This window comes from Dermacentor albipictus, chromosome 5 (assembly GCF_038994185.2).
Source record: "Dermacentor albipictus isolate Rhodes 1998 colony chromosome 5, USDA_Dalb.pri_finalv2, whole genome shotgun sequence".
Classification (NCBI taxonomy): domain Eukaryota; kingdom Metazoa; phylum Arthropoda; class Arachnida; order Ixodida; family Ixodidae; genus Dermacentor; species Dermacentor albipictus.
This window is the reverse complement of record NC_091825.1, coordinates 121,864,276-122,004,343: the sequence shown is the minus strand read 5'-3', so window position 1 is coordinate 122,004,343 and position 140,068 is coordinate 121,864,276. Positions and strand designations below refer to the sequence as shown.

At 45.4% G+C, this 140,068-nt stretch overlaps 4 protein-coding genes and 2 non-coding genes across 11 annotated transcripts; all 6 read right to left on the bottom strand.

Annotated features, from left to right (window-relative positions):
• Positions 1–42,529: 42,529 nt before the first annotated feature.
• TRNAS-AGA (transfer RNA serine (anticodon AGA)) lies at positions 42,530–42,611 on the bottom strand. The gene has a single exon. It is a non-coding gene; the product is annotated as a tRNA-Ser (tRNA).
• Positions 42,612–43,110: 499 nt separating this feature from the next.
• Positions 43,111–43,192, bottom strand: TRNAS-CGA (transfer RNA serine (anticodon CGA)). The gene has a single exon. It is a non-coding gene; the product is annotated as a tRNA-Ser (tRNA).
• Positions 43,193–52,239: 9,047 nt separating this feature from the next.
• On the bottom strand, positions 52,240–73,601 carry LOC135911631 (zinc finger protein 3 homolog). 3 transcript variants are annotated; one of them, XM_065443967.2, is made up of 12 exons: positions 73,257–73,601; positions 72,299–72,463; positions 70,888–70,978; positions 69,717–70,033; positions 67,264–67,509; positions 65,741–65,864; positions 62,737–62,814; positions 59,642–59,846; positions 58,091–58,293; positions 56,256–56,437; positions 55,755–55,823; positions 52,240–55,099 (listed from the first exon to the last, which is right to left on the bottom strand). In XM_065443967.2, the coding sequence occupies exons 1-12, from the start codon at positions 73,302–73,304 to the stop codon at positions 54,839–54,841; spliced, it is 1,989 nt and encodes a 662-aa protein (XP_065300039.1). In that variant the 5' UTR covers positions 73,305–73,601; the 3' UTR covers positions 52,240–54,838. The 3 variants fall into 3 exon arrangements, with proteins under 3 accessions (XP_065300039.1, XP_065300040.1, XP_065300041.1); XM_065443968.1 differs by lacking the exon at positions 73,257–73,601 and adding an exon at positions 72,916–73,247; XM_065443969.2 differs by lacking the exon at positions 72,299–72,463.
• Positions 73,602–73,894: 293 nt separating this feature from the next.
• Positions 73,895–88,918, bottom strand: LOC135911632 (armadillo repeat-containing protein 10-like). The gene is made up of 6 exons (XM_065443970.1): positions 88,754–88,918; positions 87,990–88,046; positions 86,795–87,390; positions 84,380–84,514; positions 83,016–83,264; positions 73,895–82,297 (listed from the first exon to the last, which is right to left on the bottom strand). The coding sequence occupies exons 1-6, from the start codon at positions 88,881–88,883 to the stop codon at positions 82,013–82,015; spliced, it is 1,452 nt and encodes a 483-aa protein (XP_065300042.1). The 5' UTR covers positions 88,884–88,918; the 3' UTR covers positions 73,895–82,012.
• A 1,182-nt stretch (positions 88,919–90,100) lies between these two features.
• Positions 90,101–105,315, bottom strand: LOC135911630 (traB domain-containing protein). 2 transcript variants are annotated; one of them, XM_065443965.1, is made up of 9 exons: positions 105,159–105,315; positions 102,154–102,501; positions 99,727–99,953; positions 98,845–98,985; positions 97,283–97,393; positions 95,933–96,072; positions 95,235–95,407; positions 94,387–94,492; positions 90,101–90,972 (listed from the first exon to the last, which is right to left on the bottom strand). In XM_065443965.1, the coding sequence occupies exons 1-9, from the start codon at positions 105,193–105,195 to the stop codon at positions 90,822–90,824; spliced, it is 1,434 nt and encodes a 477-aa protein (XP_065300037.1). In that variant the 5' UTR covers positions 105,196–105,315; the 3' UTR covers positions 90,101–90,821. The 2 variants fall into 2 exon arrangements, with proteins under 2 accessions (XP_065300037.1, XP_065300038.1); XM_065443966.1 differs by lacking the exon at positions 105,159–105,315 and adding an exon at positions 102,973–103,018.
• A 765-nt stretch (positions 105,316–106,080) lies between these two features.
• Positions 106,081–138,523, bottom strand: LOC135911629 (thioredoxin reductase 1, cytoplasmic-like). 3 transcript variants are annotated; one of them, XM_065443962.1, is made up of 15 exons: positions 138,174–138,523; positions 133,562–133,622; positions 125,911–126,125; positions 125,172–125,244; positions 124,998–125,066; positions 124,835–124,882; positions 121,140–121,282; positions 120,264–120,379; positions 116,324–116,549; positions 115,182–115,268; positions 113,292–113,522; positions 112,064–112,171; positions 111,496–111,591; positions 108,567–108,701; positions 106,081–106,584 (listed from the first exon to the last, which is right to left on the bottom strand). In XM_065443962.1, the coding sequence occupies exons 1-15, from the start codon at positions 138,279–138,281 to the stop codon at positions 106,522–106,524; spliced, it is 1,779 nt and encodes a 592-aa protein (XP_065300034.1). In that variant the 5' UTR covers positions 138,282–138,523; the 3' UTR covers positions 106,081–106,521. The 3 variants fall into 3 exon arrangements, with proteins under 3 accessions (XP_065300034.1, XP_065300036.1, XP_065300035.1); XM_065443964.2 differs by lacking the exons at positions 133,562–133,622; positions 138,174–138,523 and adding an exon at positions 129,196–129,393; XM_065443963.1 differs by lacking the exons at positions 133,562–133,622; positions 138,174–138,523 and adding an exon at positions 127,988–128,228.
• Positions 138,524–140,068: the final 1,545 nt, after the last annotated feature.

Here is a 140,068-nt window from a genome sequence, read left to right as displayed (position 1 = left end):
ACACACACGAAGAAAGGAAGATATACCTATTCCGCAACGTCCGACTGTTAGTTTGGTTACTGTTCTACGTATACGCTAAACAAAGTATCGCAAGTTATCAGGAGTAAAAGAACGATGAAGGTTTTCGAAGCAATGGAGAACGAAAAATGCGTAACGCGCACACTTTGTATTCGGTTTCGCGGCCGGAAGCCTTCATGACAACCTGTAATTTTTGCTTGTAGTCTGTAATTTAGCGTACTCGGCAGTGGAGGCATGTAACAGTTACATCGTTTACGCTACAAGCGGTGATTTTTTTTTCTCTTGCAACGGGCACTTCACATGTATCTACGTCAATACTACAGCAGCGTTCCCCCCCCCCCCCCGAGTTCTTACCTTTCCTGCAATCATTTCTTCTGCGTTTTCGGAAAGATAATCATACAGCAGCCAGTAATTTTTTGGAGTTTTGCTTGCAACCATGCCTTAAAGTTGTTGAGAAGCTATTCCTGAAGTTCTTCAACAGACAACTACAGTGATGCTGCGTTTGAACTTGGTCCTTTGTCAATGGTAATTAGCCGTCTTTTTTTGCACCTGTCAGTACACGCGTGGTACCTAAGTATAAAGAAATGAATGTTTCTCCGGTAAATATATGCGCCTGCGTATGACTATTCAATATTTGATACGTATTCGAAAAGAAAAAAAGGTTGATATTCATCCACCTCTAGTTGTGTATAGTAATGCACGTTACCCAGCGCAAAAAAAACAAATTGATAGAGGGTCAAGACGTAAGGAGCGAACGCTAGTCTTTATAACCTGCGTCAATTTCTGCGCTAGAAAACATGAATTTCAACAGAAGCTAACTATCCCAACTCATTACCTTTACTCTAATTCTAACACGCACACACACACGCGCTCACCACATACCCTAATTCTAACACACACACACTCACCACACACCCTACGTGCAGTGTGTGTCCCAGTTAACGTTAGCCACGCTCTTCAACGAAAAAGAAGATATGCAAAACACGGTGCAAAATACAATTTTAACTGCGGTGTTCGGTCGTTAGTCCTCCGACGACCGAACATGGCAGGTCGTAAAATCGTATCTCGCACGGTTTCCTCTCAGTATATATTCTTTTCTTTTTTTCGCTGAACAGCTAGGCAAACGTTAGCTGGGACACCTATACACACGTATCTATTCATCCATTGTTCCTAGTGTGTGGAAGGATGTCAGAGATGGAGCGCAAACGCTATTACAGCATCCCCCTTGCGCAGGTCGACATTCTCTGCGCACGCCGTCCACGATAACATCGCGGTAAACAACCATGCTTTGTTAACCCTGCGCCAACATTGCACACCACTGCGCGTGACGGCAGAGTGTGCCCTGAAGCCGTGCGCCTGGCTTGTTACCAGGCGCACGGCATTAGCATGTCGACCTTGTGTTTTAAGTAAGCTAGCTGCGGCAATCACCCCCGCCTAATCCTTCGGTCAATTCCCCTTCCCGTATGTGTGTTTGCGAGTTGTCAAACCCAAAAGTAAGAAATAACGCGCTCCCGACGTGGTTAGTTACGAACTTTCATCGCATCTCTGTCGCGGAGTTCTTTCTCCTTCGTACACGGCGTTACGATCGGGCAGCGGGGGTAGTGACATTTATTTATTTATTTATTTCCACATACTGTCAATCGCTCATGGGATTATAACAGGAAGGGCAAGTACATATGGTAGTATTTGCGAACAAAGAATATAAATAGATTATATAATCATAAGTGTGTTATTGCAAAAGTTTTGGTTTCACTAAACAAAATAATTAAGTAGTTCATCACAAATGCAATATTTGGGTACAATATACTATAACAAGGAAGAATCTGAGAAAACAAGAAACCAAACAAGAAAAAGGAAAAAAAAAAAACACCTGAAAGCACATGTGATATACAATACCTAATGAACATGACAAACAGGATGCAGTCATGCGTATGATGCATCATACAAAAGGAACACTCATAGATTAAAGTGTTAGGCTATGAAGAAGCCTCTCCTAGCCCACTGCGACGAATCGTTTCGTGAAGCTGACAATGCGTCCCCCCACGGAAGGACTACCGGCGTCCGCAAGGCGCGACACATTTGGCGGACCAAGTATTGTTAATTATCTGGTTCACTGTCGCCCTCACGGACCAGTGGGAGCAAGAAAACTCCCGGAAAATGGTGCTCCATGGCGTTCCTTCACCGACTCCGGTAACCGCCACGCTCGTTCAACAAACCCGCCAGCTAACTTCGGGGTCATCCCAGGAACCAAGACGCGTCAGCTTGAGTCGAGCGCGACGGCCCATGTCTACGAAGCCCCCCCCCCCCCTCCCCCCTCCTTGCTTTCTGTGTGTTCAGTGAAACAAAGGGGCGGGAGTGAGTGTGTAAACCCTCGCCCTGAACGCGGGTCCTTCGACAACTTTGGACCCTCCGACTGGACGAAGGTTGGACGGCAGTTTCCCTTGCCTAGCAATCTAGGGAGGACAGAAGGGGTTTGCCGTTTTCGGTGTGCTTCACTTCAGTCATGCTAAACTGGCGAGATGTAACGTTCTCCAGTCTTCATGTAGATAGTGTAAATAAACCCAGTACACTTCGTTCTCGATAACAACACGTTCCTCTCTTCAACAACGTCCTTAGCGTGGATGAGTTGGACGATGGCATGAGCCAGCTACCCCTTTTGACAAGCCCGACCACAACTCTTACAACGGGTAGCGGTCTTGCGCAAGCATTTGTGTTCAAATTGTCCATACACGCATGCACGTACTCTGCGGTGTTTATATTGCGACACTTTGCGACATTCTGTAGCGATGGTATGCAAATTTTACTTTGCGCTCACGTTAAAGAACCAGAGGCGTCAGCGTGAACGTTAGCCTGCGAGGCGCTTTGACACGATAGACCTCGAGTTGGTTTTGGGACGTTATACACCTCACAATTTAGACATGTCGCGTTCCACCTGTAGTTCTACTCTAAATATTTGTCTCCGTAGTGTCGAAGCATCCGACTTTGCATTCGGAGGAATCACTCCGTCTCTTTCAGCGCCTCTACCTCTCCGTATCTCTCAGTACTGCAAAATATGCCACTACAAAAGACGCCAAGCCAGAAAAGAGCTCCGTTACCACCATAAATTGGGACAATATCGGGCCGCTGTCTAATATATGACCAGTTTAACCCAAGATTGGGCCTATACATTGGCTAGCTGCTATCGCCTTAGCCTTCGCTTTCACTGTTTCATTGAGTTCTTGCAGATAGCAACGTCCATATCCGCACACGAAGCATTTTTGCTTCGCGCGGATATACAGATACTTTACAGAGACAATCACTTGCAACCGCGATAGCGCGCTTTGACCAAAGACCTCTCACAGAGGAACTCATTTTCAGATACCGCCATCATAAGCCATCGCAGCAGAGGGCGACGAGGGCACTGTTGCGGTTCTTGAGGGCGACAGAACTGGACAGGCGACTGTAGCCTGAACAGATGTTGATAGTGCTACAAGTGACAGTGTGCTGTGCGATGACAGTGTTGGGTGACAGTGACCGATTGTGATTGTGTGTCTATGCTCCTTCCTTTCCTTATCTCTACTTTGTTTCCGCCTTACCTCCCCCTTCCCCTCTCTCCCCAGCGTAGGGTAGCCAACCGGATTTTTTTTTCTCTGGTTAACCTCCCTGCCTTTCCCCCTTTCCTCTCTCTCTCTCTCTCTTGCTTCGCGCGGCGAAGAAAAAATACCAAAAGTTGCGACTCGCGTTGGGAGAATGTGGCTTGGAACAAGCGGAAAGGGGGGCGAGGGGAGAAGTTCATCACCTGTAGCCATGAACCGTGCATACAGGCATATGCAAGCGACGACCGCAGCAACGGGTTCTTTCGGAATGCGCGCACGCAGTCGCTCGACGTTACACGGTTGAGGTTTCAATTAACGCCTGCTGCGACGCGGTCACCCGCGCTACGTGTCCCCCTCGCCGACAGGGGGCCCCTCATCACGTATGCAGCGCCGCGTAGTGAGCCACTCTTCACGCTTTTCACACCTGTCTAGGTAGATGCACCCACCCACCGTTCATTTCTTTTTGTTTTCCCGTCTCCACTCCCGCGGCGAGCATCATCTATCCCCCCACTCATACACGGCGTACGCAACGCGCAACAACGCGACAAGCGCGAGCGTCGATTTGCATGACGCGCCTGTTTGTGCCGATGGGGGGGGTTAGCGCGGGGTGTATAGTGTAGGGGTGCGTCCCCTGCACGTGGTCGCATTTCGACTGTACTATACACGCAAGACGTGAAACGAAAGAAACGACCCAATTTGAAACTAGTCTCCCCGTAGCGCGTTTCTTTTTTTCCTCTCTCTCTGCAACTTGTCGTTAAGCCTTTGCATTTGGCACGCCGATCTTCCGCTGACATCGCGGGCGGGCGGGCGAGCGAGCGAGCAAACCGACGTCGTCGGCCGGCGCATTTGGGACGCAGATGCTTTGTATTATGTACGCGCGGTTGTGTCTCACGACGGCGCGCCCGTTAAGTTGTGGGCGGTGTTCCTCTTACTTCACCTCCTCTCCCCTTTGCTTTCCTCGTTTGTTTCCCGTTTTTCCCTCTCGCGTCATTTTTTTTTTTTTAATCCTTCACGCCGGGGACGCGCCGAGCTGAACGTTGTCTCGCGTTCATTAGGGGGGTGGTGTCAGTCCCGCCACCTGCGTGCGACTGTGACCCTTTAACTGGAGGAAGGAAAGTATTCACAGCTGCAAAAGGAAGACGCCCGGTTGGAGGGCGAAGGGGGGGGGGGGGGGCGAGCCGCGTTGCCCGTGTCGAAGTTGTCGCTAACGGCCGCCGGCGTTGGCATCCACAACAGCGCCGCGTATACAACTGCTGAGCATTGCGAGACAACGTAATTAATATCGGCACCACGTGCGTGGCGTAAGTGGCCCATGTTGATTGCTTAACACGTGTCACTCGTACACCCGCGAGGCGATGACGATGACGCCTCTCAAATGCGACGTGCGTATCCACGACAACTTGAACTGGTGGACTGGGCGGAAAAGGCCAAACAGGCCCAGGGCCTTACTTGAGCCCTAACCCTCAGCCACGTCCCTCTTTACCCTTCCCCCTTTCAATAAAGTTCATCACCACCACCCACATATGGGGGATAGGCCAGGAATCGGGCATGCCTGTCCCTCTGCGCTCGTGTGTGTGCCACGGCTGAGGGTCGTCACCACCTCGTGGGTATATGCCATGAATAAGCAATAAACGTCGTTACGAAGTAGAAGCGGCGTGATTCTTTCTCATTGCTTTTTTAATACGTGGAGCAGAACTCAAGGCGTATAGTTCAACGGAGCTACATCGCATAGCATGCAAATCGGGGACGTTCGTCGGTCAAGGAATATCATCAGTATGTTAATGAACAGCACACTTATTCAACGGGGATAACGGGACAATCGAATACCCGTGGCGATTGTCGTGTACATGTGGCAGCGGTGCTGGCACCCCCGCCAGCAGGAGAAGGCATGCGTACATGGAAGCGCACACGTAAGGTTTTTTAATCAGCTCCGGCTGTTTAGCTACGCTTTGTTTGTTTGTAGTTATTTTATTGTGTTCTGTTTTAATTTGCAGGATCTCACACCATCTACATGCGTTACTCGCCACGAATAATTGAACTCGTTGCAGCGTACACGACGCTGCACCTAAAGAGAAAGATGTCGCCACAGGTGTGATTTGGCATGCAGCCGCGGAACAGCGCAACACCAGAAAGTCAAATACCGACTATATCGATATTGCTTTCACGAATTTTGTGTGGCTTGAATAGACTGGATGACAGGCCATTTACGGAAGTGAAGATCTTGGGAGCCTGGCCTCACAGTTCGTTAGCCCAGAAAGCAGTTCGAGCGCTATTTCACTATACCTGCAGAGGCAACAGATTTGAGTGCCCGACTATAGACATCCTACAACTAAGTTTTCTCTCTCTTTCACTCCCCATTGCTCTCCCCACGTGTAGGGTAGCAAACTGGACTCAGTCTGGTTAACCTCCCTGCCTTTCCTTCTTCCCTTCTCTCTCTCTCTCTCTCTCTCTCTCTCTCTCTTTGGGATGCCAAGTGCCAGGGTCGCGCATTTCTTCGCGGCTCTGTTAAAAATACCAATATTGTGCAGAAATTTATATGACACCTCTATACTGTTCGAAAGTTTACATAACACAAGTCAGTTGTAAAACTACCGGTTAAGCACTTCTGGGACCCAAAAATTTGTTGAAGGATCCCAGCCGATCGTTAAGAAGAAGAAAAAGAAAGAAACACGTTTACGGCGGCTGCGACATCTACGGTGCAATTACATAAAACAAAAGCAGCTAAAGCAACTGTGCTGCTCAGCACGAGGTCAAGGGCTCTATTCCCAGCGGCCGCATTCCCATGGGCGCACAATGCGAAAGCGTTCGGACACTGTTCTTTGGCTGAACGTTAAAAAGCCCCATACAGTCAAAATTAATTTGGAGTCTCTCCATAGCCTCTCGAGCCGTCTTGTGACGTTAAAGCTCATAATTGAATCGCTTGTTCGGTGACCGGAGAAGAAGCGGGACCCAGTACACTCTTAGAAAAGTTTACACCCTTTGGGGTGTATCTTGTCCCACAACGATATTCGTCATCTGTCTTGCCCGCGTTTCCTTTCTTTAACGCTGCGAGCCCGGTACTTCCCAGTCACGAACGGCATGCGCGTTATCAGTGTGACGCAGCATTCTCGACAGGAAAGTATATATAGCGAGCGCCGAGTTTCAAGAAAGGAAACGCAAGCAAGGCAGATGACGATTATTGTTGTGTGACAAATATACACCCAAAGGGTGCAACCGTTTTAAGAGTGTATACGGAGCATTTACACTCTTCAGTAAAATTACACCCTTTTGCCACACAACAATAATCGTCATCTGTCTTGTCCGCATTTCCTTTGTTTAACGCGGCGAGCCCGGTACACTTCCAAGTCGTACGAACGGCATGCCCGTTATCAGCACGACAGAGCATTCTCGACAGGAAAGTATAACCAGCGAAACATTTTCAAGGAAACAATAAAATTCAAACAGCGCTAAACGACAGGACCAGAATGAGGAGGAGACAAACACGGCGCTAAACACGGCGTTTAGCGCTGTTTGAATTTTATTGTTACCATGCAACACCAACTCGCCCAATCCGCTGCCCTTCTGATTTTCAACGAAGCCAGCGCAGCGTTCTCAAGGAAGGAAACGCAATGACATAGATGACGATTATTGTTGTGTGGCAAATATGCACCCCAAAGGGTGTACATTTGTTTAAGAGTGTAGTAGAATCGTGTTGAGTGCGAATTCGACACATTCCGGTTTGCGCGTTCGCTCCTCTCCGCGGCTTCCAAATGCAACAAGGTTGCAACAATGCAACTGTACATCTGGATCTGCCGCTGTTTCAGTCGCAGAGAGAAAGAGACCGCCGAACAACTTGCGGAGCAGAGCACTTCAAAATGGCGCTTGTGGGACATATAAAAGAGCAGCGCCAGAAGACGGGGAAAGACAAAGAACACACAGACATGGCGCAGAGAGAGAGAGAGAGAGAGAGAGAGAGGCAAAGGAAAGACAGGGAGGTCATCCAGAGATTATCTCCGGTTGGCTACCCTGTACTGTACTGTACTGTACTGTACTGTACTGGCGCAGTGTCTATGTGCTCCTTCCCATCTTGTCCCGCATACAGCGCAGCTTTTCTATAATAATGAACTAGCTGGCCTCCCACAAGCAAATTCTGTCAACGGTGCACGTGTCACGTCTAACTTTAGCCAAGTTGTTCAACGGAATAAAAATATTTAAAAAAGAACATGGTGCAAGATACAATCATAAGGCCTATAGGTCGTTTGGTGGTCACATGCATGTCTGACGACCGAACCTCGTATAGTTGTTAAAATCATATCTTGCACTGCTTTTTTCTTAAACCATCTTTTTCTCTTTTTTTCCCCCTTTGAACAGCTTGGCTAGCGTTAGCTGGGACACCCCATACAGTGTTCCCACAAAGGCAGATATATATATTTGCGCAAGAGAAAGTTTGGAAGGCTGTTTTGTTTATTTCCTTTTCTTATTTTGCAAGGTTTTTTTTGCGCGATTCTGAGTTGGCAAAGAAGCGGAAGCGTTCTTTATTCCCCCAATAGAGGTGCTTGGGCGGCGCGGTTGACGGCACTGACTCCCACGAAAGAATCGAAAAAGAACGCAGACAACAGTGACGCTGACGACACAGACAGACTTCGCGCAGGCTTCCCACAGATAAAAAAAGAAAGAAAAGAAAAAAAAAGATTCATGAGGCTGGAACGAATTAGACTATACCGCAGGGCGGTCGCACACTTTGTGCACGTCAGTGTACGTAGCAGCTGCAGCGGCAGGCTTTTCTTTCATTAAGCGAGGCCAACGACCCCCTCGCCACCCACAGGCTCCGTTTACCCGAGTCCGTCTAACAAGCACATTTAACTGGGTTAAGCTGCCGCATGCAGTCGCCGGGTGTTCCGAGCACAAGCGAGAGAATGGATGGCGGCAGCGGCATCAACAAACCGTCCCGGGGCCCACAGAGTCTTTCAGCGAGCCCTAACAGCTGGCGCTGCGAACGCGGAGTTAATTTGGGATCACATTCCGGGCGCTTCCCCCTCCGTTTCGGAGCAGGGTTCCCGAAAGCTACGAACAATATACACACGCTACAAAGTTTTATAGAGTAGTGTTCTGAAGCAAACGCAAACTGCTTACGTTCGTAAAGAAATGGCTTTCTCCTCACTGCGTACGCTCCGTGCGCTTTTGGGCTCCTGCGGCTTATTTAACGTACGTAATGAATACTGACGTCATAAAATTGCGTATTCAAACATGGCGGAACCTGCGGCTACTGCTTCAGTGCGAATTTTCCAACGTGCTTCTGCGCTGTCGCTGCCACAATTGATCGCCAATAATTGGCGACATAAGCTTTCGCTTCCTTTCAACTCACCTTAAAGGACAGTTATGGGCGCCTCGATCGATCGCGCACTTTGTGATAACGTTCGGCGATTCTGGCATCCGTATACGCCCAACGGGACGCGTCGACATGGAAACGGCAGTAGGTGTGCTTTACTGTACTGCCATAACTTGCGCAGGTTTGACAACGAGACACCCAAATGGCGCCCAGTCTTCTAGCGTTTTCATCACTGGAAAAGGACACAGCGTTAAAAAAAAAAAAGAAAAGACAAGGACACGAGAGAGCGACACGCACACAGCACTGACTTACAACAGTTTATTCTCTCGTGTCCTTGTCTTTCTTGCACTGTGTCCTTTCCAATGAATCACCACCAAGCCCAAGCTTCCAGACTAAGTATTCTTCACGTCTGCGTTCCCCTGCGTTAAGCTACATAAAGAGTCTCGAAGTTATAAGCGCGCAGCAGCGTACGGCAATGTGCATGCGTTTAGCGTAAGTACGTATAAGGCGCCGAATGTTATTCTAAACCCGTCCACTAACATACACAACACCTCGCCAAGTGCGCGGAATGCACCAGCTCATCCGGAAGCTCTGGAGCCACGCCAGCGGCTGAGTCGAGGGCTCCAGCCTCGCGAGCGAGGGTTCGCGTGATGGGCGTCGTCTCGCGCGGAACAAAGGCGAGTCGTTGTCGGCCGCATAGGGCCAAGCCGGCGGAGCTAGCGTCCGATTAGACGATGCACGCTCGTTTGGTGTGGGTTTTCCGTGAAGGCACAGAGAGACAGCTGTTATCCTCCAGTTTGGAAGCCCTCTCCCCCGCTCCCTTCTTTGCCAGGTCAGATAAGAGATACGAGACGAGATTTGCGGTGGCGCAAAAAAACCGAGCGCACGTCCGGACGAGCTTGCACGTGGGGCAACTTTGCGTGGTGCCATGATAGCCTGCAGCGCGTGCCGCGTTTACGCGCATTTAAGCAGCTCCGCTGAAACGTTATTCCCTATGCAGTCGCAATAATTCCATATGCTTTCCGCATTATATTTCCGTGTAAGTTACGGAACGTGTACGGATTCCGCATGGTATCCGTAAAATTCCGAAAATTGCGTGCTCTTACGAAACTTTCGCTTAACTTCCGTAAGAACCGCACGGAAAGCAAACGGAGTTATCGTACTGCAGACGACACTTCTTCAGTAGCGACCTCGAGTCCATCGCCAATCCTATTTCAGAGACCGTTAAGCGAAGCGTTCCTCCACGCCAGCTAATTTGACTGCATGGCAACAAAAAATATAAATGATAATAATAAGCGCTTCGCAGAAGTGACAGTACCTCGTTTTACGGCAAGTCGTAGAGCGTGACAAAAGACTGACGCTTTCCGGAAACTTTATTTGCTTTCCTTTAGTCCCTCGGCGACCTCTGTGCGACAACTGAGGGCTCCCGCGAAGCTTTTTTGAAGCAAAGAAAATTGACACGCAGGTAAAATAAAAATAAAAAATCCACCGTGAAACGGCTCAGAAACAACTTCCGTGATTCCTGCTGCTACGAACCCATTTACTGCGGCAACCTTTACTCCCACGACTACTCCCAGGGGCCCAAACTTGAACATCGCCCTCCATTAGCTAATTCTGCTTCAGGGCAAGATAGATAGCTTCCTTGGCGAAATACTTGCCTTCACCTCTTGCCTCCGTCGTTCTTACATTTACGTTCAAGCTATATGTTTTCTTCATCCCTGGTGTTATAACGACCGGGTGGGCGCAGGGTGCACAGCACATGTTCGAGAAAGATTCGGTAGTTTCGCGAGCACTAAGTATACACCCTTTCCGTCCTAATTGTAGAAGCTAGCTTTTCTGTGAAGCACTTTGCCCGAGTAATGGCGGCGTAGTCATTTTTGGGAACAGCCTGTACAAGCAGAGTTTGCTTGCATTACGACGAGAGGAAAACGTATAGGATGTTGCTATCATTATATGGAACTATGCGCAAGAGAGAAACCTCGGCATTTGCAGTTAGAGTATTTATACGAGCCCATTTCCGGCGAGTTTTCCGGCGAGCTCATGAAGAAGTCTTCACGAGGCGGATAGCGAGAAAAAAAGAAACGAAACAGAGGAAACACGAAAAGGATGAGTGCTAGACTTCCTCGCATCATTCTAGTACGTCGAAGATGAGTTACGGAAATCTCGTAGCCCCGCCACGCATTCGCTACGCCGTCGTGCGTGAACGCTGTCCACGCTGTCGCGTTTAGTAGCAGACGATGCGAGTGGCAGCAGACGATACGTTTGGCAGCAGACGATACGCAGCGGATTTGTACGTAACGAATTACATGTGATTAATTACTAGTAATCCGTTAAATTCCTGGTAATTTATTGAGTTAACGATTACAGCCTTTTTTTTTTCTTTTTTACTCGGTAAGGTCCACTGTAATTATATCACTTTTTTTTTTCAGTAAGCAACTACAAGTAATTTGTTATTTTATTGGCGAGACATGCTGGGACAGATGACGCAGTTTTGGGAACCTGAATTTAGCCTGAATTAGATGCAGTATAACGCCCGAGATGGGGCCACGCAGCAGCTATAGTTCAGACAGGCTAACCCGGCCATGTGCAGAGCTGAATATTTGTTTCTTAGAGTGCATGAACGGAACATCAGATGTTGGCCGTTGAATTTAACCAGTGCTGGTATGTCTCGATAGCGACAACCACTTCAGACTTTAATGCCAGGAGGGCACCTATACCGGTTGGCCCAACCGGGAGCGCGTCTTCTTCAAGTCCAAGCAACAGTTAAGAGAAGCGCTTCATGAAGGACTAAGCAATGACAATCTTGGCGCGCAAGATGGCCATGCGTATACTACACCACCCTAGGCTCGGCGATTTATCAGTGTCACTACTCATGTCTACGCGACAATAACGGGGGGGGGGGCAGATGACCGATTAACTTTTTTAAAGGTAATTGCTAGTAAAGATAAGCAATGTATGAAGCCCTGCCGGAGACGCATTGAATGCGACAGGCCAGCTCGTCCTGCTTATGGCACATCTGTGCAATGTTATTGAAAGTTTCGAGCAAAGTATACAACTTCGAAGTAATACTCTTGAGTAATTTCTCAATTACTTTCGTGGAGCAGTAATTTGTAAACGCAATGAGTTGCATTTTTAACGAAGTAATTGTAATTGCAATCGGTTACTTTTCTTTTCTTTAACGTATACGAACCTGCTATGCAGTGGATGTTACCACAGGCGCCATTTTCGTTGTACGGCTAGCAGTGAAGTGCAACAGTGCGCGTTATCACGCTCCACTTATCTCCGGCTATCTCCACCGGCACTGCGAAAGGTGCGAATACAAGACGACAAAGCGGCGCTCCCTGCCTTGTCAGGTGAATAATCCCTCCAGCACAGAAATAACGCTGAAGTCAGATCGTGCACAGCAGTCGAGCGCAAGGATATTGGTGTTACAGTGCATGTCCTACGCGCAAAGATCAATCCCTTCTTTATAAGAACACTGCATAAAAATTACAGAGCAGTTCAGACTGATTGTTCTCTCAAAGCAGCATTTCTCTCAAAACGAAATTCCTATTACATTAAACGGTATTTACTAGCGATCACGCGACCACCGTCTATAAGCCCGTCATGGAACCTGCTGACGCCAGTGCGACGTCATGAATTTGTTTCTTTTAATCTTACTGTATTTCGGGCGCTCTTCAACCTGGACAATTAAGTTTGTAAAGGGTTGAACTTTTGCGTGCCTTAAGGCACACTGTAACCCTTCCTTGCCCATAACCACTTAGCTATATAGAACCGAGCAGACACTGACGAACGAAGAGCTGTCTAGAACAGTCCATGACATCGAGAGGAGATGGTGCGTGTGTGTGCGTGTGTGTGTGTGTGTGTGTGTGTGTGTGTGTGTGTGTGTGTATGTGTGTGTGTATGTGTGTGTGTGTGTGTGCCTGTGCGTGTGCGTGCGTGCGTGTGCGTGTGTGCGCGTGTGCGTGCGTGCGTGCGTGTGAACTACAACGTGGCGTCGCCATGCGCCATTAATTTCCGCAGCTTTCATGTCTTCGGCCTACGGTGCTATACCTACCGATAAGACTAACGCGTGCACTATTCTAGAAGTGCGATCTATATTGATCTAAAGTATTATTTTAGGTTTAGTGCCCCTTTAACCTTCAACGGGACCTCCATCCCGATGGGACCTTCCGGCGTGTAGTTCAAGCTATTGTAAGGGGCCTTTCCCATATTGATTGTTACAACGAGAAAGTTGGCAACTGTATAGTAAAAAATGTTAAAGTAAGTAATCGTGACATCTACTTCCGCTCACTGGTTCGACGTATAGATCGAAGAGCTCTGTCCATCCAGCTCCTCTATAGTCAAGGCGCACGTTCGCTGCGGTCAGTCCACTGCGCCCGATCGAATGCTTTCACTGCTTGATTCGAAGCGACTCACTTCGTGGAACTTGTGATTTTGCATCACATCGACTGGACGAATGTGCGCCTTTCATCCTCAAGGTGGAACGGATCTGCTCCGAATCGACCTAGGGAATTATCCGTAAAGAGCGTTTTAAGTCGCCCTCTTCTATCGTATGGCCTCCTCCGCTAGCTCCGTGCAGTGGGTGTGACCCTATAACATGAGAGAAAGCCTGACTCGAGAATGTGCGTGAGCGTTTCATGCGCTGGCAGCTGCGAAGAAACGCGAATTTCGCGCTCAGAAGTCGCAATTCGGAAGCGACCGGAAGCGCTTCGAGAATAGTTCTGAACTTTGCATTCTGCCGATTCGCGTTTGTCCATAGTTCCGCTGCGGAAAATTGCAGTTTGCACCCTCAAGAGCAAAAGTAGTGGACCTCAGCCCCACCCCCCACCTTTCCTTGTTATTTTTCCGTTTTCACTTTAAGGCTTTTTATCAAGTGGTAAAGGTTCCGTCGCTCTTTCTACTTTAACACATTTACGACTGTAGTGTATACGCCTTAAAAAAGAATGAACCGTAGTTGTTCCGTCACGGGACGTAAAGCTGGATCAGCGAACTCGTGTGTACGGGACGCGGAATATATGCTATACACGCATAAAAAGCGGGAACGGTATTTCTTTCGTTTTTGGAAGTATGCACACAATCACAATAGGTAAGCTATATAGACACTTCCTATCTTTTTAGCTTATCTAGCCAACAGCCCACTGTGTGACTTCTGCGGGTGCAATGAAACAATCGGGCATCTTCTTTGTCAGTGCTCTCGTTTTAACCCACAAAGAGCAGACCTCTCAGCCACCTTAGACAAACTGGATGAGCGCCCAATGACAGAAAACAAGATCCTTGGAACCTGGCCTACGCGAACATCAGCGCGATCCGCTATGAAGGCGCTGCTGCGATACTTGAAAGACGCGGGACTTTCTGACGAATTGTGACTGTACACTATGTGACGTAGGACTGTACGGTGACACTGCGTAAGACTATAGAACGCCTTTGCGGGCTGCGTGACAGTGCCCACAGAAATAGTTCGTGTGTACGTGCGTGTGTGTGTTTAGGTTTTTTCCCCTTTTTTTTATCCTTTTTCCTATCTCACCTATTGAATCTCCTTGCCCCTCCCCCAGTACAGGGTAGCCAACCGGAGATAATCTCTGGTTAACCTCCCTGTCTTTTCCTTGCCTCTCTCTCTCTCTCTCTCTCTCTCTCTCTCTCTGTAGCTTATCTACATATTTAGTGATCAGAATACGTTTCGGCGACGTACAGTACGTTCCACCTGTTGACAAGCAACGCACTCACCTTTCAGAAGCCGCAGCGTCCTCGCCTGTATGCACTCGCGCCTTTACACTCGTGTCTGTAGCCCTCAGTCAGACCTGCACCCGGCCACAAAATATTACGGACCACGAAATCTGAGAAAAAGCTGAATATCTCCGCAACTTCACAACGCAGCCTGGTGCTTTCATTTCGGGCCTCCACTAGAGTATGCTAGGAACGTCTTCATATGCAGTATTACTAGCTATTGCTACAGGCTGCTCAGGAATTGAACCTTTTCCGAGAGATCCAGTGGTCCGTAAACTTTTGTGGCCGGGTGTACGTAACCACCACCATACTGTAAAATAATTTATACCTTTAAAAACGAACAAGAGCGTAAATAAGTCTGTAACTCACACCTTTACACCCCCCCCCCCCCCCCCATCAGAATAAAAGAACGGTGCAAGGATGCGAGTTATTTACGCCCTTATTCACTTTTAAGGGCGTAAATTATTTTACGCTGCAAGACGCATGTATACTGGCGGCTGCGCATATATAGTACACACTCGGAAGCAGTCTGCCGTCGACACCGGCCACAACTGCGTTCCCACACATGCACCCTACGTGCGAAACACCCACGGCCGAGCGACCAGCTGTTCATATCACTTCCGCCAGGCGACTCTCGTGGTCCAGTTATAGTCGCCGTTCCTGGACGCGTGGTGGCCGTCGGCGGGTCTATAAGTGTCGCGCACTCAAAGAAAGGATCGATTCGTGCGTTTCCTTTTTTTTTTTTCCCCTTCGAGAGCGCCCGCTCGCAGTTTATGCGACAAGAACCACCACACACCGCAAATAACCACAGCAGCGAGCTCGTCTATATATACGTGCTTCGCGTGTTGGTGGGGGCTTCGTAACCGCTTCGCGTTATACGCACCCTCGGCATCCGCGTGCGACGTGTATCTGTAATATTAGAGAGCTTTAGTTTAGGGTACGCAAGAACTAGGGGCGGCGCTACTGCGCATGCGCAAACCCTGACATGGCGGTCTGCGCGTGCGCAGTACTGTGGCCCCTAGTTCTTGCGTACGCAAGTCGCTCGCGTCCCCTAAACTAAAACTCTCTATTATAGCAGTCGGAGCACCAATCATATCAGCCCGCATGCTCGAACTTAGCCGCCATTGTCGTCAACGCCGAGTCCGTTTCTCTCTTGCACGTTCATTCTCGCAGCTATAGGCGTTGCAGACGTTGCAGGTTGGATATAAACGTGCAATTATTTAAGAGACGTTCTCCGTCGACTCCCAAACCTGATCCTTCCCAGCCTTACAGCTTGAATACTACTACTACTAAGCATGCAGTGAATGTAGCGATATAGAGATTGTGTTTCCCATCCTGAGTCTTCTTATAACCGGTATTTTTTTTCTTTTTTCCAGGACATATCTGCAACATCGAAGTGGACCGGTACCAATATAACACTTGCTGTACGATTGTGCATCTACCATGAGTCCCCCCTGTAATCTGCCCTTCACCACCACTCATCCCTTCTTTCCTTTTTCCTCTTCATCCTGTGTAGAGCACAGTAGGCTAGAGTTCACCTGCTTCGGTACTTCCTCTCTGCGTTTCCTTTAATAAAAATCTCCCACACACTCTCTCTCCTTTTTTTCTTGTGAAGAAAATTAATGCACTTGTGGAAGTTGCGTATATGTTTGCTAAAATACATTCACGTGCGCATCCTTCACTCCTCGACCGTGCAATATCTCCATATGACTGCTGGTATCACTACAGAATCTAACGCCACTTTTCGTAATCTATAAAATCCTCGTAGAGATTAACCACGCTCCCTTTCGTCGTCGTAGATCATCCATTCACGCGCCATTTCCCTCCATTAACCATTTTGTTAATGACATTATTCCCGATGTAATCGAAACAACTCCTCTACAATCTGCGACCGGAGTTGCGCGTAGGCACTCTTTCTTTTTTCTTCTTTATCCGTGTGACGTATAGGAAGGAAACCTCGTATCGCGCATCGCTCGGGCTGCCGCCATCTCTGTACGAGCCTTCTAAGTATACAGAAGACAACTGGCCGTCGAGCGGGCCTCGCGCAGGCCGAGGTGCGCCGTTGCTTTTAACCCCGCTCGTACCACCACGTTGCGCTTAGAAATAACTCCCCCCAAGTAGGGGCGCGGGGCGCGTTCGTGGTCTTCCTTCCCACTTCCGTATTTCCCATTCTTGTCATTGGCGGCTCACAACACCGACGCCCAAAATGCCGGCAACACGCGAAGGTATCTCTCTCTCTCTCTCTCTCTCTCTCTTTGGACCTCTCGCCTTCCTCTCAATCTTCAACACTTCCTCACGTATATAACCGTTAGGAGAATGCGAAAGTTCAGAGAGATCGTGTGGGGAAGGGAACCGTAAAAAACAGGGTGAATAGATAGATAGAAAGAAAGAAAGAAAGAAAGAAAGAAAGAAAGAAAGAAAGAAAGAAAGAAAGAAAGAAAGAAAGAAAGAAAGGGGCAAAGAGGAGGTTCATCCGGAAGCGGAACGACGTCGGGATGGCTTCAGTCAACGGAACGGGCAACTTCCTATTTATTTCCACACCCGGACGTTGCTTTGGCTCGGCTCGGCCTGACTGCCTGCTCGCCCCGCGCCCTCTCGATCGCCCCGCGTGCAGCATTTTTTTTTTCTGCGCTTGTATTTGTTTTGTTAGTGTCGTCGTTTCATTGATCGGTTCTGTTCTCTATCCTTCGCAATTCTTTCTTTCTTTAGCGGCCGCACATTTTTTTTGTTTTCGTTGTCCTCCTCTTTCGATACGATTCTCATTGTGCAGTTTCCTTTCCTCCACGGTGGCTGTTTCCGTCCACTGCCGGCCGCCGCAGTTCAACGGGAATTGAATAGAATTTCGCCCCGAGAAAATGCGTGCGTAAGTATACGCGTACGCACGAAACAACAACAGCCGCTGTTAGATATGGAGCTGTTTCCTGCGATTACTTCGAGTTCCCCAAACCACTTCGAGTCGCAGCACAGCTAATTGAGGAATGCCGAAGCAGGAAAGCACATTCCAGAGGAGCGGCCGAGCAAACAAGTTTAAGGCAACAAGTTCACGTGCCAACAAGTTCGTGCGGCGCCGGGATTAGCAGGTGGGCTTCGGACAATGGAGCATGAGCAGCCCTCCCCTTCTCCTCGTTAGAAGTGCATTGCCAGTCTGCGAGGCAAGACCGCAGAGAGCCGCCAGGTGTGACACCGCGACACGGGCGCCTACCATTGGCTGAAAGTGGCGTCATCGGAGCGGACTCTTCCATTGGTCAAACATGACGTGACTTACAGTGCTCGAAGGGTTTATAAGAAGCCTTCCAGAGAGACCTGAGGATTCTGGGATGCCCTGATTCCCTGATTCACCTCTCTCGAACTTCTTGCCGCGGGCCGCAGCGTCCGAGTTGCTGCCGGCCCGTAATGACTGTACGTCTGATACTTGTCGCTCACCTCCCTGTACATAATGTAGAATAAATCCTCCCAAGTTTGGGGTTTACATCCCGAAGTCCCGTCCTACAACCCCTACATCTGGTGGCAGCGGTGGGATCGCCTCCGAATGCATCAGCTGGTGGCAGCGCTACGGATAAACCTTCGTCGAGAGAGATCCTAAGGAACCGGGAAGAGCGAAGAAGAGAGAGCCTTCGTCGAAAGAGGTCCGAAGAAACTGGGAGTAGCGAAGAAGGAGCGAGCCTTCGACCCAGGGAGTCCGGAGGAACCGGGAACAGCGGACGAATGAACCGGATGGCGGGGTGCTGCAACCGTAAGTGAGCGCGTGGTTTTTTTCCTTATGATTCGCCAGACTCAAAGGTTGTGTGTTCAATTTTGATAGTTCTGGGAATAGGGAGTTTGATGCATTGTGTGTTTGCACAAATTAATTAAGGAAAACAGTTTTAACCAACTGTCGGGCCAGCTGCCATGGATCTTAGAAGGTTGACGAGGTTAGACTTGTTGTTGGTGTGCGACGATTTGGGAGTTGAGGCGGACGAACGGATGGAAACGCCAGCTATCATAAAGACGATTGAAGATAGTGGCAACGATGACAAAAGCATTGAGCTTGCCTGGGAGGTGATACAGGAGCCACGGGAGCGTGTACGTCGTGTACGTTTGCGAGAGCGTCGTGAACTTAGGAGTAAGCGTCAGCGTGAAGAACGCGAGAATGAACGGAAGCATGAGCTTCAAGAACTTACTCTTAGGTGTCAGCGTCACGAACGTGAGAATGAACGCAAACTTGAGTATCAGGAACGTAAGCTTGAGCGTGAGCAAAAGTATGAGAGAGAGAAGGCAGCCCTGATCAAAGAGATACAGTATTGTGATCAGTTATTGGCACAGAGACAACGGCTGTCTGAGAATTCTGTAGGAAGTACAGAGCGAAAGAATGACGAAGTATCTAGCAGATTTTCGCCAGGAGCCGACGAAAAGAGTAGTGCCTGTGAGATTGGCTGCAAATTCATAAGTGAAGGGAAAAGGCTAGCTGCTAACGATGCCTTAGTGGCAACAGAGGCCGTTAAAGGCCGCAAGGAGAGCGACGAGGTGCTGTGCCAACAGATGACTGTGGAGACAGCTAGGCCAGCTGCGAACAAATTGGCACAGTTACCGAGCGTGTGCGTCGCTGGTAATGTTAGCGAGGTTGCTAGCGAAGAAAGGGGTACTGTTGACGCGACAGACGCGAGCACCCATGTAGAGCCAGATCTGCGTGCAGAAGTGAAGTGCGAGCTGGACGATGCAGTTGAGAATAGCTCTCGGGGTGGCGAGCTCCGTAGCTCACGAGAGAACAACTGCATTGTTCAGGGATCGGTGCGGCTCTCCGCCAGTCTAGATAGCCTAGATAGGGATGGTTCAGTTAATAATCATTCGGACTGTGCGCGTGAGACAGCGATCGATACCGACGGGCTGTGTGCCGATGCACAGCGTGAGCTGGGCAATGTAGTAGAGGGCAGTTCGCAAGAGTGCGAGTTGTCTAACTCGAGTAAAGCCTGCTGCATTGTGCCAGAGTCGGTTGGGCTGTCCGCCAGTCGAGGCAGAAAGAGTGTTGATTTAAATGTAAATCACTCAGACTGTGCGGGTAAGAGACCGATCCGGGCCGACGAAATGTGTACCGGCCAGCACGAGGCACGAGGCGACATGAAAGCGAGTGCAAAGAGAAAGCGCCGTAAAAAGAAGCGCGGTAAATACCGAAAGACGGTAATTAATGTAGCGCCGCCAAAAATGGCGAGAAAACCAAAAGGGCAGGGCGCGAGGAAGAAGGTGCGGTCGTCACGGACGATGTTGACGCATCGAAAACGTACGAGCCACCGGTCAAAGGGGGACCGCGAAGAATGTTCTGCGCGGACGCGGACAAAGGGCATGGGGCAGTTAATCTCCTCGTCGTTCCGTAGTTCTTTTCACAGCTCAGCGTGCAGTTCGAAGAAACGCAAGGTGGCAGGACGAGACCAGGTGGGGAGTAGCGACGCGGTCAGTCGAGTTTGTGAGGAAAGCGGGGCGCGGGGACGCAAATTGGCAGGAGACCGTAACGTTTTGGGAGAGCTGATAGTGAATCAGCCCTTTTGTTGTCTCTCGGCAGCCAGAGTAGCTTTGAGACCACGCCCACGTTGGGTACGACTCAAAAGTGAGTCAGACATAAGCGTTTGGAAAGGGAGGCCAAGATAGCTTCCGTAGTAAAACGTGTGATTTTGTTTGTTATTTTGAGCATCGGAATGTTTTCGCGATTTGAGACTAGCATTTCTTTCAATACGTAAGGTTTGAGCTTTGTTTGTGTTTTCGTTTGAGAAGCTCCGAGATTTGAAAGACGCGTTTGTGTAAACATGTAGTCTCGCGAGATGCTCATTAATAAGTAGATAGGCTTTTTTTTTGTGTGTGTGAGTAACCTGAGGGTCAAGGTTATTGTTGAGAGGCCTATCGTAACGCGCGTGTGTTTTATTTAACCTTCTTTCTTTTTAAGTGTTGAATTTTCTAAGGTTAAGCGCGTAGGTTTTCAGTGAGTGCATGATTTGCACTGAGGAGCGTTCTTAGTTCCATTAGCGCGTGTCCTGTGTGGACGGAAGGAAGCAGATTTATGACTGGGTTGCTCGTGTGTGTTGAGGGCAGCCGTATTCTGACTTCTTTAGTGAACGTGCGTGGAAAGAGTTAGTAGAAGACGCATCATTTTAAGAGTTCTGCGGAGTGTGTAAGTCCCGCAAGTTTAATTGTTCGTTTATGTCACGTGTCCTGTAGGACTTTCAGGGAAGAAACGTGAGTAAGCGTAAGTGAAAAGTTTGCCTACAACGCAAGTACGCGTTTTGTTTAGTGACCACAAGGCTAGTGCGCTTGTGATTACGTACTTGTGAGGTTGACCAGATTGTTCAGTGGCACCATTACGTGCGATAAGTACGAAACTGCGATAGATCGGAAACATGCTGTTCGTGTAGTTAGGCCACTTAAGTTATGTTCGGCTGTTTTCATTTGTTGTTTGCAACGTCAACGACATTTTGTTTTGCAACAACAATAGTACTCTGGTCTTGTGGGCATTCGAGGAGAAATGGATGGCTGTTTGGAAGGGTGGTTGGAACTGTTTTGTCAAAATTGGGGAACTAAATGATCAGGGTTGATTTTGACTCAGTAATAGCCTGGCGAGTCAGGGGTGAAGAGCCTGCGCTTACGCGTGGTGCAGCGCTGTGTTGTTTGGTTTGTTTGACGTATGTTCTCCAGGGCCCAGGATCCCGAGAGTGGTCAAACGAGGCTCGACCCCAGTACCCTGCAGCTTCTTTCAGCGTTCCTCATGGCCAGCGAATTGAGTTCACCGGCCATTCAGAACAACCGGGGCGAGGACGAGCTGTTAGATATGGAGCTGTTTCCTGCGATTACTTCGAGTTCCCCAAACCACATCGGATCGCAGCACAGCTAATTGAGGAATGCCGAAGCAGGAAAGCACATTCCAGAGGAGCGGCCGAGCAAACAAGTTTAAGGCAACAAGTTCACGTGCCAACAAGTTCGTGCGGCGCCAGGATTGGCAGGTGGGCTTCGGACAATGGAGCATGAGCAGCCCTCCCCTTCTCCTCGTTAGAAGTGCATTGCCAGTCTGCGAGGCAAGACCGCAGAGAGCCGCCAGGTGTGACACCGCGACACGGGCGCCTACCATTGGCTGAAAGTGGCGTCATCGGAGCGGACTCTTCCATTGGTCAAACATGACGTGACTTACAGTGCTCGAAGGGTTTATAAGAAGCCTTCCAGAGAGACCTGAGGATTCTGGGATGCCCTGATTCCCTGATTCACCTCTCTCGAACTTCTTGCCGCGGGCCGCAGCGTCCGAGTTGCTGCCGGCCCGTAATGACTGTACGTCTGATACTTGTCGCTCACCTCCCTGTACATAATGTAGAATAAATCCTCCCAAGTTTGGGGTTTACATCCCGAAGTCCCGTCCTCCAACCCCTACACCGCTTCTAATCAGTAGTCTCCGCCTTGCAATACAAATGGATCGTTCCCCCCCCCTTTTTTTTTTCTATTTCGGAAATGAAACTGAGATAGAGGAGAACATGCCAATCGGCGGCTCTCCTCGTACGAGTACAGCGTATGCCCCAAACCGACGAACACTGCGGCGTTACTATAGCCTTACACTCCGTGTGTGTTCGTAACTTCCGATTCGCAGCGCTAATTTCGTACGAGGAAGGAAGGAGTCGAGGAAGGAAGGAAGCGACTGGAGCTTATTAGAGGAGCAGCAAATGCAACGCCACCGGGAGATGAGCGTATACATAGTACGCACGTACGTCATTCAAGGATATTCCGCGACTTCCGGTTTACGGCGGCGCCGTGTTGGGGAACCTATAGGCCTACGCACGCACCTGTTGATAAGGTTCCCCAAGATGGCGGAAGGTAGAGGAAGCAGACGACAGCAGCGGATGTGACGTCACGTGCATACCATGTATACCTTACAAAAGAAAGCACGGGGAAGTGAGGTGCGCTTAGAATGCATCCTTCGGGCAAAGTATCGTGATGCTTAGAGGGCCTGACAACACTCAAGGAGGTTTAGCATTTTTTTATAATTTTACATAACCACCTTGGCGACTCTGTGCGCATGCTCGCGTGCGGAGTAGCACATACATAAATCTATAGGGCTGGCTTCGTCACTACGTCGACATGCACGCCCTCACGTAAGCAGAAACAGAGGCCCCACTGTTGTACTGCTTCGCTCACAACTTCTTGTTTAATCGTGCTACAACTGCCATTAAAGAAAAATAAATCAAAATGGCCGTACATGACTGGATGAAAGCATTTGAGTCGTAGCATGTGCAAGCGGGGCAAACGGAAGACAAGAGCACAACGCGATCAGTCGAATTATGCGGTACAACGTTCAGTATAGCACACCGAAAAAAATAATATCATGGCATATTCATAGCTCCGCAGCAATGCGCAATGTACCGATTATTTTCGAGCTTCGTTTGTTTCATTCTGCGGAACTAAAATAAACTTTCAGTCAGTCAGAGCATGCGTATACTCGGAATCAGCATTGACACCTCTCTCCATTTACACCACTTTGATTTAATTCGTTTAAATGGCCCACACGCCCCCCCCCCCCCCCCGATAGCCTGTGTGTCATTTAAGTAAATGGAATTTATTTTCTTGGACGTTGAAGAGGAGGCAGAGACTAAATGCACAAATGCCTGGCAGAAGTCACTGAACCCTCACACAGTTGATTCTCTAATCAGCAGAACAGCTGACGGGACACCCACGGTAAACGTCACTTTCCGAGTCACAGGGGTAGTCTGGACGATGTAGCTCGCCGAGTTAAGGTTGGTTTCATTTATTTGAACATGACGCGAGTGGGTCGAGCCAGAAGTCGCGCTGAACGCAAACCGATGCGACCATGTTTGCGTACACCTTTCTCCAAGCTGGTCGGAGACTCAAACCACGGCCTTGTAGTCGGGCTGACTCAGCCATTCCTGAGGCGCCCTCACCCCACTTGCTACCGTGTACGAATTCCGAAAATTGGGTTCTGGGCGCGACCAACCAACTCGACCCGACTTTGTCGGAATCATATAAACGGTTACTTGTGCTGGGAGCAACTCAGTGACAATCATTTCACCTCTTTAGACATGAATACTGCGACTGTCATTCAACGTGAACGTGCCTCGACATGTTCAGAGGCGATAGTTCGCAATGACCGTTCAGACAAAACATGCGGCAGCGTTATTAAACGAGATATTACGAAGTATACAACCTCTAATCTGCTTTTTTTTTTTTACATTGTACGCGTAAATGAAGCCTTTGTTCCAATCCCCTGTCCCTGACGTTTGTCTCACCATGGTATCTCTACAAACGCCTGAACTTGGAACAATTCTCGATTGTCTCATGACCTCGTATTGGTGGCAATAAGCAATGCCCATATCTGACAGCAATCCTTTCTCATCTGAGAGCTTGGTATTTACCCAAGCCAATTGTTCTTTTGTAGGCACAGTTTCCCGAAGTAAACAGCTTTTTTTTTTCTAGGCTAGCAGCGACCTGCCGCACTCATGCATGTAAAAAATACGTATTCCCTTAGACCTACGCAACCTTTAAGCAAACACCTAATCTCCGTTTTTATTGATTTCGCTGTGTTGTCTTGTTCCCAATACCGAAATTTCTAAAAGCCATCCCTAAGCGACGTCGACGGCGATCGTCCATCTTGAGCCCCTTTCTTTTCGGCCGCCTGGAGTACGAAGGGCAGCACTGCGGCGACATCGATAGCAAGCGCTATGCTACTTATAAGCTCAAACGAGGACCTCCGAAATCTCCGGAACAGAGCAACGCGACGCGCCACGAATTTCGGAGGCGATGTCGCAGGCTCGCAGCTATAGCTATATACTGATACGTGAGACACTTTCCGATCCGCGGGATTAGGTTGACGGATCGCATGCTCGGTATATACGTGACACATACGTAAAGCTGCATTCGCAAGCCGACGTTGCCGTTTAGAATACAAAAAAGTCGCCAGGTGTTTATATTGCAAATCCCCGGCTTTCGCTGAAGCGTTGTTCTTGAGCACCACCATAGCGGAAGAAGGGTGGCATGGTGGCAGAACAATGCGAAGCTTTGTTGAGATGCGCATGCGCGTTGTCCGCAAGAGCACAGTGGCCGTAAGGCTGCGCATACCTTCAACTAAACGTGACTATTATGACCAAGCTCTGCTACCGGGCATACCGATGACTATAATATGACAGCCTGTACTCGTCGTCGTCATCGTCAGACTAATTAAGTGAAACTGGAACACACAAAATCCTCGACAGAAATATCCAGTTACTCGTGTGCTGCGCGAACGTAACCCATCCTGATTCCCGCAAACGTCCTGAGCACCATCAATCTGTAACTCCATCGCACCAACTTCGAGCTGCGCATAGAAACCTACGTGAGCTAACGATAAAAGAGAACTAGAAGAACACCTCCACTGCCCGTCTCTGAGCGCTCTGCCATTGCAAAATAATTGGGACCCTTTAAAGGGAATGAGGGTATAGACTGGTCTGTAACACACATTTACATCCAAAAAGGATGTAAGAGTGAAGGTGTAAGTAAGAGGATGTATACGTGAGACCTTAGCGGAATAAAAGGGTGGCAGTAGGTCTATTAACTCATTTTTACACTCTACTTATGTGTAAAGGTCTGAATTATAGACCTGCCTACACCCTTATTCCCTTTTAAGGGTGTAAAGTATTGTGCTGCGCACGTGATGCTGACTGAATGGCAGCATCATATATATATATATAGCACGCTGCATTATATAGTATAAATTACAATCCTCTGCCACCTTCGATGCCTCGACTGCCTTTCCCCTTCTCGTTACATCCATCCTGATATTATAATACACCAGCAGCTACCTGGGCCGGTATCATGTAAGGATTCCTTTCGTTAAATTTTATTTCTTTAATACTCGTCCACGACAGGCCGATCGTACTGATAACGTATATAGGCGGATCATACCGCCCGGGCCATTGATGAAGCGAGGAAAGAAATATATATAATTGGAATACTATAGTCGTTACAGTAGGGCGTTCTATATTTTGCGTACGCAAAGTTAGGGGAGGCAAACCGTCGGACTTACAAAAGAAATCGAAAAGGACGCAAGCAGGGCGTGGCGCTTTGCGTGCGCAAAATCTACAGCTCCCCAGTATCTCTGTTCTGCGCCTACTGCGGCAGCACCTATAGCCGTACGTTTGCATACTGCTTCACCGTTATCTCTACTTCATGCAATCTATACTCGGGCTTGTTCCGGAAGTCAGTATAGGCTGTCTACGTGTCTCTTAACGTTAGGCCTATATCATTTCCCTTTATATCGCTCGTACGGTAAGCGTATATGACTGGATTGACGAAGCCGCTTTTATGTGGTGGTGGTGGTGGTGGTGGTGGTGATGTTGAAGCAGGCGGGGTTAGCCTGGCATACATAGCCGGCAATTGTTCCGCCTGACCCTCCTTCCGAGTTGAGATCAGGGGTGTGTCACCAGGTGTCGATGAGCCCCATGTGTCGCAGGAAGGCTATCAGCAGTCGTTTCGCTCTCTTCCTGAATGCCGCGGGCCCTCCGGGGAAGCCGCTTTAAAGGTGCTCGCAACACAGTTTAATGACATGTACGATCAGATGCAGGCGCTCGGCACGTGCGTGTAGCTCGGTCTGAAGTAGCACGTGTGCGACTTGCTGACACGCGCCGCCTCGCTCAGGCTGGCGCAGCTCGTATAGTTATCGCGGCAAGTCGTGCGGCCTACGCGCCTTGCAGCACGCATATACGTGGGTCTGCGAGTCAGCGAGGGAGGCGACGCGGTGAATCGTACGCGGAAAAGCGAAGAAGAGATACTGCGGGGCGCCGCTGTGCCGCTGATACCGGCGCTCCCCGATACACGAGGGACGGGGTCGATTGCACAGCGAGCGCCTTATCGCCCAGTGTCTGCACCACACGACAATGTTTATATGTGTGTATATATATATATATATACGCTCTTCCTTTTTTTTGTGTTTGTTCGAACAACTTTGAAAAAAAAAAAAAAGCCATCAGATCCCACGCACTGCAGGAATCGATGTTATGCGAAGCAGTGTGCTCTGTGGAGCCTACAAAGTTAACGAAACGACCATGAGAGCACCAAGACGTAGGCAGCTGTTTCATGACCTACGTGACACGTGTGTCGGACATTCATGTCATGACCTATCATTTGTGTTCGTCACACACTTCTGTCATGCTGTGCCAATTTTGGTACATACCAAGTTGGCGAAACGATCACAGACAGACAGACAGACAGACAGACAGACAGACAGACAGACAGACAGACAGACAGACAGACAGACAGACAGACAGACAGACAGACAGACAGACAGACAGACAGACAGACAGACAGACAGACAGACAGACAGACAGACAGACAGACAGACAGACAGACAGACAGACAGACAGACAGACAGACAGACAGACAGACAGACAGACAGACAGACAGACAGACAGACAGACAGACAGACAGACAGACAGACAGACAGACAGACAGACAGACAGACAGACAGACAGACAGACAGACAGACAGACAGACAGACAGACAGACAGACAGACAGACAGACAGACAGACAGACAGACAGACAGACAGACAGACAGACAGACAGACAGACAGACAGACAGACAGACAGACAGACAGACAGACAGACAGACAGACAGACAGACAGACAGACAGACAGACAGACAGACAGACAGACAGACAGACAGACAGACAGACAGACAGACAGACAGACAGACAGACAGACAGACAGACAGACAGACAGACAGACAGACAGACAGACAGACAGACAGACAGACAGACAGACAGACAGACAGACAGACAGACAGACAGACAGACAGACAGACAGACAGACAGACAGACAGACAGACAGACAGACAGACAGACAGACAGACAGACAGACAGACAGACAGACAGACAGACAGACAGACAGACAGACAGACAGACAGACAGACAGACAGACAGACAGACAGACAGACAGACAGACAGACAGACAGACAGACAGACAGACAGACAGACAGACAGACAGACAGACAGACAGACAGACAGACAGACAGACAGACAGACAGACAGACAGACAGACAGACAGACAGACAGACAGACAGACAGACAGACAGACAGACAGACAGACAGACAGACAGACAGACAGACAGACAGACAGATAGACAGATAGATAGATAGATAGATAGATAGATAGATAGATAGATAGATAGATAGATAGATAGATAGATAGATAGATAGATAGATAGATAGATAGATAGATAGATAGATAGATAGATAGATAGATAGATAGATAGATAGATAGATAGATAGATAGATAGATAGATAGATAGATAGATAGATAGATAGATATACTTTTACCCTTACTTCGTTCTCACCTTCATGCAGGTGAGTGTGGTGCAAGATATTCTCGGTGTTTCCGAAGATAGGTATAGGACAGGGACATATAATGGTTTTCAAGTTGTTTCTTACTACTGAATAGTATGTTAGGTAATGTGATACACATTTCTTTTTGAGTTGTTTAAATGCCAAGACCAGCACCTCCATGTGCTCAGCATTCAAACGCTAATCATGGGCCCGCATGGCGGCCAGCGCTTTCTGAGCCACCGGTGGGCGCTGGGGACACCGTGCTGACGGAAGCGAGATCCTTTGTGACTCATTGCGACTGCATTTGCTCTCCACCAGCAAACGCCCAGCGTTCACCAGTGCACGGCACAAGAATAGTGCTGGTCGCCGTACGTGCCGACTATACCGCGTTTAAACCACTGAGATCAAAGTGACCATCTTCTCACGTTTTGATATAGTAAAAACTGCTCTCTCTCTCTTTTTCATAATCACAGGTGAAGCTACGGCATCGTGTGGTAAGTTTCCGTGTTTGACGCTTCACCCTGGATTTTCATGCCATTTCCTGGTATTCGAAGCACACTTCACGGTTTGCGTTTCATCGTCTTTAACGAAACGACGAACTATGTGAAACTATTGTCCATTTTCTCAAAAGCTGCCGGTGAGAATATATTTAAACCACTTTCATACTGTTCCGCATGCATCTGACATCACGTTCGAGGGGTTACGTAATCATTGTCTAATTAATTTTCGCAGGGATTCAAGGAAATGTGCAAGGTAACGTACATGGAGTCTCAGTATGATATATACATTTCTCTTTTTTTTTTGCGCATAAAGGCAACGTATCCACAGTAATCGCTTCGAGGTTGCTGTTGCCTTCACGCGATGATTTCGCGTTCCGAAGTACACAAATTCACGCGCTCCGATACACAACAACCGCAAAGATTTCGACGCGTTTTTCTTAAACCCTGTGCAACATACATGTATTTGCTTTCTACTCACCTTTCTTTTTGCTGTTATCTGCCACTTGAACGCCTGTCTTGGTATAAGATGCCTTCGTGGAAAAGCGAAGATGCGCATACTGACAGCGTTCTGCAGCTTCCTAGAACACACCGTGATGACGGTGATGACATTGATGGAACACTTGCAGATGGATTTTGGTCTGGCAATTTAGATCCGGCCATTGCGACGCCAGAGCACCTCTTGCATTGTCTCTGCGGCACGTCACCAAAAAACCTCCCACCAACCAGTCTGCACTTAAATGAACAAGGCGTACATATTTCGTTGCGAACTGTATACGTATACATGAGCCAGTCGTTGCTGGCACCCACGTCGAAACACTGGCCTTCTCGAGAAGCGTTTTCCTTCCAGTACACGGCATATGCACGGCAGCCACGGCTGCTTCACCAAACTTTTCCTTGCACAGGACGTAAATGCTGTCTCTCACAGATCCGAAGCCGGTACGGCGATGCACTCGAACTTCTGTCCAGCAACTTCGCACGACGGTCACTGTAATAGCGCTCAGGATTCGGGAGCAAACCATCTATGAGCAAACGCTTCAACCACGAGTTCCAGCAGGCTCTCGCGAATTTGACGGCCAGCGCATGTCTCAGGGGCAGCAAATCAAAGCAGCAGATACAATTCGCGCCCCCTTCTGCCCCCTGAATCGGCTTCCGCGTCGAGAGCGTTGCATGACCGAGCGGTTTTGAACGAGGCGAAGTCTACCACTAACTAGATCTGATAAGAAATCGGTCGTATTCTCGGTATGCGCTCTTAAACAAAATTACGCCCTTTGGGTCGTATGCCTCGCCACACAACGATAATCGTCGTCTGTCGTCCGCATTTCCTTCCTTTAACGCTGCGAGCCCGGTATACTTCCAAGTCACGAACGGCATGCGCGTTATCAGCATGACAGAGCATTCTCGACAGGAAAGTAGCGAGCGCAGCGTTTTCAAGAAAGGAAATTGAAGACAGAGGACGGTTATCGTTGCGCGGTAAAATAGGACCCAAAGAGTATACATTTGTTTAAGACTGTAGATCCACTTCAGGGATTAAAAATTTCATCCTTTGCGCGACGTAACCGCATGGCGCTACGGGCATGCTGGCAAATATGGCTGTGGTCACTCGACGCAACGTGAAAGTATCATCGAAAGTTGTCAGGCTTAGTAGCCCAACGTCATAGCCACCACGCCAACGGTTGGTAGTGAAGAAAAGCCATAGCGCTGATGAAAATAATTGTATTTAAAGCTTGTCGCGTGCATATTGCTACCGAACATACATTTCATTAAACAAAAGCAGGCGTATCACGATTGAAAAGACGACGAGGACGACGACGTTATAACCTGGAACGGGCTGTTCGTTCTGGGCATATGCATATGACATGCATATGCGCTTGTGAATAAGCCTGGTATACAGCCGATCCCGTGCCTCTTTCTACGTAACACTATTGAAGCTCTTCTCATTGCACCTGTTCTGTAAGCTTGAATGATATGTGTAAAATGTTGTAATGTAATGTAAAGTAATGTAATGTAATGTAATAATATGTGTAAATGTTGTTGTAATGTAAAGCGAGTTGGAAGGCTGGGTGTTTGCTCTCGATGTCCATGTGTCGTGCATGCTGCAGCTATACTTCGTTCGCGCTGGCTGCGGCGGCCGCATCTCGACGAGGGCCAAGTGCAAAAGCGCCCGTGCATAGTGCGTTTGGTGCACGTTAAAGAACCCCAGGTGGTCAGAACACTCCGGAGTCCCCCGATATGCGGCGTGCCTCATGATGAGGTCGTATAGTTTTGGCACGTAAGACCCCTAGCTTCACCCATTGTTACTGCGCAATGCTTTTTACATCAGGCGCATTATTCAAGTGGATGGATGTGTGCTTTTCAAATATGCTATATACGTGAAATAGAAGTTGGCGTTCTCATATCGCCTCGATCCATAGAGAGCTATCGCATGCACGGATTCGATGTCCTGTAAACCTGACAAAACTTACCGAAGAACTTGTACTTCTCAATCCGTTCAGCTAGTGTATGGGCTTTATCATGATTTCGAAGATGAAATAAACGTGGCGGAAATAACTTTGCAATAGGCAGCATTAAATGGACGCCTGAAGGCCAGTTCTTGTCAGCGTGGCCATTTCGTTTCTCCTTGCTCCCCACGCATGCAAATGAGGCAGAGGCGACATACACTGGCTGCTAGCATGACGTTCTCTGCTGCTGAAATTGTCGCCGTGCATGTGTTCGTTCTCGGCCGTATTCAGGTGGGAGCCGTGCGCAGAGGGCGTGCTCCAGCAGCAATTTACCGTTCACTCTTTCCGAACACCTTAACCACGGGTAAGCCTAATCTCACGTGTTGCATATGCGGGGTGGTTAATTATACGTAATTTAGCCGGATAACTCTATACAGGCAGCTATTCCGCTACGCGCAGAGGGCGTACCCCAGCAGCGATTTGCCGTTCACTCTGGCTGAACACCTTATAACCACGGGTATAAGCTTAATCTGACGTGTTGCATATGTCATAGATAATTGCACGTAATTTAGCCGGATAACGCTGTATAGCTGCAGTTATTCTGCTACCCACGGTAACTGCACACAATAAAATGTTGTTAAGTGTTTCTGGCGACAGCGCGTTATTGCGGTAAGCCATAACGACTATATTCATAACTTGGTTGGAGGGCATATTAATTGCAGTCAGCGCGTCCGCGTATAACCAGAATACACAGTCTTTGAGACCCGAAAGCACGTCAGGGGCATAGCTGATTTTGAAGTGGTTTCTTGTATCACCCACAGGTGTATTAAGAGTTCGTTTAAACCTCTCAGTTGGCTGCCGAAACCAACATCTCCGTTTCCATGGACAAAGAAAGTGACCGTCTCCCAATGCGTGTATAATGGTAGAAACAGCTTTTGTTTGCCTAAATAAAAAAAAAAGAAGAAGATGCAACATTGTGGAGTGGCTTTGCATGTTGATGGCTGTCTCCTGGATTCTCATGTCGATGTCATCTCGCGGTGTTTAAAACGCACTTCACGAGCACTTTTCGTTGTCTGTGACTAATCAACGGTCTATAGATCAAATCATCGAATTTTCTATGCGGCATGAATATTTTACCCCATCGCTTCAGAGTTATTTCTGAAAAATGGTTGAAGGTAATCTGCTATGTACTGTATGCAAGGGAGGTCAGTAGGATAGTCGTCATAATTGACCTGGGCCGGTATACGACGAGTCATATGTCACACCCATGGGTAACTCTATCTGCACGCGATTGAGAAGTTTCTCGAAAAGGCCATTGAGTTGCTAGGCCTGAGGTTGTCGCGAGACACCTCCGTTTTTTTTTTTTTTAATATAGGGGTGGGGGTGGGGGCTCTTGTAGCATTTTGCGTCCGGAACATATCTGTTGCGCATATGACAGATCACGATGTATACTACTTTTAGTGCGTCAGCAGTTAGGTGCTCCAAGCTGGGTTCGCCTTTGTCCATCCGCCCATTCCGCTGTACGCTCACGACGACCGCCTTCATTGTCCTGTCCAACTATAGATAGTTTTATGTGACGTTACAGACGCAGCTCACACAGCGCTAGTACCCAAACATGGCGGCCACGATAACGCGAGTGCATTGTAATATCGCGCGCACATTGTTTCGCTTATTGACGGCGACTGTTTTTTACCGGTTTATCACCGTTATCGCTTTGTCGTTCGACACAAGCTGGGCCCATCGTCCTGTCATGCTGTCAAGTTTCTTGATTACACTCCTTATCGACGTGCTAGTACCTAAAGATGGCGGCCGCGATGACGTCTGTGCAAGCTATCTATACCCGATAGGAATATCGGAAGAGAAAGAAAGCTTGTGCCGAAACCGGCCACTGCTGGAATTCGGGCGCATGTCACTGCTGTCACTGCGCTCTAGCTCGCGCAGCGGCAATGCTGTCAGCAATTAGCGCAATGTTTTGTGGACCCTTAAGATCCCCGGCTATTCGCCCCCCCCCCCCCCCCCCACCCCAAATGCGAAAAACACCACTGGAAACACTTCGCCGAAATAGAAGTTCGTCAGTTGGCGCCAGCCGCATGCAGTGCCTTTACGGACGTGGCGTTCTGCTGGCTGGGCACGACGTCGCCGGTTCAATTCCCGACCGTGGCGTTCATCTTTAGACGGGGTCGAAATGACGATAAAAAGCTCGTGCACTTATATTGCATGTTAAGGAACCCCCAGGCGTTCGAAAGTCAATCCCTCTATGCGCTGGTCTCTCTCTCTCTCTCTCTCTCCAGTATTGCTTTGGGACGTTAATCCCCGTGAATCCATCACGAGTCAGTCGTCTCGTCACGGCTGCTGACTCGGCACGCCGACCGTCGTCGGTCACGTGCACATCTTTCCAGACGACCGCAGGCTGGAGTGTTTCCCGTTGGCCTGCGTATCTCGCAGCCGGCGCGCGGCCGATTCCTCGCACGCGCGCTGGCGCGCTATCGTCTGGCCCAGATGACCGCGGCCGCGCGACACTCGATCGGCGGTGACCGGCTAATGGGAGCCGAAGGACCCGCGAATGTTTTGTCCGCTGAGGCAGCCAAGCAGCAGCAACAACTGCCCGACAGCCATTTGCAGCGCATGACCGTGCGAGCTGCCCGTGACACGGGACGGCCGCGATCGCTCGGCTCTCCTGTGGCACGGCTCCCGAGCAGACGACGGCTTGCAGCGGCGGCCGGGGACAACAGGAAACCGCGAACGGTCAAGCGCGGAACTGGCTCCAACCGGTTCGCTAGCGCGAACCGGTTGCTTGCCGTCGCCGCCTCCGCCGCCCCTCTCGGCGGGTCCCTGGCGGATGACCGGATAAAGCCACGCAGGCATTGTACTACGTGCGGTGCTGCGAATGCAGTAGGGAAAGGTTTACTTCATCTCAAGTCACCTCTCTCTCTCTCTCTCTCTCTCTTCGATCGAACAACTTCAGGATCGTTGAACGCGATCCTTCAAGGGTGTGAGCGTCACCGGGAGGCGATTGGTGAAGCCGCGAAGTTCCCAGGCATCGCTGGTATGGCCCGAATAGAACATACACGTTCAGATTAGATTTTTTTTTTATTTGCCTTTCAGATATCGCGGGAGATAATGCAAAGGCTTGTTGGACCCGTAGCCAGAGGCTATAATGTATGCAGCTTGCGAGGGAAGGGAGGAAAGCAGGTTGCGGATGTCCGATTGCAGACACGCGTGAGGAGTAGCCGAAACGCCGAGAGTCTTGAACCATGTCTCAGCTGGAAAAGTCTGTTGACCTGTGGAACACCGTCTAACCCTTTGTTGCACTGTCGAGATTGTAAGTGTACTCCGAAATTTGCAGACAGTACAGAGGGTAGTCAGAGGGTAGTTTTACGGAATTAAAAAAAAAAAATTGCCTGTTGCAAATGCCTTAATTCTAGCCTGTGAGCTCGATTATTCAGAGAGGCGGGCATGCACAATAAATTGAACCACGTCATCAACTAAATAACAAAAATACACTAAATGTATTTTTAATTCATTACTTTGCAATTATTGCAATTTACGAATGTAGCTGGTGAGTTTACAAGGCAGTTACTTGGGATGAATGTCCAGAATGACGCCAATTTTGAGATACGCGCCATCAAACTTGCCCTAAAAATACACAGCTGTTTCACTTACCTTTTTAACAAAACGTTCTTCTATGCATTGAACCACAAAATTAAGGGGAACGCCCATGTATTGCGTTCCACACTTTGGGAAATGATATATCTCTCGAAACTGGTGTCATCCTGGAAATTCATTTCAAGTGGATACGTCTTGCAAGCTCACCGGCTACCATTCGCAAACTGCAATATGTGCCGCAACGTAATTAATCAAGAAGTTAATTACTGAATCCTTGTTCATTATTTAAATCTGCGTTTCGATTTCCCGTGCTACTAATGTCCACCTCTTCGAATAATCCAGCTCAAGGACAAGAATTATGTGCTCTCTGCCACAGGTGATTTTAAAAAATTCCGTAGGATTTAAAAATGATCATCGTGTAGTTCTATTCAGCCCTAAAAGTGAAGTTCCCCATATGGATGAGACAATTGGCATAAATAGCGATTAATTAAGGTAAAATGAGACATCCACCCAGTCGCAGCAATTGCCATAAAGGTAACCCGCTTATCCATGTCCACGGTAGCACGAGGGTAAGTCAGTCTTCGATTATGTTGCGCACAGAAGAATTGTCACACCTAAAGAGATAACTTTATGAGCGCCCGCACGTGTCCATGATTGACAGGTTAGCGCTGCGTCCCCCAAAGCACGCGCAAATGAGTTTTGTCTCTTCCTTCTTTTCCGCCATTGTGGGACTTTTCACTTGATAGTCGGCGATTGTATTGTCCGTTTCATTATTATTATTATTATTATTATTATTATTATTATTATTATTATTATTATTATTATTATTATTATTATTATTATTATTATTATTATTATTATGTAGAAGCATGTTTCGTTCCCTCTTGTGTCCCGCTTTGTACCCCTGGCTTTCAGTACCATGAAGTCGCATAAGAGTTCACCATTATTATTATTATTTTTTAGACTTGACCGCAAGGATATATTTAGCGCGCGAATCCCGGCACCGGCTACTTCTAACCTCACGAATACTTGGTGTTGCACAGATATGCTGTTACACACACTTACACATAACCCTGATACTGTTTTGTACATGTAACACATACATGAATCATACTGTACGTATATAAGATAGATGTATGTATACTGCATACAACATATCACACGTGCATATAACTTTTTGCACGTGTCTAAACGACACAATATCGAATCGTTAAAGGACAGAATACCTTTCTTTTTTCCTCGCAGCACACCGAGCATTCCATCTAAAGCATCGACAAGTGTATAAGCTCAGGTCGTGCCACAATCGACGCTGAGCTGCAGCGGTCCGAAATCGAGGCCAGCCCGTATATTCCAGTAAACACGGTACTACTCGGCCTACGTCGCTTCCACGCAGACATATATAGCATATACATACGCTGGAGGAAACAACTTCGCCCCGCGGTGGCATCGCGTTCGAAAAGCTGCGCGCCGTGGTTAAATATATACACGCGGGCCCGATTAATTAGGCAGGCAAAAAACGGATGGCAGTTTCAGACGCACACTGAATGCACTCCCGCCAACCAGGTCATGTCGCGACGCCAGAAGCAGTAAAAAAAAAAAAAGAAAAGAAAAACGGTCGCCAGCTATATAGCGTCGCACTTTCTATACACGAGTGCTCTATACAGCGTATTCAGTGGGAACCCGGTCACACGAGAACAGGTCGACATTAAGCTGCACAAGTTTGCTCGGCAGGAATGTTTACTGCTCGAAGGAAAAAAAAGGAACTAACGCTATAACCGTAGGCATTGTCTCAAATCTGAAAGAAAGACGTTGACTTGTTCATAAAGGGCCACCCGCAACGAAATCCTGTACATCGTCAAAAAAAAAAAAAATCTATAGTTTCCGATAGTGTACACACATTCACGCGTTCCCAGTAAATCATCCGATCATGCCTGGTGTCATGTTCGACGCCAATGGAATTGTAAGCGCCATCGATTCGTTAAAACTAATAATAATATTTGGGGTTTTACGTGCCAAAACCACTTTCTGATTATGAGGCACGCCGTAGTGGAGGACTCCGGAAATTTCGACCACCTGGGGTTCTTTAACGTGCACCTAAAGCTAAGTACACGGGTGTTTTCGCATTTAGCCTCCATCGAAATGCGGCCGCCGTGGCCGGGATTCGATCCCGCGACCTCGTGCTCAGCAGCCCAACACCATAGCCACTGAGCAACCACGGCGGGTGATTCGTTAAAACTGACGTCGTTCACTGGTATGTAGATGGCATCGATGCTAAAATATTGAAGAATGCGCAAAAATGTGACACGCGTGATCCTGTCGCACATATTAGAGCAATCACTTTGACCAGGAGTGGTTGCCGCAAGACTGCAAGGCGGGAAAGGTTTTTCCGATTCCAGAGAAAAAATGGTACCACATCTCCGCACAGAAATTATCGCCCAATATCCTTCGCAAGTGTCTGCTCAAAAGTAATATGGAACCTGTTATCTGTTCCCACGTGGTCAAATTTCTAACCGTCTCTGACCTCTCTTAACGAAAATTAACGTGGTTTCTACAAGGGTGTTTCCTGCGACACTCAACGTTCGCCGTTTATTAACGACATTGACGTAAATGTATATCGGTGCACGCTCTCTTTTTCAGATTTTGAGAGAGCATTTGACAGATTTCCTCGTAAACGCCTGCTTTCTAAAGCGTTCGTGCTTCAGGGTTCGTGGCCCTTTAGCTTTTGAATGAATTCGTGACTTTAAAGAAAAGCAGAGTTGTCGATAACGTAACAAAAGACTCATTCAATTTAACTGCTTTCTCGCTAAGTTATCAACATGTGCCGGATAAATGAGCAGATGCCCACAGGCAGCTGTGGACATTCACGAAACATCACTCCATTCTTTGAGATGAGTTCAAATATCAAACGCGCGCCGTATGCTTGTTGTGTATGTGTGCGTGTGTATTGTTATGATGACGACGACGATGATGAGATGATGATGATGATGATGATGATGATGATGACGACGACGACGACCTCAAACCATGGCACAGATGCCCACATAGGGGGATCGGCCAAGAATCGAGTGGCGCAGGCAAATGCAATAATTGAGAAGCTCATTTAATGAAACGTACAAGAGGAGAAATAATGCGCATCGCTGAACAGTCAGGCGCGTACATGGATACGCCATCTGAATGTGAAATGAGACCGAGAAAGAAATAGCTGGAGAGAACGATAACGTAAGCGTCGGCAGGATCGAGTCACAAATCAAGTTTAATGTGGCATTGCGTACATTCGCGTGTGTGCGTGTTCCACAGTATATATGGTCGTTAATTGTATCGGTCAGCCCCTCCTCCCGACAAGTGGGGGAGGGTAAAGGTGGGATTAGTGAGCATCCGGCCTGGCATTACATGGGTCGAGTAACCATACCAGTATGTGTTTGTATATTAACGTTTTTTTTTTTTTTCGCGTGTGTGTGTGTTTCTGTTATTACGTGCCCGTTTCTGTCACATGGTGACGCGCTGGTGTGCCTATATGTAATTCGAAACAAAGGATAGTTGCGAGTTGCACCGTTTGTTTCGCCCGCTGTGTTCTTCGCGTTGTTACTCTAGTGTAGTGTTATTGTACGCTGCCACCCTTTCTTTTCAAAGCGTGTAGCCTGCTGGGAGAACAGGGTGAGTGCGGCAAAGAAGTTACCCTGTGCATAGCTTAACAACGCGGTCGTTTAAACGAGTGAATGCTGCATTTTAACTGCACGCGCAGCAAACAGGAATGTTTATGAAGACAAGAAACATTATCTGACACTTCGATTTCGCTTGCAAACAGCCGCCGCGCTGGCTTAGCCGCTGTGATGTTGCGCTGCTAGGCACGAGGTCGCGGGATCGAATCCCGGCCGCGGCGGCCGTGCATTTCGATGGGGGCGAAATTATACAAAAACGTCCCATGCATTGTGGAAATGTTAACGATCTCCTGGCGGTCAAAATTAATCCGGAGTCCACCCCCCCCCCCTTCCTCTCACTATACGGCGTGCCTCATAATCAAATCGTGATTTGAGCACGTAAAACCCCATATTTCGATTCAATTTCACTTAGAATCAAGAGCTAAACAGAGGAAGCACACGAGCAACGAATTCGCGTGGTGTATAGTGCGCAGTACGTTGTACTGAGGTATACTGCCCCGCTCCCCAGCCCGTCTGTGCGTAGTTTTATAGTTTACGATTGTGATCTCCGCAGTGTTTGGCAAAGACAGCAATTCGTTGTAGAGAAAGAAAGAAAGAAAGAAAGAAAGAAAGAAAGAAAGAAAGAAAGAAAGAAAGAAAGAAAGAAAGCGGCTATCACAAGTCTCAGGCACGCCGAGTTAGCTGTACACACACACACACACACACACACACACACACACACACACACACACACACACACACACACACACATATATATATATATATATATATATATATATATATATATATATATATATATATATATATATATATATATATATATACGGTAGACTTGGGCGAGGAAACTGGGAGCCGCCGTGCGAACGCTGATCTCTTATTCGAGCTCGATCTGGTTTCTCTTATCTTCTTCTCTACTTCGTGTGTGTAAGGGTGCGGAGTTTCTGAACGGGATAAGTTGGCGTAAGCGAGGAAAGATCTCAGTAAACAAGCGTTTCTTTCTGTTTGTTTGCTTTTTTCTTTCTTTCTCTTCAATTCGTGTTTGGTACGCCCAAAACAGTCGTCGCTCTTCTCTCGCCTCATCGTCGAGTACAGGCCAGCCGCGAGGTTAGCAGACTCGAATAAAAAGATTCGGACGCGAAAAACATTTCCCCATCCGTGTACACCGGAGCAGTATAGCAGTTATCTCTCTCTCTCTCTCTCTCTCTCTATATATATATATATATATATATATATATATATATATATATATATATATATATGTATATATATATATATATATATATATATATATATATATATATATATATATATATATATATATATATATATATATATATATACACACGCACGCACACACATACACCCTCCAACCTAGGTCCCAGTAACGGAATCCACGTGTACTCATATACACTGGTATACACTCGAAAAAAAAAAAAGAAGAAAAGCAGCAACTTTGTTGATTGCAGTTTACCTCTTCACGCGATAAACAACCGATTGAATGTTTACGGAAGCAATGCTCAAGATTGCTTTTCTCTCAGACATCACTCTGCACTGATACTGTGATGTTACAATGAACCGGGAAGTTACACGGAACGGTGATGTTACAATGATATTCTGATGCATACCAGCGAACACTATCAAAATTTTTGTTTAATTGCCTGTGGCAGATACGACAGTTCTAGTGCATGAGCTGGCCTACTCGAAGAGGCGGACAGCAAAAAATTGAAACGCATAATCGAGTAATTAAAAGAAATTCACTAATTAGCTTTTTAACTAATTACCTTATGGCACATATTGCAATTTAAGAATTCTGATCGGGGAGGTCGCAAGGCGGATCGATTTGGAATGAATTGTCTGGATGACACCAGTTTCTAGATAATTTGCGAACTTTGCGGAGAAATGCATTAGCGTCCCAGTTACTTTTGTGATTCAATGCATAAAACGACGTTTTGCTAAGTGGAACGACAGTGCATTTTTACTGCAAGTTTGACGGTGCTTATCTCGTAAATGGTGTCATCCACACAATTATTTCCAAATGGATGTGCTTGTTCAGTCTCACCCGCTAGAATTTGCGAATTGCAATATGTGCATTTTTATTAGTGCATTTTTGTTAATTAGTCCATTTTGCAATTCAATTCTTGTGCAAGTATAATGTCCGCCTCTTCGAGTACACCAGTTTATTGACTATAGAATTGTATTATCTGCCACAGGCAATCGGTAAGAATTTTTGAAAGCGTTCGCTGGAACACTGTGTAAGCTGTTAACCTAGTAAAATTTGCACCATTGGGCGCTGTCTTGTTTAATAAGCGTCACATCCATCTAGCCTGCTGCCTGTACACCCACCGTTAGACGAGCTACATATAGTCGGTCCCCTGCATCCACGGTGGCCGTATCTTACAGCATGGCCCACGACATGTGGCGAAAGACAGCGCGCGTCGCCCAATTACGGAGCTAGCCACGGTCACAGATGCGTGCACAGAGGCCAATGCCCACTTCGTGTGGCTTGCTCCAAAGTCGGAGGCCGCCACCACGATCCTTCATACACGGTAGGACGCACGAGCTCACTCTTTTGACCAACCGAGCAGGGTTGTGTCACTTAAGGGGCGGTCGATCATTACGGCTCCGTGGCTGGCGCAGCCGCACGCTCTGAATACTCCGCACGAGACAAGTACGGACAGCTTCGCGAGGCTCGACGGGTAACGCCCATTCGTGCAGCGACAACGAGGCCGTATCCGAACACCGTAACGCGTTCTAGCGACGGCGTGCACTTAGCGTTGAACTGTACACCCGTGACCAAAAAAGTATACGGAACACGGATTGCGCGATAAAGCCGATTTTTTAACGCGACAGCGTTAAGGAGCTCGTGTCGCAGAAAAGCCGGTGTCGTCGGCGTCGGTGGCGTTGGCCGTGAGCGATAAATCCCAGCAGGCACTTCATGAATAGAAAACAACTTGCAAGATGGGCTGGGTGAGAATCGAACCAGGGTCTCCGGAGTGTGTTTTCCTCAGGCTGTAAATGCAACTAGAAATTGAGGACTGCAGTCCAAACTTGGCATTGTGAACTTTCGAGTCTACTCGCCAATTTCAGTTTGTGCATGCTAATTGCAAAGAAATTTAGCTGTTTTTGTTTCGGAAGCCTTGTGGTCCGTATGCTTTTGCTCACGGGTGTATATATACACAGTGTGGCGGGCAGCGAATCTCCTATTCGTCGTGGGGGATACGCTGGTATACATTACACCGTTCGAATCGATAGTCGGCGCTGAGTGCTCTAAGCGAAATCGGAGCTACGAGAAACCCGGGGCATAATAAACGGTACAGTGAGAAGAAAGACTCAGTTAAGATACTTCTGCGCTCACTTGCAAACCTCTATTTCCACTCCTCCGGCAAAAAAGGAAAAACAAAGAAAAGAATTTTTAGTAGCGGACCACATTGCTTTCACCTTACCACTCTTTCATCCACTCTCATATTACTTATGGAATAATATGTTGGGGAAACACCTATAATACTCATATTGCGTCTCTACAGACAGTTCAGAACCGAGCCATCAGAATAATTACTTGTAGTTCACGCTTTTCTAATGCCACTTCCTTACCCCACGAGAATAACATCCTTACTATTTCTGGGCTCACAGAATACAACGTAGGTATTTTCTTTTTCTACAGATTTGTGCATAATGAGTTACCATCGGCAACATTTTCGCCATCTAACTGACAATTTATAGTACCACCAGATTCGCGTCAAATAACAATTTTCTTTTACCAAGAATGCGCACTAACTGCGGTAAACAAACCATGGTATTCGCTTCCATATCAGTATGGAACACTCTCCCTTCCATTACGAAAAACACAAGATCGTTACACCAATTCAAAAGGGAACTATAAATGCATTTATTATTGACAGACTAATGAGAAAACTTACTGTAACCATCTTTTTGTCCGTTCTTTTTGGCTTTTTTCTCTCATTTTTGTTTGTTTTTGCTCTTCTAAATGAACTACTGGTATTTTCTTCCCATACAATTCTTTTGGCTACCATGAGATAGGCTAAACCTTGTTATTATATGTAATCAATTCTGTATTTTGCTCTGTTAACGTTCATTTCCTGTTGATTGTATACTACCTTATTATGTGCTACTGTTGCTTTGAGATGTCAACTATCATAACTGTTCTTCTACAGGAGGTCCCGATACCGTCTTTGACTATGGGACCTCCTCCTGCATACTAAATACTTGTAATGTGACCCAACTTCTAACAATAAATTCTTATTCTGAATTCCCATTCTTACCTTATAAAAGACCCCCCCCCCCCCAAAAAAAGACAGCTCCGATGATAAAACATTGAAATGGGAAAGAGTTATTAAAAAAAAAAAAAAGAACATGAGAAAAAAAAATGCGCAGTCGACAGGATTCGAACCTGTGCGGGGAGACCCCAATGGATTTCTAGTCCATCGCCTTAACCACTCGGCCACGACTGCAAGCACAAGCGCGCTGCCACAAGTGTCGGTATCAATCGTGTGGCAGGCTGGAAAAAATGCACACCTGTTAAATTTGTGTTGTGGAGAGCCGTAAAGGACGTTTGCCTACATAAAAAGTGTTCTTATTTTTATGCACCTGCGAAACTAAGCCTATTACACCTGATTCAGGTTCAACGTACATGCTTTGCTTGCTTAGCCACACGGCATGTCTCGTTCGCTCTTGTTTACGCTCCCGATCCAACGACCACATATAAAGTAACTTAACTCCTTTTTGCTATCCGACGCTCTATTTATACTATTGATATAATTGTCATAACAGAAAACAAACAGAAGGCGCTCGGCTCCAGAAAGCTTTTGCTGCGATTTTGAAAATGATGACAACTGCACGCATGCTAAATAATTCCATGAAATTGACTTTACGTGTGACAGGTGCATTCGGTGCACTTAATTTGTAAAAAAAGATATAATAAAAGTGATGAGCAAAAAAAAAAAAAAGTTACGCAGCCGACAGGATTCGAACCTGTGCGGGGAAACCCCAATGGATTTCGAGTCCATCGCCTTAACCACTCGGCCACGACTGCGGAACAGAACGCAGGCCACGAAATACTCAACCCACTCAAGCAACACATCTTCCACTGCGTTGCTCCTCGTTATGTATATTTTCTACATTGCGTTGCTCTGTGTTATATTTGGCATTTATTTGTGTCAAGAATGCGGTAGGGGATAGCGAGCTTCGCAGATGTATGCCCGCCTGAGACGCTATGCACACTATGGACGCAAGATGGTTTGTGTCCCCTAGCCGAAAACTCCCTATTGTGACGGGTAATATACCCAGAAATACCCCAGAACAGCTGTGGTTGAAACATTTTAGTTCAAGAATCATACAGAAATCACACCGCTACCTGACAAGTATCCTCGGAAGTAATCGCAAACGTCTAGCTGGTGAAGCTGTACGACAAATCGTAGCGCAGACATGACAGCTATCATGACAGCTTATTTTAGTATTGCGGTTTATGCTGTGTTTGATATTGCCCGAAGCTGATGGGCATGCCCATATAATGTGATGAAAGTCTGCACGTGGTGTATTGCATGCCTTGCAGTGTGACGAGTATGCTTCTTAGTGTATTCGGTGCATGAGTAGTGGTGTAAGGAAGGTTCTTGTTTGTAGAAGTCTCCATATAGTTGCTTGATGTTTAATTATTTGTCAGGAAGAGGGTACTTGTAGCGAGCATTTCGACAGGATTCGAGGAATTCTCCGTAATAGTAATTTGTTCGTATTGGGAAACTGTTAATTCTTGGTCTGTTTCTAGGGGAGCGTAGTCCTGTATGGGTCTAAAAGGAAGCACAACCCACCACAACAGATTGTTGTGCTTCAATGCATGCAACGACGTTTTGTCAACAACGAAACTGGAACGCGAATGCGGTTATCCTCAAAATTCGGAATATCTCGACGAAATTGGTGCCATCCTGAGAATTCGTTCCGAGTGGATCCGACTTGCGAACTCCACGGCTAGAATTTGTAAATTGCAATATGGGCAATAAGGTAACCAGCTAAAGACTTAATTAGTGGGGTTTTGTTAATTAGTCGATTATGCATTTCAATTTTTTTGTGCAAGCACCTCTTCGAGTAGACCAGCTCATCAACTAGAATTGTGCTATCTGCCACCGACAACCTTTAAAATTTTTTGAAAGCGTTCGCTGAAGCACACTGTCTACTTGTAAAAGGTTACCTGTATGTGCTAGTTTCTCTTCTTCTCCCCACCCCCAACTCCGGTTCTTGAGCATGCGTGTATGACACGCGCGCCATACATCCGTTTTCACGCCGCCTGAAAATCAAGCCGGCGCACACAAAACCCGTTTCTTTCTTCGCAGCATTGCTTCCTGGAAGAGGAGTGACTCGATAACATGTGCCCTTCCTCGGCTGCAAGTCGCGTATCCATTACAGAGAAACGAGTCCATTGCGAAACCGCGCGACAGCTGCTCTATCTGGCTCATTGGTGACCGCGCGGTGTTTGTTGCCTCAGCGTGTAGAGGGCGCGAGACAACCCACACGCATGACTAAAGAAAAAAAAAAAGGTCGAGCGAAAGGGGCGCGATCTGCTGTCAGCTCCTTCCAAAGACATGGGCGCTGTGGCAATGGGCCTTTTTTTTTTTTTTTTCTACCGGGAGTTGCTGCCGTACCACGAATTAACAGACGTGCGGTGTCGTCAACGCGGGGTGCGCGATGACGGCGAATGTCGCAAAGTGAAGAGTGGGGCACTGGGGCGGCTGCAACTAAACGGGAACACACTTCGAGACAAACAATGAAGAGGGAGCACCTAAATGCGCAGTGAAAAGCCACACAGTCAAACCTCGTTTTAACGAAGCTGGATATATAATGGATATAACGAAGTGAAATTCCCCTTAATATTTCCTAGAGGTTGATATTGCAGTATATGCAATAATGGGTAAACGATGTAGGTGTTCAAACTTCTTGAGCGCAAACAGACAGGAACGAAGTATAGGAGCAACACAAGGACGAGCGCTCCTCCTTGTGTTGCTCCTATATTCTTCGGCACTGTCTGTCTGTACAATGGTGCTTCGTATCTGCATCCTTAGGTTGTCGGCGGCTTATAGAACTTTTTCGTCACAGAAGCGATACGACCATTGATTTGGCAAACGTGAGATAGGGAAAAATTAATCCAGTCTGGTTTATTCTGCGCTATTACACATGTTGTCTTGCTCTAGCTATGAAAAGAAAGTGTACGCGACTTCACTATAGCTCACACTGGAACACTCGTGCGAAATGCCCCCGCAAGGAAACAGCGGGTGTAAGTAAATTTTGTACTTCAGATCAAAAACAGGTAGAAAAAAAAATTAATGTATAGCGCGTGTAACAAATTGAGCTGAGAAACTTCCACGTGAATATATTGATGCAACGTTCACTTTCGCAACATTTTTGTTTCACAAAAGTGTCTCTCGCAGTGCCCAACAGGGCCAAGCACCTATACCTGCGGGGCTTATTGGAGCACCAATTGTTACTGGTGTCGTGACACTCGTTTTGTCTTACCGGTTACCAAGACAGTTCGATAGGTTCTATCCCCTAAGAGAGCTGTGGCGAGATGGAACCCCCAAGATCGAGTGTCAAAAAACACGAATATATTCGTTGGGACTCGTGGTACCATTCTAAAGTCTTTTTTTTTTAACTGCACTTGAGGATGGTACACATCAAATGCCTGTAGATTGTTACAGCTCTGCAATAGTCCAACCACTGAGTTAGCTGTTCCTACTCAGCTAGGTTATCTATCTTATCTGGTACCACCGATGAATCCGTCAAGTTGACTCCCAGCTTGAATCGAACGACTTTCAACTGGTCCCAGTAGCAGAGAACGCGCATTACTGTTCTTTAGGTTCCAGCAAGACGAGGATACCCCCCCCCCCTCGAAAAAAAAAAAAAGCGCACGCAACACTGCACGGTGTAGTTAGTGCCGTCTCGTGTTTTATGCACGTCACGTTTTGGTGACGGTGCGATTTGGTCCCGGTACCCGTGGTTGGGTACTGGGAGCAACAGAGTGACCTTTTGGCTGACAGATCCGCATCACACGCCGCCAATACGGATATACGACACGATCGCATGCGTTCACGAAACGCGGCACCCCCGACATCACGCCTATACACATGCACGCGTGCCTCCCGTACCGCATAATTAGGAGTTGGCCGAGGGTCCGGCGTCGACCTCTCTAACAAATCTGTGCGCGTTGGTTATAACCGCCGCAAGGTACCGCGCGAGCGTGACCGGCCAGGTTACATCGCGAGGCCATTGGTATTCCGTCGGAACGCGGACGCTGCTGCTGCATGGCCGGCCGCTCCGGGGTGCGCATAAGCCCGAAACGCCCGCTTCGCACGGCTCTGCGAGATCCGGTTTTGTTTTGCAAAAGCATGCCGGCCCGAAGGTCGGGCGAACGCTTTTTCCGGCCGCCCCGGCCTCGGCATGCCCAGACGCCGCACAGCGTTCGAGGAACCACATGTGCAGTCGTTGTGAAGAGTTCGCGCCTGCAAGAGAAAAAAAAATTGGAGGACGCTTAAGCTTCGCCTTCAAGAGTGGAACGCGACAGCGTTCCCGTCGACCCGCCAAGGGGTGTAAGACAGTGGGCTACGGCGCAGCGACTACGCGCCCCGCATCGGACGCGGTGAGCAGCGCCGCGTTCGGCGCGGCAACGAAATGTGCGCCTGAGCAAGCAACGCACGCCCGACACCTCGTTTCTAAGGCAACACCGCATTCTCTAGAGACGCTTTTGTACCGCTTTGAAGCATCGAACTCGTGGCTGAGTAGGGTCGACTTCCGGCCACTGTAGTGTACGGACGTGGCTGTCATGAGCTCCGTCGGAGCGGCATCAGCGGCCCAGCAGGGCCGCGGTTCTAGGTTTTTTGTCAACGATGATCCTGATTATCAGGTGCTACTGCCTCAACTACCAACAGGGCGACTTGTTACGAATACTTTATTTTTGCATGCTGATATGCGTGCAAGGCCATACCGGGCGGAAAACTTCCGGGACATGCTGTCGAGCATGAAGTTGCTGTCTGACGTTGTCGCCCTAGGGGCGTATCGAATGAGTCATGTGTGGGCCGTGACTTTCAAAAGTAGTGACGGAGTGAAAGAACTGCTGCGGGCAAAGGACTTGAAGGTGAAGGATAGACCATGCATCGTCGTCGACCCTGGAAATCAAGCAATGCACCTCAAGCTACACTGGATGTTACACAACGTGCCGGACGAGGACATTCGTGAAGCCCTGGCGCCTTACGGACGAGTCACGGATGTGGCAAGAGAGCGGTGGCGGGTGCATGGCCTCCAGGATAAAGGTTCTTCAACGCGCCTGGTCACCCTGATGCCGAGGCAGGGCTTGGGGGCGGACGACGTGCCTCATCTGTTATGGATAGCCGGTGAGGAAGCTCTCGTGGTGATTCCTGGAAGAGCACCGCTCTGCCTTCGTTGCCGCAACACAGGACACATCAGGCGCGACTGCCACGTACCGCGCTGTGCCCGTTGTCGTCGTCACGGCCATGACGAGTCGCAGTGCGTGAGGACATACGCAAACGTGACGGGGCCGGCGGCTGCAGATGAAAGCGCTGAACTTCTTATGGACGAAGCGGATGCCGAGGAAGCCTCTGCCGGGAGCGCCAACGAGGTGAAGGTCACAGCGACACAACCACCGAAACCGCAGGGGCAAACGACTGCCGGAGCGGTAGGTGTGCCAGAAACGCCTACGCGACCTGTGAGCAAGGTCTCGGCCGTCGACGTTCATAAGCAAGACATCGCGGCCAAAGGAGTGCCTGCCGTCTCGACTATGGCATCATCTGACAACGAAGCGATGGACGTTACCAATGCTGTTGTGGCGGTCGGGAAGCGAACACACGAAGAATCAACAAGCGACGGCGGGCAAACTGGAAAACCGAACAGCGAGGAACCGCCGCCAAAGTCGGTGGTAACGCGCCGGGCGTCATTTCGGCCGACGCCGTATATCCCGCCGGACAAAAGACCGGCGGCGCCGACGCCAAAGTAGCCGTCGGGACTTGTGCCTGCAAAGGCACTCAGACGCGAGCTTGCAAGAGCCCAACGCTACCGAAGGGTCGGGGAGGTCAGCCGCTGCTCAAGCAAGGTATTTTGCGGACTGCACTTTAATGTGTCGCGAAACAGCTGCTCTGTCCGTCAGCACTTGTAGATGTAACTTAAGTATATATACCTGGAAGTGCTACGTGTGATTATATACGGTTTTCTTTTATGCGTACCTTTTCCGCTTATTAACAATGGATTTGAAGAGGGGAATACGAGTTGCTACTATTAATGTACGCGGCCTCGCTTCAAGACGGAGGCAGTACCAGCTCAGCCGACTATGCGTTGAAAATGAACTCGATATTATAGCTGTACAAGAGACGAAAGTTGAAAGCGAGGAGCAAACCAACAAAATGGTAACACCTTTCAGAACATATTATAACATATGCACATGTCACGCTATCGGCACGTCTGGTGGATGCGCTGTCTTGGTTCGAAGGGGTATTGGTATAAATGAAGATATAGTTACTGTGAGCGAAAGTGGGCGTTTTATTGTTCTTGATTTTTCTTTTAATGGATCACAATGGAGGATTATATGTGTGTATGCGCCAAATGATATCAATGAAAGATGTCGTTTTTTCTCGAATCTAGAAGAGTACCTTCGTTGTGACAAGTACATCATCTTGCTTGGTGACTTTAATTGTGTGTGTCATGCAGAAGATCGTGCTAAACGTAAATACCTGCAGGACAAGAGTGCAGTGATATTGAACACCTTAGTAAATGACTACAACCTAGAAGACGTTGGTCGCCTTTTGGCCAGTACTTTGCAGCCGCAATTTACACACTATCAACGAGATAGCCAAGCACGACTTGACAGAGCTTACATCTCGTTAGATCTTGTGCCTCTATGCGATAACTATGTCGTGAAGCCGGTGTCGTTTAGCGATCACAGTATAGTGTGGTTTGCACTCGGTGCCAAGGCAAAAAAGCCGCGTTTTGATTGGGCACTTTGGAAATTCAACGAAAAACACCTAAGTGATGACAAATTTATAAACGATGTAAAGCACGAAATTCAAAGCATGTTGAGTAATGAGAGTGTACCTTGGGCAGAAGTATGGGAAGACTTTAAGGTTCGCGTGAAAATGGTCGCGATTGAAGTAGGAACTGTTAGAAGACACAATGAAAAAATGAAAGAAAAGGAGCTCCAGAAGGAACTAAATTTTCTGATTTTTATGGACAGTGCGGAACCTGGAAAATTTAGTGATGAAATCAGAGCAGTTAAAAACGCGATGGAAGCTATTGACACGGAAAAATATAGAGCAGCAGTTATTCGGGCACGGATGGAAAGACTGTGGGTTGATGGGACGCCGAACAAACGCGCCATTGCCGATGAAAAGAGGTACGCAAGGAAAAATGAAATAAGACAGATTAATTATCGGGATGAGGTTACTTCCGACTCGAATATGATTGAACAGGCCTTTACTGAACACTACCGCAAGTTGTTCGGCGTCCCAATCCACGTGGGTGCTGAATTTGAAGCAAGTTTCGTGAATTTTATGCCGCGCGTTGATGACGACGTAAAGGCCAGTCTCGAGGAACCGATAAGCGTCCGAGAAATAGAACACGCGATCGAAGAACTTCCTGTAGGCAAATCACCGGGTCCCGATGGCTTAGGAGCCGCCTTTTATAAGGCATTTGCCCCTGGGCTTGCTCAAGTGTTGGAGCATGTATACTCTGAGGCACATAAATATAAGCGATTGCCACCTTCTTTCAGAAGTGCACACATGGTCTTAATACCGAAAACAGATGACCACAAGGCGCTTTTATCGGTTGGGGCATACAGGCCAATTAGCCTTACAAATACCGATTATAAAATACTCATGAAGGTATTGGCAAAGAGGCTTCAAACAGTCATTACAAATCTTGTCGGTCCGCATCAAACTTGCGGCATAAAAGGCCGCACTATTACTACAAACAGCCACGTAGCGCGAAGCGTTCTAGAGTGTTGCGACGTCTTCGCTAGACGCGTCGCTTTGTTGCAACTCGACCTGGCGAAAGCCTTCGACCGTGTGTCCCACGATGCTCTTCTTCTTGTTTTGGAATATGTTAACGTAGGGAAAGTAATCTTAGATGGCGTCAAAATGGCCTACGACCAATGCACGACACAGATTATAATTAATAAGTCCCTCAGCGAGAAGCTGTCAGTCAGATCTTCCCTTAGACAAGGGTGTCCACTAAGTCCATTGCTTTTTGCATTGTACCTCGAGCCTTTCTGTTTAGCAGTGATACGCAATGACAACGTCCGAGGATTTCGGCTACAGCTTTCTGAAGTCAAGGTACTGGCATACGCTGATGACATCGCAGTCTTCTGCGAGGATCGTGATAGCGTACTTGAAGTTGTACGTCTTGCAAAGAAGTACTGTGAACAATCTGGATCCCAGATCAATTGGCAAAAAAGCATCGGCATATGGCACGGTCATTGGGACATTATACCAGCTCACTTTGCAAACATCCGGTGGTCAACAACGCCAACTAAGTACTTGGGTGTGCCACTCGAGCACTATAATGATACCGCACAGTACTGGTCCGATGAAGCTGATAGAATGAGTGAAAAATCAAAGGGTTGGCTTGGCCGAGATTTGTCAATGTTTGGACGTGCTTCTGTGTGCAATCTCTTTTTAGTAGCGAAAGTGTGGTATATTATGCAAGTGTTATCAATGTGTCGTTCAAGTGTGCAAAAAATGCATCGTGTTTTTGCCGTATTCATATGGGCTTCTAGTTGGGAGAGGATAAGCAGAACAAATTTGTTTCGTTCAGCTCGAAGTGGTGGGCTAGGTCTGTCGCATTTGTTTATTAGACAAATTGTGTCGCGTTTTCTTTTTTTTCGGGATCAGAGAAATGATTTTCTACGCACAGTAATTCAAGTTCGTTTGGGAAAAGCACTGCCGCAATATGTTGTAACGACCAGTGATGTGAAGGGAGGAAGTATTAGGGGATATCTGCGCGAAGTGGTTGAGTCACTTCGTATGTTGCGTGTGCGGTTTTCCATGGAATATCTGTGCTCTGTGACAAGAAAAACACTGTATAAAGACTTAGTTGATACAATGTTGCCAATACCATTGTACAGGTCTGTAAACTGGGGAGGCCAAGGAGATGATGTACTGAAACGGGTGAAAAAAATGCCAGTTAGACCCTCTCAAAAAACGTTTTTCTTTAAGCTGCACACAAACACGCTACCCGTAAAAACATGGTTAGACGAAAAAGGAATATATGTGCCATGGACAGTAAACTGCTTACTTTGTAAAAAGCCAGAGACCATTGAACACGTTTTCATCGATTGCTGGGATGCAATATTTCATTGGGATGTCTTACAACGTACACTTAAAAAAGAACTACCGATTACACCTCTTGGTATTCGATATTTGCCAACCGATAACGAAGGAGGAGTTCCGTACGATATGTTTATGCTCCTTGGCCTCCACAGTCTGTGGAAAACGAGAATGGCAGTGCGACACTCCGATGTCGATGCCCGTCCGGCGAGAATAAACTTCATCGAAAGTGTCGCGTATATTCGGGAAATATATCGTGCCCAAAGTGAGCCTCCCGAGTGGGTGGCTATTCTTGATGAACTGATCAAGCTGAAGCGATTTTAATATATAATGTTAGCCAAAGTGTGGTTGACATGTTTTAGCGTTTGAATGTGTTCTTGGTTTGTGCTGCAAACAGGCAATAAAGAAAAAAAAAAAAAAACTCGTGGCTGAGTGGTAGAGTCTCCGTCTCACACTCCGGAGACCCTGGTTCGATTCCCACCCAGCCCATGTTGCAAGTTGTTTTTTATTCATGATGTGCCTGCTGGGATTTATCGCTCACGGCCAACGCCGACGACACCGGCTTTTCTGCGACACGAGCTCCTTAACGCTGTCGCGTTAAAGAAAAATGATAACGCCGCTATGGTGCCAGTGCCACTGTCGAGTGAAGCAGTTATCCATAACGCTCGCAGGAAAGCCAGCAGGACTCGGAGATAACTGCTGTACACACTAAGCAGCAAGAGCGCTGCAGCCACCATGCCATGTTACACTACTTGCAGTAAGAGCAGTCTTGCACAAAATAAAAATGGTTTAATAACTCTCCATTTTTTGTAAAAATGTACACAATGAAAATGCAATAATCTATGTACACCAGATTTTATCACAGATGAAGGGTCACTAAAACATTATTTAAATCACTAAAACACATTACTTAAATGTAAATGAGTTTGCACTGGAATGTATCGGGTAAAATCAGCTCGAACAATCTTGATGGTACATTCGACTGGTTCTTGCCACACTCTGAATCGGCTTGAAGTGATGCAGAGGCGTCTCCACATTGGATCGACAGAAAGCATGTCCGAGCCAAATGTGGAGCTACTACCAGATTAACAGGAGGATCCACATGATCGGAAATCTGTTCGATTTTGGTCACATTCCCAGCTAAGGGGCGACAGAGCCTCCGAGTATTTCCAAGCGCTCAAAGGCTGCGTGGCACTCCAAATGAACAAGGCGAATCTGTTCAGAATGCTCGATTTCAAACGGCCAAATGTAAATCTTGCCTTGAGGGTGCCATTAGAGCGCTCGAACGTAACCAGTCGAATGTACTATTAGTGATGTTTCATTCACTCTAGACGAAAAATAAGCACATTAGCGCAAGACATACAAGGCACCGAGTGCTATGTACAGTCAAACCTCGAGTTAACAAGACCCGATTTACAAAATCTCACCTTTAGAAAGCGCTTTTGATTCTCCAACACGGATTCATACAGTCTAAAGCATCAAAAGCCTCGAAGCAATTAAATTAAATTATGGGGTTTTACGTACCAAAACCACTTTCTGATTATTAGGCACGCCGTAGAGGAGGTCTCTGGAAATTTCGACCACCTGGGATTCTTTAACTTGCACCTAAATCTAAGTACACGGGTGTTTTTGCATTTCACCCTCATTGAAATGCGGCCGCCGTGGCCGGGATTCGATCCCGCGACCTTGTGCTCAGTAGCAGAACACCCTAGCCACTGAGCAACCACGGCGGGTCCTCGAAGCAATGAAGTGAACCCAAACCTCTCAGCTATAAAGATGTTTTTTTGTGGGGGAAATATAGGTACACCAGTTTGAGTTCAAGTGACAGAAACCAGTGACCTGATAAGAAAGTTTGCCACTCCCATAAAAGAACACAAGATTCGCTGCCTACAACAAGTACAACAAGTGCATACGCAGGTAAAAAGTGCAAATTATTAGTTTTTGCTCTTGTCTTAGTATACTGTTATTAGCATGAAGTGTTCTAAGTGTGATTTAATGAAGACCACGATTTATGAACAAAATAATTTTTGGGTCCCATCAGTCTCGCTAAATCAAGGTTCAACTGTACAAGTATCAACATGGCAAGCACCATAAACGTACAACTATATGTGCAATGCTCAAACAATAATGCTGCGAATTAAAATGCAGCTGACTAGAGAGGATAGTGAGAACGTGACTTCTTAAAAGACTATAGATACCTTGGTTCGGATTACAGCACAAATGACACATAAATGACCACATGTAATTATATAGATAACAGAGCAACACTAGCATGGATTAATATAGAAGGGTGATGAAGCGTGCAAGCTGGATGCTAGGCATTGCGATCAGCGGGCAGATATATATACTGAGTTCTCGGCTGTGGAGTGATTGTCACCAGTCTTCTTTCGGCAGCATGTCGGTAATCACGAGGCATCGTGATTGGTGTACACGCGAGCGATTGATTGATTCTTGAGATTTAATGTCCAAAAGCAAAACTGGGGCAATAAGAGATGCCATAGTGAAGGGCTCCGGATTTTGACCAACTAAGGTTCTGATAAGAAGGCTTGCCACTCCCATATAGACTGCAAGATTCGCTGCCTACAATAAGTGCAATAAGTGCATACGCAGGCAAAAAGTACAACTTTTTAGTTTTTGCTTTTGTGTTAGTACATAAGATTCATGCACCTAAATCTACGTAGATGAACATTTTTGCATTTTGCCCCCATTGAAATACAGCCGCTGTGGCCGGAAATTGAGCCCATGACTTTGCACTCGGAAGGAGAATGACACAGTTATTGCGCCATTGTGGTGGGTAGCACACATGTGAAATGGGTGAATCATATAACATTATAAAACACGAAGCCACACGCATCAACCGGGCACTGATAATATTCTCAAAAGATGGAATGGAATTCATTCATGGATCATCATTTATCATTTTGCTCACGTGACCTTACGAGGACTTCCTTTGTTTGTTCCAAGATTGTTGCGCTTAGATTCACGTGCTTTTCTGAATAAATCTTTAGTGGATAGATAGGAAGCGCTTGTCCTGTATTCATGTTGTCCTCCTCTTTTTTTCTTCTTCTTCTTCTTTTTTTTTTTTTGTCGTAAGCCTTATATAACTCAACGACAGAAAGCTAGACCACACCAAGCAATTCATAATTTTCTGGGCATGGATGCTAGTAAATCTCACAAGCAGACAAACATACCGCATATGAAAACTGTTAACAGATATATACAATACTAACACAGCGAGTAGGCTTTGGCAATAACTTGCGTTCGTCATTTTCATCATTCTTAGTGTCTCATAAATAAAACAAATGTCCTTGTGGCATACACATATACACACACATGCAGTCCCGCTGTGCTCTCTTCAAATTCCAACACTAGAAGCCTGAAGCAGTGGCTAGTAAGTCCATGGCTGAGAGCTCCGGTGGGTGGACCACACCAGTGACATGCGCCGCTCCAGTCACTGCAGACTCATGCGAAGTCAGAGTTTCAGAGCCTTTCAGTGCCCCATTCCTGTTTCCAGTCTCAGATGTCAGTGTTGACACTATCCTACTAGATTCCGCAGCTGAAGCCACTAACTGCGAGCTCCCTGCAGTCTGCAGGGCAGTCCCAGGGAGTGGTGGAATGCGTGCCTCAGTCTGCGGAAAGACGGTCAATGCAGACAAGAAATATGGCTGTTAAAAACTAAAACTGTGGGCATTAACACCATAGCGGAGGACTCCTGATTAATTGTGACCACTTGGAATTCCTTAATGTGCACATTAATTGAAGACAATAATCTAAATTCACGAGCCTTTCCACATTAGGCCTCCGCTGAAATGCAGCCACTGCAGCCTGCACTCAAACTCGCAACTTTGTGCACGGCAGCAGAGTGCCGTCGCCACCGAGTCATCACGGCTTCGCTTCATGTTCGAAACGGGGAGAACAATAACTAAAGCAATATCACTTGCAGTAAACATGACAGAGGTGTGAAAATGATCTGCGCATCGCTGGCAGACTGAAGTTGGGCTCCGAATGTAGCAGGTCCATCCAATATGAAGCCTCCTGGCCTAAGCTTAGCCTGTGCCTGTGCTTCAGACAAAAGAGTCAGGTCTTGCACCTCCAAAATCTTTGATATGTGAGCATAACATAGGGTTTTGTACTGAATGTTGACACATCAGATTTTCTTGTATGTTTCTCAGCAAGTCTACTGCATAGTACATTCTATTGCTAAAAATATCAAATGAGTAACTAATGCAAACAACATTTGTGCTTTTGTGTTGAGCTTTAGAGGAATTCAGGAACAGTACGTACCGTTTTCATGGCATTCTGAGCACATACATTATTCTCCCCATCCTCAGTCTTGGAGTGAAGCTTGATATGCTGATGTAATGATACAAAAGACAAGGCCAAATTTTTACAGGGTTGTAGTAGTAGTATGAACTTTTACTAAAAGAAACAACTGTGCAATAGATCAAATACCTCTAGAACATACAGATGGCGCTCAGTCTTCTTAAGATGTGCATACCTTTCTATTCCCTTTATTTAACATTAGTTTGCCCTCTGGCATCTAAAGCTTGCTACGCCTTATTGCGACCTCTTGAATAATTCTAACCAAATCTTGCGGCCCCACAAGGGCCGAATTAACAGTCGAATGTAAATGATAAATGAGGTAAATGTGTCACGTCTCTTGGAGCTCAACTTAAGGAGATTTGAGTGCACATTAAAGTCCCTCAAAGACAAACACTGTTATGCTGTTTCCTGATAAGAAGAACAGGTTTCCAATCATCCTTCGCGTCACATCAGGAGACCCACCTTATAACACGCCGACATCTCCGCAAACGTCTTGTCGCAGTACTTGCACTCGAAAGGCTTGATGCCGTAGTGGCGGTTGGTGTGCTCATTGAGTGACTGCTGCCGCGTGAATTTCTTTCCACACAGAGTACACACATAAGGCCGTTCTCCTGTATGTGTCCGCTCATGACGCAGCATGTCAGCTAGAATGTGAAAAAATTTAAAAATAAAGTTTTCCTTTCTTTGCAATGGCCTCATGCACCAAAGTTTCACATCTGTCAAATAACATTGGCAACAATTGTCAGCGCTATTGGAAACATTAGGTAGGCTATGAAAAAGCACTGTGCGTGAGCAAACTCTTGCCTTCAGATATAAATCTTTGGGGCCAGCCCACATTCAATATTCTTAGCGGCATCGAACATGCCAGACCTTTGACATGCCGAACATGCCAGTTTTTGGATGTTGCCTTACTTCACGCTGACACCGAGTGATTTGTAATGCCAGCTGACAGGAGTAGCAACGCTAAATGTGGGTCGGCCCTATGGCAGCGTGTTCCACATGTATGGGCCCCCTGGTATGCACTTTCTGCCATAAAATTTACACCTTTATTTAAGTGATGCATGGCACCTTCTAAATGATGTGACATGGTAATGCTTGTGGGAAAAAATGCTGCTTAAGTGGTCCAACAGAATAGAAAGCTAGGTGAGCTAGTAAATTCCGGATATGTTTACAAACTTGCACGAAAGACACAATTCACAAAGAGGACTATGCAGGGTATGTGTGCAAAACAGATTTTATCCTGACAGCTGCCTTAGCATCAGGATACTACATACAGATGCGCCTGCTTAAAGTTCCAGGCAAGTTATATAGAATGTGTAAAGTGTGTGCGCATGTGTAATGTGTAAAGTGCAAGCTGTCCATGTTGACCTGCACATAGGCAGCTTCAAATGACAAAATGTTTTCCACTCCAACTCTCCTGTCTCAATACTCCATCTGAGCAACTTGACAGACATAGCCATTGGTTCCCGGTACAACACATAAATTTATAGTATTAATTTTACACTGTAGGTATAAAATTTTACTGTATTGAGAAAAATGGTAACGTGCCTTGCAAACATTCTTTATCTGACTTGTTGATGTCATTTGAATCAAATGAGCAAGACGTCAAAGGTAAGTCTCGACGAGTTTCATGGAGACGTGCTAGCCTTCATTTTGCGTGGAATTCAGAGCACTGCATGGGTGTATAGAATAAGAAAAATACAACACAAAGAACTGTAACAGCTCTATGTACCCATCCAAACCAGCAAATTAGTCAACTCAAATATAACACAAAACAGCTAGCTCCCTCAAGCATAATCTAAGCGCTTTGCAGACAATAACGAATGAAGAAAAACCTGGACACATTTGCCACTAATGGCATGTTTGACTGGCCACTTTCGACCACCCTAGAGTGATCTGGTGGAACGCTTTAAACTTGGCTGACCGAAATCAAGTGCTTGAAAAACATTTGCCCAGTTCACACAGAGCACCACGCTTCAGCGAAGTGCTCAGAGGTGCTCTCACTTTCGAGCTGGAGGCCCAACCAAGATCTGACAAAACTTAGGCCATGCAGCTTCCTCCAATTGCTCTGGGAGCAGCTGACCGTTTGCCACGGGCAGGCTTTTTCTGGCTCCAATCCCGAGAGAGCTTCCCATCGTTGCAAACCAAGTCAGAGCCAATATAAACCAGTTCAACTGCGATAGATGTGTCCAGATTCTTTTTTCTTTGTCCTTTCTACCACATGCACCTTCCGCTCTAATGCCAGTTCAGGCAGCAACAACTTGAGGCTCATCTTTCTGTACTTTTCCAGGACGTACCCTTGGTGAGGAACTTTGAGGGGCAGATGTTGCAGGAGTAGCGGCGCAGCCCCTGATGCCGCTGCATGTGCAGGTGGAGCTGCGAGCGCTGCCGGAATGCCTTGCCGCAGTGCTCGCAAAGGTGCGACTTCTGGCCCAGGTGGACGGCCATGTGCATGCGCAGGACACCCGACTGGGCAAAGCGCCGCTGGCACACCTGACACCTGGGAAGGTGCAGGTATGAAACACCACAATGCGACTGACTGTGCAGAAGAATGCACGAGCAAATGAGAAGCTGTCTTTACTGCTGCATGTTACACCAGCATGTGGTGTTAAAGTAGCATCCAATGCTAAGCAATTTTAGGGGCCACTCAGAGGAAGTGCCTTGAGTGCAACCCAAATTAGCACAAAAGCTTGCCCAACAATGACAACGGAAACCATTATGATGTAAAGGAAGAGAAGCGCAATCATAGCAATGACAACTACATAAAAGCATGCATGTCATGGGCACAGGATCAAGTTTCATTGCAAGGTTTGTGACAGCGCAACACAGGACACGGACAAAAGAAAGGCAAAAACGACGACATAGCGCTGAGTCGTTTCCTTTTGTCCTAATCCTAGCCAACTGGCCCAACTCGCCATCTTGATGCAGGATCAAGTCTTGAATGGCAACTCTGACACTGCTGTGGGCTCTCACTTCGACTATGATGACATGACAGGTGGTGTTTTGGCGGCCACATCAGGAGCAGAAAGACAGAGAACCAATAAAGTCAATAACAGCCACTGCTGTATAATGAACGCCTTATTAGTATATAACGTTCATTTTAAAATCGGATATATAATGTAGATTATGCATGTGAGTAGCGTCGTATCTTTGCAGTGTATGTGGTCATTAAAACGACCAAGAGGAGAACCTGGGAGAGGGACAGCTTGTGTGGTCACATATATAGTAATCTTCTCGTTTGCCACAACTTAGATATCAGCAGGAGACACTCACTTTTTACCAGGAACCTTCGTAGCACATGCACTACTGAGAGTATGAATTGGCCACAAATTCTCATTTCATACTCCCGGCTAACAGCACAGCCATTAGCGCTCAGCTGCAGGCTTGGTGCTTAGCATGTACAAAGCTCACACCTGTGCATTCCAATAGATAAGAAGTTTTAATCCCACTGCCAGACAAATACCAAATTCTTTTTGGCATCCACTTCAAAAATGCTACAGACATGTTTGTAACACGATCTGAAGGTACGAAACCGAGAATGCTGCCAAATCGATGTCCTCACATTGAGACAAAAATTCTGGGGTTTTACGTGCCAAAATTCGATTATGAGGCATGCCTTAGCGAGGGGCTCTGGGTTAATTTAGGCCACCTGGGGTTCTTTAACGTGCACCCAATGCACGGTACAAGGGCGTTTTTGCATTTCACGCCCATGAATATGCAGCCGCCGTTGCCGGGATTCAATCCTGCGCCCTCGGACTTAGTAGCGCAACGCCATAACCACTGTACTACCACGACGGGTTGTCACATTGAGAGAATGGATACAGTATGCTACACTGAGACAGACTCACTGGTAGGGCTTCTCGCCAGTGTGTCGTCGCATGTGAGCAACTAAAGTCTTCTTCTCGGTAAAGCACTGCTCACAGTGGCTGCATTTCCAGGGCTTGACGCCCGTATGTGTCTTCACATGCCGCTTGAGGTTTCCTCGTGTTGAAAAGCTGGCATTGCATTCATTGCACGCGTATGGCTTTTCACCTGAATGAGTCCTTTGGTGAACTGCAACACATGCACAGAATAAAGGAAGGTATTAAGCATTGTATTCTATGTCCTCCAAAAGATAACAATTGTAATTGTAAACTGAAGAAAAACAACTATGACGATGACAACAATAACAACAAAAAATTAGTGGGCACGAGAGAGGCGCATGACAGGCTTGTCACCACAGAGGCTCGACAATAAGGACACAACCAAGGACTGGGAGTGCTTCATTCCACTGCATGGCTGCATATTAGTCACCAAGATCAGCAGCCCATTATTTATCCATCGCTGGACAAACGCTTCTCCAAGTGACCTCCAGTTATCCCTGTCAGAAACTTCACCATCCGATTACAAGTTTCCTAGTCTCATCACACCATCGATGCTCTGCTACCCTCGATTGTTTTTCCCTGCTCTTGGCCCCCATATCGTTACATCTATTATACCACCTGTTATCTGCCTTATGTCACCTGCCCAGCTTTCCCTCTGCTGCTAAACTAGCAAACAATCAAGTAATGCACACAACAGTTTGCGCTTTCACTTTTAGTTTTACAACATCCTAGGACTAACTGTACTGTTTTTAAAGGGACACTAAAGGCAAATATTAAGTCAAGCTAAAGTGATAGATCAATGCTCAAGGACGCCTAAGGTGCCAATATTATTGTGAGAAATGTTTTAGTAATCGAGAAATTGAGGTAGATACAGGAAACTACTTGTGACTCAGCAGCGACATTCAAGTTATAGCCCGATGACAAAAACACGCCTATCACCCTTGACAAAGACGTGGGCGGTTGAAAGGTTTCATTTTCCTTCGACTTTGCACCCGCCAGCACCTTTGCGTTTCAGTAGTTTTGTTATCGCTCAGCACTGCGCTGGTTTTGTTGCCTCGCAAAACTATCACAAAATGCTGGTAGCAGAGATTCCCGCATCTATATGGTATCTCACAATGCCCGAACAGTCCACGCCAATGGAGCGAAAGCAGCTACAGTGGTGAATCCAACTCTCTGTCTTGGCTCGGTTTCTCCATGGCCGCGACTTGGCATTTTGCAAAACAAACCGTAGCGCCGTCTGTAGGGCGCCGTTTTACTCACAGACAATTGTAACGGGCAGAGATAGCGTATCCAACGTCACCACTCCCCCGCTCATGGGCGGGCAATTTGAATTGTGCTAAAGGTATCTGCACCCTTCAGAGGAGATTCTCTCTTAAACGAAGTCATTTCTTGGCACGAAACAAGTGCTGTGAGGCTTCTGGAATGGTATTTTAACAGGCCACATTGACTTAACATTTGCCTTTAGTGTCCCTTTAGTAAATTTCTCAGCACCTCCACATTTCTCTGCATTCTCATGCTTTGCCTAGAGTATTATTTCGTTCTCAGTCTGATGAAGTACTATTACCACTATTTTTAGGTGGTCCGGTGTCTTCTTTACAGATGGAGAGATATTATAGGTAAGCAAACAAATTTATTTGTCTTGGTTGGCAAAGCCTGGCATTACTATTGTTGTCTGTCATTCATGTCTAGGTACACCGAGGCAGCCACATTCCAGGCGCCCTGTACACAGGATTATTTTAATTGTACAGCACACCACAGGAAGTTGATAGCTGTCCACAGGAATTGTACATTACATGACACACTCGACTTGCAACTGTATGGTAGATGGCGGCCAGCCTCTCAGGTTATTGGTGGCTAAGAAGGAAGGGCAAAGTTTTCCTTTATACATTTTTGCCTGGATGAACTTCAGTGCTGGTACATCCATGTGATGTCACAAGTTCTTGAAATATATTGGCAAGTTTAGGACGTTCTAGCTCAGCAAAAGTTCTCAGAACTTGCTAGGTTGTGTATTTGGTTCCTTAAGAATGCTTAACCTTTACTTATCGATAAACTGTTAACCAGTCCGAAGCCGACGCAGTCAACACCTCGAGACGTTGTGAGAAACTTCGCTTGGGATCTTCATGACCATCTTTTCAGTCTTACCAAGACCCTACTCAGGACAAGACTTCTGTTTTTGCTATTCCAGAAGCGTAACCTACCCATCCATCTTAGCATTCCTCTTTAGAGTCCCTTCACAAAGGAATAAACAAAACTTAAGGTGCAGTTGCAAGCAAAAGTTTGGAGGCAACAGCCTGAACCCCAAAAATTGTTTTAGCATAGCTCGAAACTGTGGAATTGTTTCAATACATTTCATTGGTCGAACACGTGCGCATAGGCTGTACCCCTCGACTTCACCTGGCATGCCCAGGCTGTGAAGGAAAAAAAAAAAATGTAGCACAAGCTTTCGCTCACAACTGTACACCCAATGGGACATGAACGTCAGGCACACACAGGTAAGCACACAGAGGCAAGAGAAACAATGTTGCTGTGATGTTGCTCTGCTCAAACATCATACTGGCAATATATTTTGCTCTTGGAGTAGTAGCATTTGAGTAGTAGTAAGTAGCAGTTATTAGTGGTAGGTTGAGTGGTAGTACTGGTTTCGCTTAATCTGCACAGTTGGCATTTCCTTTGTGTTCTTGTATACTGCATCATTTAAACTGTGTTCTTTTCCTTTTTTGCTGCTGCCTTTGGCGTGTAGTTGGTATATAACTCAGTGAATGCATCTGTGCAACGCTTATTGCAACAGTATTCATCCATTTATGTGCACTTGCATGTATTTGTGTAGACGTATTTTATTACTTGGATTGTTTTGTTGTGTTTCGCCAACCAAATGCTCTTTGATCTATGCCCCACGGTGTGTGCCTCATCAGGCCTGTGTCCTTGCCCGTTTATTTTTGTTACGCCTTGTTGGTGTGTAGCACTGTGAAGTGTATACACATCTGAATAAAGACAAGAGAAGTCAAAGTAACTTTTCATGTCTAACTTGACCAAAACCTAACTGCAACATAACTGGAACCGGACCAAGTGGCGGTACATACCTACAAGGTTGTTTTTTGTGGAGAAACGAGCACTGCATTCTGCACAAGCAAATGGCCGTTCATGGGTCCACATGTGGGCTGCAAGAAGAAGCCACAAAGAAATGTTATGACACTCTTTTATGATTCTGAACAAGGTAGACTGAGGCAGCTACATCCCAGGTGCCCTACACACAGGATTGTTGTAATTGTACAGCACACCAAAGGATGTTGGTAGCCGACTTTAAGAAACTGGCCACCATTGTGCAACTTATTGACCCTTATCGCAGCGATTCCGTAGACGCTGTCATGTTTGATCACGTGGTGACGTGTCCATTGCTTGCCTCAATTGCCTCTGTTTATATTTCTGCAGTTATGTGAAGAGTAGCACGAAAAGAACTGCTAAAATAACAAATGGTCACTCCTCTAGCGTGCGTGACTACCCTGACTCACACTGCATGTTTGTTTATCTCTGAAAGCATCCGCAAAACTACGACTCACTCCTGACAGAGACTGGCATGAGCAGTGACACTTCACAACGCCTTTGCCAGTCTTATCTCAGAGTACCATCAACTTTGAACTTGAGTAATTACACGTGTTGCGACTCTTGGCTTGGCACTAACGCAATTTGCTTTAGTCAGTCTTTGTGCATGAGCACACCTGCATGAACAAATATAAGAAGACAGCCAAGGATTTGTGCAAACCAGCGGTCCCCGAATAGAGTTACCGAGAACCTCACTCATAAGTGAATGGCCCTCTTGTCTTTCTATTTGTCAACTGGAAAACACTGCAAAATGAGCGAATGGCTACTACGAACCAGCGAGTGTTTGATGGGGCAAGCAGTGAAAAGTATAATACAGCACACTTCCGTTAATTAAACTCTAGTTAATTCGATCGTTTGGTTAAGTCAATCACGACTGAAGGTCCTGGACGGCATTCATGCATTTCGATGGGCCCAGACTTTTGTTATTTCGATTCTAAAATTGGCCTTCACCGGATAATTTGAACTCAACCAGACAGCACACACGCGCCTGACCCTATGGTGACCCCAATAGTGATGCCCCTTTAGTGGCAGCATCTGTGCTTGTGAAGCTTGAGGGACAATGAATACGTTGAACACGCATCAATCTCTCGTCGAAAACACCTATTTTCAGCCTGCCCTAGGAAGATGTTTAAGCAATAACCATAGCTCACAATGTATGATTACAGTATTTTTTTTAGTTTACCGTGACCTTTTCTTTTATTCAGGGCAATGAGGCCGAAAATTGGTTGCACCGTGCGATCGGATACGAAACCAAAACCACCTTCACAGCATTCACAGGCTTTGCCGCATAGCATGAATTCATTGTGGCAAAGCTGACATTAAGAAACTGGCCAACATTGTTCAACTTATATTAGAACCTTACCCATTTCCTTGCTAAAACATCTGGTGTACATTAGATTTCTACTTTGTTTAGGAGCTTTAATGTCACTTCTACATTAGTTTTCTACTTTGTACACATAGAAAATGGGCCCGCATTGAATTCACGGGCATGTAGAATCTGCCAGGGGCGTGTGTAGAAATACTGCATCTTGTTTAGGTTGACCCGCCAAATAATTTGGTCAATTTCATTGGTTCTGTCAGGGTCGAATTAATGGAATTCGACTGTATATCTCGCCTCCCAGCAAGCTTGCTAGACAGGTTGCCAGTCTGCTCGCACTGACTGGCTAGAGCAGTAAGAGCAAATGTGACACAAAGAATTTCTGGGTAGCCAGTTGTATTATCCCCACATCATAACTGTCACATCCAAGCCTTCCTCAAAATAAGCAATGAAAAAATGTAAGCTGCCAAATTCAAGGTTTCACATGAATAAAGAGGGGAGGTGCTGTACAAATTGCAGCCATCAGCGACGGTTGCCTCAAAGTGGTGGAAATCAACTTTGAAGATCATGCTTTCATGTACTTCAAGGAGAGAGAGAACATTTATTATAAAAATTTGCAGCTCTGTCTGGTCAGCATGGCCAAGCTATAGGCTCAGGCCCACGGCATCCTGGTGTAAGGACGCCACCCACCTCGGATGACTCCACTGTCAGCTCATTTTTACAAATAAAGTTTATTCCTCCTCCTCCTCATGCAGGAACTCCTCTGCGAATTGTGTAAGTATGCATAAGCATTGTGCCGCTTGCTTATTTCCACGCAGCCCAGTGTCATTATCAATGTTATAAAAATTGATCTGACCAGTATAAACAGTGCCATGGCGACATGAACTGCTGCAGGCGGCGGCACAAGATGAGTTGTTGACGCAAGCAAACTACTGCAGTTCGCAGCACCAGGCATGCTGATGACGTTCCGACCATTATAAGACATTATTGCTCTTTAGTGCCTTATCCATTCATGTAAAACCATTATCAACTGTAATCAACCGTACTATGGCGGCGGCTGCGTATGGTGCCGCCGCAGCCTATTCTGAAAGTGCTCTGTCATGGGGACAGAGTCCACCAAGTGATGATAACTTCATGTGCACCGTGTTTTCACCCGCTTAGTTGGCATGTTTTATACATTTATTTCTTTATAGCGATGCTGCATATGGTACAGCCGCGAGGGCCCTATATTGAAAGCGATCTGCAATGGGGACAGTGTGCGCCGAGTGCAGATAGCTTCGTGTGCGCTGTGTTCTCGACGCTTTAGTCTTACGTGACGGACGGGTTTGCTCGTTGGGTAGGCACAGAAGTGCGACCCATTTAAATATGAATAAATAAATAAAAAACCAACCCTGTGGTGCTTCTGGAAAGGTGCCTAGATTAGGTGGATCGTATCGCTCTTCAAAAGGTGTAGCAGCAAACTGTTGTATATGGTATTCCGGTGGCCACCACATTTTGGACACCCCCTGTAGGCACTTTATAAATGACCAATTGGTCGCCTACTTGACATTGCATCACAAACAAGTGAAAAGTGGCAATGCTATACGTGGTCATTCTAGGCACAGCTCCCGCCTCATTTTTTCTTGCCTTCAGTCTAGCCACATAGAGAGAAACCAAAAAACACTTACTTGTCAATGAAGAATTGTTGGGAAGCTCCTTCAGGCAGACCTTGCACTGTCTGTCCTTCTCCTCCTTCGATTTCTTAGGCCTCTTCCGAGTCTGAATCACAATTACTTCAGTTGTTTCGACGCCCTGAAATTAAAACAACACATTGGTACCACTACAGGAAGCATGCGATTAAGTAACAGTTTAAAAAAAAAACAATGAATACAGTAGGAGGCGTTTATACTGTTTACAACGTCCACTTGCACATCCCAAGAGTGCAGCTTCGACTTGTGTGTAATAGTTATTTGCTGCACTTATGAACAGTGGACAGCAAGCCCAGTGATCAGGGGCATAGCCGGTGGGGGGGCTTGTGGAGCTTCAACCCCTCCCTCCCTGAAATATTTTTGTGCTGTCATACACCGCCAACCAAAACAACCCCTGGTGCCAGAAATCATTCTGAATTTTGTCTAGAATTTTTTTTTTAGGCAGGAAAAAAACTTTCGGCATGAACATTGCGAACTCGGGCTGGATTTCATGGCAATGCCCATGCACTGGGAGTCACATAACGCAAGAAGCCCCATCCGAGCACAGTATTTCAAAGGTGTTTTGATGGCGAGCAGGCTCGTTGCGACAGCTGGTGGAGGCCGCAGAATCTACAGAGCACATGGATTTCAATTCCGAAACTTTATGGGTATAAAGTTTGCGTAAACTTGTGATGCGAAAGGTTCATTGAGGTTCACTGTAGCAGCATAGCAGATAGCAAAACGTCCCAATGCCTTGCTCCCACATGGCACATGCATAGCGATGACGTCACAACACACAGAAACAAAACCGAAAGCGGTTGTAGTAAAGTTATTATTTAAAGTTATTTAGGGCGCTGTGAGGCTTGACAGTATTTTGTCCGGGGTTTAGAGGTACTAGACCTTTCTATAAGGCAAAAAAATAATAATAATAAAGAGGACTCGAAAATATTGTCACTACTCCTTTTAGATTGAAAGCTTCAAGAAACAGGACAGAGACACACAGCACAAATTCTTTAATACTCTTTTCGGTATTTGCAAATACACCTAAAGTGACCTGACAGTCATGCTTTTATTAGGGAAAGTATCATGGTTGCTCTAGCAGTAACAAAACATGAGCTATTCACTGGGCAAACTCTTTTAAGAAAAAAATTTATGACTGTTGGCTGAAATGTTGCTTTTTGAAGCAACCCCACCAAGGATGCATCTCCTTAGTGCCTCCGTAAGTCATAGCACAACGAAATCATCTAATATGACAGCAGCTGCCAAAATGCTAAGGCAGCAAGTTGAAAAATGCAATACCTTCAATTTTAAATTCTAGGCTCTGTGTCTTCTCAGTCTTCCCTATGAACAAAGCTTTGGTACAGGCACTGGGTAGTCAAGTGAACATACTAGCTCTAGTGAGAATACAAATTCATCTTGGTTTCACGTGAACTTCATTATTTAGAACCTTGTATTGGAGCTGTTCTCAAGATTTAAATTAGGCTAACTCTCAAGATGGGTTACAAGGTTTCCTTGAGGCTTACCTGAGTGCTTTCCAACTGAACACTTGATGCTACATCAGAAGGTCTCATATCAGTGGCAGTTGTCATCCCAGCAGCTTTTTTTACACCCGCTGTGGCACTTCTTTTAGCAGAGCTCTTTGCAGTTGCTTTCCTTGTCGAAGGCCGGCGTTTCCTCTGAACCTTTGGCTTGGTGGCATACTCTGGACAGGACTGCCACTGCTCAGAGTCGTCCTTGTTCTGTCCTAGGTTTGCTGTCTTTGCTGGCATCTGTAGAAGTAAACAGCATCCCAAAAACCCATGCCATGATGGTTTGTAGACAAACATCTGTTAGATTTGCATTAGACTCAAGAACTGCAGTAGTTAGTCTCACTAAATTACCTATTAGGTGTTCACATTAACAGTGTACTAGACTGTAGATGCTGCAATCAAAAGCCATGTGGCCTCACAATTACGCCCAAGCTGAAGTGGAGAGCCGACTACAGGTTGACCCCTTACTCTCCGATTCATAATTTTGAAAAGGCACGGTCTCGCAGGTAGGTACTTGTTGCGAGACCAATTCTGCTCATTGTACCGTAACCACCTATAGTCGGATACAATTTTAGAAAAAAGGGAAGCCCCGCCCAGATGACCGAAGCGCGACAGCCGATTGCCTCCGCAACTAAAATAGTCCCGCTCGAAAAATCGTGCTCCTGAAATGCGTAATTCTCAACATAAATAAAGACTTTTGTATTTCAATGACTGGTTTAGCAGAGCTCTCATGTGCTACAGCACATGCCGGATAGCGACAGAAAAATAACCCCGTGCCTTCTACAACGCTGCCCGTCGTCTGCTCTCTAGCTTCATTGCAAGTGATAAAAGTAGAAGCAGCAGTTCTGCATGTCTTTTGCGCTTGTTTACATGTACACGGCGCATCTACTACTAGTTTTCCAAGCTTAAAATGGATCAGTTGCAATTGAAAAAGTACTTATATAAAACAATACATTTATCGCAACCATTGCAAACCTGGGGCGAGAATACGGTCGAGGCAGGAAGGTTCAAAAATGCTTCATTGTCGTTTTAAATAAATACTCTTAGTTTTAAATAGCATAAAATTTATATTTTTTTGGTTTGTGTTTTCACAATTTCACAGCATGCATTCTACAGCTTGCGCATGCAGTGAGCACTGGCGGACAGCAATCAATCGACGGTGCTACACAACACTCGAACACCATCGCTAGACGCTCGGCTATCTCACTGCTGACAATGATCGTTCACGCTAAGTTGACGGTGACAAATCTTTGCGTTGAAGGCTTCTTCTGCAAATATTTTCTGTTGAGACACTCGTAAGTTTGTTTCATGCACGCACACTTTTCTGATTTCTCCTGAGAATGGTTTTGCTCCATCACTTCACCCCGTCTGACGAAAAGCGCAGCGACACAGTACACGAACACACCCGCCGCTAACAGTAGGCACCAGTCTTTGGAAAACTTTCCTCGTCGTAACTTCACTCGGGAGCGAAATAAAACAACATGGAAGAAACACGCAGGATGTGTGTTCGTAGCGGTCGCCGCGGGATCCTGTTTTCAGGCAAAGCGTAGCGCAGCGCCAGCGATGCTCGCTGCAATGTTCCTTCACCGGATCACGGCTCAGAATAAACGCACGCAGCACAAATGCCGCACCGTAAGCTCGTAGTAATATTTCCGGCATGATAGACAATCACAAACAGTTCTGGAATTCACTCTGATGAGGGGCTGAAGCACACAGCTTGCGCGACCTCGCCCAGTTCAAAGTGCGGGCGGCCGTCTTCTTTGTCGGCGGGCTCACCGGCCGTCCGGCTGATGACATTAGTCCAGAGTTCGCGCCTATTGGTGGGTGCTCGTGTGCCTCCCCCTAGGAGGAGCAAACGCCCCCTTTTTTCTAAAGTTGTATCCGACTATAGCCAACAAATTGTGACCAAACATAGGCAAATACAGGAATTTGAGTGAGGAAAACCGCTCAACGACTTCTCAAATGCTTTTGCATTGGCACACATTGCCATATCTCCCAACGTGTAAACATTAAAATGAACACAAATCCTGTAGACATGACAAAGGGTGAGAAAGCTAGCACCTTTATGGGATACATATGCACTTTATTTAGGACAATTTAAAAGATGCAGTACACAAGTAGCAGTAATCTATGAACAGCAGAGCCTGAAAAGCGACACATTATTTTTAGATCACAGAACTTCCTCACAGACTTTGCTGTTGCCACTTTTGCCTGCTTCAGGAACTTGTCTGAATAAACTTGCTCAAAGCAAGTACTCCTCTGCTATATGGCACCTTCTACTGCCAAAAAAGATTGCAGGTACCGTTACAATTTCTCTAAGTCTTTTTCACAAACCGAATATTATTTCCATAAGATTTGGAGCAACATTCGTAAAATTGTAGAATGAGTCTAAACTCTTAAACCTAGCAAAAAATTCCTAAGAGTTCGTTGGTAGCCACATTTCTCACCTGAAGGACTAGACTGCTGCTTGAGCCATACTCATGTTGCGATAAAACCTGAGGATTGTGGCTCTGCTGATGTGCAACATCAAACCTGGCATCTGCAGGGCAGTCCTCTGCCTGAGTTGAAATGAGCAGCACTGTCGAGTCCTTGGAAAGTGACCCTTCAGACACATCAAGGCTCCCCTGCTCCAGAGGCACGCTGTTGAAATTTCCCTGAGCAGAAGGCTGCGATGAACCCACTTGCTCGAGCTCGGCAGACAGTGCCAGAAGTTCCTGCTGGTGGCCTTCCGAAGCAGCCGTGACATCAAACTCTTCGACGGCTTCTGCAAACAAGAGAAATTTAAAGTAATAGCCGTTACACTGTAATATGTTTTTAAAGTCAAATCTGTACATGTGTATGTATAAACTACAGAGAACATGACCATTCTAAGGAATTTTTTATGAGTACTCAAGGGTGTGGTGGGTTGGCTCATCAATGAGTGAAGCATCTCAAGCAAATTAACAATAACTCCCCTAATGGCAAAAACAATTGACTTTGATTCAACATAAGCACAATTACAGCCACAAATATGTAACATATCCTTCATTAGATTTTTTATTTTGAACCATCTGCTCAACCATCTCTCGGCACATCCTTTAGCTTCCGAGGCACTTCACAGAAAACATTAGGTAACCTCGGAGTACACTGCAACCTTTTTCAATAACGCCCTGCCACACCTGATTTGTCAGAAATTGTGCAACAATCCCTGATAAATCCCATACACTGCTATAGTTCACAAAGCGAGCTTATATTTAATTATTTTAGAAGGAGCCAGTCAGTGATGCATGTCTACACAAGCGCTAGGGTCAAGACATCTGTTTGCACAATAGTGATGTAATGCACTGGCATTCACTAAGCAGACATGCCTTCAGCAAATAACTTTTTTTTAATTTTGCAATTGTAACATATTCTCCAAAAGAATGAATTAGAATGTTAATTAGTATATATTTACATATAATTAGTTAATAAGTGATTGCTGTGTAATCTCTTATATTCACAGCTGTGAGTAATGTGCTGCCTAATAAAACTCCTGTTTATCTCCACATCACCTCTCTTAAGAACTGCAAGAAGACCTTAATTGCTGTAATTCCTTGTTGCTTTACAAATGGTCTCAACAGGAGACAAAACATTGCTCACCCGTGTACAGGTTTTCCGATCTATAGGCATGGGCTTCAATGTAGGGCTGTGCCATTTTTGCTTGTGATTCTTGTTCATCGTGAAGTGAAGCCTTCAGCCACAATAAACAACACAATGGTAAATGAGCATCACTAAGTTAATGAACTAGCCACTATAACTATTGCAACCAAAGCTGGATCAGTGGTTTTACTGTCCTAAACTGTTCAAATGAACAAACAAACCAATTATGCATGAAACTTTTTATGAACAGCAATGAGAATAAGGAATGCATATTTTTGTTAAAGCGATACCAAATGTAACATAACAAATTAGATAGTTCAGCACAATGTGTTGGCGGGCTAATTGGTGCAGATCCATAAATACTTCGTTTAGCGCAAGACAACGGACACAAGAAAGGCGACAGGACAAGGCGCTTTGTCCTGTCGCCTTTCTTGTGTCCGTTGTCTTGCGCTAAACGTAGTATTTATGGATAACAAATTAGCTTTCTCATTATTATTTTGCTAAGCTGCTTGAACTATGTTTTCCAGCCTTCTTGCAAATATACGAGTTAGTTCTGTTCCACTGCTGTTCCAGTTTTTTTTAGCGATATTAAATCTATACTTATGTGAAATTATACTCTAATTATTCATCTCTTTATGCTAATTAAAACTCTGCAATGGCACACACTAACAGACTACATAACCAAGCGAACATTCCAATATAGATTTATATTAGTTTAATTAAGTCTTGTATTTGGTGTACGATTTGACCTGTATTTCTTGAAAAGGTGGACATTGTTCGCACAATAAATCAAAATGCATAACTGACTAATTAAAAAGGTTCACAAATTAGGTGTTCAGTTACTTGACAGGGCATTTGTAGCTGGTGAGCTTGCAAGGAGGATGTACAAATCCTGAGGACGACACTGGTTTCGAGATACGAGCCATCACACTTGTGGTAAAAATGCCACTTTATGCACTGAAGCATAAAAATTACTGGAATGCTAATGCATTCCATCGCACACTTTGGAGAAACAAGTACCCTTCTGAGAATTCGTTTAAAGTAGGTATGCATTGCAAATTCACCAATTACAACTAACAAATTGCAATATGTATGATAAAGTAAGCGGTTAAAAGCTTAAGCTATTGGAATTTTGTTAATTAGATCATTATAATATGCTATTCTACTTCTTATGCACGTTTTGTCCGCCTCTTCGAGTAATCCAGCTTAAGGACTAGAATTGTGCGCTCTGCCATGGGCGATTTTTAAAAATTCCTTACAGTCAACCCACGAAAAGGCAGCAAGTGCAACTGGAGCTGGGTATACATTCCACAACTTCACTTTGTGGCAACTGTCTCAGAAATTTCAACTATGCATGCCATCTCGAAAGCCTCAAGTTGTCGAAGTCAAACCAAAGCCGAGACCTCCATACCACATTGATGTCCTCGCCATGCATGTTCAGGGCCAACGCGTTGATGTCGGCAGCGCTGTCATTCACAATCTGCTGTAACCTCTCTGAAACCACATTCCAAAATTGAACAGCTTTCAACTTTTCTTCGGCCACCATGTCGGGAACCAGTGCAACCGACTCTTCAATCTGAAATAAAACCCCGCGATACTTTAAAGTCGACGTCGCAACGGTACGCAATCACTTCGGAGTTAGATTCCAGTAAGTCAGTTTTCAGCATAAATTCACTCCGAAGTAATTTAAGAGCCGCTATCGGGTTCTTGAGCAAAATTATCTTTCCGTGTGGCGGCTTTCGGAGTTAGATTCCAGTAAGTCAGTTTTCAGCATAAATTCACTCCGAAGTAATTTAAGAGCCGCTATCGGGTTCTTGAGCAAAATTATCTTTCCGTGTGGCGGCTTTCGGAGTGCTATATAGCAACAGTTTTAATTTTGCCGCCGAAAAGGTCAGGTGCAACTACGTGCGACGTCTTTCGCAAATCAACACTAGCGGACGCACAAAGCACCACTGGCGCACCTAAAATTCACGAGAAAAGATGAACGCCTCGGCAAGCCCAAAAATGAATTCTTTCGATTGCACGTACGTTTAGGAGGCGCGATAAAGTTTACGCAATAAAAGCCAAGGCACCCTGCTGCTGATCCGTTGATCGCGCAAGGCGACCAGGAGCAACTGCTCCATATCGCAAGCGAGGGCTAGGCGCCCCATAACCCAACGGCACAGATCAAGATATTTCGGCCGTAAACGCCGCAAAGCTTTGTACACGCGTTTGATCTACGTATACGAATTACATGCGCAAAATTCAGGTCACTAAAGCGACGCTAAACTTCCCTTCTCGCACAGATCGCAACGTAAGCAGCTGATGGGTGGCAGCGGCCACCTAGCTGAACATTGCTACCGATCACCTCGAAATGCTCGCCCTCTCACCTTTGCTTTGAACGCAAGCAGCAAGGACGACGCTCTCGGTGCAGCCATGTCAGACACACCAAAGACGATCTGTGTCGGTTAAAAGTTTTAACCTGCGGCGTTTGTTTCTGAAACGATGCTACCGCCATGAGAGATCGTCTAGCGTTTGATCCCCCTGGTGGTTTGTTTGTGGTGCTCGATCATCGCCTGTGAAGAATGTCGCCTGCGTAGCGGCGCGTGTGGTGGTTCTCAAGTTTGTTGACGCTCCGCGTGAATGTGCCCCGGTTTTCTTTTATTTTCTCGCGTTGGACGCGTGAATTCACCGTGTCTGGAGCGTGACGTGTTTTTGTCCCGTGCGAGGAAGCCATGTCGACAATGGCGAAGGTGTGTCTTGCCGGTTCTGTTGCGGCGAGCTTAGGAATCGTATTCTACGTCCATTATAAGCAAGAAGTGGACCGCCTGCAACTCCACGAAGGCGTGATCAAGGACTTGGAGAGGCAGAGGATGCGACAGATAGAAAACCTCACCGTTCTCCAAAAGCAAAGGGACTTGACCAAGCAGCTGTCCGAAAGTAGCGACGCGTGACTATCATCTCACTGTAGTGTCTGTATAAAACGAGGTTACATGTGTGCAAACAGCGACAAAAAGTAAAAAAGCCATAACGGTGTAACGGAAATACGTTTATTGTCAACAATGCAATACAGCGACAGGACACAAAATGGGCGTGTTTCGCAAGCGGTCCACTCGATACTCACTTTTCAAGAAACATATTCCCCTTAAATGCACTAGCATTAATGAAAATAACTACACCGACGAGAATGTAAGTTTCACTTGAGGCTGACGGCCAATTGCCGCCTGCATGCCGTGGCTGCTGGATAAGCGCAGTGCACTGAATTACAACTAGGAGAATGGATCACAAAAGCTAGTGCACACAAAACTTGCTCATTACACAGTTCAACCTTCCAACAAGGCGAACGCCGTTTCCTCGCTAGTTACAGGTCAGTTCTCCTGATCCCATGCACGCAGTCAGTCACTTTTGCAGTCGCAAAGTTCGAAGGTAATGTATGCAGTCTAAACAACAATAAGAGGACAAACGAAATACACAATAGTGATGATGCGTGCACACATACATACACGCACACACATCGAATTATATTTACACGAGGCAATAAATAATGTCTTATGCTAATGGGCACAGCATAACAATTAAGAACTGAAACTATTTTCGCGAACTAGCTGCATTGCAGATGGTGCCACATTTAGGACCACATCGTATGACAATATTAAACCTGCTGTTAATAAAAAGCAGCCTAATTCCAGTTTACGGGGGAGATTTAAGCAGCCTTTTATAATACACTATTACATAAAGGCCAGATAAGCAGCTTGACAAATGTTCTAATGCCTGGCTAGAGAAGTGACTAAGTGATTTTAATAGACATGCAGCTTTCCTGTTATTACAAATGCCCGATTCTCACTTCAGGAACATGCTCCTCCCATGCCAGAAGCACAGGTACATTAATGTGGAATGCAGCAACTGGTAAAATGTCCAGTTTGAAAATATAGCATTCAAAACATGTTAAGAAAAAGCAAGTAAATATGTAGCATATGCAATCCTTGACACAACACCGAAACACCAGCAGACAAAAATACTTTTCTCTTTGTTCTCTTGGAATTCCAAGCTGTTATGCAAGAACCAGTATGTATTGCTGTCACTCATTTTGTACTCACACTCCTGCACTTGGTGAAATTCAAATGAAGTGAGCTTGGTGCAAGAGCTGCAGTTCCACTATGCAGGAAGTACGCTATACACTTCTGCCATGTATCTGTTTTACAATGCGTGTTGGGTTTGCCCTATCTACAGTGTGCAACATCACTGCACCTGCTTACAAGCCTGCATAGAGTTTATGCGCTCACATAGGTGGGGGCAAAGCCTTGGTAATGAAAGCTAATAAGAGGATGTACAGCTACAGTAAACCCTCGTTATAACAAAATCACTGGGACAGGAAATGGAGTTTGTTGCAAGCAGCATTTCATTAAAAGCAAAGAGGCTCGAAAATAGGCACAGGAAATGCACACTCTGTCTGGAGGGCTCATAGAGCATACTATCATGGACAAATGAAATGTGAGAATAAGTTAGGGCTAATTAGAGAACATTGTTTCATTTACATGGAGAAGCCTTTGCATATTGGCATTACTTCAGCTTGTAGACATAGTTTGAGGCCTGCATCATCATTGCCTATGGATAGCAGAGGGTATACAAAACTGTACTTTCATGGTATTATTCTTAAAGGGACACTAAAGGCAAATATTAAGTCAAGCTAAAGTGATAGATTAGCGCTCGAGAATCTCTAAGGCGTCAATATTATCGCGAACAGAGCCTTAATAATCGAGAAATTGAGGTAAATGCAGGACATGGTTAGAGACTCCTCCGGGACATTCAAGCACTTGCCCGATGATGAAAGCACCCCTCGGTTAAATTCTGTCACTAGTACTCAACCATCCGTTGCAAAAACCATTCTTGCATAGTATTATAAGACGAAATAAAATGCTACTTGAGCAGTGCTGTCTCATTCTTTAGAAAAAAGAGCTCACTGAAATCACCCTCGACAATGACGCGGGTGGTCGAAAGGGTTAATGTTCACTCAACTCTGCGCCGTCCACGCTTTCGCGTTTCAGCAGTTTCGTTATCGCGTAGTGCTGTGCTGGTTTTGCTGGCTCGCGAAACTAGCACAAACTGCAAGTAGCAGATAATTCAACTTCCATGTGAGGTCGTGGGGTGCCCAAGCGGCCTACGTCACTTGACTGACTTGACCAAAAAGCAGCTGCAGCGGCGAATCCACCACTCTGTCTTGGCTCAGTACCGCCATCTGTCAGGCGGGGTTTTACTCACCGACTGCAGCAGAGGGTGGTGATAGCGTATGCAACGTCACCACTCTCCCAGGTGGGTGGCGGGAGATTTGAATCTCGAAAAAGGCATTCGGACCCTTCAGATGCAATTTTCTTGTAAACTAACTCTTTTCTTGGCGCAAAACAAGCGTTGCGAGGTTTCTGTAATGGTATTTAAACAGTCCACGTTGACTAAGTATTTGCCTTTAGTGTCCCTTTAAAAGGCGCTCTACTTCATAATTTTCTGTTTGAGTTACATTTGTCCACACAATACAGTGCATTGAAATGAAGTTGCACTGAATGGGGACAATATAAAAGCAGTGAGATTATGATGATGCCTATCAGCAGCTACGTTATCTTTCAGTTATGATCACATGATACAACCACTATCCCAAAGAGCTGCTGCCAAGGGGTGGAATGGCATTCACAGCAGCATTTGCCTGTCCAGGTTGACACAAAGAAAAGCAAAGGGTAGCCACTGCACGCTGCACCAAGCTGTCCTACGCAGATTTGCTGCTTGGCACTAAACAGACACTGACACTACCCCAATTTGAATGACCCACTGTAAAATGCGTGCATTGCATTCAGAACTATGCAGAATTTAGACTAAAGTGATTTCATTAAACGAAGGTTTACTGTATCTGCTCTTAATATACAGTCGAGCCTCCATACAACGAAGTGCATTCAATATGAAAATAAATTCATAATATCTGACCTTTTTTATGAGGATATATTTGTTACATGCTGATATCAGCGAGAAATATTTCATATTTACTTGATCTGAATATCCATTATATCCGTGTTCGCTGTATCGAGGTTCAACTGTATCGCACAAAGCAAAATGCCACAATTGACGAATAAATTTCATGAGCTGTACATCTGACGCTGCCAAGCTTTGTACAGCATTGCACATGTACAAGTATCGCACACTTCAACATCTAGAAGCCAGAGGATTAAAAGAAAACTTGCTGCATCTACTCAATCTCTAAAGCACTGCAGAGTTGCCATGGCTTATCACAATTGTAACACGAGGGGAAAGGGGGGGGGGCACCCTTTCCAAGGCCAACTAGCTATAACAGAGTCATATCATTTACAGTGGGTCTTACCTTATTTACCTAAAGTACCAGTGAATTAAGAATGCAGGCCAGTTCATTACTTTCCCAGAAACGCCCTGAGAAGTCATCATGCAGTATGACTAAACACATTCTCTCTTTGTTCTTAGTCAAACAACAATAACTAACATTGCAAGTCTGGTATCTAACTACATTTTAAGTGCAATGCCATCATGATCGCTATAGGACAAGTACATAACGAGGCTGCTGGTGCCACTGCTGATTACAGTGGCCCTGTAGCAAGCAAAGAACTGTACACTTCACTACCAATGAGAGGTTATTTATCAGCTTCCTGTAGTTCCAGTAGAGCCACAGCTCCCAGCAGTGTTTCGTCTAGCTGGCTCACAGTGGAATGAGACAGTGGCAGAACAGGGACATTAAAGAACACTGTCTCGTTTCTCTGTGCCTTTCATTCGGTGTTTTGACATGCTGCAGTGTTATTCCAGGGCATGCACTTCCATTTAGGAAATACGGTATGACTAACTTACATTACTTATACCTGCCTAACTGCGAGCTGTCAAATCTGTAAAAATCTAGTGGCGTACTACACAGCAAGGAGGGGAAAGAGGATATCACACTTTTTTTTTTTGCATTTGTCCTGACTGCACGCCTTCTGCGGGATACATATGCGCTGTATTAACGATGATTTACCTTTATACCTGGCACACAAGCAGCAGGAAAATTGGAACGGCACAAATTGACGAGCAGCGCACTGACTTTTTGAGAAACTATGCTGTTGTGTTATGCTGTTGCCGATTTCGCTTGCTTCAGGAAATCGTTTGAATTAACTTGCTCAAAAAAGGTACCCCCTCTGGTTTTTTTTCACCGCCGGAAGTCTTCTAAGAGTATGGTTGGATATCACCAAGGAAAACCTTTTGCAACAGTATTTTTCGTACAACTTGACAAAACATTTGTAAAATTTTTAAATGAGCCCGAATTCATTAACATCACAGAAAATTCAGGAGAACTGGCAAGTATGCATTACTTCAATGTAAATCAGCCCACTGTTTACCTTAACGTGTTCAAATGCACCGAAAACAGTTAACAGAGGTTAAACACTTTTCAAGTAATAGATTGAATAATTTGGATCAAATTTGGATATCATCGCCAGGTTCAATTAAGGGAATTCCGCTGTTTATAGTAAAAAAATTATAACAGTTTCTCCTGCAGACTTTCAGGCATATCCAATTGTATTTCACAGCACTTGCATTCTAAAGCAGTTCAAGAGCTGCTCTAGAAACGTAACACTCAAAAACATAAAAGATTGGAGAGGGATTGAGGGTTTTTGGTAAGAAATGCCCAGCAGTTTACAGAATACCAAATGAAACAGCTCAAAAACAAAACCACACGCACAGCTAACAATGCTGCCAATAAAGGTCTCTGACCAGGTTCTGAGAAGTCGCATGTTCATATGGCCAGATGTGAGAGAACTGTTGGTGTACGTAGCACATTAAAAAAATGTGTTTCTTTATCATGATACACACAGTGCACCAGTGTTCTTTCTCTGAGATGAATGAAAACAATTTTAAATTAAATGAAACAAATTTACCAGAAGTGCACAAGTCCCATTACAAAGCAATGAAAAGAGCTTTGTCCCAATCCATTTTGCATCACAACATCCTTGCAGCTCCGAAATGACCAGGATAATCATGCTCTTGGAGAAGCATCCAAGTTCCACTTTTCAGCACACAGGTGGTATAGAAAATAAACATAAGAGCTACAAAAGATACTCATGATGATTCTGAAGTATACAACCTTACCACGGCTTTGCAGAATTACACACAACTGTGAGGAGCGGCATCAATGTAAATGTTAAATTTAGGAGATTTACAGAGTGTGTCCATTAATACACAAGCTGTTCAGGTCCGAAGACTTGTGTTCCTGGGTTATGCCCATTAGTACATCAGGCCTTCAAGTCTTAAGACTTCCTCTAATCTGTAATAGCTACATACAAAGAGAAAAATGCGTTATGACCCAAGATACATAAAAAGCTATGTGTGATTGCTTACGGTTTCAGTATTCTTTCTTTCGTTAATGTATTGTTTATGGTGCTGCATTACAATAATGTTCTCTTAATCTGTAATTAACAAGTAAACACACAAAGTTTGGCTGTCAGCTCATTGCAGCATGTGCGGGTGCCTTGCCTTTGTTAAACGAGTGCATCATTCTGAGTAGACGTAGGGATTGTATAACACGAGAAATTATCGAGGCCAGAACGGTTGCACATTCAGGCGATGCCTGTTTCAGCGCCCTTCCGGTTGTGTTATCAAAGAAGTTAAGATTTCTTATACGGGAGTGAAGATACCTCCTCCTTGACATTGGTACAACTTTTCATTGCACACACTGGTACTGTTGATAAAACATAATGGTCTGTTGTATTTAATGCACCTTTCTGAAAAATACTTGTTGGAAGCTAGTGCTGTGGGACGTCTCATCTGCCTGCTCATCTTGCCTTTTTTGCTGTGCAGAACTTATAGTGAGAACAGCCCAACAATCCAACTTCTTATTCAGAAGCTATCTTGTACATGCATGTACAGGGCCAGGCTGACCCCTGTTTTCAAATCATCATAATTTAGCAAGTTATTACTGTATACAGATGAAATACAGTGTAACCACAACGGGGACAGACCTCAAAAATAAGCTATGAGTTGATTATTACAAATTCAAGTTCATATAATGCTGCACACAGCAACTAAAGTCACAGATTACGAAAAGCAAGGAAGAGGCGTACAAATGCTAGGACAACTAGTGCTTGTAGACGTCTGGTTAATCCTGACTTTGACCTACCACGGTAGCTCGGCGGCTACGGTGTTGCGCTGCCAAGCACGAGGTTGCGAGCTCAACTCCATAACGTGACAGCCAGATGACGACAAGGGCGAAATGCAAAAACACTTCTGCAATGCGCTTTGGATGCAGGTTAAAGAACTCCAGGTGGTCAAAGTGAATCCAAAGCATGTCCTTCATAACCTACTGTGCATATTCAAGACGTTAATTAATCCCTGAAGCTTTAATTAAAAGTTTACTCCTGCTCAGGTTTTCCCTATGAGCTCAGAGCAGCATGACCAGATGTAGAAGTAGAGCCAATGCCAAACTGCCTCTGCCTCGTTCACTTTGCATCCAAAACACCTAGAAAAATATCTGCTCCCGGAATACATTGCTTGATGTTTTGGGCAAGCTTTTCGCAATGGCTCACACACTACACGGTGGCTATGCCCTTCTGCTGTTGACCATGAGGCTGGTGATTCGATCCTCAACTTTGGCGGCCAATTTCTGATGTGGGAACACAAAAACTTGTATGCTGAAGTTTGGGTCTTGAGAAACACGAGCAGTCAAAATTATTCTGGAGGCCTCCACTATGATGTCATTTGTAGCCGCTGTATTACTTTGGGGCAAGAAGATCAATCAATCAATCAGTCAACACTGGCACAAATACTTGGCGGTCAAACTTAAAGCACTAAAACTGAATTATCTCCCACAATATTCACTGCATGGTTAAGAAATAGTTCCAGCACCTCCAGGCTGAAAATCGCAGAAGCCAAAACCCTGCCGACTCCACATTTTGAAGTGGGTGTAAGCGTACAGAGTTTCATTTTAATTGTATGTCTTCTGATTGATGCCTTCAGTGCCACTGTGTGTTTGTCAAGATATCACAGATGGAATTCTTGCTGCTTTGCCAAACAAGCCTCTTTTGCCTTAACTGCCATAGATGACAGGCAATCTAGATCCCTGCATTTTGTCTTTGTTTTTCTCCTGCCAGAGAAGAGCCACAGACTACACCAAAGGCAGAATTCTCAGCCAATTACTTTTGAGGATACCTTCACTTTTGCATGACATAACTAATGTCTACTGTGGTGTCTTAATTAATGAAGTAAAGGGCACCCTGTTCATTGACTAACCAATGGAATGTACACTGAAATTGATGTGATCAAATGTGATCGGCTGAGAATATGGCCCTAGGTCACCATGTTCTGCTATGTTGCAAGTTGTAATATCTTGCATGTGCTTACTACCATCTTTTTGCTATTGTCCTCGTCACACGTATTACATGAGACATGCTTCTGAGCCTGTGCGATGCATATTCCAAACACAAACTATCAAGATTGCAAACTAAGCAACAGTTTAGCATTTCGCATGTTCATCTCACATATGTGCCTCGGTGCAGAGGGCTGAATTTGAAACAAGTTGCCGCAAGACAGCAATTCTTCTTTCTTTCTTTCTTTAGTTCCTTTGGTTATTTTGGCTCCGGAACGACTTTCACTGGATTTGAATGGCCTTTATCAATTGTCCAGTGATCTGACAGTGACCTTCAAACTGCTTTTGTTGGGTTTTTAGATTCTGTTGGGCAATCTAGCAAGACGTTCCTGCCACGATATTGACAATTTTCCAGGCAAGAAGGCTACGGGAACAATACCAGTTACTTTTGCACAAGAAAAAGCCATTGGTTCTTCCTGTTCCAACATTGCTGGATGAAGTTGAGAATAATTTTGCATCTGCATAATACAATTCTTTTCACTGAGCACTACTGAACCTTTTCATCTTTAGTATTGACTAGGCAATCAAGGTGATGATGGCAATGTTTAAGCCAACAACGATGAAGGGTAATGAGAATCACAGTGAAACAGAAACAGAATAAAGTTGTCATCTTATCAAGCAAAGACCGCTAGTCTGTGACCCAAAATGAGGCGGCGCACACAAATACACGTGCCTGCAGCTGTTGTTACGGCCCGCAACTTAAGAGTGTAGTGCTACCACATTACGCTGCTTCAACACACGGATAAGTTACCTCATCAAAGCATCAAAGATGCGGCCAGCCTGAAAGCTGATGTCTTCGTCTGCTCTGAGAACAAGCGTTCGTGTCTTGGCTTGCAGATGTTCTCTGGAAGGGGTACCCCATAGTGCTGCATACAGAGTCTCGGGGGCAGCTGCCCTGTACTCCGAGGGCAAGTCCAATAGGTTGAGCTTCTTCTTGACCGCGTAGCTGATAATGTTTGCCAGGTAGGTCAGCACTCGAAGCGTGACTTCCCGATTTGAGTCCTCCAGCAGTGAAAACAGGTTCTGTGGTGCCTGTCAAGCAACATGTGGCAGTATAAGTAAGAGATTTTTTTTCCACAAACTCATGCATAGAGGTTGCATTTTACTATGTGCTCCGTGAATAGGAGTGCGAAGTATGCATGGCTCTTCAAGTTAGACCACTGGCTCAGTCACACAGTTCACACAGAGTCAGCATTTTGTGATGGACTTGATTTAATACCACATTTGTGGGCAATACTTGCCCCTGGTTCACCCACAATATATCAAAGTTCACCTCATCCGCACCGGTGTTACTAGAAAAACTTCGATTTCACTGAAATGTAATGATAGCGTCCTCTATCACTACTACGGTGGAAGATGCGGTGGGTTCACTCAATGGCTCAGTTTAATACATTACCTGCACCTTCTGCTGTAGCAGTGACAGATGGCACCACCTTTCCATTGCGGTGAAATCATCACTTTGGAAAGGTATTGCCACGAACACACATTTCTGATTTATTGGGCAAGAAACAGGCAAGTAATTCCTGCAAAGTAGTACCAAACTAAATCCACTGTGAATCGCTAAGATCTGTGCAATATATCAGTGCAACTGAGCCAGCAGTTTAGCTGGAAGAGTTATGCATACATGACACTCCTATTTAGGCGACACTCGGTACGAAAGCTTGATTCTGAAGTTATCATTTTGTAAACAAAATTCAGTTGTTGGACAAGAACGAAAGAAGCAGAGAAAGATTGTTTGCTTGTTTACAACCTTGGCTGCCAGCAAGTAGGGGACCATGCGGGAGTTGCAAGACAAGTTGACGAGTAGCTTTAGCGTCTGGAGCCGCACAATGTCGTCCGCGGTCTCCACCAGGATGCACAAGTGATACAGACGGCCACGGAAGGCCTCGTGTGTCTCGTCGCAGAGTGCCAGGTTGGTCAGGCAGAGCAGCGACACTGTCTGCAGGTAACAGCCCCCGTCCCGTGACACGGCAGCTGACAGCAGCAGAGGGATGCATGGCTGCAAACACAGAAGTTCCTAGTTGTTTCACTAATGTGATCAATGCCCAGAGTAATCTAGGGTGACACATAACCAATTGTTGGCCGAAGGAGTTAGTGACAATCCTTCTCTTCAAATGAGTGTCTTAAGAGGAAGCAGTAGCAGTAACCCTCCATATGTTACAGAGAAGTCTGGAAGGCAGAGGTGTTCTTAGCGAACCACTGAACCTATTTGAATGAAATTTGTTGCATGTAAAAGGAAACGTCAACTTCTAGACACTGTTGAAAGTGCACTCTTTCTCTCAAGCCTTCCTCTTCACAGTTTGGTTACCTACTTGACTAGAGCAGTGCTGCTTCTTGTTTTGTCTGGCTTTTTTGATTCTCATGCCATTCAAAGACAGTAATATGATTACATGCATTATACAATGCATAAAACAATTTTGGAATCAGTGCTGCCTTTTGATATGATTTTGGTTTACAATGTTGGAATCAGCTAGAGCAATGGACTCTATGCAACTGATTCTGGTGTACTAAAAGGTGAGATAACTGTTGAAAACCGCTAATGTAAGAGATTGGCATGCACGCACTAGTTCATGTGAACATATTCAACGAACGTTCGTGAAGGAAAAAAGTTGTAGAGGTGCAGTAAATGAAAAGCCTTAATTGCCACATAAAGTAGCAATGGCTGCAATACATTTGCTAGGCTAGCTGGTGGGATACTGCAAGTAAATGCCGCACAAACAGATGGGTGAAAGAGGCAAAAACCAGATGTGATGCAGCACTTCATCTCCCATACCATTCTTGCCTCAATCCTCATCTGTTTGTGTGTACATACTAGCGATATCTGGCCGGACAACAACAATGAGGAGGGCACAGTGAAAACTGATAACAATGGTACGACAATAATGATCACAACAATCGCATGGGACACTTATGGGACGATGACAACAGCATGGCAGGTGACACATCACAGGCTTGAAATTGGTTCCTAGGTGCAAAAAAAAATTCAGTTTTCTGTTCTGGCGACTTTGGCTGCCACAGACAGATGTTGATGATACACCTGTGACAGATATTATGGAATCTGGTTGAACTGCCCTTAAATGTCATCGCTGTAGGAGGCACAGCAAAGAATCTTGCCTGCAAGAGCCCTTGGTTTCTCTCATTAACAGCCATATTGGCAATGGCCTGTGTAGCTGCGACTTGTACTGCAAGGCAGTCATGGTCCAAGAGGTCCTTCAGCAATGGTAGGCACCCAACTTCGCACAGATAGTCCTGCAAAGTGAGACATTTGGTTTCATAAAAAGCTCTTTAAAACAGGAAACTATGTGCAATCTCAAAATGGGTCCAATTTAATCCCAAGAAACCATGCCGAAAAGGTTTAATTTATAGCACAGTTGTACCACTCGTGCTTCTTACATAAATTCCAGTTTCATGCACAAAGCACGTATCAGGTAAAATGTCTCTTGTACAACAGAAACGTACCTATAAGTCAATACCAGATATATGTGCCAACATATCATTAATATTATGGTAACTTATTTGTAGTGCTGTCAATCCTAGAGTAAGAAAGTGGTTAAACTATTACTAATAAATGGCTAATAAAAGGCTAATGTCCTTAAGCCATATCTAATGGCACACTCTTATTCTCGTTGCACATAGGCTTGGACTAAGTGAAAAGTATCTGAACAAATGTTCCATGAACTAAATGAAACCTATGTGAACAAACATCCTTAAACATTCTCTCTTCAATGACGCTTCTTGTCTCTGCTACTGTCAATCATTCCCAGTATTATTTAGGCAGTATCTTGTGATGGATTTAGCTAAAGATGCTTCTTCAAAAAGAAAAAAAGAAAGAAAAAATTTTTTTTCCATTTATCTTTAGGATTTTGAAATTTTGGTCAGTAGCAAAGCTTGTGATGCTGATCTTAAATCTAATCAGTTTTATTGTAGCTGTAATAGCTACTAAGTTCCGCCATCTGCAAAACGATTTGAAAGGTTTTTTGCAGGCACCATTTTGGCTTATTAAAACTTTTCACAGAGTGTCAGGCCATAAGTTATTTTGCTGCATATGAACTGTAGAGTGCTGAAAGCTATCTAAAATGTGCACGTAACATGCTACATTTCCAATAAAGGAATTGAGAGAACCAAATGTATATTTTGCATTCCCTGCAACAGCATCTAAATTTTTTTGTTAAGCATTTTGTAAGAAGCATCAATATTTTCCATAAATATCAGCACTCTACCTTGTCTGAAGAGGCTATGTGCAAAATTTTGTTGAAGTCTGATATCTTTAAGTGCCCTAAAGTTTGCAGACAACACATGAAAATTGCCTAAAAATGCAAATTGAGAAAAGCTCATTTCAGAGTTATTTAAATAGATAGCAGAGAAGCTTAAAACAGGCTACAAAATGATCATTTTACTTTTTTTCCCCCAGAAATATGAAACTTGAAGGTGTGCAATGGTGGACAACACTGAGGTTCCGAAAGGTAGCTGTTGAAAGATGGTCAACATTTGCGTAAATTTGTGGCTTCAAGAGCCGCAGTGATCGATTTAGATTAATTTTTCACCAATTTCTCGTTTAATTCAGGCTTTCTATTTGGGGAAATAAGGGTTGAATGAGCAAGAATAATTTTGCAATTAATAAACCAAAACTGACAAATTCCGCAAAATTTTGTTTCTTGAGGTACACCTGCCCTTCATACCACAATTGTGGGCATTACTTGCCGGCTTCGCCCACAATAAATCCAAAGTGCACACCATCTGCAGTGGTGCAGTTAGAAAATTTTTTTATTTCACTGCAATGGAATAATGGTTTTGCAGCTACAGTGAAAAGTCTGGCGGGTTCACTCAATGGTTCAGTGTGATACGTCACCTACAACTTTTGCCGTAGCGGTGACAGATGGCACCACACTTTCATTACAGCAAAATCACCATTTTTTGAGAGACAGAGCCACAGACACGCATTTCAGGTTTAGAGGTTCCACTAATTAAGTCGAACATATTTTCACAAATGTTCCACTTACTTAGTCGAACGCACCTGAAACAAGATTAACAGTGTACCTTGTAATACTTGAAAATTTTTTTAGAGAGATAGCAGCAGGAAAACAAAACTGTGTCAAGCCATGTTTTGTTAGAAAGTACACACAGATATAGCAAAACACAAACAAAAGCAGAGAGAATGGTGGCTTATAAAATTGAGGTATGCTTCAAGGTCAAGAGGCAGGCAGTGTCCCTGGAGCTACCAGTAATCTGACATTGTAATATTTGCTTTTGTGCTTTCTTTCTACACGAAAAGAGAATTGTTTGTCAAAAACCACCGCCATATCATGCTGCAGCTGGTGCAAGGGGTTAATCTGTGATTACAATACAAAGCCGCAGTTTTGTCATCAGAGCTGAGACATCAACAAAAACTACACACTCAACCTCTGTAGCAAGGCCCCTTTAACACATTAATAAAGATCTGCACCATCATAGTCAATCAAAAAAAATATATATGTGCCATCAAATTCTTCCATGTCAACAAAACAACTAGGAAAGAATGACGGCACAAACCTGATTAATTGTGAATGCTGCACAATTCGACATTGTAGTCAAGGTCTTCACGAGGACGTCTTCATTTCCCGACATCAACAGAGTCGCGAGACATTTTGCTTCATACAGGGTCATCACCCTCGCCTTGTTGTAGAGCCCGTGAAGCACCTCTTGGAGGAGCTCGTCGGTGTCCTTCACAACTGCACGGTAGAGAGACTTCTCTTTAATGTGATTGGCGCTCAAGTCATTACACTGCCAGTGCTGGGACGCATGAGGAGACAACCTCGCTGAGCGGCCTGAATTCCTCCTTTTTAGTGGTGAAGGTGGGCCCATGTGGACGTTTTCGGCTGAGCGACTCAAGTAGCAGTTGTTGGTGCTGCCATCAGCAACTGGGCTCAGGGCCTTGGGCGAGCCCCAAGGGGAGTTCTGCAAGCTGCGAGGCTTGAAGATGCGAGCAAAGTACTCGTCGTCGAACATTCGAGCCTTGAGGTTCAGTTCACGCACTTTGGCACGCACCGACTTTGGGATGAAGTGCAGCTCGGCTGGGGAGTTTGTGATGTACTCTTCGGGGGGGACGCTAAGATCCGTCTGACTTGAGCGGTGGCTCATGTCACGTTCTGAAATCGAGATTAATGTGGCAAGTTAGGGAAATCGCAGGCCAACATCTCTTGGTCTCGTAGAATGTTTACGTGAGGAATAAGCACATTGTGCAACAGATTCAAGAAATATGCAGCTGAAAACCGACAGATACCAGAAAGGCTAGTTCATTTCAGAGAAGAACAAAGCTATATATAGGTACAGAATAGACGTATGCCTGCAAAATGGTTTTTAGTCTCTTATCAGGCAGGCAATGTGGTTTTAAGATATTAGCAGGATATAGTTGCAAAGCAGGCGTATAATACTATACGCCTGCTTTGCAACTATATTCTGCCTGGTTCATCTGAACTGAATATAGGCTAGTCATGATAATAGCTTAAGTCCCATCACATATTTAGTGTCTATATGTTTTAAGCTACATTTTTCTTGAACTATGAAGCCAACAACATGCTCTTCTAAACGTGACACATTACATCATCAGATTCATAAAAATATCCACAAACTAGAAGCACAGAACATGAGCACTATTAACATGCGTTATGGTGCTCATCTTGTGATAGTGACAGGAAGGCAATAAATGTCAACACAGGGCAAAATGTATAAAAAGTCTGTGACAAACCTGGCTGTTCTCCTTTGAGTTTTCTCTTCTTTTTCAACTTCGCCAATTTTCGAGATCCTGGCCAGTACAAAAAGCTGATGTCAGTCAACGGCGCTTACAATGTCGGACGTATATAACAACGGTCAGAATGACAAGTCAAACATGCAATAACACGAGTTCTCATTGACATGAATTCGATGAGTACGTGCATTATGGGATAAACATTTACGTTGGCGGCGTGCAAACAAATTTAAAAGCAATCCAGGCGGTTTTCTTCACTTTGTCATTCAAAAGAAGGCTCTGCGAATATATCTGCAAAATGAATAACACGAATTCCATGGCAAGGCACCTTAAGCATTTAGAGCTATGAGCTTGACGTCTATAGCGCGGTTATCGATCTATAACAGAGCAAGGTCACTCGTTTACTAGGGCATTAGTTCACCGTGTACAAGCTGCTGCAGAAAAAAATCGTTCGCATATAGGCTCAGTGAAATATATATGGAAGATTGCATGCGAACGCATTAACAATCGAAAACAGACAGCAAATCATGCACAGCGAGTTGCATGCAGCACATGCTGCATGCAATCGAGAAAAACAAGTCGAACGCTTTAATTTTAGGTGTCAGTGCTGACTGTCAGCCCTGTCTTGATAAAAACAACACTCGTTAATAGGAGGAAATTTCCTTTCAAGGATTTGTGCTATCTAAACGCGATTGAACGACTGGATCACCAGATGATGCGGCGCCTCGGACGAAACCATTGCGCATGTCGCGGCATCCACTTACCTTTGTCGTCTCTACCATTGCCCTTAAAGCAAAACGCTGTTTTCAAGATCGAGTAACCGACGTAGGCAAAGCCAGCGAACACAGCTGAACATAAGGCTACACGCTTTACGGCTACATCTTCGCTAGCCATCTTCGCAATGCGCGAAAGCAAGTCAAAAACGAACAAAAGCAAACTTTAGGTGCTTACGGAAGTTGCTGGCGCCCCCTCTTCGCACTTCCGGCAGTTTCGCTTTCGGATATTATATTGCGCCACCGCCGTTGAGAGCATAGAAATTCTATGGTTGAGCGTTGCAGTGGCGTTATCGAAAAGTTTGCCTGGTTCTCTACTGCTACAAGCCAAGCTAACGTATGCATCTCGTGATGACAACGATGCTTAAGTGTAAAAGCCGCTGGGCATAGTAAAGAGCGCTAGCGCAAAAAAATACTTTGGCAGCTCACTCGGTCGCACCAAAACGACAAGATCTAAGAGCTTCAAACTTTTGTGTTAATTAGACGAATTCACTGCCAAGTTAAATACGGTTGATGTATCTGTTGATAAGTACTTCAGCCATTCGAGCAGGAAAATAAAGCGAAAACTAGCCCTCGACCGCCGAGATACTGCTGACCGGCTTCATTTGTCCCGCCATATACTAAAAATAAGATTTTGCCGTCTTCCACATGGAAACGGCAAATGTATGCTTGACATTTAACGCTAACACCACATTTAATCATGCATTTAACGTGAGCAAGCGAGGCCGCACAGTTCACTCTCGATGCCAGTCTCCTCGCGAGGATAGCAGGCACGACAGTCCCAAGAACGAGGGAACCTCTTGCAGTCTTTTATTAACTACTCTAATGTGCTGATAAAAATTTAGTATTGTACACTCAGCAAATAGACTGTCATCAAAAAAGAACTCATTTCTTACTCTGTCAGAAAAACGCTTTTCGTTGACCTTACAGACTTGCCTGCAGAAAACTAATAGCGCAGCCACTGGAATACAATGAACTTCCTGATCATAGCAAGATAGCCATGACTTTCATTTAAAGTGAACAGCCAAATGAACCAAGTGCAAGCTGTTGGCAAAGTGCCAAATTAAAATGACCACTCCAGATTGCATTTTGTCAGTGTTCTGTAGTTCCAGCACTGACTTGCTTTCTTGAAAGCTCAGTAGTCTCCAAGTGCTCTGGAAACATTAGGTGCGACGCATGGTCGGGAGCTATGCAGTCTCTCTCAAAGACAAGCTGATATAAACATAAAGCCAAATTGTGAAGGATGCACTTTGTTGTCGTCATCACATTCACGCACTGCCGAGTTTCTTCTTAAAGGAGAAGTATATTTTATGGCGAAAGAGAAACCACACCACCAGATAATAAATACAATACACTTTAATCTTCACGACATGCCACTTGTGCCATAGTAGGCAGGACAGAAATTCAGATATACGTACAAACACATAAAAATGCCAAACAAGTTCAGAAGAAAGTGGGGGGAGAGGAGTAAGGGGGCTTCTGTGTAGACTTGTGGCTGCCTATCACTGCTTTGACACATGAAACCGCAATAGGCCGTGCAAAAAGGAAGAAAAAAAGAAAAACGGAAAAGGCAATGAAACTACAAGGTATATATAAGCTGAGGTTGCAAGAAGCAGACACTGAAAGTACCACATTTCTCACTGTCATTTATGCTAAAAACCCAGCAACGGACAGCAGTGCTTGACGGAAACAAGATCAGTATAGTGACATATCACAAGCATTTTCTTTAAACGGCTTAATGGAGCACCAACATGATCAACAGTGCTGCTTTGGAACCATGTGGGAGGTCCGCAAATTTAGTGATGCACAATGAACGAATGAGTGCACACATAGATCCCCAAAAAAGAATCAACAACGGTGAAAGGTTCCTCGTTTCCATCATGACCAGTAACAAACTTCGATATGGTCAGCCATGGCACCCCACTTTCATTCTGCCGTCAGTGACAGGCGATTCGCTGAAGCTAGGTAACACATCATTCTCGCACAGTCCTATCGAAAGCAGATAGAGGCCTGCTTTCCACAGTGGTCGCCTGTTTTCATATTTAGGGCAGCCTCGCGTCTAGTGAGGATAGAACGCATAAACCCATTCGATGGGTTTTTGGGTGACGGAGGGAGGCAGCGCTTTCCAACAGCCCCATGCGACCAGCGAGATTAGGGAGGCCTTGATGCTGAACTTGAGCATCTTGGACGGTAGTGAAGGTTCCGGAATTCTGCAAGGAATTCAATATGACATGGAAACATTACTATCAATGTACGGAAATGCAAACACAAAATGCAAACATCTTCAGGAGGGTACGCGACAACTCACTCTTGTTCCTAGGGATTTTTGTGCAAAATGCGTCAACATTAATACAAGTGCCAGCTACGAGTGCTAGCTGCCACCAACATCAACTTTCCCACAGAGCTTTTTGGGAAAAAACTTTTCGCATTACATTTGGAGCATGGTTTTGAATATAACACAAGGTCCTCAGTAAGGCAAAAAAGTCTGTAAAAAAAATGACCTCGCGCTGTACTGAGTGTCCAAAAAGCAACCACGCAGTGAGAAAATAAACCAAAATACGATGACAATTGTGAGTGACATTCCAGTTTTATGTGCGATATGAGAGCACAAGACCCGTAGTTAGTCTGGTAACGTCTGTTTCATGCACTCAAAGGACACATGTCTGAGAACAATCCTCACACACTGCAGGAGCTACAGAGCACCATTAACCAGAACACTGCACAGATAACTCCAGCAACCCCCCACTGGGTGTGTAACATGTCCAGCGTCGTGTGCAGACAAGTCTTCAAGCCAGTGGTAGACACTGTCAACATTTCCTGTAGCGATTGCTACACTGCGGTAAGAAAACTTCAAATCTTAAGACCCCCATTTCGACGGCATGGTTAATTTTTGGACACCCAGTATTCATGCAAATACTTTATGCAAATACTCCCTTGTTAACTGGCAGTGATGTGATGCAATGAACACAACAAGGCGACTATACGGTCATCCAGTTGCTTTTAATATTTATTGCTTGAGCAGTCACTTTATCGACTATTTATGTTAAAGGGGCCCTGAACAACCCCACGGGCTTGATGAAATGACATAGCCCACGGGTAGCATACACTGCTGTGAACATCTCAACAAAGTTTTGCTGTCGTTTTACATGGAGCTCGCAAGCGGATCGCAAAGTCACCTTTCCATCAAACAATCTCTTTTCAACAGAAGGCCCTGTTCCCACTCTCTTCTGGACGCTTTATTTCATCATTCCCTTTGATGGCTGCTATTGGCCTATAGCTGACATCAAGCTGCAGTCAGCGACAAAGCGTAGATACCGCGGCCGCCACCACAAGTCCACTGGCTGAACTGAGGAAACATGGCTGAGGACAGCCGTGTTTGGCTTGTATTTAACACATCATAAGCACCAAAGGTGGAAGTTGTGGTGTCTACGTTAACACCAAAAATGAAATTTTAACTGTGCACCACCGTGACATTTAGAAGGCGGAGTGTTGTGGGCACGCCTCACTGTGATGTAACCTTCACAGTGCAAGGCATTGAAGAAGGAATGGGAGCACAGTGGAGGCTGTGTTTGATTGCCAATGACTACACATCTGCTAAATGCATTGAAGCACTTTTTGTGGCAAAGTATTTCCGAAATAGCCTATTTTCACTTCAAACGCCTTTCTCCATTTTGATAAAACGTGGTTCAGGGCCCCTTTAAACATTCCAAAGTAACACAGGAGCTATGAGAGACGTCACAGTAAAAGACTTGGAATAATTTTTTATTACTGGTACACCTTACATTTCTTAATGTCTATTGAGAGCTCAGTACATGAGCACTTTTCGCATTCAGCCATCACTGACATGCGGCTGCCGCAATCGGGAATCAATCCCGCGACATGATCTGATGTAAAACACCACAGACACTGAGCAACGGCAGTGGATGTACACCACTTCATTAACACCACATTCTATTACAGTTTAACCTTGTTATAACGAAGTCACATTTGAGAAAAAAAAATGCCTTTGTTATATTTGACGTTCGTTATAAGCATATATTCGCTACACAGTGATATTGGCAGAAAACACTGAAAGGGGCCCTGAAACAATTTCATAGCTAACCACAGAATGGCTTCACTATTAAAGTACAGTAGAATCTCGATAAACGGAAATCGGTTAAACGGAATCAACGCTTAAACGGAACAAACGCCTCGCAGTTGGTTGGTTTTGTATTAAGGCAATGTAAAAAAAATCCCGTTAATCGGAACTCGAATTTTCAGACCACCGTATAAACGGAACCGAAAATAGACTCGAAACCGCAACTTGACGTTCACGCAGAGCCCCATTGCGGTACGCATCACTGTCTCCCATTCAAAGAAAACGTGCCATTCAAAGAAAACGGTTGCAAGAGCTCAAACAAGCAAACATAAAGTCCTTTTTCACAAGCCAATAAATCGCAGTTCCCACTGATTTCCGCGGAATAAGTGGACTATTGAGAGTTCTTTAAAATTTTAGTAGCGCTCTGAAAAAAAGTGCATTGCTTACCGCTTTTGTGCAATAAAGTTTGTGCCCATAGCGTACCGTCCTCTTTAATACCTAGATTTTGCATCTGAAATCCGCTTCAGTGGAGACTGTCAATTGCGCGCACGCCTGCCTCGTCGGGACCAAGCAGTCTGGAACGGATTGCGAAATCCTGAACCTTCTCTCTCTAAACGAAACTCCTGATAAACGGAACATATTTTCCCGGTCCCTTGAGGTTCCGTTTAACGAGATTCTACTGTATACCGTCCAAGAAATCTAATGCCTCAAAACATTTTTCAGATCTTTCAAGTACAAGTGGAGTTATCGCACCGTAACTGGCTTTCTCTCTCTTCATCTCCATTAGTGCACTGGAAGTTACACAGCGGAGAAGCCAAGAGGGCGTAGTCACGGACAAAGTTTAGTGTTGCAGCGGTGAAAGGAATCATCGGGCATCTGCAGTAGACTATGCTAAGCAGAACACCGCTGCCATCTCCCGAGGTCACGTGCAGCAGATTCAGATATGCCCAGCGCAATTATATTTCAGTCTTTTTTCAGTCTTTTTGAGATTGCAGACTGCACATTTAATTTATTTATTATGTTTCTATGTTTATGTTTATTATGTTTTATGCTTATTATTTCTTTTATTTAATTATGTATTACTGAGGATGTTCTTGTGATAACGAAATCAGCCAATAGCGCTGTTCGGCCAGCTGCTTTTGATCAGCTTTCGATGATGACGTGGCAAATGTGAGAGCAAGTGTCTGTTCACTGCTTTTGACGTCAGACTGTACGTTTCCTGCAGCATACAGTGCAATAATATTTGGCTCACATGTTTGCAGGAGCCTCATAAACATATTGGCAACGTTTCTTTACTACGTTCAAAAAGTGTTTGAGGGGCTGCTTTACAATTTACTTTGATACACACTCGAACCTCATTATACAGAAGTTGAAGGGGGAGCCAAAATTACTCTGTTATATCCACTACTTTGTTATATCCGTTATTGCCATTTAATTCAATACATGCCGAATGGGGTGCACAATTCTAAGGATGGAAGTTGAAATATGCTGACCAGTTAGAGCAGCGATCCAAAGGCACAGCAAATGAGAGAGAGAGAGAGCTCACCTCATAATGGGAGGAATATCAACATCAGACACCTTGTCCCAGTTCTCCACAATGCCAGGAACATGGCCAATGCCCACAACACCAACCACAACTGTTGGCTGCTCACCTGCACACCCAATTAACCAACAATTTATTGAACAGAATGAAGAGTAACTGGATGCAAGGCATGTACGTACGCATACATGCACACACATGCACGCACACACATGCGCACACACACATGCAAACACATATATAATGCGCATATTTTAGTGGGCATAACGAAAGCCTTCTTCAGTGCGATCCCTTAAAAACAAAAGATTCAACTAAAAAACCATGCAGCTTAATGGACTAAAACTGTACAGTGGGCAATGAGGGGCATTGTATGGAAGGCTCCAGATTATTTTGACTGTCTGAGGTTCTTCAACGTGTACCGAAAGCAGGGTGCACAAGCATTTTTCCATTCCACCCCTGTCGTCATTCAGCTGCCGTGGGTGGGATTTGAACCCGCGGCCATACGATAAGCAGCGGAACACCATAGCCGCTAAGCCACCACGGTGGCTAGAACTAAAACAAAACAATGCGTGCAACAATGCTAGCATCTTTATATAAGCAGGCCCACATGTCGCTGCCACAACGCAAAGCTCTAGATGCACTTTTGTACGCCGTCATTGCCCTTCTCAGTGTTGTTCTCTGTTAAAACACAATCCTGCTTCACGGCAATGCTATTCGTATTGCTGTGAAACACACAACGCATTTCAACACGAACACTTCATGGTAATGCCAAAGTCACTGCCGTGAAGGAACTGTGCGATAGAAGTAACTATCCACTTAGGCAAACGTGAATTTGAAGGAAACACTGTACTCACCAGAAGGGTTGTTCATGCAAGGCATGGGGCTGGCAGCGAGTCGTAGGGAGTACGCCAGGAAGATGTCCCGTTCCCGCACGAACACTTTGCTTAGAGCTGGGAATTCGCCCGTCATCTCAGCCAGCATTTCCTCCAGCAAGTCCTGCTTCTTGCAGCGCTCCACCTCCTCCTTGCTGCATGCAAACAAGAACGTGACCATGTCAGAAGCACGGCTCTCCTTTCTTAGAACTTGTTTCTTCCACGAATACAAAATAAAAAACAAGGAGAAATCGGGCAATAGATTGCAATGTCTGGCTGAGGTATGGTTGTGTAGACACTCTGTTCCGTTTATAATCAAATTCATACCCATGTCACCAAGCAAAAGCAACTAACATCTACCTTTTCCCTACATATGGATAAGAAACCAATAGAGGAGCAGAGCTTGTAACCTCCTTACACAGAAATGCTCAGAACACTTTTGCTCATTAGATTGTGTGACACACATAAAAGACTACGGACTCATGATTAGACATTCAAGGGAAAAGTTTATTAAAATTAAAATAGACAACTAAAGTTATCAGCTATCGTTGAAAGCATAGTTGAAAGCATTCACTACACCGAAAGACGATGTCTATTTTGAACCAAGTAATAACACAAGAAGAGAGTGGGATGTGAGAGTTTCACACTTCAAAACAAAATATTCAGACAAATTTGCTTGCCTGATTGGATCCTTGGCTGTGATCATGTGCCATGCTAAGCGCAGCTTTTGCCAGACGCTCAGTGCAGCCAAGGCCCTCTGAAGTGTGATCTGCAGTGGACGATCTCCAAGGTGGATCAGGCAGCCTTTCACTTTCTCTGCCTAATGATTGCAATGACCAAAAGAAGGAGGAGACAGCATAAGATGCAGTGCATTTAGTAGCTTCACGTGCACAGCATCCCTTCCGCATTACATCCACCACTTCTCAACGAACAAAAACTGCAAGGTTATATCTGAATTAAAGTTTATGGAGCTTAACGTCCCAAAGCAACTTGCAAGCAGTGACAGACACTGTAAGTAGTGAAAGGCAGTGGATGTATTTTGACCACATGGGGTCCTTTAACGTGCACCCAAAGGTACATGAGTGTACTTGCATTCCACCTCAAATGGAATGCGGCCGCGGCGACCAGGAATCGGACTCGCAACTTGCGCTGAGTAGGAGAATACCATAGCTGCTGAGCTTCCACAGTGGGCAAGGTTATGTCTGCTATGAGGATCACGGACGTTAAAACTTGAATTTACACTATATATTTTCAGTCATAATTATGTCTGGTGTTCATATTGCACAGCCATGTAAAACCATAATGCTTGGCAGTAGGTTGAACAGCAAATATCAACAATGAACACACCCTGAAACTATAGAACAGCCAAGCAGCAGCTTTACTGTCTTTTACACTGCTTGGCTTGCAAGTGAGAGCCTCAGTTTCACGGGATTAAGATTTTGGGCAGAAGCAAAGAGAACATTGCACGCAAACTCTTGCAGGTTTTCCACATACGAAAAAAGAAGCACAGATGGCATCAACAACACATCTGTCTGCCTATTGTGTGTGAAAGCCTAGTAACATCCCTAAGGTAAAGCTGTTCTCCCTGCCTTGGTCAAAAGAAGGCATAACCTCCTAGACCTGCCAGCCGAGTTTTAGCTTATTATAATGGGTAATGGGCATTTGAAAGTGAGATTAGGTTTTTGAATTTCTTTTTCTTTGTCATACTGAACTTTACGCATGTGCATTATTCTGTATGCTTTTCCTGCTTGGCTGTGGAACTTCAATAAAACAGTTGTGAGTGAAGTGTCCGTGGTGTACAGTCCTCTGTTCTTGGTGTTAGTTTTAAGTGCACTACTTCAACAAGTACCAATGAATTCGCTCAAGAAGAACCCACTATGACAACCTTAAACTCAGCTAGAAAGTCTAGGAGGTTGTGCCTTCTTTTGACCAAGGCAGAGAGAACAGCATTACTGTAGGAATGTCACTCGGCTCCTGCACACACTGGGCGAGAGCTACAAGCTCACAAGTCACAGTGCAACTAAGCTCACCTCTTGCACTGCTCTACGAAACTCTCCCCCCGGTGCCATCCCCAGTTGTCGCGTAAGGTGCGCCGACATGCTGAGCAAGAGGATGTACATGATGCCCTGGACGAGGCCGTTCTAAGAGAAGAAGAAGACGAAAACAAAAGTGTTGAACAAGCACCAATCGCAGACGGAAAAAGTTGCATTTTCACCCAAAGTTCGAAGCAGCGACAGCAACAGGTGGTTCATTCACTCTGCTTTGTGAAGTAACAGCTGAAAAAATGAAGACAGAGACACGTAGCACAGCACGAATATCCTGCTCAGAACCACCACAGCTTTTTCTTTCTTCACTTTCCTATCTTGCACTTAACATCAGTAGCTTTAATTACATTCCTTTCCCTTGTGCCTGGTTTATCAGGATATCAAAGACTGCACTGTAAGATATTGCTTGCCCTTTATGCTTGGACTCTGTCAACCTCTTGGCAGCATAGCTGGTAAGAACATTAATTTTTAGAAGGGAAGGTCCCAGGTTCGAAATTGGTTCTTCCTGAAATTGTACGAGTGTAAATCAAAAAGTAAAGACAAATTTCACATATTTATTTCCACACAAGAAGAAGGCCTACACATATCACTTTTTCCATATATGCCCCCTGCAAGGTAATGCACTTTCCGAATCGTGAAATCAACTTCTGTATCCCGTCCGCAAAGAAGAAGCGACGAGTTTAAGGAAATGCGCATACTGCACAATAATATCAGGCCTCATAGAGCAAGGGCAACAATAGACAAGGCACACTGGCTTGGCTTTGAGTTGCTTCTCCATCCTCATTACAGCCTTGATCTGGTGCCATTGAATTACCACATTTTTGGTCCTTTGAAGGAGGTATGGCATGGTCATCAGTTCAGGTCAGATGACGAGGTCTAGCAAGCAGCGCAGATGAGGCCTTGTGAGCAATCAAACACCTTTTTCGTGCACAAGATACAGAAGCTCATTGCACGATACCAAAAGTGATACAACAGTGATACGTGTAGTTCTTCCTGTGTGGAAATACAGATAGCAATGTGAAAATTGCGTTTAGTTTTTAATAAGCGCATATATATATATATATATATATATATATATATATATATATATATATATATATATATGAAAAATGAAAAAAAAATATATGCTTTATTTATGGTCTTCTCAACATGATGATAATCCTTACTAGGAAGATACCGCAGCTGCATCCTATGCTGACAATGTAGGATGAAGATAACAGGGTGAAGGAAATAACAAACTATACAAATATGAACAAACCAGACTAAAGGTCAATGCCAAATATCTACTTCCTATTTAGAAAGTGAAAATAGCATAAAAAAGTCCGAAATCTCACACCAGGTGAAGTGAAAAGCTTACAAGCTGCTATACAATAGGGTAGTGGCTAGACTCTTGAAAGAAAATAAAAATCTCTAGCATATTAACGAGATAAGCATTTCGCTTACAATGAAGCATTCCAAAAACACCAATGAAATGAACTAATCGAAACCCAAATGCACAATAATATGTCAAAGCACTACATAACTCCTCCAACTAATCAGACACCAACCTGCTTGATTGTCGTCATCATTTTCTCCATGTTCATGCTCTGCGACTCTTTGAGAATAACCTCCTCATCGAAGGACAATATGTTTAGCCGACTCTTGCAGAGTTCTATCAAAACAACATCCGGCTGAGTTTCTTGGATTGTCTGGAAGCAAAAAGCACATGCATGAAACCAGAAAAAAAAAAAAATTCATGCCTTGCAAAGCGCTTCTTTTTTTACAAAATATTGAACAATATCATCAGCAGTTATAGAAAGCAACTGCTATTTCCAGCTGAATGTATTCAAAGCTTTCACACTTACACTGGACTGCATAGGCAAGCCTTCCATGTAGAGCAAAAGTCACATTCTATATTTATTTGATTGATTCATAGTGTTTAACATCCCAAACAACACTAGGGATACCGAAGACACCATATCAGAGGGCTCAGAATTAATTCTGCCCACCTGCAATTCTTTAACATATACTTTAATCTAAATAGATTAGTGTATTTGCATTTTGCCGCCATTGGAACGTGGACATTGTGAGCGGGAACCGAACCCACAACCTCACGATCAGCAGTAAAACACCATAGCCACTGAGCCACCCATGGTGAGCATTCCCTTCTCAGTTATAGACGACACTCTACCCCTGCAGGCTACAGCTGACATGAAACTGCCACGTAATCAACTGCTCTGTCCAGAGAAATTTGATTATTATCTTCATTAAAGCATGCCTAACATTTGATAAACCGCTCAGACAATTCAATATTCTAAATTGTTTAAACAAGATGCGCAATTTCAGGCAGCTTGCAATGCTTTCAATGCAACTTCTTTATTTATGCCATACAGCACAAAAAAAGATTAGATTGACCAGCTTAATGCGATCTAGACTCGACATAAACCTACCTTCGCCACATCTTCTTGGCTCTCGAGACTGAAGTGTGCAGTCCCCACCAGGTAGACCACAGAGCCTTCCTGCGTCTTCAATACAGTTACCGTTTCAGGAAGCTCAGGGTTCTCTTTGCGAACCCTCTTCACAGCCATCGGCATTCCGTGCTTGGCGTCGCCACTAATGTTTCTTAGCTCCAAGCCTTCGCCGACGCCTTCCGATTCTGTATCAGATTGCACATCTTCTGTTTGGGCAAAACAAAGGATTCGTGACTCAACAAATAGAAGTAGTGTAATGTACGCTGCCACATTATGGAAATAAGCGGTTATGATTGCTATCACTACTGATGTGTTACCATTTAAATTCAAGTGTGCGATATTTTTCTATTTGTCCTTAGCCTAATGATATATAACTAAATGACGAGTTTTCAGTTTAGCCCGAAATAAACAACAATTTGCTTGGTTCAATCATTGTTATGTCCCAACACCACAAAGGCATTAATTGGCCGTTTGCCCCAAGGCAAACACCCGCCTGTTCATCAGTGCCTATCCAGACGTCAACACAGCGTGGATATCAACTCTTGATGGGTCCTAAAAAAGGCCACCACCCCACCGTTACCTGGCAGCCTGAGCTAAGCGTGAAAGGGGAGGGAGGTCCCATCCAATGCTACCAAACAATGAAGGCGACCTTGGAGTCGCAGTTAATTAGACGTTTGCCACGATGCAAACCACCACCTATCCAGGGGTCAACGCAGCATGGGCACCGATTCTAGATGGGTCCACAAAAGGCCCCCAAAACCACCATTACCTAACAGCCTGAACTAAGGATGAAAAAGAAGAGGGGGGGGGGGGGGAGGTGGCCTTCACTGCTACTAAACGACGCCGACCCTGGATTTGCAGGTTGCGATCCTGCCGCATATCCATACCATCGGGCTGCGGAGTGTTGCGAGCATGGGCGCAGTATCGCAACGGAGTCGATGACTGTGGTTTGCTGCTGGACAGTCTTCAGATTCCCTAATCGACTTGCCCAGGGATAACGACGGTATTAAGAGGAAGCTTTAGCTCGGGCCCAACTCCGACGTGGCCTATTCAAATGCATGTAAAACGCAATGACGCTTTTTTGAGATAACCCCTGGACTGATCTTAATGAAATTTGTTGCATTTGAGAGAGAAAGTTAAATTCTGGTGACTGTTGGAAACGGATTTTCTATTCAGCGCCTGAATTTTGTTGAAAGAGTTTTCAAAAATTTGAAAGTTAAAAAAGAATTGAAGCGCGAAGTTTACAAATTAATAAGCCACCATCAAGAACAGATATCGCGATTCTGTAAACGGCCTCCATTAGATCATTCAAAGCAGACAAATTCAGTATGTCAATTTATATATTACATGAATATTTTACGTAGTGTACAAGGGTTCTGCAAAAGCTGTATTTCCGTATTACTAAATTTTTTTAGATTCATGTGCAACCTATCAATTTTGCCCACTTTGGATGTACTATCAGATACAATCCACATAATTGTGATATCATTTTTTCTTACTCAGATATAGTTGTAAACTTGATAGTTTCGTTTTCTGAACATTCTGTATTTTTGCCAATTTTTAACAAAAAATTGATGATATAAATAAAAAATCCGCAACCAACAGTCACTAAATTTTAAGTTTTTCTTTTAAATGCAACAAACCTAGTAAAATTTGGTGCAGTGGTTGCCGAGAAAAACTAATTCTCCTTTTACACTTATTTAGATAGGAGCACCCGAGCTAAAGCTACCTCTTGAAAGCAGAGACTTTAAGAGCAGGACAACAGAGGGTCCCAATGTGAACACGGACGTTTAACTGTCTCCTGCATAGAGTGGGCTTCTGTCACTGGAGCCGTGTAACTAAGCTAATAAACCTTTCTTCCTTCATTTCCTACAACCTGACGTAGCAACCGATGGGCTTGGTGGATGCCACGCCCTGAACGCCACCCTAAGCCGCAACACCATGGACAATTCAAGAAGGAACCGACTGTGCTACTCTTGTGCTGAAACCCAGCTATGATGCAGGCACCACCGCCACCTTTTCAAGATATGGGAGGTCATAATGGCTTGCAGAACGCTGTGGCGTTCCTAGGAAGTTCTCACACAACCTCTGAAAATGACGACTTTGACAAAAGCAATAATTCATAACAGGCACAATTTCTGAAATTGCTCATCATTGGGCACATTAGTAAAGAAACGTCAAAACAATGCAGTGTGCTGTGGTGTCGTGTCTCTATCCTTTCGTGCCCTCACCCTAAACACTATAATGTTTTATATAGTCCTCAAAACGTCGCAAAGTGTAGCTGCAACATTCACTAGCAGGTGCAGAATAGGCTTTCTGCACCAAAGTGAAGCATGCATAGCCTATACACAGCTTATGCATTCTTTCCGACTCATGTGACGTATTCCTAAGAAGTGGGAGTCGTACCCGTCTCCCTTGAAAGGAAGCTGTCCTCCTCAGAGTCGCCATCAGCAGTCTCCTCGCCAATGTCACCTTCATCAGCAGTGGAGAAGTGCTCTGGTGACGAAACAGCTTTGGACTGGTCTCCCTCGCCGTTGGCTGTGAGAAGGGACAAGCTCTTCTCCGAGTCAGATGCGTCCTGGCGCTTCACGGGGCTGCCGTTCACGGAGCCAAGCACATTGCCTTCCACGTTCGAGTTTCCGTTGCCGTCACCGGTGAGCGAGACACTCGTAAGCGTCTTCAGGGCTCCTGTGGCTGGCCCATTGACTTTGGCATCGCCCGTTGCCTTGTCAATGGGTGCCGATAGGCTTGCAGCTGAAACAGGATATAGCAGCAGAACGATGTGGAGCTTCAAGCAGTAAAGGTTTCAAGACTCTGTGAAGCTACAGGAAACGGGAAAGAAAGCACTAATTTCCTTGTAACAATGGGTGCAGTGCAGAAGACAAGGACAAGAGAATGAAACACAAACAGGCCCGTCTCTTGTCCTTGTGTTGCACATAGTGCAGACCTCCCTCCAAATCAATATTAACAATTTGCCCTAGCCTCTACTCTATTGCTTTGGTCTGCAAATGACATATTTGACACGAGAATGGTGTGTTCTGTTCTATAGTTCGTAAGAACTGCACAGGCGGCTGTGCTGGGTGCCTTCTTTATCAACTACAGCAAGAAGCATGTAAGCTTCAGCGTTCAGCCAGCCAGAGTACAGAAAATTATTGAGGGCACACAGCAGAAGCACTAAAGGACACTGTCATAAGCATATGCAACGAGTTGAAGCTGTAACTCCACCAGTGCAGTTAGGGCCAAGTGATGTTGCCATACGCTGATCACAGACCTGTGACGTGGCAGCAGACTTCCTGTCATTTGTAGGACACAATGCGCAGGCACGTTTCCTATAAAAGTGCCTTTAATATAGATCACAGTAAAATAAGAAATTCAAGAAATATTGCGAAATAAGTTTTCATAACAAACCACAACTCTACTCTCATAGCACAAGTTTTGCTACAGCACTGTATTTCAACCCTTTCAGCCCAAACAATAGCAGCAAGAGTTTATTCTCAACAGGGGTAATCGGGAACAAATTTACACCTGCTCTGCTCCTTCAACGCCACATAAAAGGCTATAACAGACAACCTAGGGGCCGCCTGAACAGAGGCAACCCACACTGGCATCAAGCATCAGCATAGAAATGAAGCTTTTGTTGATTCATTCATTCTAATACTGCTTCCAACCATTAGAATCATTCACATTACAATATATCCAGTAAAAGAGCTAAACAATATCTTCATGGTGTCTGCAATGGGCAGTGCCTTGATTAGGTGCATGCTACAATGAACAAGATGTTGTGTCCATATGAGAGCCAAGTATAAATAACCACTTCTGGCTAAACGACTGGATTATTCATCCTCAAATTTCGAACAAATGAGGATTGTCTAGATGCATTTGTTTTACACCACATTTGAATGAAGCACTTGCGTATCTTGTCCTGACTGAATACAAAGTACATAGAATCTGTGACAATACGAGACAAAAAATGTAGATTTTTCTCATTGGAAGGAATGCTGCCACTGTCATAGGAAGGCTAAACACCAATTGTGGAGGAGACAGAATACACGGTAGATTTGCGCTCCTGGTAGAGCCCGTTAAGAAAATGTACATTTCTGCCTGGCACTGCTGCACGCTTCTGATGAATTCCATATGAATGGGCAAGCACTGTTGTCAAAAATGAAAAAAAATGAACGAAATATGCCCCTAAACGTGACCTACACATGATATTTGGGTTCAAATGAGCAAACGATTTAACTATTAGAACCATTCATACCTGGCCCCTTTGTCAAAGCAACATTCAATATAGATATGATGCAAACCTACAAGGCTAAATGGTGAAGTCGCACATACAGCTTTTGTTGCTTGTACCCATTTTTGTTGTGTGAACCTGGTTTATGTACCAAAACAGCATTTATAAAGTGAAAGATCATTACACCTTAAGGTGATACGACAATTACTGCAGTGCCAGAGATGACGAAAGTAATTACCAGAACTAGATCACCAGTGCTTTGTGTGGTCATGCCATTATTCAGCATTACTGTACAACGTTGGCAATATATTACCCATGAAACTAGTTTCGCTAGTCTAGTTGAAACTAAACTGCCACGAACGCTCTTTTAATTTTCTTCCGTGTCCTGAACGTCTGTACAAATTGGACAAGTTTAAAACCGATACGAAGAAGTCACCTATGTGCGCTTCGGAAACAAGCAAAATAATAATAAAACGAACCTAAACCATACGACGCTGCTTTCGGTAGCGGAAACGTTTGCTCGGTTCCTTGAGCAAATAAGATTCGCGCTGACAGGCCGGCAGTACAGCCGTGCCCTTTTGCAATCGCCGAGTTAAAACACTGTTAATCCCACATTTAGAACACCGGTGCAGAAAGGGGCCCAGCCTCATTGCGATAGACGGCCATCAACGCATTTCTTTCTCAAAGCCACTTGTGCGATCAATCAGCCAGCATTCAGACTACAAAGGCCATCGTCTTCAGTGGCAAACGATCTCTCTGCGCCAGCATTTTAGCGCCAGGAGCATATGGCAATGGTTGCAGCGCACTTCAATCAACTCGGACGATAATAAAGTCACACGTGGCTGACGTTCACAGCGCTGATCAAACCGCAAAGCGCGGATCAAATTGCATTGCGCAGCTCATTTCAAACAGCCAGCACGCAGGCACGCTCGACATCATGCACACCGGCAGGCTGTAATGACGTGTAGTGTACAACATAAATGAGATTAGATGCGCACACCAACACAAACCAAAAGCTCGTCCTTCTTAAAATATTTCTTGCTTCTGTCAGACTTTACCTCTTACAAAATGTAAGACTAACACAAGTCCTTAGTGTGTCCTGTCGTCTCTGAACATCGAATGATGCTCCAACGCTAAAGTGACTAAACATTAGACAAACAATTGTCGCACTTCTCACCTCCCGCTGCCGTCGAGTCACCCATGTTTTTTCGCATTGAAATATGTAGAGTCGGCCGCTAAGTGGCCAGCCGCAGTTGCTCAAGGAACAAAAAACTACATTTAAAAAATCGACAAAAGGAAAGTTACACATACTTTCTAGTAACTGCCAAACAATATCTGCGACATAAAGCGCCACATTTTACTAAGACGTATTCATATAAAACAAAAAAAAAATGTGCCGTGTTGTTTTAGTTACTCGATTTCGGTTTCGGTATCTTCTCTGCGAGCTGGCGACATAGAGAAATAGCGATTTCGAAGATAAAATGACAGGGAGGTTAATGTTCACGAGTTCGCTCATAACGACGCGCAAGGTGTATGTCATATCGCGTGACATGCGCTTTTACCACGTCATTTCAGCTTATTTTCTTGTTTTACTTACACTGGCTAAGCATTAACTTGAGCTGTTTTGCTTTGCCACATCGTTTATCAAAGTTACAGCGCATAAACATTACAAGCCCAAATGATCGATCGATATGCTCAATTTAACGCGTTTTCCGGATATCCATACACAAGCTTAGCCAACACGTGCACGCACACACACTAATGCCTATGTAAAGCGGCTCCTTCGCTGGGTTCGTATTTGCCGAGGAACGTGGAACGTGACGGCCCCAATTCCCGAATCAAACTTGTAAGATGGCGTGACTTAAAAATTTTGAAGAAATGTATTTACTTACTCCATTAAAGGGACTTCACGGCTCATCATTTATGGCTCCGCAGTATTTGTTTCCTGGCAAATCTTCCTCTATTTCTTGCTGTTTACCTGGTCACACACCACACGTGCATCTCAAATAAAATTTTAATTGATAGACAGCACTGGTCCCATCTCTTTTCTGTCAGTGTTTCGTGCGCTTGTTGAAATGAATGAAGGACAACACATCAAGTTATGCTTAAATAAATACTCTTTAATGAAAAGCGCAACAAAGTACAGCGCTGATTTAAAAAGAAATTGCCAAAAAAACAATTGTTTAGGTTAGCAACTTCATGCTTGAGCTCGCAGGAAGAGCTACGTCGACGTCATCAGGCAGGTCGCTCTCAGGAGTTGAGTTTCGCAGCACTGCCGTCATAGGTCCCACAACTGTGTGGAGCCGACGAGCACGTTCCTATAGATGGGTGCGGAGGGCTTCATCCCATCGCCAAAGGCGGGGGCCTGCCTGCCAACCGTGCTTGGCTGGTGTCAGCTTGTGTGGGTGGCACAGTGCGTTCGGGTGCAAGCAACACGGGGACGCAGCAGCTTGCAGTTAAAATTCTACGTTGCGGGTGTTAGATGTGCACTGTGCCTCAGGGAGGCAGGCGGCCGCGCGCTTTGGCGATGGGGCTTAACCTCAGCAACCACCCTGCTTGGTGCTGGCCCCAGACCGTTTGCTCACAGTCAACGTTGTGAAGAGCTGCACCAAGATGCAAAAAACATGGCACAAAGTTAGGCAAGCTGCAAAAACCACATACATGCACGTGCAACCCAACACTGTGTATAATATAGCTTTTCCAAAATGTTTCTTTTTCGCTGATGTTTTGCACATAGTGTCCCACTGAAAACAATGAAAAACAAAATGCTTCGAGAAAGACAGTTTTTCTACCAATATACATAAAAGTATTCAATAATATCCTCTCAATGCATGACCGCAAAGCAAATGTAAACTACAAAATAATGTGCACAAATGTTCAAACACAGCATTAGGCAGAGAGATGAGACACATGTGACTCCATCTTGGCGAGAAAAGCACAGAAAACCGTTGCATGGATTATTACAATTTGCCCTTGACGATACTCGAATAAACCAAGAATGAGTACAGCTCGGGACAGTTAAAGGTTGATAACGATAGGAAAAAAAAAACAGTTAGATTCAAACTGAGCATATAAATAGCAGCACAAAACAATGTTTAAATTGTTATTACAGGGACCAAGGCTAGGTCTGCTATAAAACATGTGAACTGGCGAGTGAAAGACAAAGAACCGACCAGGCTGAAGGCAGGACAAAAATTTTTTTTTATTCCCCCGGACTTGTCGCACAAGGAGCCAGCACCGGAGTGCAACAAGTATAAAAGGCAGCCAACGAAGACACCAATGGCCGCTATTGGCCGCAAGACTGAGCAGAGTTGCCACCTGGCGGACACTGGCTGAACTACGATGGTGTGGATGGCGCATCGCGTGGTGTGTTAGCCGCTACTTGTTTACATTTGCACGTACGGTGCACAGTCCCTTTAAAGTCCCTCTGTTCCGTGCTTGTGTCGCAGTCGTAAATGGTGGTATGCATTTTCTTACGATGTCGATTCATTAAGCTTGGTGCTGTAGCCTTTGCGCTGCAATAAAATTAATAACTGCACGTGTCAAGCACGGGTGCTGTGTGATCGTTGCACCCTCCGTTCATTTTACTCATCGAGATTTTATTGCCACATTATGATTTAAGCACTTTACGGAAAACATTTGGTGTCATTTAATGTAAATGAAGTGGTCGCTGCAATACAAGAACGCCGCCCTTTAGCGATTCATCGAAGCGATGTGTTGAATATTACGCAATCCTTGTGATGCCACGAAACATGGAACAAGGTGGCACGAGATCACTCAGCAGTAGGAAACAACATGTTAAGCGCTCATATCATGTCGCAGGATATAACTAATCTTAGGCATATAATTGCAGGACTGAGTGGTTACACGACCATCCTTAGCTGTTTCTTGAGATGCCCTTCTAGTAAATGTTAACGCACTCATTCAATCAGACGGAAGCCTGATTCCGCTGATTCCACTGCTCGTGCACCGTCAGCATGCTGGGCGCGTCCTCGTCATATTTTGTGACCAGACCATTGTGGCACGTACTAGTGCGCTACAGTTATAGAAGAAGGCCAACACACTTGCCAGCACAAAGACAATCTTGAAAGAATCTTGTATGTTCAGTCATCACCACTCCAACAATGGCTCTTGAAGTTTCCCCTTCGGCTTCATGGCAATACCCCCCCCCCCCATACTGCTGTGAAGCAGCAATGTAAGACAACTTTAGGCAGAGGGGAGAGGGGGCTGGTGCCAACCCCAACTTGCTCACCCTTTGACTTCCCACTTAATTTTGGATGGCTACCACTATAGATAATTATTCAAGCAATTTTGTAGCAGCCATGTGACCACCCCCTGAACTTGTTGCGCCCCATAGTTACCATGTGTTTCGAATGCCCTTATGCAGTTTGCACTGGCTTACAGCAAACATGCGCACACACTATTTTCAGAGCACACAGTGCACAGCACACTTGCATAAATGTTAAACACGAAGCCATTGTGCGACCCACTTATAAAACAACGAGCACTTTATGAATGAGCAGTAAACTCTAGGAATTTAGAAACAAGGCCAGGCCCACAAGAAGACATGAGGTACTCAACCCACCTCAGCACATGTAGGGTGAATGCCAATGGTGGCATCCAAGTCTGCCTTTGTGGCGTTTAGCTTCATAGCAGTAGCAAAGCCCTGAGTCACCTCGCCAGCGTTGGGCCCCAGGTAGTGGAAGCCAAGAATGCGATTCTGAAAGGAGACGCCGCAGAACATCACTAAGGAGGCCGTTGTCCGGCGCGCTACACTTCTAAATTCTCCTGGAGACATGGCTGTTAGTGCCACTCGACTGAGATGATCGGGAACCAACTTGTGTAGACAAAGAGACTGCAATGTTTATGCTATGTTCACGCTTGTGAACAGCTACAATGATCTGCTATCTGGAGTGAAGGGTTATGCTGCATGAACATTCAGCAACTTTTTATACAAGTCATTTCCACATCAAAGGCTAGAACAATATCCTAGGGTTCTAGTATTTACCTTGACCACACTGATGCACACCATCAGGACCAGAGGTGTACAGGTCATGGAAGTCTATACCCCCCTTCCTCCGCAACTACAACATGAATTTGCTCCTGACTTGACTCCAAAAATAATTTCTGGTAATGTTGGTGGAACAAACGGTACATACGAATGTAATGTTGTCTCAATTATTCTAACCAGTACACTTCTTCCTACTGTTATATATCTATTGATGCAGTTTAATAAACAGGCTGACGTAAGCGAACATCTGCATTTTAATTTCGATAAGAATTATGAGTACTTCTGGAAGAAGCCAACTATCATCTGCTCCCGCTCAGCCATGGCTGCTGCCCACATAGGAACTAAACATTGGCCAGACTGCTTATCGATGTTGTAGCCATCAGGCAGCTAGCCTCGAACCACGTGAAACCATAGTCAGATAAAATGCACGCTCGTCATTGCGCACTCACTCCTGGCCGCTCCTGGCTAGATGCCTTGGCAGACTTGGCTTCGTATTAAGCTATTGACAGTGCTTTACACTGCACAAGTTGGATGTGGCTACAATCCATCGGTCAAGGTGTGGTGCAGGACAAAGCCGGTCCACATCATGTAGCATGGCCAGACTGGAGCACATGAGTGCGAGCACGCACTCAAGCTCTGTTGTGCACAAAGCAATGGCTGTGCATGAACACTACAGTTGCACGTAGCTGCGCTCTGATATGTAGCCGCAGGGTACAGCAATGAATCCGCTAGCTGAGCGTGCTGCAGTCGTAGACACCAAAACTGGGAACAGTGGCGTCGATGTGAACATCCAAAATCAAATTTGAACTGTGTGCCACGTGAGTTTTAGTAGGTAAGGCATTGTGGGCACACCCCGCCCCGCCGTAACCACCACAGTGCAGGACATTACTAGAATGAGAAGTCGAAGCACACATTCAACTTATTAACAAAAGTTTATGAAGTAGCCTTCTAATTAATTGTTTTACAGAACATATTGCAACTTACAATTGTACCCGGAGAGCTTGCAAGGCGTATCCACTTGGAATTAATTTCTAGAATGACACCAATTTGGAGATATGCGCCATCAAACTCGGCGTAAAAATGCACTGTTGTTCCACTTACTATTTTGACAAAATGCTCTTTTATGCATTGAAGGATGAAATTAACTGGAACGCCCATGTATTTCGTTCCACACTTTGGGAAATACCTTGAAACGGTGTCTCCCTGCAAATTAATTTCCAGTGGACAGGTCTTGCAAGCCCACCGGCCACAATTTGTAAATTGCAGTATGTGCCGTAAAGTAATTAAGAAGTTAATTAGCACCCTTTTCTTGGCAAGTTAATATGTTTTATTTCTTGCGCTAGTAATGTTCGCCTCTTTGAAAAATCTTGCTCATGTGGAAGAATTGTGCTATCTGCCAGAGGCGATTTTTAAAAATTGTGCAAATCTTAAAAATGATCAGCCTGTATGTCACACATCCTCTTAATGCTGTTAGACATGTTAAGAATACAGAAGTGAATTGAGCAGCTAGTTTGTTCAGTGGTTTGAGCACATAGATACCTTTTGTATTGACTAGGCTTCTCTAGTTTTGATTCAGAGGAGGCACCGGCAACGTATCAAAGCAAAAACATTGCTCTTTCTGCTCGAATCGGTGACTGAATTAGCATGAGACCATGCTGGTGGAGTCCAAATTTTCGAACAACGCACTGTAAAGTGCCCGAAATTTCAGTAATTTTCATTATGGCCATCTATGGGGCAGGTGACGGTACTGCTAAGTTGTCCGAACTGCACGTGATATGCATTACTAAATATCTATCAAATTTCTCCTTGTCTGAATTTTTGCCACTGCTCTATAAGGATTGCTTTCTGCGTAGAAGACGGGTGTCACAAAATAAAAATTTGGTTATGGCTTTTTGAAGGGGAAATAAAAATAGCAAGACGAACCATTATAGAGGCTGTTCCATTTAACCATCAATTCCATTCAGGCAATTTCCATTTACAAGTGTTCTACTTAATTTATGTATGCTTGCTGTCTAATGTGCATACCATGCTCATCATTTTTTCGCCTTGTATGATGAAAAGCCCGAATTTGACTGTTTATGTGCAAGTATTCTGTCATCAGTGTATTTTCTTCATCTCAATGCTTGTTCATCTTGGACCACATAGCAGCCTGATGTACATGTCCACAACTAATTATACATGCATATCTGTCGGGACTCGGTATAGTGTATGGTGCAACTGCCCTCGCCTTTTCTTTCTAATGTTTCTACATGTCTGAGACTATATGTGAACTTATTCTATTATCAAGCTATGCTCTAGATTTCCCGCAACTGTGGCGTTACTTCTTATTTTACAATATCTTTCTTATTACTGTCGTGGGAAAAGGAGTAGCCGTAATACTTATAAGTGACTAAATCTTTTCAAATCATGCAAGAATAGGTGTCAAATGCAACAAATGCATGATTAAACATGCGGGGCGTATGAAGGCGCCAAATTCAGATGCTATACCAAACTTCAAACTCACGTTTTCAGGGATCAGGCAGATAATCTTCAGGTAACCTGCATCCGTTCCACGTTTTGGAAGAGTCCACTCCAGTGGCGTGAAGCTTGTATGGAAAACCTGCACCAGGGTTTAGCAGGAAGGGATGATGTTCTTGCCTACGGATTGGCCTAGGCTTAGATGACAAACACAGTAAGACTGCTGACTTTACTTTAATTTTAACTTAGGCAAGAAAAAGAAGGGGGTTTTTGACTAGAGGACTTCGTCTTTGTACAAATTCCTGTTGTCAGAACATTGGCTCTAGGCTGAGACTTCCCTTGTTCGGCCACTGCCGGTCCCTCCTAGTTCTGTGCTAACTAATGTCAAGGACGTCCACACCTGAACACTGCTAAAATATTCTTGATTCTCTAGGGTCAAACAGATGCCTTGAAATTGCCTCAGACGTTATATGTATCCATCACGTGAGGAAAAAAAGAAAAAGAAACAAAGAACCCCTCAATACTTTTGTTTCTCTGACTTTAGTACGATATACAAGCGTAGAGTATTAAAAGTACCACTGTGCTCTGTTTCACAGATGATATTGTGCGCGTACCTCAATGCTTTCCGCTCCAAACTTGGCATTGGCGGCCTCCTCCGAGTATCCGATGCAGCCATACTCGATGGGTGTAAACACAGTAGTAGGCACGTTGGTGTAGTCACACTGCACAGGTTAATGAAGAGGATGTGGAGTAGGAAATGTCCCTTGGATCAAGACAACAAACAGCTTGTTTGCTCTGCAACCAACCATGAATTTGCAACAAGGCTTGAAAACGCATGCATCTCTTAGCAATCCGGTCCATAGTGCAGTTATCAGTTTCAGTCCCAATTACCATTCTGAACAAATTGTTGAATAGATAGCAGACCGATTCTCTGCCTCAGTACAAGTTACTGAATCATTAGGAGCATAATAAACACGGCGGACTTCACTAAAAGAGACTATTCTTGACATCATTAAAAGAGGCTATTCTAACATAAACGTCACACTTTTTTATTTTAAAAGATAGCTTTAGCTTGAGCCCTCCACACATTGACATACACGTGAAACACAGAAATATTCACATGAAGCAGTAACTGGACTGATTAACTAAAGAATTACTTGCTTTCAAAAGGAAAAAGTTCAATTCTAGTGCCTGTTGGGCGTAGATGCTACATTTAGGCACCCAGATTTCTTTGCAAAGCTGCTGAAAATTGGGGAACCTAAGAAGAACTAAAAGCCCCAAGTTTAGAACTAGCTCTATACCATGAACAGTTGTTGCAGTTTGGTAGTGTAGTATTCCATGAAATCATCTGCAATGCAATATTAGTTTTTACACCCAGAAATTTCGCCAGTGATGTCAATGTCGACATCAGCATTTACTGATTTCATTTGACCTATAAGTATATACACTACAACCACCACTTGCGTGATTTAAGCAGGATAGTACAGACGTGCCTGTTATACAACTGTCAGGTATGTGGCATGACGCTCAATACCCAACACTAGTGACACGAAGACAATAAACCAAAAGTATATGCAGAAAATATAATGCATAGGAAAAATGAATAATTTAAGGAGTTATTTCATGCACAAAAGGGCTTTATTGTGATATGTCTCCACACGCTAACAACCCAGAAGAAAATATTTCTGTGAATTACATTTCATAATCACCCTTAATTATCCCAAAATAGTAAATAGAAATCGTTGCTGTAGACTCAAGTACTGTGGGATACAGACAGAAGGTTAGCTCTGCCTAAAAGACTGACTGAAGCAGCAAAGGGAAGTCTGTGACGGAGGAGCTTACCTGGACGTTGCTGCCGCCGTAAAGCCTGCGTGCCAGCAGAATGCCCGCCTGGATCGCAACAGGAGTCAGCTCGGGGCGCCCCTCGAGAACATCGCCCACAGCGTAAATGTGAGGCACGTTCGTCCGCTCATTCACTGCTGGCAGCTTGCCGTTCTTGGGGTTCACGTTCACTCCAGCCTCGGCCAGGCCAAGGCTGTGCGTGCATGGCTCGCGCCCCACCGCAAACAGAACCTGCATGATGAGCAGCGTGAGCCTATAATGTGAACACTAGGAGTGCACGTCACCAGCAGACACTGCCAGCAAGTAGCACCTGCAGATAATGCTAGCAATCGCCAACAGCAAGCAATGTCAGCAAGCTACACTAGCAAACACAACAAGGCACACATCACACTGCACAAGCATTCTGACTACATGCAACATACATCTTAGAAAACACAATTTTCCTGACCTTACTGGACCACCAGATATAAATAAATGCTTTAATAAAACATGATTAGTGGTCGTGATTGGTTCATGCGGGTTATCGTCTCAAAGAAATACTGAGACTATGAAACATATCAAAGTGGAGGGCTAAGGAATAATTTTGGCCACACAGGTTTATCTAAAATGCAACCACAGCTTAGTACTGTTAAGAATGGCGAGCTGCAATGCAGGATTGCCACCCAATTACGACTGGGGAACAAGATGCGCATCCCCCACTCTCCGTCGCTTCAGCTAGAATGCGTTCGATGAAGCGGGCTTTGTGCTGAAAACCGCCGCCATCCTCTAGCCCCATCGCCTTTGTGACGGAATGAGTTCGGCGGACGAACTGTTGTGCCCGAACTCCCCAGCGCGGACCTGATCTGCTACGCGTGCACGAGCTGCCGCGGGAAAGCCGTTTTTTGTTGCTTCTCACGCGCCGACCGTGACGCAAGACAACGAGCTACCCAGAACGGCTCTCCTCTGACGTCGGCTCCGGACATAGGAATGTGTGTGCCTTTGTGTGCGTAGGCCGTCCTGCGGGAGGCGGCTAGTTTTGCGTTGACGAAATGAACATTCGCCGCCTTGTATCGCCGGCGGACCGAGTGTTTAAAAGCTGCTGTTGTGCGGGTGCTCGACACACTTCTCTTGAGCAGTCATGTTGGACTGACACTCTCTCTGAAGCAGTCATGTTAGACTGATATAAATATTGTAAATAAACCCATATTCCTCATTCTCGATGAGAAGCAGTTCTTCCCTTCATCAACGTCCTCAGCGTGGATAAGTTGGACGACGGCATGGGTAGCTACCTTCGAATTCATGCCGGACTCCAATCTTGACAACGGATCACGAGCGATGGGACTGAGCCCCCAATCCTGACAGTACACAAGTGTTCTTGCATTTGGCGCGACTGAAATGCAGCCATGTCCGCTGACAATCAAGCTTTTTGACCTCCCGTTCAGAAGCTAACGGCCATTGCCATCAAGACATTGCAGCATATTATGTCAGACACAGTGCTTTGCGTTAAAATGCTTGGCTCATACATTTGCTTGCAAGAAACTAACAGTGACAACTGCAAATCATGTCTGAGAAGCCTACCATGATAAAATGCACAAGACGAGAAAATATCGCAAAGGGTTGCCAACAAAATACTGAGGCTAATGAGACACCTAACCACCACGCACTTTGGTGTGCAACTTTTTAAGGGTTTAAGGTTGCAACTTTAAGGGGACATTGCTGTGTGTGTGTGTGTGCGCGTGGACGTGCGTTTGCGTGTGTGTGCGCACGCGTGTGTGCTTTTATGTCTTGCTCTGTTTGCTCCTATTTAAATAAACAAAATTTACCTTTCACATTCAGGCTTTCTTTTTTGCTGACTTAAACCAATTACCTAATAGCAAACATAATGAATAGCAAACAAAAAACAAAACTTACCGTGTTGAATTCCTCAACAATTTCTGTGCCATTTGCATTCGCAGTGACCCTAATTTTTCCAGGGGACCCCTCTTCAATCAGCTCCAACTAGAAGAAACATAATGAAGAGGTGAATATTGGCCACTGAAGAATGTCCTAGAATATAGAAAGACCGAGACCGAGAGAGAGAGAAAACAAAAAAGTTTCATGACGACAACACAGTCTGTTTAGTGAAAAAAACATAACTTCACTGTGTTCCTGTTTTTAGTGCTATTCCTGCTTGAAAAAGAATAACCAATCAGCCCATGCCTCAAAACTAAAAACAGAGAAATTTCTTGGAAACATATACTTGCAATTTCCCTTACTTTTCCTGCTCTGTGAACATCAAATACCATGAACGCCTCTTTATTCATGAGCTCAACATCACATTTTCGACACTCCGAAGTCCCATTCAAAAAGAACAGAAGAGAAAGATGCTTGCTAAATGCAAGAAAGGCCAAGTCACTGAGATGGTACTTTACTTGCATTCTGGCAATGTGAATACTGCCACAAGTATGCATGAATTCCCATCTTACAAATGCACTTTTATCACTATCCAACACTTTAGACAACTCGGAGCATTAATGTATCAGCTTAGCCTTGACTCGATGATATTCTTTAGAGTCCCCTTAGTCCGCTGGGAAACTATGGCTTCCCTCATAATCTCCAAGCTCTACCGGTGAGGGGTGCATTCAGCATCAGCTAAACCCAGTGCATACTTGCCAATTTCCTAACGTTCTGGCTCGATCTAATCCTCTACCATCTCCAACAGCATTTCTCTTGCCTCGGCACTCATTCTCTTACTCTAATAGAAAATTGGTTATGGTTTCTATGCACTCCATAGCTCACCCAACTTCCCGCATTTTCCCCTTCATCTCTACTGGGATATCCACCGACACATGCTCTCTAATGCTTTTACATTCCATCACTTGTCGCACCATCCTTCACTTCGCTTCAAGTTACCCTGTCATCCTTCAAAGCTTTCTTGTATCCATGTGTCGTCAAAATAACAGGCATGGCAAGCCAACCATGTTGAAGTAACAGAAGTTGACTGTACCAGACAAGGCAGTCTGTTTACAAATAGGAGCAGAAATGCGAGGCCGGCCACAGTGAAACTCACTCACCTTTGTGGGGACACAGGGCCGGATGAAGCGGATGCCCTCCTTCTCCATGTACTGACCAATGCGTTCTGCCATGTCCTGGTCAAAGCCTCGCAGCAGGATCGAGCGCACCATGACTGTCACGTCGAGCCCTATGCCCCGGAGGAAGCCCGCACACTCCAGCGCCACGTATGACGCACCCACCACCAACGTCTTTCCGGGACAGTGGGGCAGGAAGAACAGGTCATCACTGCACATACATGCACGCACACAGGAGTTTATCACATCCCAACGTTTGCTATCTCTCACAAATCTGACATTTGTTACCAATCCTAGCTGGACAGATGCATGGACAGGAAGGGAGGGGAAGTGGGGGAAAGGGCAACCCCTGGGTTAAGCGAGTGCACTGGTATGCTTCACGACGTACAATATCCATTAGAGCAGACAGATGACTGTGAAAGACAAGCAGCAATTCGAAACAGTATCTCATACGATTTGCTGAATTTATGAGCACCAAATAGTCACACAAGCTCCACTTTCCTTCATGTCCAACCATGTGTTCCAGGGCAAACATGAAGTTTTGTGGCATTGCGACTACTAGCTCGTACGGAGCAAACCTGATGCAGCCACGACGGCACCAAAATGTAGGGCACACCTACACATTCTTTGTTACACTAGACGTTCTGTGACAAGTTTCATGGGCAATCTTCCCAGGCGTGCATGCATGAATCTCGGGCCATATTTTTGATGGTTCATTTTCCAGGATATCTCTTTTACTGCACACATTGACAGGCCAAACCCTGGGAAATGGGTGCGATGGCAGGAATGACACACCTCCCATTAGCCTTATTTTCATGCTGCACAGTAGTTGAGCAGGTTGACGAGCTGTCAACTGCTGCTATGATGCGCAACACTGAATGTCACGTTATGCAAAAGTTGCAGTGTTCTTGAAAGTGTAAATGCATGGGCAGCCTTGTGAAACAGCCAGGTGAGGTTGGAGCAGACGCTGCAAATCGTGCTCCCCGTACATCACAAGAACATGCCCCTTTCTCAAGTTACACAGACCACAAATTATGAAAATGTTTGTGCATGCTCGGAATGCATGTCTGGTAGATTCTGCCCATCATTCTACACTTGCGACCTGAAGTTACCCCTGCATCAACATTTCCCCGTCTAAAGGGGCCCTGAACCACTTTTAATCGAAGTGGAGAAATACGTCTGAAGTTAAAATAGGCTATTTCAGAAATACTTTACCACAAAAAGTACTTGAATATGTTAAGTAGAAGCGCAGTTGCCAACAATCAAACATGCTCCTCCTTCAATGCCTTGCACTAAGAAGCCTATGGCAGAGGGGGGCATGCCCACAACACTCCGCCTACTGAACATCAATAAAGGAAAAATCAGACATCCACCTGTTCGTAGCAATTGCTACAAAGGAAACCTATACGGGTTCCTCAAAAGAAAAGCCTCACAGTTGAAGAAAAAATTGTCCTAGTCCGAGACTCAAACCCGGGACCACCGCCTTTCCAGGACAGCTGCTCTACCATCTGAGCTAACCAGGCGGCTAGCAGATGGCAGGGCGAAGTCGAATTTGTCAACAACTCGAAGCAAAGGCAAGAGTTTGACATAATAGTTCTAAGGAAACCGGCACCTTGCGGGTTTCTGCAGAACTAATTCGCCTAATGAATATCACAGTGGCATGCAGTTCAAATTAAATTTTGGACGTTAATGTAGGTGCCATTATGTCCGATTTTGGGTCCTACGATGTGACAAATGCGCTTGTCCTCGGCAAGCCGCAAGTGCACTTAGCCAGTGGACTCGTCGCGGTACCCCGTGGTGGCCATGGTATCTATGCTACATAGCAGACCACAGCCACATGCAACTGTAGTTTGCATGTGCAGCCCTTGCTTTGTGCAGCAAAGGGCTTGACCGTGTGCGCCTGCTCGTATACTCCAGTTTGACCGTGCTATGTGGTGCCGATGGGCTTTGTCCTCCACCAGCTTGACCAACAGGTAGTACTAGCCACATCCAACTTACGCATGTTGAAGCGCTATCAAAAAGTCTGCCAAAGCATCTAACCAGGAGCGGCCACGAGTGAGCGTGCAATGGCAAGCGTGTGTGTGGTCTGACCTTAAGTTTTGTGTGGTCTGAGGCTAGCTGAGCGTTCAAAACTAGTCGAAATTAGCAAGACCCGATGGCGCAACATTGATAAGCAGGGCGGCCAAAGTTTAATTCCTACGCGGGTGTCCACGGCTCACCTTGAGCAGACAATAGTCGGCTTCTTCCAAAAGTACATAATTATTATCAAACTTCAAAAGCAGATTTTCACTTAGTTCAACCTTTTATTAAACTTCATCAATAAATAGTATAGACAGTAACAGTGGGAAGAAGTGCACTGATCCAGACAACATTCTTGATAGATGTCAGATATTGACCAACAGCCGCTGCGTATGGGAACCTGCTTTATTACGAAATAAAGCAACCAGAAAAGAGTGAGGAGCAGGCTTCTGTTTAAAAGAGCGTGCAAGAGAAAGGTGACTTCGCACTCCACTTGTGAGCTCCATGCGCTACGCAAGCTATCTGTAGACTGTTTCTTCAAGTTCGAGGGGTGGTTCAGGATCCCTTTATTCACAGAAGCCAAGAGGGCATCGCCCCAATCAAAAGTTGAATGTCGTGGTGGCAAAAGGGTTCATCGCAACATCCCGTGGCAGCCGCGATAGACTACGCTACGGAGCACAGAACTGCTATCTCAGAGGCCACATGCAGACGGCAGTTCAAAAATGAAATTATTTTTCTGTCTATTCAAGATTGGAGACGTACATGTATGTTTCATTTATTTAACTCAAGATCAGCAATTATGTATTACTGAGAATGTTCTCGCAATCCCAAAATCAGCCAATAGCATTGGTGCATCCAGCTGCTTGACAACATCGTGAAAGCAAGAAGAAGCGATCTTTCGTCGTCTTTGACACATAACAAATTTCCTGCTGCATGCAGCACAGTAATATTCGGCTCACATGTTCACAGCCGCATCTACGACTGATCGGCAACATTTTCTTACTATTTTCAAAAAGTGTTTCAGGGCTCCTTTAAGTGTCGGCAAAAAATCGAAAAAGGCCTTCAGAAAATGAAATTCTTTTTTATTGTGCGTCTGCATATGAAATTTTTTTGCAGATTCGAAATGAATATGACATGGGGGTAGTAAATTCACAACTCTTGCCTGAAAATACACAAATGTAAAACGAGGAGGCACTGGCAGCAAATTCAGTCCATCTAACTACGTCCACTGCCGTGCTGTATCAAAACTATCGTAGTTCGAGACATCAGCGCCACTGGATGTGTCTGTAGTACTGAAAACACTGCTATCACTGTTAATGCTTTCACGCAGAAGCAAATCATGTAGCAGCTTGGTGACTCCATCAAATGAAAGCCACACTTTCGTGATGGTATTGGAAACACACGACTGGCTGCTGCCACTATTAAAATCTCTGCTGGACAAATGAAGACAAATGGAGTCTGTAGGCCCTCTAGCAGCCAAAGAGGGAATTCGCCAGAACGTGAAATTGGATCGGACAAGCCCGGACCATAACTAACACTTAGAGTACCCAAACACTTTGAAATTGTAACTGAGTAAGACTCACCCACAGCACTTAAAAGGTTTGGATGGATGCATCAGCAGACATAAAATTTAATTCTATCTATTTCTGCACTCTTCTTGCAAGGCAAGGAGGTCTAAAAGTACTTGCTTACACATGTGTATGTGTGTATATACCTGTGCTTCTGTCACTGTGCATGCAACTTGTCCATATGTATGTGAATTGTGCATGCATCCCCATAACTGTCTTGGTTTGAAATGACTTCTACCTTGGGACCACATCACAAGCCAAGTCTAACCACATCTTGTTTGTTACCAGCGGCTAGTAAAGGAAACTCGGCAATGTCAGACTAAAGCTGCAATACATACCTTGAGATTGCATGCTCCCGCGCACCAGGAATGTCAGGGTAGCGTGGCCTTTCGCCCATGGCTAAGAGAAAATCCCTGGATGTGATGAACTTCTCTCCGCCCTTCTTGTCAGTCAACTGAAGGAGCAAAGAAACAATTCAAGATTCAGTGCTTGAAAAGAGAGGCGGGTGCTTCGAGCAGTGACCAAAAAGGTGAATACACCGTAGAAGGTAAACATTACGGATCAGCCAAGCCAAGTACTAATTCACAAATCTTTCTGCTCATTATGTGCAGGCCTAAAGTTGGGACAAGTCAAGTATAGAGAGAGCTCGCAGATGAACACACGGGCGCAAACCATAACTATACTACAATGTGCACTGTAGTTTATTGTGCATAATTACTGTTCCTTAATTTTATGAAGAAATTCTAGAGCTTTATATGAAAACTTATTCATCCTCATGGTGCTAACTGCCAGCCTCCTGAGTAGCTGACTTGACAGAGCGACTTGCCCGATTTGCAGTGATCGCAGGTTCAACTCTTGGAACAGGATGAATTTTCGTTCAACTAGTTTCATTCCAATGTACCATATGGGTTTTCCTTGTAGCAGTGTGCTACCAGCAGGTGGTCGTCAGCATTCTCTTTTCACTAATATAATGCCACCTTGTGGATTTTCAATGAGCTTGTTCACTGTTAATTAGGCCTAACCTACACCAATTAAGCATAATAGCAGAAATTTACTGTTCCAAGAAGTCATTTAAAGGCATTGGCCTCGAAAAAGGCACACAAAGCATAAATGACGGCTCATATGCCAGGTTCCTTGCAAGAGCACCTATGCAGCTGTAGCGTAAACAGAACCTTCAAACTCTACGACACCCCAGCTGGCACCTGCGTCCTTACCTTCAACTTGTGTGGATTCATAAAGTGCGCATATGCGTTGATGTAGTCAACGCCAGCTTCCCGCAGGCTGACACGGTACTTCCAGTTGAGTGATGCAATGTAGTCGCGAACATTGCCTCGCATCGTCTCCCATTTGAATTTGACTTCACATTTCACATGCGAAAGAAAATACATGTTGCACTTGAAAACTATTCACAGAACATTGACAGACTTGTCAGCTGTGTGTGTGTGGACACAAGAAGAGAGTAGAACACAGACAATGCCAACTTAGAGCTGCATCTTTAATGACTAAGAAAATACTTATATGCCTTTTTACAATGAAATAGAAGCACAGACGCATTGCTGTCTTCTAATCGCACGAACATTAGTTCGGTGTGATATCAAGGATACAGGTTGCATTCACAAAGAAATGCAAGCACAGATGCACTGTTGTCATCTCATCGCACAAAAGTTAGTTCTGCGTGATATCAATACACGGGTTACATTCAAGTAGTCTAGCTCTGTATCTCCTGAACTAAACATAACAGCGCAAACATATAGGACGAGCCACAAAAAGAAAGACACGACACACACTGGCGCTGACTAACAACTTCTTTTTTCCCTTCATCGTCGATGCATTTATATACCTAGGCCACATAATCGCGCAGGCGCATAGAATGTATTACTAACGTCAGCCATCTTATCTTATACGCAAACGTATGAAATCAAATTCTGATTGGTGCAGGGACAACGATGTGTCACTAATACAATTATTTCCTTGTCTTTTTATGTGATAGGCCTCTAAGGCAAGCCGCGCATGTTCATTCTTGCTTTTTCCAAGAATAATTGTCCGATCAAGTCGCGCCTCACAATTGCTGCAAGAGTTTATATGCGCAACCAGGTGCGCTCCTTTATCTACATTTTTGTTTACTTTTTGCGCATGTTCCCTGAGTCGCTCATTGACGCAACGCCCTGTCTGGCCAACGTATGTCTTACCACAAGAGAGTGGAATGCCATAAACCACGCCGACAGCGCACGACACGTATGAGGCATCATGCCGGATTTGGCATCCTCCTCTGTTCTCACCGCAGGTGCGGGAACATAGCTTCGAAAGCTTGTTTGGCGCAGAAATTGCCAAAGGTACGCCATGCCTGCAAGCAACTTTCTTGAATTGATGGGTAACCTTATGTATATAAGGGAACACCGCAGGCCTACGCGTTTCACGTTCGGCGGCCGGCCTTCTTGTGGTTTTATTTCTCTGGATCAGAGCTTCAACCACTGCAGTCAAGAGCGACATAGGGAACCCAGCTGCCAAAAGTCGGCTGATCTGATTGTCAAAACTTTCTTGCATCTTGTGTACACACGAACTCTTAAGTGCCAATTCTAAACATGACGACGCAATACCTCTTTTCACAATCTTCGAGTGCGCAGACCTGAAGGACAACAGTTCCTTTTTCGCACGGGGTTGATACGCCCAACACACATGGCGTTCACAGAATTCAAGCATCAGTTCCAAGAACTGCAATACACTGTTTTGTGGACTCTCGTGGGTAAACGTAAGACCTTGTCCATGTATCTTAAAATCTTCTAAAACATTATTGATCGTATCCTGGTATGACGAGTCAAGCGATAAAAATACCAAAAAATCATCGACATATCTAAAAACTTTTAAAACTTTCCGCTCAATAAAAGCATGGTCTAAAGAATGATCCACACTAGACAAAAAAAATATCCACAAGGACGGGAGCAACACATGATCCAACACAAATACCATTCCGTTGTAAATACGGTTGGTCATTAAAAACAATAAAAGTAGCTCTAAGGTAATATTCTAAAAGACTTAAAAAATTCCCCACTGAAAGTCCGACATGATTCTGGAACGAGATCGTACCACTATACTCAATACATTCACGTACCGAAGACAGGAGTTGACGCTGTGGAACTGAATAAAATAAATCTTCAACATCAACAGAAAAACCATACCCTACATCCTTATTCCCAAGCAAGAACTGCACCACGTCATTCGAATTCTTTGTTCGGAAAGGGTCTTTCACTGTTAGAAACTTTAAGTTCTTTTGCAGGAATTGGCTCACATTTTTCTGCCAACAACCAGATTCACTAATAATGGTCCTAAATGGTGAATCTGCCTTGTGGGTCTTAACCTTAAAAAATACCGATAGGCACGTGCCTCTACTTTTCTCTATGCTTTTTGCAAGCGGCATCAATTCCAGTTTTTTACAAAAGTCAACAAACTTTGTTTTTATCCTAACTGCACTTTTCTTAATAGGAGCAAAGTTTTTTAGCACAGCCTGCAACGCTTTCTCGTTAAAGATGCCCTTCTCGACAACAACAAACCCACCTTCTTTATCTGCTTCCAAAAGGCTCAGTTCGTTATCTTTTAAGAAAGATAACGCTCGTCGAACACAGACATCGGAACAGCGCGAAGGTCCTTTAGGTACTACCTTTTCCTCTGTATCGTTAAGGAAAGGAAGGAAGCTCTGTATCGGTTAAGGAAATTGATAGCATGCTGGCACAAACGTTTCTACATTTTACCATCTCAGCTTCCTCAATTATTTCTATGGTTGTTTTTGAGCCATTTCTTCCTTCAAAATTCTTCCTTCAAACAGCCTTCAAAATTCTGTCTGCAGCAAAAATATTCCAGACCAAATCATCCAAGGCCAAATGATCTTTTATGCCCCGCCTCACATTACTGTCATGTTCACGCAAGTGGTCACCGATGCATCTGCTCTGTTCCACATGGTATTTGCAACATGAGAGCAAAATTTTGTAGACGCCTTCAGCATGCCGTGTCTTAAACATGTTTAAATATCATGTTTAAATACCATGTTTATCACGTAAATATGTTTAAAATATCAGAACACTGTATCCTGTTCAAAAAGTCTTAATGTTGTGTAGTATGCCTCAACAGCAGTATGCAAAATAAAATTTCTTTCATCACATATGGTGATGTCCGCAAGAAACAATACCATTTATAACAATTACTAACTACGGAAATGGGTAGTGTCTACAACATTGTGTGCTAAGATGCATAAAATCATCCCGATACATACTTATATATAACCATCATGATAATTTTTTTTTCTTTTCCATTTTATAACCACTATTCCATGTGGGCCACACTACATATAATTTGCTAAACTGTAATACTCAACTGAATGTTATGGTCAAACCAGCGGTATTACTACAACCTCGAACAATTGAGAGAATGCAATCTTCAGGTCCCAAATTTTCACTAATGCAATACAGAAGTATAAAAATAAGACTACAAGAACAATTCATTGAATACCAGACAAGAAATACTTAACCAAACCAGCAGAAAAGTGGCTAGTTGCATGGTCTGGTTTTAGGTTAATTTCATTCATTATGCATTACAGATAATCTGATTCCAGTTCAGTATTTTTCTTTATGCATCTATTTATTTCCTTTTCATTCACATCTACATCCTACATGGCAGTATGGATACTGCTACAGATGAAGTTCTGTACTTTGTAAATGCCAATGTAACTCAACTCAATTTATATATATGTAGGCAAAAAATATATACAGAAGAACCCTACACTATACCACACCGTATCATATGTTGCAATATTGCATGTAGCTATGGTTTTGTAAGCTTGGACTTTTACCACATTACCTAAAAGGTGAAAGCCACTTTGAATATGCTATTGGACAGAAGTGACACGGCTGGTACCTACCATCTTGCATGTCCCATCCAAAGCTCTTGGAATCATGGATGCCTTGACCTAAAACAAATTCAGGCATGAATGAATGAACAGAACTTGCAAAGCATTCAAGAGGAATTTCTAGTGATATTAGTGGCACGATATCAGCACAGTGGCAGCGGCATAGATCACATACCTAATAACGCAGCCTGGTGCATAAGCTTCTTTGGTATGCAGCCAACATTGACACATGTGCCTCCCAGACCTACGGAAAGATGTGTTATAAAAGAGATTAGATGAAATGCAAAACTTGCTAGCCCCCAAAGTTTAAGCAAAGTTAGGTTACGTGTACATCTTTCCTAGAACTTACCCCAAGCTGTGCCTTTTGGGGTCGGCTTGACGAAATCACATACTGCTACCTTCTTCCCCAGCTTAGCAGCTTCCTGCGAGAAAATGAGGTCATGCAATTTCGTGACGGCTCAAGACGTTGCTTGCTGTGGTACACTAATTGTTTTAATTGTAAGTAAAGAGGTTACTCCACCTTTTTGGCAAGAAATAGGTTTAGGTCTGCGACATCTCCCACGTAATAGAAAAATCATAATTTGAGACACAAGAATAAGAGACTTAAGGTTAAAATCGAACTGCATAACGCATACCCCCATGCCTTTCTTCTATAAATGACAAACTACCTCTTTGGTAGCTAATGTGAGCAACGAGAGCTGTCTCTCTAGCCTTCGTAGCATTACCTGCTATGTGTGAAATTAATACAATAGGATTCAACATTTTTGATGCCAAATAAATAAAAATGAAGTTCTTAACGAATACTTTCCTAGACTGAAAAGGTTCATAGTTGCTCTCCAATATCCCTTCAAGGTTAGTCTACCATTAATATTTCAAGTCAAATGAGAGGTAGCTTGACTGTAAAATATTGCAGCCTGTTTTGCTGTCACGTTTGAGCAAAGCCAAACAAAGGCTATGATTTCACCCTTTCTGGTGAGCTACACAAGACATTTCACAGCCTTAATGCTGACTTCTTGCATGCAACAATTCAAGTTGGCCCCCAGTTATCCGCAAAGCAATGACAGATTTACTGCAATTAGAAGGCTCACCTTAGAAGCAGCTAAGCCGCCGGATCCGCCGCCTATGACAACTAAGTCATAATCATAGGAGATGCCAGTCGTGAGCAACTGCCCCAGGGTGCCTTTTTTCAGCGCAGAGGCCGTGTCTTCGCTGCCTCCAAGCAGCTCTCCACCAACAAACACCTGAGGCACGCCAGACAGCCCTGTCCTCTGGCTCAGCGCTTCCTGGATTGGTGGCCCATAGTCTGTACATGCATACAAGAAACACAGCTTCCTCTAACAAAGCTGCTCATGGCACGTGCAGCACATCTGTAATGAGACATCTTCAAGTAGCCAATAATGGCTCCATCATGACACATATAATAAAACTGTGTCGTATGGTTAGCTGTCAAGGAGGTCCCTTTATTAGTACTCTGCCGCTGCTTAGAGATCACAGTTTGCACAAAACAGGGCGAAGTATTATTCCTTTATCAGTGGATGTTTGTCTGATACATTTATCCATCACATGTTCCCTAAAAAGGTTGAAGGAATGTATAAGTTACATTCCATTCAGTTCTAAATAGCTGTCTCATTTAACAGTGGGCCGTATTGTACATACCTACAAAGCATGTCATGCATACAAACACCAAATATAGCTATAAAATGCAGTGATACTCTAGTTAAGAACAACACAGCGCAATCGATTTATGAAACTACATGCATTAGCATGCCTGCTTATATGTTTTTAAATGAAATGTATCCCTAGAAGGCTCTGTCCCAAGTCGCATATCTTCACGGATTTCAGTCCCCCTTAATATACAGTCAGGCATCTTATTCTGGAGTGCTTTTCAAAACATATTAGATGAATTCTACTGCATATTGACAAGTCCCTCATAATGACCACAGACACATAATTGATGCCAAATCTTGCATTAGCTCTACACAAAAGTGAACTGTTATGAGTATCATATATTGGATACAAAGATAAAATTATGGTTTTGAAGAAAGCTGTATTCTTTTTTTTCTTTTTTTCTGGGTAATTTGGGTACCAAGCAAAGTGAAAGTGACATTTTATTCGAACAGTTCTGATGTGAACTTGAGTGTTTGCAGACAGTATACATTAAGTCCGTTCCCCAGTTTGGAGCATTGTGTCATAAGGTGTAAAGAATTGTCATCAGCATATGTCCTATAGATACATATATGCACAAGGCATGCCTTACACCCTAAAAAGATCAGAAGTTTACTCATAGTATTCTAGCTCTGATGACATTGTTTCAAAACATATCTGCTTGTGACGCTGATTCTACCGAGACAGACAAATGAAGTATTGCCTTTACAAGAGTGCTAGGTGTTCATAAGTCTAACTTATGAAGAGTTCAGCTTCCCGACAGCCGCAAACGGCTGTCACTATTTGGATTTCCTAATGTGTGTTCCTTTTTATAAATGGACTGCAGAGAAGATGCTAGCAGCTCATAAGTACCAATTGTATATTATTAAAAATAAAATGCATCGGAGGGCTGTAAAACTAGAATTTGAAGTACATCTCGCCAATCTCACTGATTTTTGTTATTTGATTTTGTTCATGATTATCCAATGCAGTGGCGCAGCCAGAAATGTGCCATCCCCTGGCTATGCCATCGATTCAATGTAGCAGAATCATCTTATCAATCTGCCTACTAGTACACCCCCAGAGCTTTCTAAAATCATGGCTGATTACAGAAAGATAATTGGTTCGCAGTCATTAAAAAAAGCTCTGGTGGTTTTTCACTCAGTAGGAATCCTGTCCGCAAATAATTAGCGAGACTGGCTACCAAAAAACAAAGAAAAAAAAACAGTGAACAGCTTGAAGCAACAAGCCTTCTGCAAAATACCAGACAATGACAACTATGAATTCGATATCTCCAATGCCGTAAATTCTGCTCGAGGAGCAAACCAAACGGTTACGCGACACAAACGACCACTCTGGAGCGGGGATGCACCGAGCCACTCGGGAGAGGTAGCATCCACGCGGTCACGCTAACTGCTGATGGCTGAGACCGCGCGAAACGCACACGGCTGGGTCAAGGCCCTCCTGTCGCTCACATTTAGTTCCCGCCCGACAAACGCGGCGCTCGGTATCTGCAAATACCCGAGGTCAAGACAGATGACGTGCAGGACGATGATGATGATGACGGCGGAGACGCTGATGGCGGTGACGCTGGCGTCGAAGCCGGAGAAGCCATCGAAGAAGTCGGCGAAGTCGGCGAGGCGGCGGCATTGTCTGGTTTCCTCGGTGCGTTCCCAGACATGCCCATCAAGTCGACTTAGAGCCGGCCGCTTTGCTCCATCGTCGGCCCAGGTTTTGTCGCATTGTCAGGTGGCACGGTGATGCGCATCGGGGACGAAAAGAAAAACGAAAAATTCACCACTTAATGAAAGGTACGCGACGCAGAACGATACCGCGGGCCCGTGCGCGCGATCGCGCACACATACCGTCTTCTTCAGCCGCGGAAACGCCGCCCACGTAGGGGAAAATCTCGGGCAGCTGCCACTCTTAAGTTATTAGAACCCTTCATGATAAATTAGCTCCACCGTAACTTGGTATGAGATCATTAACACGATCGAAGGGGGTCGTGAGCAGATGTTTCCTTTTTATTTGCTCGCCGACTCAGTCACATGTGGCCATGCACGTAAGAAAACGGTGCATGGTGGGCTGCAGAATCAAATTTGTTCGGAGAAAAAATGAAACATCAGCCGAAGCTCTCGTTACCCGTCGTTACGAGAAAATGTACGCGCTCGCGTGGTGCACTAGCATGCTAACAAGAAAGCCTCGATACGCACGGCAGTTACGATTGAGTCAACTATCTATTCGTACCAGCAAGTCACAGAAGTGGTATCGCACGCTCGTAAAACCCCTTAGATATATATATTTTTTTCTTTTTTTTCTGTGATCACCGCCAGCTGGCACGAGGGAGTCTGGATGACGCCGCCGATACAGAAACGACAATACCGATACAGAACCGACAATTTCGTGCTCGAGCAAGTTTCAGGCTTTCGGTACCATATCAATTACCAAAGTTTCCCAGGAATATCTGACACGGTCAATAAGAACGGGCACTCACAGCTCAGAACTCGATCCTGAACTGATGAACTAAAAACAAACGAGTGTCCATTCTTGTTCGTATCTGATGCGCAGCTGGGGAAACTTTGGTGATGCAGCAACTGGCAAAACCCTCATTAACTCCGATACCAAACAAACTGCGCGTCTCAAATTCCAGGGGTGGGACCAGGCGCAGAAGCAGCTGCAACGAACGCGTTATATACACCGACACAACTTCCACACGAATGCACCCATACCGGCCGCGTCACCGCCGTCTTCGCGGTCGAGTGCCAGGAGCAGACGCTCGTCGGAGCAGACGGTGGACGCAGTCGAGGGCGGCGGAATGTCCAGCGCGGATTCCTCCACGGACACATGACAGCAGATGGCGGGGAACAGCTTGGGCATGCACAAGCTGCGAGCCGGGGCGCGCACCCGTCGAACGCCGCGCCGTGTGCATGCGGTTTCCGCACATCGATCCTATCGCGGGTCGGCGCGCGCGGGACACGCACGTTCGCGACTTCACGGCCGCCACACGTTGTCCGGGCGACCGCGAGGGACGCAACGGCGAGGCTGGGGCAAGACTAGAGGTCCTGTGGGCCCGTGGACCGCGCCCCCCCTCGCCCTCGCTGAGCAACTGACGCGCGACGCCTTTTTGACATATGTTCGACGCGATCGCGCCGGCTGCAGCACGTCACGGCCCGAAGGCGTGATAGAAGCCGGATGGACATAAAGTCACACACACGCACACCTCCTCTCCGCGCGCTGATCGATATACAGACAACTGAGAGGCCCGTTCAGTCAATCATATTGTAAAAGAAACGCGCTTCCTCTGGATGACGTGCAATCAATATACCAGTGACGTGTCGCCCTTCTGAGGAACTCCGGAGTGTTCGCGCAATGCGTCCAGACACTTCCGACTAACACGGCACGTACATTATCGCGCAAAATATTTAAAGAAAGAAAGAATTGAAAGAAGAAGAGCAACAGTCGGAGCCTGCGATGGCCTTTCGGCTCATCAGACAAGAAAGGCGTATACGAGCGTTTCTTCAGTTCCTGAAAGCAACAGGCTTGATTGAGTGGCCGGCGGCAGAAATGCTGTCTCTCCCACATCCCCCTCCCCACCTGTAGGGTAGCAAACTAGACAGACTTAGTTAACCTCACTGCCTTTCCTCCGTCTCCCTTGGTGCAGTATGGAGCAGTGTAATCGGTCAATATGAATTCTGCTGCCAGACACCACATTACGTGCTCGATTCTTAAAGGCCTTCCGCTTCGCTTTTTAATTTACTCTATCGCGCAAGCGCAAATAACATTGCAAGTCGCGCGAACGCATCATGATAGACCACTACAGGCTAAATCGCTTTCAGCTTTTTGCCTGGTACAGCGGCCTCTATTAGAACCAGCCGGTCGGTCTATTTATGGCAGCCCATCCTACAGCCACACCCGTCCGTCCGAAAGCGCTTCCGTTCGTTTTCTTATATAGCACGCCGCAGCCGCCGATGCGTGTTTGAGCCTGGCGTCCATCCAAAAAAATGAGGGTCGCCGAAGATTTCGAGCCACGCAGATTGGCAATCACGACTGCGCGCGCGCGATTTAACCACCTCGTTAAAGAAAAGGGCTTAGCAACAGCACGAACCGTGCAAGGTGCGACCTTGGCCGACAAAACGTCACGCGGGCGGCCAGACGCTTACGACATCACGACACGCGTTTGCACCACCAACGTTTGCTACACGAAAGGTTCCAAGTTCCGTTCACGACTAGTACTTACCGGTAACGACACCGCCGCGAAGTAGTTGCCCTGAAATCAACTCGCGCCTTACGAAAGGTCACACGTTGCGTGTTTGCGGCCCACGCTAAACAGCTTTTTTTCTGGAGCGCCGACGCTACACTGTACTTGCTATATGTCGCCTTGAAGCATACGTCGCCTTGAAGAAGACAAGTCCTCTTGTCGAAACGTTGGCTCCTGCTTTCACCTTGTTATAGTTTTGCTCATCGTCTTGCTATCCATATGTCGCTCAATACAAATACCCGGCAATATCACCGCAACTTCGGAGCTAGACCTCAAAAAATGTGATTTAGGCAGTCTGATAGCAACTTTTCTTGTCAATGGTGGACAAATGTCGATGACAATGTACAGAGCGGGTCAACTGTTAAAGGAAACACCTGAATGCAGAGCATGTCCGGATTTTCCTCTCTCACAAGAGTACAATCGCGTAGATTCGCAGCGATTGACTTGCGGTTGGTAGCTTTGACTCCATGTGACACACCTGCGCGGTGCACTGACATATCTCTCGCAGCCACCTGCAGCTAGGGGGCCAACAAAGTGAGAGGCGCACATTTTGGTGTACCTATTAAGAGCAACGCACTGTGCACAGCCCACTAGGTAGTATGTGTAACATACAGAGTTGAATAATTTTGTTTACAATTTTGTCCATACTTGTATATAACATTGCAGCCAAAAGAACAAGTCAACCAGAAGGCAAGGCTTCCTAGCAGGGCTCAAGAGGCAATCTCTGTAGGCTACGTAAATGTCTATCAGAATTACTTCTCTCCAAGGTGACGTCATCACTTCTAGAGGAGGCTGGGCGCGCGTACTGCGTGCATGCACCTACCTTTCCTGCTGCTGCGAGCGGAAACGCTTCTTCCTATTCGCAAAATCGGTGCAGCAAAACTGCGTAGCATTCTCGGAGTGTTGCCGAGACAACGGGTTCGCTGAAGCGTCAAAACGCGTGCCTCCCATGTAAGGAAAAGAACGCCAAGTTCAGCGAAGCGGTCCCAAGATCGACCCTGTACTAAGCAACCTGTACGCGGAGTTTTTGTAGCCCCTAACGATCCAGCTGTTCAGAAGTTGCACGGTGCAGGCACATACGAAAGCAGACGAACAAACAACCGGGCGATGCAGTGGACACGGCTCATTTGCCGGTGCTTCGTGCTCGTATGAGCGACTGACTGAAAGCGGACCACTTCGACTTGCTTCTTAGTTGGCTTGGTTGTTTCATATTTCGTTCTGTTCACTCCGACAATCGGCTACCGCGGAAACGACGCGGCAAATGAGTCGTGTATACATGCTCCAACTATAGCCGATCTCCGCCTGAGACCAGAGAGCTCGCCTGACATAGGGCACAAGCTAACGTAGACAGCATTCTCACGTTATCAAAGGCTAGGACCACTTAGTTTCAGAGTCAAAGCTGGTGAACGCACGCAGGAGCAGAGGCTGGCGAGTCCTTTGGGGACTTCCCCAAATGACTTGTTGCCAGGCAAGTCGACCGGGTTCACATATAAGACAAGAAGAGCATAAACACAATGTGTGTAACAGAGCGTATATTCCATAATTCGTGATCACCTCACTTCGCGCTATTGTCTTCACGGAAGGATTAGCAGAGCACAATAGGAGAGCCCTCCTCCTTCCCTCTCTGGAACGCACAGCCGGCTCTCGTTGCCGATTATATGGCGCGAGCGCTATAGCTGTAGCCTTCGATGCACGAAGGTAATCTGACAATCTCGATTAGATAGGTAACTGCCTCAGGTCTCCCGAGTGCGAACCCTGAATGACTGATTGCGAAGCCACACCGGTGCAGCGAGTTCAAACAAGACGTGAAAGACGCAACACGGTAGGCCTGCTTTATCTGTAAGGATAGATAGCGTATCTGAGACAATGAACGTATGACGCGCGTATTTCGTCACCAAAAATGCCGTTGCTGTAAGGACGAGAGCTGATGCTTTCCGCGAAATTGCACCTCCAATCGAGTTTTTCATACGCGAAGTATTGCATTTCGTAAGGGCGCTCCGTTGTTAGCAACTAGTCGGCGCTATATATATAGTTAATCGCATCACATTGCGGCGCTATGTACAGTTAAACGACCACAGTTTATTTAAAAGCAAGTATGACAGCACATTAGGATGAAACGTTGGGGGGACATTTCGGTCGGAACGACGGCCAGAATACTTGGAAATAAGGCGAAATTCGTGACGTTCCCTTTACGTCATCGCATTTCCCGCTATGCGCGTCAAATTCAAGAAAAAAAAGTTTGGCATTAATTTTCTCCGCTAATAAGCAACGATGCTCAGCCAAATAAGTGCAAATATAGCTTTAGACAAACAGCATCTCATTCCATGGTGATTTAGCGTTTCTCCATGGATTTACCACGTCCCAAAGCAACAGAGGCTGGTTATAATCTATAAGTCCAGTTAGTCCTCTGTATGGCCGGTAACGTGCATCGAAGGCTCGATAAACCTTTTTTCTTATTTTAATTTCGCGCCCAGCGAAATTCGGCCACCCCGATTCATGAATCGAACCTTCGACCTTGTGCTTAGCAGTAGAACGCTATACGGCCACTGATCGAACCATCGGGAAAGGCAACGATGCCTCCAGTAAAAACCCGGAGTACAAAAGTCACCCTATATATCTATATATCGTGCGCAGGAGGTTGCGACGTCGCTTGAAAGCAAACATTCACAGCGCAAGATTGAGCCACCACACGCGCCGGCGAAGCGAGTTGTTGTAGAGTTACTGTGTATGCTACTGTATATGCTACCAAAGGTAGCATATACAGTAATTCTAAGTTCTTGTAGAACACACAGCCATCTGTACGAACAAGGTTCAACAATGTTCAAACACAAACTCGCCTTCCTCGTCGACTTCGATGGCCACGTAGGGTTCATTTAGGCTGGTGAAGATATCTTTCGTCTGGAAAAACAGAAAATTGAAGATAAATATCAGGTCAATCTCTCCGGCGAGTACACTCTGACACTTGAATTTTATTTCGTAAGAGCACCGACACGTGACCCCTGAACAACTCGATGCGCGAACTCCTGTTCCATATTCCAGTAACTCCAGCCGAATAATTTCTAGTCATATCCCACAGAAATGCCTCTCCTTCAGGCAGCCTGTGAAATTGTTGTCTCGATTCAGGCAAAGCAAATCACTGTTTTTCCACTCTCGCCATGTTTGCATCCCTTCAAAAACAATTTGCAATGCTGTAGTTTTACCTAAACTTTTTGAATGAACACCACACTCTACATGCAGCTGTTGATGTGCTGCTTCCTTGTTCCCATTATACTGCAATGCGATAGTGCGCCAGATAAGTGGAATGCGTTGTTTGCCATTTACAAAGTCCGTAGTTTACTAGACGTACAGTGGTGAAAGGCATCAAATGCCTCAGGCATCAAATTAGACATTTTTTTTTAAACTAACGGCATCCACTCAAACTTTGCATTACGGGTAGTTTAGAAATGAAAAAAAAAATACATGCGGCATTTCATTCGACATTCGAAGGTTGTTTTTGTCGAATATTCGTATTCTGCTCGGGGATTTCACTATTGGGACACCTCTAGAATAAACAGTCTAAAACCAGGACACGCTACCAGGTGTAATCTGATGCTAAGTACTTATCACCCATGGAAGCTGATCAGGTTACACTTGGTTCTCTCTAACGGCCTAGCATGGTCATGTGTGTGCGCGCGCATTGACTCGTTTTCCTTCCCTTTACGCCTCTTTAATGCTTACCTACCCCTAGAGTAGGGTAGCTAACCGGGAGCAACTTGGTTTCACTTCTCAGCCTTTCCCTTGCGCACCACAGTAGCGCCGTGAACGTCCGTTACGGTATATACAGTGAAACCCGCTTACAGCGAACATCTGATACAGCGAAATATGCTCCATACCGAACCATTGAAAACGTACAATATACTGATCAAATAGGATGTGCTTAACAATAACCACATATGCAGTAGAACCGCGTTGTAACGAACAGGCATATATGCGATAAATATAGTTCGATATATCAGGTGATTCGATATACCCAAACTTACATATAGCGAACTCTCGTGATGCGCTCTTTACATACGGATTTGTTATCTTCAGTTGAGAAAAGAAGCAAGAATGATATCGATCTATTCAAAAAACTGCGCGCATATAGTAGGCAGTACACTTGACGTTTCCCTGCCCAGGCAACCGTTACGCAGCATGGTCACTGAGGACGCCGTTATCGATGAGCAACATTGTGTACGCCTGCTCCAGTCCGCTTTCATATAATATTTGGGGTTTTACGTGCCAAAACCACTTCCTGATTATGAGGCACGCCGTAGTGGAGGACTCCGGAAATTTTGACCACCTGGGGTTCTTTAACGTGCACCTAAATCTAAGCACACGGGTGTTTTCGCATTTCGCCCCCATCGAAATGCTGCCGCCGTGGCCGGGATTCGATCCCGCGACCTCGTGCTCAGCAGCCTAACACCATAGCCACTGAGCAACCACGGCGGGTAGTCCGCTTTCAATCAACGTCGGCACGAAGTACCGGCACAGCGCATCCACATCAGAGAGCGTGGCCCGAAGCACCCGGCGTCTGCGAACGTGCAAGCACGAGTAAGCAACGCACGTGTATACTTCTTAGCGACATTAGTGGGAAGTGTGACTCCATAGGATATTGCTTTAGACACGTTTCTGATTCGCTTCCGAGCATTCTTGCATGCATGCTGGAAAAAAAAAAAAAAGACTCCCCTGCGCTGCATTTCTGGCGTAGGCGGCGGACGTCACGGGTTCTCGGATATGTGCAATGCCCTGTTCGTTATGATCGCGTAATTTTTCACGAGTACAGGTCAGTAAGTTTCGGGGGTTCGATATAGAGAATAATTCGCTTTATCCGGGATTCGTTACTATTCGGGTCCGAATGCACTGCTTTCACCGAAACCAAGCTACTTTTTTTCGCCTGGCACAATGCTGACAGTGCATTCGGCTTTTTGGACGAGTCAAAGCGTTTTCGGTCTTTGCCAACTATACGAGTACAGCTATCGATTACGTTTGAAGAGCGAACGACGCGATCACGCATGATGTACACCCCAGAATTATCATGGCAGAAGCAGGTTAACTATGTAACCGCTAAGGCAGGGAAAATGTTAGGTTTTCTTCGTAGGAACTCCAGAGCATTCAGCACGTCTACACGAGAGCTGCTGTACAAGACGTACGTAAGGTCCGTCCTTGAGTACGGCTGTGTAGTTTGGGACCCTCCGACGGCACGTGACATTAATAAACTTGAGAGGGTACAGAATTTAGGTGTGCGGTACGTGTCAGGTCGATACAAAGTTAATTTCAGCGTTACGAGTGCTAAGGAAGAGTTTAAATGGGATACCTTGGAGGTACGACGCAGAAGGCTGCGACTGAAACTTTTCCATGCCATATTCTACGGTACAATTGGTATAGAAAGGGACAAATACATAATGCCACCTCATTACCGATCACAACGCGTGGATCATGCACTAAAGGTACGGGAAGTTCCATGCAAGACAGAACTGTATAAGAAGACATTTTTTCCAAGAACTATACAGGAATGGAATACGTTACCTGCCAGTGTCGTCAACGTCGTGTCAAATGATGTATTTTTTGCCCTGTTGAAGTGACTCAACTAGCCTATTTCTTTTTACCTTTAGATTGAATTTGCCCATGTATAAGTTACCGTGTTTTGAAAATTCTGTAAGTTCTGTTGAACTTTTGTTGTTTTTTCTCACGTCGGGTAAAAAAAAAAAATTTTGTGAAAGTTTATACCTGTTCTGTTAAACCTTTCCCCCCACTGTAATGCCCTTTGGCGCCTGTGGGTACTGAATGAATAAATAAATAAATAAAATAAAATGTTTATAACTTGGCAAACTGGGCGAGCCCTATGCAGGCTTTCTCGCCATTCATGCAAAAAGAAAAAAGAAAGGTGACAGGCTACCTTTTTAAATATATTTTCCCACAAAGGCGAGTTCCTACAGCATTTTTAACGTAGTACATATTTGTGCTAGCATGATTTAAAGTGTAAGCATACAGCGAAAATCAACCTATTCAGCTGTCCTGTTGTTCACATTGTTTCGCGTCCTTTACACCAATAACAAGAAATATGAGCCGACTGACAAGTCGACAATTCAGTAGCGAGAATTAACGTGACGTTTTCGATCGGCTAACGTAAAATTAGGCAATTCTGCCTAAATTTTCACGAAGTTCGTAGTCTGTTATAAGCTAATTTCACTCGTCTTCAGCCCTCATTCGATGTATGTACCTGCAATATTCCAAAGCAGCCTAGTGATAGTAGTGATATTTAGTACTGTATGCAGTACTATCTATCACTACTCTCACTAGGCATCATACTGCCTACAGGCGCAGAAGACTTCCGCGACAACTACACGATGCGAAGGATCGATGACAACATCGGGCGAGCGAGCGAGCTATTGCACTACGGAAAGTAAAAGGAGGTCTTTATTCTAATCTTGGCGGGTCTGCGCGGAAGCAACGCCACGCCAAAAGAGTGCACTACTGAATAAATGAAAAGGACAACACACGCAAAGCAAGGGTCCCGCCTACTTAATGGAAGGGCCGACGCGTCGGCCGCGCTCAAGTGAAAGACCACCCGATTTCGTCATCGACCGCAGGCGGTGTCGGCTTTAATGATTCAGCCGTGCGCCTTCAGTATTCGGAACCTTCTTTCTTGCAGAGAGGGCAAACATGTCCGAGACGCGGATCCAGGATTTCCCGGCTGCCAAGCCCTACGACTACGGGGAAGCCGTGCTTACGCCAGTGTCCTTGAAAGCTAGAAGCATCGCGCTAAGGCGCTTTTGCGTCCACGGCGCAATTAATAAAAAAATGGTACGATTTTATGCGGAAAGCGCTACACAGGACTGTGGTATCATCTAAGTGCGAATTCTGTGTGCCCAAGCAAGTTAACATACGTGTAAGACGTAAAACGTATCTGTTTGAAATGGGTATGTCCCACCTACGGGATATATGCGCAGCTTGAGCGGCGTGCATGGGTACACAAGCAAAACGCAGCTGTCGTATCTTACCGCTACGTTTTAGCCATGTGAAAAGGTCAACATCCGGAACAACTGTTCATCGTCGCCTAAAACGGGAACACGATATGCAGTTGCTAAAATACAAGGTCGCTAGCGGTGCCATGTTATAGCTGTAAAGTGCACAGAATTTCACTTTCGGAGAGTATAGAACAACGAAGCTTAAAAACACAAACGGATATAACAGTAAAACAAACCCAACAAATGTCAAAATGTATCCCAGACAGTCGGTTTGATTGACACGCAACGAATAATGACCCCCGCCAAAATTTTTGAGCACGTGCGACTTGATTTCATTGAATGAAGCTCTCAATCGACACCCTCGAAGTCCGCTCGCCCGCGCCTTTCTTTGTGACGTCAGTCGACACCACCGGTTTATGACATCGCCCGAAACAAAGGAAGTACGTGAAAGGCAGCTTACCTGTGCGCACGTTGGGTCGCCAGAGGCACTGAAAATTACTACTTTGTTGCCTTTGATTATCTTCTCTATGGTGTCCTTCGGGTCGGTGCCATTGTGAATAGGCGGCATCGTGCTCGCTACAAGGTGCAACGCTCTTGAGAAAAATATCTACAAATCTAGACGCGAACAGTGAGAACTAACATGTCGAGAAAGTTCCAGTATGGGTTAAATTCCCCCACACTCTTGTTCCCGCAAACAGACTCCAGGCGCGTAAGAGCGCGCGAAACACGCTTGTGAGTAGAAAACGGCGCGGCTAGCGAACAAGTACGTCGGTACGCCCAGTTGCCACAAGCCTGCTATCTTCGCGAAAAAGCAGTTTACGCGACCGTGGCGCCACCCAGCCAAAGAAACTACAAAGCCTGCGACACGCCTGACATTCCCTTAGTTTGGTGGCGCTGGCTGCAAACCAAAACCAAGTTTGCGTCAAATAGCAGAACTAAAGAAAATTCCTTTAGAAAATTGTGAAAAAGAAACATTTGTCAGAAAAACAAAGTCCTCACGTTTTACTAGCGAAACTAGATAACATACGACGCTGCTAGGTGAAGTACCGACGGAGCAGAACGCGCCAAATTTAAATTGGCAAAGAGGCATTTAAATTTTTAACTATCACCGAGCCGCAGTCGCAAGTGACGCCCCGACGCCCTCCGGACGTGACGGTGCGGTAAATGAGTGGGAGTGGGAGGACAGAATGACAACATACAATGACATTACGAAACATTATAGGTTGCAGAGGTGCATATTCCCGCGACCTCACGCAAAATTGACAAAAAAGCAGTCTGTCGCATGGCGGCAGTTACAAACTAGGACGTATCCGAATCCTGCGCTCTCGCACATCATATATCCGGATGTATATCCTACGGACAAATGCAAAACATGTGAATCCAGAGCCACTCTGGAGCATATATTATGGGAATGCAGAGGGCTAAATAACAATAAAGAAAACGCGGCTTCTAGCAGCAGCCTTCGCACGCGCTGGGAAGTCGCGCTGCTCAGCCCCGCCCTCGAAGATCAATTATGGGCCGTCCAGGGGGCCGAGGATGCCGCCAGGACCCAAGAACTCCTGGCCGTCACCTAGGCGGGGCCTTTGGCCCACCCCACCAACTCGCAGGGCACACAATAAAGTTCTTTCCTCCTCCTCCTCCTCCTAGTATTTGCTCCTACTCTTGTTGTAGGTGATGTTACTAGCCGCGAGCTTCCCCCTTCCAAAACATTTCTCCCTTCATCCTTTTCGCATGTTATCCCAAAGAATCATGGCTACGAACGACAAATTTCAGATAACGTGAAGAATATCCACAACTCTAGACACGCACAGCGAGAACTAACACGTTGAGAGAGTGCCGGTATGGGTTTAATTTACAGTGAGTATGTTTTAGTTTACTATAGTTGAATTACACCGCACACTTATGCCCACAAAGAGACCCCAGGTACCTCAGGGGCGTTCAAAAGAAAAAAAGAAATCCGCTGTATAAATAGCAAACCCCACCTCTTTTTCTTTCTTTTTTTTCGTGGGAGGATTTGTTTTAAGGCATAAAGAATAAAAGAAATTAAATAGTACCTTCCAACTTTGCATCGTGCAAGAACTGCAGCAGCGTCTTTGCAAGCTTGCTGTCCATCACCCAACGGTTGTAGTTTTCTGGGGACGTATTCTACGACGCGATCACTTTCTGCGATAGTGTCGCCTCGGCGATAGTAACCCCGTTAGCTGATTGAGCACTATGGCACGCGAAAGCGGTAGTATCGGCCAAGTGATCGTCAATCAATCAACAGCCGATCAAAAAAAATCTAATTATGGTATTTTACGTGCCAAAACCACGATCTGGTATGAGGCACGTCGTAGTGAGGGACTTCGGGAACTT

Bases quoted from the DNA above. Each gene is read 5' to 3' on its own strand.
- LOC135911632 (XM_065443970.1), bottom strand. From the start codon at position 88,883: ATGGCTAGCGAAGATGTAGCCGTAAAGCGTGTAGCCTTATGTTCAGCT. The intron at 84,515-86,794 runs GTTTGTGCCGTC...CTCACTTTGCAG, and splicing joins CAGCATTCACAATTAATCAG to GACTATCTGTGCGAAGTTGG. The intron at 83,265-84,379 runs GCAAGATTCTTT...CTGTGTTTGCAG, and splicing joins GAAACCAAGGGCTCTTGCAG to CCATGCATCCCTCTGCTGCT.
- LOC135911630 (XM_065443965.1), bottom strand. From the start codon at position 105,195: ATGCGAAAAAACATGGGTGACTCGACGGCAGCGGGAG. The intron at 102,502-105,158 runs GTGAGAAGTGCG...ATCCTGTTTCAG, and splicing joins TGACTCGACGGCAGCGGGAG to CTGCAAGCCTATCGGCACCC. The intron at 96,073-97,282 runs GTGAGCTTAGTT...TGCAATCATTAG, and splicing joins TTCGTAGAGCAGTGCAAGAG to GCAGAGAAAGTGAAAGGCTG.
- LOC135911631 (XM_065443967.2), bottom strand. From the start codon at position 73,304: ATGGCTGCACCGAGAGCGTCGTCCTTGCTGCTTGCGTTCAAAGCAAAG. The intron at 65,865-67,263 runs GTAAGCCTCAAG...TTTTAATTTCAG, and splicing joins TTCAGTTGGAAAGCACTCAG to GGCGTCGAAACAACTGAAGT. The intron at 62,815-65,740 runs GTAAGTGTTTTT...TTCTTCTTGCAG, and splicing joins CAACAATTCTTCATTGACAA to CCCACATGTGGACCCATGAA.
- LOC135911629 (XM_065443962.1), bottom strand. From the start codon at position 138,281: ATGCCGCCTATTCACAATGGCACCGACCCGAAGGACACCATAGAGAAG. The intron at 133,623-138,173 runs GTAAGCTGCCTT...CTGTTTTTCCAG, and splicing joins GCGACCCAACGTGCGCACAG to ACGAAAGATATCTTCACCAG. The intron at 125,067-125,171 runs GTAAGTTCTAGG...ATCTTTCCGTAG, and splicing joins CCCAAAAGGCACAGCTTGGG to GTCTGGGAGGCACATGTGTC.